General features: G+C 42.8%; 5 long non-coding RNA genes, 3 other non-coding genes and 1 pseudogene across 9 annotated transcripts; 4 read left to right on the top strand and 5 right to left on the bottom strand.

Moving 5' to 3' along the window:
* The first annotated feature begins 243 nt into the window (after window positions 1–243).
* On the top strand, window positions 244–315 carry Trnaa-cgc. The gene has a single exon. It is a non-coding gene; the product is annotated as a tRNA-Ala (tRNA).
* A 9,831-nt stretch (window positions 316–10,146) lies between these two features.
* LOC121436773 lies at window positions 10,147–14,779 on the bottom strand (annotated as a pseudogene).
* A 25,792-nt stretch (window positions 14,780–40,571) lies between these two features.
* On the bottom strand, window positions 40,572–48,403 carry LOC121436812. Its single transcript, XR_005972827.1, has 3 exons — window positions 48,348–48,403; window positions 45,536–45,630; window positions 40,572–40,813 (listed from the first exon to the last, which is right to left on the bottom strand). It is a non-coding gene; the product is annotated as an uncharacterized LOC121436812 (long non-coding RNA).
* Window positions 48,404–52,745: 4,342 nt separating this feature from the next.
* Window positions 52,746–53,412, bottom strand: LOC121436801. Its single transcript, XR_005972809.1, has 3 exons — window positions 53,352–53,412; window positions 52,884–53,019; window positions 52,746–52,794 (listed from the first exon to the last, which is right to left on the bottom strand). It is a non-coding gene; the product is annotated as an uncharacterized LOC121436801 (long non-coding RNA).
* A 106-nt stretch (window positions 53,413–53,518) lies between these two features.
* LOC121436820 lies at window positions 53,519–56,867 on the bottom strand. Its single transcript, XR_005972838.1, has 4 exons — window positions 56,714–56,867; window positions 54,510–54,547; window positions 53,835–53,941; window positions 53,519–53,584 (listed from the first exon to the last, which is right to left on the bottom strand). It is a non-coding gene; the product is annotated as an uncharacterized LOC121436820 (long non-coding RNA).
* A 611-nt stretch (window positions 56,868–57,478) lies between these two features.
* Window positions 57,479–57,550, bottom strand: Trnaa-cgc. Its single transcript has one exon. It is a non-coding gene; the product is annotated as a tRNA-Ala (tRNA).
* A 24,371-nt stretch (window positions 57,551–81,921) lies between these two features.
* Window positions 81,922–81,993, top strand: Trnaa-ugc. The gene has a single exon. It is a non-coding gene; the product is annotated as a tRNA-Ala (tRNA).
* A 464-nt stretch (window positions 81,994–82,457) lies between these two features.
* LOC121436787 lies at window positions 82,458–89,130 on the top strand. 2 transcript variants are annotated; one of them, XR_005972792.1, is made up of 3 exons: window positions 82,458–82,507; window positions 86,280–86,386; window positions 89,072–89,130. It is a non-coding gene; the product is annotated as an uncharacterized LOC121436787 (long non-coding RNA). The 2 variants fall into 2 exon arrangements; XR_005972791.1 differs by lacking the exon at window positions 82,458–82,507 and adding an exon at window positions 85,427–85,462.
* Window positions 89,131–91,172: 2,042 nt separating this feature from the next.
* Window positions 91,173–92,760, top strand: LOC121436802. The gene is made up of 3 exons (XR_005972810.1): window positions 91,173–91,316; window positions 92,072–92,208; window positions 92,701–92,760. It is a non-coding gene; the product is annotated as an uncharacterized LOC121436802 (long non-coding RNA).
* The last annotated feature ends 16,149 nt before the right edge of the window (window positions 92,761–108,909 follow it).

Genomic DNA, 108,909 nt, shown 5'->3' with positions numbered 1-108,909 from the left:
AAGAATATAAGGTTTGTTCTTATAATTGTTGTTGTTATTATTTTTATTGTTATTATTTTTCCTTTGATTGAAAATAGATTGTTTTCTCATGCAACAAATGTCCCAAGAATCCTATCAAAGCACTAAACTCAACCTGGAATCCAGTATGCTCAAAGGACCTGATGCAGACCCTTGCAGAGACTCTGAACGTTGGCTCGGTTCCTCTGACTTCACAAGGGCTTTGATGAAGCTGTTATCAGGTGTGGGGATGTAGCTCAGAGGTAGAGCACATGTTTCGCATATATGAGGCCCCGGGTTCGAGCCCTGGCATCTCCAAAACAATACTTTTAACCTTTGATTTTCTTTTTTCAGGATGTTTCTGTACAAGGTGTCCCAGAATTTAAAGTCCCGTGATGAGGTTATATATGCATAGCTAATTATTGGAGAAAATTGCTCATTTGTCACCGTGACAGCAATGTTCATCTTTGTGACGACATTTCCATAGATACCACCATGGTCTGGTGAGTACAATGTGGTCGGGCTTTTAGGGATATGCTTTGTTCACAGAGCGGAAAAAAAAGAAAAGCTCTGCATTCGTAGTGGGGACAGTTTCTCTAATGGGTATGCTTTCTTGGGTGAAAACAAGGGTGAAGAGTTCTTCCTTTGAGAGGAAGTAAGGGAGGGCTGGGCGGAGCCATTCCTGGTTACTAAGGGGGAGGCAGCATTGCGGTTGTCATAGAAACCGGGGTCATTATGGCGACTCTTTTCAAATGGCGACCGGACGATGTCCTGGAAAGGAGCATTCAGTTCCTGGTGTTTGGACTGAGTTGAGCTTATGGATTCCCGGAGGTGAGCACCAGAATCTTTCTGAGGGTTGGGAGGCAGATGCAGGGATTCCAGACCCAAGTAGGACCACTCCTACCTCGGGGTTTGCAGCCTGTGTTTCTCCGGAAGGAGAGAGACTTGGGACCATTCTGCCTCCTCCTGTGCTGTTCTGTACAGGGCTGTGCTGGAGCCATTGTCCAGGAGGGGAGTTGTCGGAGAGTGAGCAGGAGGGAAATGAGGCCAAATGAGCACTCTGTGATCCCGACTTCCCACTCTGTGCGTGAGATTGCTCGCTGACATTTGAGGTTTTCCGTATGTTTCATAGAAATGTTAGAAATGTTTTATCAGATATATGTATTTCTAACTTTTCTCCTAGCCTCAGACTTATCATCTCAATTCTCATCCATGTCTTTGGAAGAGCAGGAGATTTTAAATTGTAAGATCCCACCTTCTCTAGTTCTTCAATTACGGTTTTTATTCGGTGTCTTGTCTGCGAAATCTTTGCCTGGCACTCAGTGACAGGGATTTTCTTCTTGTGTTCTGTTTGACATTTATAGGCTGATTTTTATATTTTTACATCCGTAATTTATTTTGAATGGTCTTCACATATGATACGATGTAGGTCCTAGTTTATATTTGTGGGTTTGGATATACACTTGCCTCAGTATTGCTTCCTGAAAGGCCATCTTTATGCATCAAATTGCCTTGTTTATTTGTGAAACATCAGTTCTCCAATTATCCAATCATGGTACATATGCCAGTAATCCCAGTGCCTGGGAGGCTGCAGCAGGAGTATGGTCAGTTCTTCTCAGCACACACTACACGCACTACACACAAGCTTGATGCCAGCATCAGACACAGGAAAAATGTTGACTCGATATAGGCAGTGGTCTGTAAATGTGTGGATGTGAGCGTCGAATGTTGGTTTTGGACTTTTTCTTGCCAACTTTGATTCAAAAGCATGCTGGTCCAATTACTGTAGGTTCAAACAGAGGTCTCCTATCAGGCAATGCTGTTCTCTAACATTTGTCTGTTTCTAAGGTTTACGCAAGCTATATATTTAGTCTACAATGTTTAGAATTATCCACTCAATTTTTATATTTATTTATTTATTTATTTATTTATATTTTTTTGGTTTTTCGAGACAGGGTTTCTCTGTGGTTTTGGAGCCTGTCCTGGAACTAGCTCTTGTAGACCAGGCTGGTCTCGAACTCACAGAGATCCGCCTGCCTCTGCCTCCCGAATGCTGGGATTAAAGGCTTGCGCCACCACCGCCCGGCTTCCACTCAATTTTTTTTTGATTTTTCGAGAATTTTTAAAAAGAGTAAGTGCTATTTTATTGTTAGTGCATCGAATCTGTAGCTCAGTTTTGAATCAACAGACATCTTACTAATAATGAATTGTTTGAGCCGTGAACATAGTTGTCCTTCATTAAGACAGGTTGTCTCCAATTCAGCAATGTTTGGAAATCTCTCGGCCTATCAGCACTATGGATCTATCTGTCGGGATAATGCACAAATATTTGTACTTTTTGATTCATCTATAACTGCTATTATTTTTTAAACAAATAGATACGTATTGTTTTTTCTGTGAACAAATTATTAAATCTTCTGTAAATTGTCAGGAAACAAGTGTCAATGAAACTTACAAAGGATATATTTTGTTGAAAGCATGGATTACCCCATGATGAAAACGTTATTTGATGTGTAATGCAGTTTGTCGCTATTTTCTTATCGGCATTTACAGGTTATTATTGACAGTCTGAAACAAATGAGAGAAATGTCCCAGAGACAAGTCCATGGCCATCGTCACAGGAATCTCATTCAGACCACATAATTTAGGAGCTCTCACCATCCTGTGTGTGGTCAGAAACGAATCTGTTGTAACGTGATTGTACCCCTTGAGCTCTCAGTAAACACCAGGGAGCTAGGAGAGTGAGAATGAGAGGTGTCGTGTGTGTGTGTCGTGTGTGTGTGTGTGTGTGTGTGTGTGTGTGTGTGTGTGTTTGTACAGGAATTCCTTGGCAGAGGCTGGTCTGCAAAGCCTGATTGATTGACTCTTAGACCTGCAGTGATATGAAGATGGTGGAAGTCGCAGTCCCAGGGCCTAATTACAATTTCCTTTGTGTTCTCTTGAGCCCATGAGTAGCCAATCCTTGGGCCCCCTGTGTTGGACTTACCTAATACCTTGTCACTAACAGATGACGTTGGACCTGACATTTAAAATATCAGAATATGTCTCCTTAACAAGGCTCAACGTTTCTGAGAGTCAAAGTACTGTGTGTCATCACATAGCAGCTAGTAGCTGAGGTTTCTCTGCTTTACCATAATAGTCTACTTAATATTATCTCCAATGCACTGAAGGAGAGTCTATAGTTTCTTCATTCTGTTATTATAAAAACTTCATGAAACTGTTTCCACATTGTAACATGTAATTTGTACTAACATAAACCTGTCTCACTCATGTTTACTCACATATATTTGACTCCAGAATGAACTCTCCTCTTCCTTTGAGGTGAGAGCTGTGTGTTTACATTGACAATTGTTAGTGTGTGTTGTGTATATACTCATGCTTGTGCAGATATGTCCCTGGATATATATGTGTGAAAGTTAGTTAATCACTTACTGCTGTGATAGGTTATGTGTTATAATTCTCCTGGTCCTCTTCAATGATGACCTGGTGTGTAGTACACTGCTTACTTATCTCCATATTTCTTTACTCATGTGCTGACTTTTATCAGTATGGCTCAACACCCATTTTCCTAAACTGTTTTCCTCTCTATTGCCGTTCTCTATTTCCATGCTCCATTTGTCCCAGTATTGGCTAGAGGAATCCTTTTAAGATGGCATCAATGAATATCACAAATTCACCTTAAGCTTAGGAGCTCACAGCCCTGCTTCAGGGAAAGTTTGCCCCAAATTAACAGCTCTGCTCTGGTAGGGGAGGGTTACCCCAGCCAGGTTGTTACAGCTCTCCTTAGATCCTCAGAAGAATAACAACTCTGCTCTGCTAGGAGAAGCTTTTCCAGTTCTGCTCCCCTCACCTCTGCCTTGCTCCAGTTGAAGTCATTGCTTCTCTGTTCTTCTTAGGCAAAGAAGGTCTCACCCAAGCCTCATTTAAGAGATTCACTGGGAGGGAAGAGTCCAGGAGGTGGCTGACCCTGCAAGAGTGTGAAAGGCAGCTCCCAACTGAACAGGTACAGGGTGGTTTCATGCTCAGTCATTAGCTTGTTTTCCTGCTCTGGGATTGGTTCCTTTTATGCTGAGAGATTGGTTAGTTTGTTTCGCTGAATTGGTAAGTGGAAGAGTGTGTTTCTGTGGCTTTGGTTTCAGGGGCAAAGTGTGTTTATTTCACTGGCCTTTTTAAAACGTTGGGCTCTGGTTTCAGGGCCAGTGAATTGATTCTAGTCTCAGGGTCAGTGTATGTTTCTTTTGCTCTGGTTTCAGGATCAGGGTGTGCTGCTTTGGACAGAAAGGGGTGTTGTTTCCCCTAGAAACAGATATGCAGTCCATTGTGGGCCAGCAAGTGAGTGCTGAGAACCCAGCCCAGGTCTTCTGTAAGAGCAGCAAGTCCTGTTAACCATGGGGCAATCTCTGAAGTCCAAGTCACCAAATATAAAACGTAATTTGTATTTTTCCACTTTTCCCCATAATGACAATAGACATCTTCTTATACTCAGGTAGGTATAAGTTTCATTATTATTTACCAATCCATAAAGTTTCTTTATGTTACTTAGGTTCTCATACCCAACCACTGCCCAACTCTGTCTGCAGAAAAATACAACAATCTGATATTATAGACAAATTTATATATGCTGGAATGTATTAGGATAAAACCAGAGTTTAGAGACATCTGGCCTTCATTCATCTTGAATATATGTTTAAATTTATCTCTTTTGTTGCCCATGATAATTGTTCATTCTTAATATGAAATAGTGTAGCAATGTATAGCTACACGGCAAGTTTTATAATTTAGTTTATTTCATGTGTATATATGCTTGCCTACATATAGGTATGAAGAGCTCATGCATGCCTGTTGCTCATGGAAGCCAAGAGTGGACATTGAATCCCTTGGCACTGGAGTTAACAGTTGAAAACTGCCGTGCTGGTTTTGGGAAATGAGTCTTTGCCTGTTGCCTGTTGCTGAGGTTGTTTTCAATTTCAGTGTCTTGTATATAAAGCTGTTGTGAACTGAAATAAATAAGTCTTTAAAAGAAAATATGTCCTCTTTCTCCAGGTTATATATTTGGGTTGTGATGGCCAGATGACAATTAACATATGAAGAAACAGAAAAAGATTTTTCCAAGTTATCATCCTGTTTTCCATGGCCACCAGCAGTGGGTATTTGAGAGTCATCCTCCACAAACTTGCCAGGTCTTTGTATGACAAGTCTTTATTTCTGAGTATTTTATATGGGTGTCGAGAGTCCCATCAGAATCACCTGTCTCTCTTCCCTAAGTGTTAAGCATGTTGCTGCTGTATGTTTCTCTTAGTGGAGCATCTACTCACCCTTCTGGTCAAGTTTTATTTCCTGAATTGTTTATTTTCTTAGTGTCTCCTTTAGAAGCTTTCTGTATTCTGGATACAAGAAGACTGTCATCTGATATACAATTTCCCACATTCATTTTCCCAGGTAAGAAAAATATGTTTCTATCATATATTTGGAAGAATAGACATTTTCTCACTTTATGGAATTCTTAACACTCCTGTTCTTCATTTAATGAAAGGGGGTTTGCCGTATCTAAGAAGTTTGTTTGTAATTCATGAACCTGAACATCCAATTGTATTCTGCTACAAGATTCATGTTTAGGTTGTAATTTGGACTTCTTTTAGGTTTATTTTCCCTATTTACTGAGGGTCTGCCTGTATGTCTGTGTGTGCCAAATACACGTTTGAGTGCAGATGCCCACTGAGACCAGAAGAGACTGTCAGTTCCCCTGGATCTGGAGTTACAGACATCTGTCACCCACCATACGGGTGCTGGAAACTGAAGTCAGGTCCTCTGCAATAGCAAAAGGCACTCTTAACTTCTGAGATGTCTCTCTAGTCCTGTGTAGATCATTTGTTCATTCTCGATTGACTTTTGTATCCTGCGATATACGTTTGTCTATATTTATATTTGTGCATGGGGAGGTCTGCTTGTCCCAAAATAAGACAGAAAGACAGGGCATTGAAGGGGATATGAGAGGGAACACACAGCCCCTCACCCTGTAATCATTTTTACATTTTTCTGACATTCAAGAAACCTCAAGCCAACTGATAGAGCCAAAATTACCTGCAGATATGATGCAACTATTCCTAAAGACATCCTAAATAATGTTTAAAAATAACAACAAATAAACTAGAGTCTGAAGATAGGGTGTCAGGAGCTGTTTCCTCCTGAAGTCATTACAGGAACCATCACCCTGGGGAGTCTGCAGAGAACCCCACACCCCTAATTGTGTTAGGAATCGTTCTATTGACAGAGCCTACCCCATACCCAAATTGGCTGTTAATGGAGAGCTATCTGTTAGTGGAACCCGCCCCACATTCCAAACTATCTAGAGAACTAGGTGTGTCAACTCCTAGTTGTGAGTTCCCCGCCTATGTGACCTGACCGAATGTAACCTCCTGGCCTAGTGACCAACGTGAACTACGTGAACCATGCGACAAGAGTCCAGGCCCCTGTGCCCCCCCCCCCAATTCCTTACCCTATATAAACTGTAAACCTGTCTCTAATAAGCGCAGGCTTCGACAAATCTACCTAGCCTTCTTCCTCTTTCCCCCCATATCTTCCAGATAGTGCCTCTCCGGGACCCTGGAATAGCTGAACTGCCAGGTGGGTTACAGACCCTAGACTGAGTAACCCACCCAAAGCGGTTTACAGTGGCGCCCGAACCAGTGACTTGGAGCATGGCCAACTATTGGATGAAGATGCGCGGTCCCGGGACAACAACAAGAAGAAAAAAGAAGATTCTATGGCTGTAGAACTCAGACACATCTGCAGAATGAGGTAGGCGCAGGATCACTGTCGTCCAAAAAGATATGGGACTTTCAAAGGAAGAGAAATTCATACAGGAATTTGCCCACGCCTTTAATCCCAGCACTCGGGAGGCAGAGGCAGGCGGATCTCTGTGAGTTCGAGACCAGCCTGGTCTACAGAGCGAGTTCCAGGACAGGCTCCAAAGCCAGAGAGAAACCCTGTCTCAAAAAAAAAAAAAAAAAAAAATCAATCAATCAGGGAGAGAGGAGTAAGAGTCAAAAAGAGAGATTTATGTGTTTGCTTTATGTGTTTGCTTGCGGACTCAAAAGGGAGTCCCTCGAGATGCGAGAAGTTAGGGTACAATCCACACAGCTATGCCTGCCAAGCAGGCTGGCTGCTAGGGCTAGAGAGCCTATGTCTTTAACCCCCTGCCATATGGAGCAAAAGCTGACAGGCAGGTTTGCTATAAAGGAATCTAGACTCAAAAAGCTGCAGCTTCATTTAGGACAGTAAATATGCTTCTTTTCCATTTTTAAAAATCTTGCTTCTTGGTCAAAAATCTTTAGTTTGTAGGTGTCTAAGTTTATATCTAAGGTAGATTAATCTCAGTACTGTGTTTCTGTAAAAAAGTTTTAAAATCAAAGATTGTAACACATTCAGAAAATTTTTAAAATTGTTTAGGCTATCCTGAGTTTTCATTTCTTTCTCATAAAGTTGAGGTTTGTTCTTTCGAGTTCCGTGAAAAGTTTTGCTATAATTTTAATGAACATTTACATTAAAATCTGTATGTGAGTTCTGTGAAAAATGTTGCTATAATTTTTTTTAATTTATTTATTTATTGTGTATACAACATTCTGCCTCCATGTATGCCCACACACTAGAAGAGGGCACCAGATCTCATTACAGATGGTTGTGAGCCACCATGTGGTTGCTGGGAATTGAACTCATGACCTCTGGGAGAGCAGCCGGTGCTCTTAACCACTGAGCCATCTCTCCAGCCCGTTGCTATAATTTTTAATGGACATTTACACTGAATCTGTAGATTGCTTTCAGTAAAATTGTCATTTTTGCTGTGTTTCTTCTGCTTTCCCAAGAAAGTAGGGGATCTCTCAAGATTTAAAATTCTCATACAAGTTTTTCCATTTGTACGGCCCGCTCTTGGGTGGGAGTCGTATTGTTTCAGCTTGAGGTTCTTTCCTGCTGACAGGTGTTGCTTCAGGCTAAACTGCTGAGACTCCAGCCTCTCACTAAATTTATCAAGGGCAGGAGTTATACTCTACCAAGTGATAATGGTTAAAAATAAAAAACATTTCTGCCTTCACACGCAGAGATTACGGGACTCAAACTTCTGTCCTGCTTGCTTAAAGTTATTCCAAGATATTTTGTGGTATTCATGGATACTTAAAAGGATGATGTCTCATTTATCCTAGGTGTAAAAGAGGTACATTTGGGTTATTTTCAGATTCTGGCTATGATAAGTAACTCTGCTGTAAGCAAGTCTGAGCCCATGGTCTTATGGTTAAACAACTTTGTATTTAGGCCCAAAAGGGTTATTGCTAAGTTTTGAGGTAAATATTTGCCTAATTTAAAAAAAATAGACATAATGGGGGTCCCCCAGTGCTGGGGAGACTCTCACTCAGGTCTCCCCATGGCTCGCTGGAGGCCATCCTTGCTGAGGTAGTGCACGTGGCTTTAGTTGGGGGTGGGGGTGGGGGGAGGAGTTCAGCCTCTAGTGACCTAAAGAGAAAATTTTTGAAAAGGGGCCACAGCCCAGTGGTCCAGGAGGGTCATAAATTCCAAAAATACAGTGGTGGTCGCAGGAGGACAGCTGCCTGCCTTGGGACCACTCCCAGGGTCATAATCCGCTAGTTCCTAAAACAGTACTGTGATAATTGCAGCTGGAAAACCCGTTTTTCGAGGTAAAGGTCTGGCTTTGTCTTCAGACAGTTCCTGGTACAGGGTCGCTGAACAGGCTAGTCCTGGATTTTTGATCCTTCTCTTCCTGATGAGGGAGTCTGGTTTATCCAGGTTTTTCAATACTATGTGTGATCCAAAGGTGACTGTCAGTTTGCACTTCCAGCAATGGAGTTTTTTCCCTACCCACATTTTCTTAAGCATAAATTGTTAGCAGTAATTTTTAATCTTGGTCATTTTTGCAAGGATAAAATAAAATCTCAGAGTTTTGGTTTGCATTTCTCTGAGGGCTAAAGGATGTTCTGCTTAAACATTTTTTAGGTGTCTCTCATTTTTAAGTTCGTCTGAGAGTTTTCAGATTAGGTCTGTAACAAATATTCTTATTGGATTAATTTTTAATAACTAATTTCCTGAGTTCTTCATATATTTTTGAAAGGGATTTATGGTAAGTAAAGATCTTTTCCCACTCTATAGCCTTGTTATACAAAAGTTTCTCAATTCAAGAGATCTAGTTTATGGTTTCTCACAATGTTTGTGCCACTGAGGCTGTGTTTGAGATGTGGCAAAGTGTACTTCAAAAAATTTTTTCTCTGTGAGGTTCAACATAATTTTTATATGCTGAGGCCTTTGGCTCATTTAAACTTAAGTTTTGTACATGGAGATGAATATGGATCTATTTTCATTCTTCTACATGTTGGTGTCTAATGAGGCCAGCATTATTAGTTAAAATGCTTCCTTTTTCCATTTTCCTATCTTTAAGGCAGACTTAAAACTTAAGAGGAGGATAGCTTGCAAACTTTTGGTTGGATGTCCAATGGTTAAAGCTCTAGTTATAATAGTCTTATGAGGGACCTTGAGCCAATAGATAAAATTCTTACAAAAAAAAAAAACAGTTTTCAATAGAAAGCTTAAGCAAGCTGCCTAACAGATACTCAAGAAGGTAAAATATAAATCAAAAGGTAAAGTATGCAATAATCAACAAATACAGTATATTAATTATAATTCAGCTATGGCAAGTGTGTATATTAAGTACAAACTTATTCTACAACAGTTTTATAAAAAAATGCTGTTTGTGGCTAAACCTTCCCAGTTTTGCCAGTTAAGATATTAAACTCTTAATTTAAAACAGTAGCCTGTCTGATACAAAAGGACAGGATAAAAGCTGAAAAACTGTTTGACAGAATATTGACTATGATCAGTGTTTCTTATACTAAACAATAGATTCATTGATAATTTTAAGCCTGATTCCTGGACAATTGTCTTTGCTCAATTCAAAGGCAAAAACAATAATCTTTTCCCAGATCATTGCTACAATTCACACAACTGTATTTTGCTAATGTTATAGCAAAAAATCCCTTAAAGGATTTTATGCTAATTTTTAGCACATTTCCCCAAATTTATTTTTGTTTTTATGCTTATATCAAATACAAAAACATTCATAATATTATAGAATATTATACACTCACTAGGAATGTTGATAAAGATATTTGTTTATTCATTCACTTGGAGTTCTTAAGTAAAACAGTATAATAGAAAATAAGTTAGAAAAGACTGTATATTCCAAAATCCTAAAAGTGATCACTTAGGGGCAGTATAAAAATACACAGAGCATTGCTATCATGAAAGTTAACTAAACCGAGGCGCTTGTGTGAGCCCCCATGCTCACATTCTCACTCAGGCTTCCCCCAAAGCCTCAGCCACACCCCCTCCCACTACTCCCGCCCCACTCCAGGCCATGTGGGCTAGAAGTTACTTTCTCATACAATCCATTGGGTGTCCACAGTATTGGGGTGGTAGTCCGAGGCCAGCCTGAGACCCTTCCTGTGTACACACAGGACTCACAGACTCCCACTGTCCCACACAGGTCATCTGACTGTGACCTTGTCCAGCTCTTCCCTCTCAATAAGAGAACCAACTACAGAAGCCTGAAAGGTCTGTCAGCTATGAGGAATAGGTTCACAGCAGAGGTCTAAGTGTCACGGTTAGGCCACAGGAGATATCCATTTCAGGACCCTAAGAATATTTTATTAACAATTAACAAGTTTTCCTCTTTTTATGTGTGGTATTAGGGCAAGAACAGGTCTACGGGACTTCCTTCTAAGGGGCAAAAAACCCCAGTCAAGAACAGCGAAGCTCACGGTCTCTGCCACCAGGTGGCGTCATAGAGCAGTCCACAAGAACCTGGATGGGTGGTGGCAGCCACTCTACCTATCTCCTCCCTCCTCCTGGCTCCACAGCTGTCAACAGCTGACCCAGAAGAGATGAGGTAGGGCAGGAGGGAGTTTTCTTAGCCCTGGCAAGACAGAATGAAGACCCAAACGCCTTTCTTCTTCTTCTCTTTTAATCTCTTTTAATACCTAGATATAAAGATCCCAGAACCGACCACAGTAACAACAGCTGCATGTTGGCAGGTCCCTTCCAGGGCTGTCCTGAGCACCTGCCACGTGCCCAGCTCGCAGGCCCCGTTCTAGGAGGAGCTGGGGCTAGGGACTGCCTTCAGCCCACAGCCTCTCAGACCTCTGTTGGAAATGTGTGGTCCCAGTGGAGGAGGTCTTCCCTTGAACCAAGATGAGGGTTATTACTTGTGGAGAAACTTCATTTTATTGCCCAGACCCTTTAGGAACTTATTGACTCCGCTGTGTTCTCCGCTGGGCAAGGTTTCGAGGTATTCCTGGGCTCGGACCTCAAACAGACCTTTGGCATCCTGCCTGCGTAGTTCCCGCTCCTGGATGAAGCCACGGAAAGTCTGGGTCTCCATGAAGACCTGCAGGAAGCGGCGCAGGCTCTTGGAGGAGACAGCTTTTCTGAAGGCCTCTCGCTGCAGGCTCCTCTCCTCGTCCGAGGTCAGGAACGAGGAATAGTGGCCCACAATCTCCACGAAGAATCGGACAAAGGCTTCAGACGCCACCGCATTCAAGGGGCTGAACTCAGGGCCATGCACGCAGTCCAGTGGGCCTCCATCCTAGTCACAGGCCAGGTCATTCCTCTGCTCCAGAATGTGTTCCAGGGCTACCTGAAGCTTCCGGGGCAGAATGGAATCCTCGTCCTCCATCTGTCTGAGGAACCGATCATTGATGAGATCTACCACAAGGACCTCTTCCAGTGGCAGCTCCCTGAGCAGCGGCAGTGAGCTGGAGAGCAGCCCGATGAGGAAGGGCGTGGGTGAGCACACTATGTCAATCGTGGCGGGTGGCAGCACTGGGATGTAGGTGTGCTGCCAGCTGAAGGGGTAGATGAGCGCCACCACGGCATGGCAGCACTTGGACAGCGTGCTGAGTTTGTCCGCAATGAAGATGACCCTCCTTTCCAGGAGCAGGGAGGCAAAATCACTGATGAGGTGCCAGACGCTGAGGGAGGAGAACAGAGACTCAAAATCCACGTGCTCCAGCCGGGAGTCCAGGGGCCAACACAGCTCAATCACAACAGTCCCCGAGCTTGGCAGGAAGTTCTTGACAACGATGATTTTGCCCAGGACTGGGAAAGGGGCTTCCATGATGCTCCTCATGAGGGGCTGCACCAGAGCAGGGGAAATGCCTCTTCTCTTTTCCACCTCATCCAAGAACTTTGAAAAGAGGCTGAAACATCCCAGATGGCTCACAATGCAATAAACTTCAGGAAGCCTCTTCCCTTTGCCTCCAGGCAGCAATCTTTGGCAATAACCGAACCTTCTGCTCCCGTCTTCTCCAGTTAAGACAAATGAGAATGTTTCACTGGTAAACTCCTGGATGGAAGCCCAGTCCTTGGCGTCAGGAAAGCAGAACTGGGCATTGCCTTCAGCTGGTCCTCAGCCTCCCTTATGAACTTGAATGACTTTTCTAACTTCAGAGGAAACTGCTGGGTGAGTTCTGGCACATAGGCAGCCCCTGCCTGCTTCTTGTGCAAAGACACGACCACAAAGTACTCGAAGAGTTGCCTCTACTGGTACTCGCTGAGATCCCGGTCAAGCGTGGAGTAGCGAGGGGCCTGCTTCAGGCGGGACTTCACATTGACCAGGCGCTGGCTGTGGGCTTTCAGCTTCTCCTCGGTGTCGCTGTCAGACTCGCTGTTCTTGTCTGTCACTTTTCCTGAGTTGCTCTCCGTGGACTGGGATAGCCTCTTCACCCGTTTCTTTCCTCTCCGGGCCTCATAAAAGGCATTGATCCGCAATACCAGCCTGGGGATCTTTTTCTTCTTCCTGCCATTCTGTAGGTCTCCGAGGTTAAAGAAAGTGTCATCCGGGTTGCTAGCTGTTTAGGGGGGGCTGGCTCTCACTGGGGACCCAGCTCCCTCCCGACTCAGCTTCTGGGTGTCCAGCAGTTTGAAGTTTCTTCTCTCTGAATTTTGCCTGAAAAATGCAGACTTGGACAAGGATTGCTTGGTGAAAGTGTCCGGGATGGAAGAGGTGGGAGATCCAGGGAAAGTCAAGACACACTTCTTGCCCAGGCAGCGGCCATGTAGCTCGATGTCCTCATACGGATTTTCCTTCATAGGTGGATCTAGAATGTCTTCGTAGACGTTCTCCGATAAAGTGCATGTGAGTCCCAGCTTGGTCTGTGCGTACCAGTCCACCCTGCTGCTCTCAGAGGAGGACTGCAGTAGGTCTTCAAACTCATAGGACTTCCTGTGGTCAGCACTGGGTCTCTGCTTCCCAGTCCACAGTCTTCTATTCACAGAAGTAGGAGGCGGGGAGGAGGGTAGCGGTGGGGGATGGGGAGGTAAAGTGGGCAGGGGAGGCAGGTTTCTCTTCTCTTTCCTGAAGCCAATGCCTGAGCTCCCAGGACTGCTGTCCTTGTCCCCTTCTCCTGCATGTTTGAACGTTCTGCGGGGCTTGGGAAGGGGGTTGATGAAAGGCTTCGGGGACACTGTCTGGAGCCCGGGTATACACTCTCCTGGCCTTTACACTTCTCTGAAGCCTCAGGGCCTGGCTCCTTGTCCTCCAAGGGGTGGGCCTTGCGGCCAGCTGCAAAAGCACCCCCACTTCCAGGACTCTCGGGAATGTGCTGGTCCTCTTCTGCTTTGTCAGGCAGACAGTGTGGGGAATACCAAGTCCCCAGCAACTGGGGGTTCAAACCAGCAGAGCCATCCTTCAAGGCCTTCTCCAGTCTCCTGACCTGTTTGAGCGCGGAGAGGTGGTCACTCTGAAAACGCAAGTCACTGGGCTTCAGCTCGACACCTCGGCGCTGGCTGGGCTCCGGCTGCCCATCACTCTGCCTCAGGCCTGGCCACCGGTCTGTGTCCTGACACGTGGTCTTTGCTGTCCTTCTGCTGTCATTTTCCAAGCTCTCTGTTTCAAGCCTCAACCCATTCTTTGTTCTGGTGACCTCGCTGCCTCTCCGCTCTACCCCGCAGGGTGGCAAGTAGTTCTCTTGGCCCTCCGTTGGCCTGGCAGGCTCAGGAGTAGGTGGCTCCTTCTTGCCTTCCCACTTGGATATCTTGTCCTTTATGCTGAGGGGCTCGGTCTCGGGTGGATGGCCCAGGCTTCTGGACGCTGCCAGGCTGCTTCTTCGAGGGCCTGCTGGCCTCTTTAGCACCGAGGTCTGCAGCCGGGCCATTGATGATCATACTGGAGCCGAGCATGTCCACTCTTGCCTCCAGCATGAGGTTGTGGGGGTTCCTTGGGGAGCTCCTTCCCAAGGGCAGTGCTGGATTAGACTCTCGAGAAGGAACAGATCTCCCAAGTGGCCGCCTTCCAAGAACTTCCCCAGCCTTTGAACCCTCTGCCTTGATCCTCCCCGCAGGCGGGTTCCTGGGCGCATATTGCTGATGCCCATGGCGGCGGCAGGGGGGGGGGGCCTGGGGCGCCAAGGCCTGCTGCCCTCAGCGCCTTGGTCCACATGGCCTCCCCCGCTGCCACTAGCTCCTTGGGTCCCTTGCGGGCGTGCCTTTTATGCTAAATTTTACAAATGGCTCTTCCAATGGAAGAACTGCATATAGGGCTAATAAAAAAAATTGTGGAGCATAACAAGGGTCCTTCAAAGCAAATCATAAAAGTTGTAAGCAGATCCTGATGCAAACGGATCTGACATGATAAAACCAAGCTGACCTTTGCTAGGGCAAGGTGGAAAAAGCCCTTACAATGCATTATGAAAAAACCCGACCTATATATATTTGGGGTCGATGATATGTTTATGCTTTTTTCACAGAAAGAAAATAAAATCTGGACCTGGATGATGTTGAGGCTGCAGATGCCCCACAGAGGTCTTCCAGAGGCAACTGGGGAGAGGTCCTTGGTCTGGCCTTTCCTGCCCCCAAGGAGAGGAGTGCCTGATAACAGAACCTGCTGCTCCACTCTGCAGGGTGTCATACTGCCTCTAGAGAGTCAGGGAGACCCGGCTGAGATAAGTGCCAGGATGTGCTCCAGATAGCTGAATCCAGCTCACCTCACTCAGAAATCCCACCTGCCCTGGAGCACAAATGCTAAACTGCTTCTGCAGCTTGAATTCTGGTTTGCTTTGGAGCTAAGGTGCAGACTAAACAATTGTTTTAATCTTTGGGACACAAAACTCATTTTAATTTAAAATATTAACCCTTCTTCACTAAAGAAGGGTGAAGATTGGGGTTCCTGTCACTGTTGCTCAGAGACTGGAACTGGGTGCTGGAAACTGAAGTCAGGTCCTCTGCAATAGCAAAAGGCACTCTTAACTTCTGAGATGTCTCCCTAGTCCTGTGTAGATCATTTGTTCACTCTAGATTGACTTTTGTATCCTGCGATATACGTTTGTCTATATTCATATTTGTGCATGGGGAGGTCTGTTTGCCCCAAAATAAGACAGAAAGACAGGGCATTGAAGGGGATATGAGAGGGAACACACAGCCCCTCACCCTGTAATCATTTTTACATTTTTTTTTGACATTCAAGAAACCTCAACTCAACTGATAGAGCCAAAATTACCTGCAGATATGATGCAATTATTCATAAAGACATCCCAAATAATGTTTAAAAATAACAACAAATAAACTAGAGTCTGAAGATAGGGTTCATTCTTTTATATCACTGGATGTCTTCCAGAGGATTCAGGGTTGATACCCAACACCTACCCGATGGTTCACAACTGTCTGTAACTCCAGTTCCGAGAGATCTCATAAAGTCTGGTACCCTCTGTGGGCTTTAGGTACTCACGTGGTGCACAGACTTCTCTGTGGAAAAGCATTCAAAAGCAGAAAATAAAAAAACGCAGTTATGCTTTCTTAGGGGCAGAATACTTGTAGCCTTGAGATGGATGATGATAGCACTCTATTCTATCGCCTAAGTCACATAATCACCTTACAATTTAATTTACTGAAAGAAACTTTAAAAGGAATAAGCACATTTAAAAGCATTGCTTTTTAGTTTCATTTTTTACTTTTTAATTACCTATTGAATATTTTTTCCTAATGGAAAAATAGAACCCATTTAAAGAGTAAAAATATTCTTATAGTTAATTTAAAAACCTGAATATAGGCTTTAATGTAATTTAATCTTGAAATTTTTTGAATTACATTCTTTCAGCAATGTAACTTTAGAGCCATAAAAATCCTCCCATTTCTCCCTCTCCCACTGTACCTCCCTCCCTGCCCACCTCACATACCCTTTGCAATGCCACCTAATCTCAAGTCTCTCTCCAGTCCACTCTCAGGCCATCATGCAGGAGCCATCCTTATTCTGTGTGAGCTTCTATCCACAGGATTAATAAGCTCACAACCTTTGCTTCATCCTGGCTGTTTCTGAAATTCTTTACTGCATCCTAGATTCATCTTTACCAGGGTCAAGGTCATCAAAGGGACAGGGTTATCCTCAGGCTGCTGGTCACTGTGCTGGGCTGTACCTCCCTACCACCACCAAGAGTCCCAGAAAACCTCGTGAAGAGCATATGTTTTGTTCACTGAAGTGTCTTTGTGTCTTTGCTAAAGGTGTCCCCTACACATGTGTGACTCTTCTGTCCCCTTCATATTCTTTTCTGTCTTATTGTCATTTCCAATCAGGCACACTGTCTACATTTCTCTATGTTTATAAGGAGTCTGGAAATCATGTGTTCATCCTCCAAGTTTGTTCCTTTATAAGGTTGTTTCAAGCTGGGGTTTTTCATATTCACTGTGAGTTTCAGATTAAGCCCATTAGTTTATGAAAAGTCTGTTAGAGTTCTGTTGGTATTGCACTGGATCTATAGGACTGTATGAGGAGAACAGACACCTGTATATTCCATCACATGAAGATGATTGTAGCGTGAGTTCTAATTGGTCTTAATAATAAAATCTGGAGTCAGATATTAAGTGGTTGGAGCTATAAGATCAGAACAGCAGAGCAGCCAGACACTAGTTCTTTCCTCAACAAAACCCTCAGACCAAATGGAGCATCCTGTCTCTACAAGACCTCAGACTGACTGCCTGGATCTCCTATCTCCTCCCACCTTATATTCCTCTCTTTTCCCAGCCACATTCCTTTCATTCTCCATCTCCCTCGTGCTGGGATTAAAGGTGTGTGACACCAAAGCACTTTGATGAAAGATGTGAGTCACCACTGCCTGACTCTGTTTCTCTTTTAGACTGGATCAATCTAATGTAGCCCAGGATGGCCTTGAACTCACAGAGTTCTGTTTCTTAAGTGTTGGGAAAGGTGAGTTCCAACACTGCCTGTCTTCTGTGGCTAACTAGTGGCTATCTGCACACACTGATTCTCAGGCAAGCTTTATTGTCATGGAAGAAACAAAATATCGCCACAGTCGATGAATCTATACATCTTTACTCTCAGCAATGAGTTGTCCCATTCAGTGTCTAGGCACTACAGAGAAGTGGGCAGAGTTTTCCTAATTATTTCATATTTCCTGATGCTATCTCCAGTGACAGGGATTTTAAATTACAGCTTCCACACATTCATTTCACTGTGGTCAGCTGTCTGTGTTAAATTTAGACAGAGTTATTGATGAATCTTTTAGGTTAAAATATTTAATTACATTCTCTATGATGAAAATGTCTTTGGTGCTAACATATATTTGCTGTGTTTAAAATTTAGTACTTTGAAGTTGCAAGTGAATTATGAGAACAGAAACAAATGTCCAACACCCAGTTTGGGGGAAAATTTCTAAGGCAGCCACAGGTCAAAGGTTTGCCCCAATGGCATCTTTGGAATCATAGAGATAGTCCTTTACCTCCCAGCTAGCTCCATCAGGGAGGTGCTGAGATCACGGTGGAAAGAAGGGGATACATGTGAAGAGTTAGGTATGTATGTGTAACTCCAGAAAGGTTTGTATTATGAAGAATACTTAGGTAATTATTTTCAAAATATCTAATATTATTTTCCCCAACACAAAAAGGAAAAGGTTAGTACTCGTGTGTTTTCCCTCTTGTTTTCCCATCCAGTCATGCAGATTTTAGCAGTGTTGCTGTGGACTTGTACAGAGGGGGTGTTTTATGTATGGTTCTTTCCATGTTTATTATAACCATGACGCCTGCTAAGTGTTGCTCTGATACCTACTTCCCTGTGCAGTTACTAGTATACAAGCATTGCTTGTCTTTGAGTAAAGTTTCCCTTTTATCTTTTGTTTATTAATGGATTTACTCATGCGTTTGTGTCTACTAAGAAACACCCATTTCTTAAAGGAGTACTCCTTTGTCATCATTATATACTGTGATGCTTAAATTATCCCATAACATGCCCGTGGGAGTACATTCAAGTGGACCTGCTCTTCATTTGTTATCTGTCCAGAATTCTGGATTATCTGACCACCCCTGGGAAGAAAGCCAAAAGCAAATGCTTCTTGTCAGTGATACTTTGTGTCCTCTGTCTATCAATGTCAGGTCTCTTCTATGAGAAGAACAGCAGACCTGCAGAGAGAACACGCAGAATGTTGACAAGAAGCTGACATGAGCCCTTGTTTCCAGTATGTGAGTCATCATTGCCACCAATGTGAGTGTGTGTGTGTGTGTGTGTGTGTGTGTGTGTGTGTGTGTGTGATGTGTACATGGGTGTGTATAAAGGGTCTGTGAAATGAACAAAGAAGAGGAAGATGTCACTGCACATCTTTGACTTGACTGGATGCAGACAGACTACTCCATCCTTATATTCAGTACAGTAGAGTGACAAGATCATGTGGGACTCACCAGGTGAGTCATTTCCTTTTCTCTTCCCGTCTGTGTGACCAGCAGCTGGTCTGTAATGCCTTGTAGGAACACATCCTGTTGAGCAGGTCGCAGCAAAGAGCAGCACACTGTGAAACAATGGCATTCATAGACTCCCCAGATGACTGAACCCTGTAGGGGTCCCTTTAAATGACCAGGACTGAAATGGAAGCAATCCCCATCAGACCATTTCCCCGAATGGGCCATGCATGACTGCATCACATTTGGAGGGATTGCTTATTAAGATGGTAGAAATCTGGATCCACAACAGACACTGAATCATGCTTATTAAAATGGTAGATATCTGGGTCCACAGCAGACACTGAATCAATACCTGTGATGTGGGGGGTGGCATAGCCACTTCTTTCTGATGGCTGTCCATGTTAAAACGTATTGCTAGTGTGTTTGATATTCTGTCTTCCAGGATATGAAGTCACAGACTGCTTAAGTCCATACCATGTTCTCTTGTTACTGCCTTAAATACCAGTGTGTTGCATGGCATATCAAATAGACAAATCAATTCCTTCGTGTACGTTTATCCAGATATTCACATAGTGGCCTCTTTAGTGAACACCTTGTTCCTGCACTGTGAAGACTAGCACGGGTCCTTGTATATCGTGTTAGATAGGCAAACTGTCAGTAAGCAGAAGAAATCAGTAATCACAGCAATTCCGTGTATTATTGGCGCTTTAAAGATCATAAAGGGGACAGGAAACAGTTGTGATGGGGATTGTCGTATGTGATGTTACCCCCAAAGGTTTCAGAAGTTAGCATGTGATCTGAGTCCTGAATGGCAAATAGAAGCAAGACCGTGCACAAACCAAGTTGTGGGCGTGCTTGCTTCCATGGAGAACAGTGGATCTAAGAGCAGAGAACAAGGCTAGTTGCCAGAACCTTGAAGACAACGTGGACACTGCTTGGGGATAGGACAGAAAGGAAAATGTTGTCATTGTCAGCTGTGTATGACATTTGGATTATATGATCTGTGTGGAAGGTGAGTTATGGAATTGTCATGATATGTTTCCTTTTGGTAGAAGGTGACTTGGCACTGAACAGAGAAAGGCCTGGGGAGGGCGGGATGAGGTAGTGTGTGGAGACAGTGGAGATGGTTCCGAAGACAGGGGAGGGATGGAGGTATGAAAGAGGGATGAAGCCATGCTGCAGTGATCAGCAGGAGAGCTGCCCTGTGCAGCCTTGTCTGGGAGAGGGCAGATAGCACCTGGATGCGCTGTGCATTTTCCTTGTGGAGACATTGCTCTAACATCTCTGGATTTGTCTGACCACATGGAGACACGGTGCTTCCATTTACTGACATCAGTTATTCCACGTGTATTGACACAGGATAGTTTGAATACCCAAACTAGTCATTGTAAAACTTAACAATTTGATAACGAGTTGCTGATGAATAATTTTCAGATGTAAAGTTTTCTAAGTACAGCTAACTGTAGCATAATTTCCAACAGAATAAGAATCTAACATTTGTCTCTTAAAAAGTGAACCCAAAATTCAGTGTATTTTTGAAAATGGCTGTTCTACAGCATGTACTGCTCTTGGCAGGTTTACAGATGAAGGAAGTGAGTAGGTTTTAGGCAGAGTTGAAGTGAAATCAGTCTCTAAATTCTGCAGCAACTGTTTGTCCCTATTTCTCCAGAAGAAGACTGCCTTTAGAAATGCTTATTTTTGACAGCTGGGCATGGAGCAAACATTCACAAGACAGAGGCAGTTGGATGTCTGAGTTCAAGGCCAGCCTGTAATTCCAATTGCATATATCAACATTAGTCTGTCACATATGCAGGAACTTGTGACTGGTATTTAAAGCAGGTATTATCACTAAAGACCCCCAACTTAGCACATGAGCAGTGTGATGCTCTCAATTCACAGAGTGGGAAGCACAGCTCAGAGCAGAGGGTCTCACTCTGTTTTCTCCTCACAGAAATTCCCAGCCTGTGTTTGGAAAATGGGTCCAGGACATCCTGGCTCAGGGAACCAAAGTTGCTGGGGCTAGGAAGGTCCCACATCTCTCTGACTCTAGAAAAGTGGTTCAACCTGTGACTTGACCCCTTCAGCAAACGTCTATCTCCAAAACTATTTCCATTGTGATTCTTACCTGTAACAACTTTACAGCGATGATGAAGCAACAGAAATAATTTTCTGGTTGGGATCACCACGCATGAGGGACTGTATTAAGAGTCACGTCACAGCATAGGAAGGCTGAGAACCACTGCTGTACAGACATCCAAACACAGAATCCGGCTTCTCAGATATGTCTGGGATCCCTTCATCATTGTCCCCATACTCCTAGAGAGGCACAGCCCCACATCAGGACACCCACACTCACATCTCCGTGCAAGGGAAATCCTGTTCTTCTTTCTCCGTCATTTCTATTTCCACACACTAAGCTATATTTCCAAATTTTCTTTTTTTATGTCTTCAGTACTGAGCTTAAGGATGTGTCTGATTCTTTGACCAACCTTTTTCCTGTTTTGTGATTCTTCTGCAGGGTCTGGGTCATTGGCTGTGCACACACATCCACAGACAGTACAACAACAGCCTCTAGTCCCTTGTTGCTGACCTTTGGGAAGCTGGGCATGTAAGGTAGGTTTGCTGGCAGGAGACTTGCTCTCAGGAACAGGATGTCCTTGCCAGAGGCTGGACTCGAGGATGCTACAGCACTTAGATCTGCCCAGCATCTGACGGCCCTGTCCCAAGCTCTTCACAAATGTGGTGGGAGCACATTTGGGGATTTTTAAAAGTGGTCCCTAGATACTGCTATTGCTCCCCTGGCTGTGCACACATTCCCAGCTATATTCTTGATTTCTCTGGTAGCTGTTCAATGAGAATGCTATACCATGAAAAGAAATCACTGGTGAATTTAAAAAGCCACAGTATGGGGACTGGCGACATAGCTCTCGTGGCAGAATGATTGCCTAGAATGGAAATTGCTCTGTGTTCTTTGACCCTCTGGGCATGTTCACCCTCACCTGTAATACCAGCACTCAAGGCGTAGAGGGAGGAGGAAAGAGACAAGAGAGTCATTACTGTTTATGAGAGTATGGCTCCCAGCCCCCATGGCAGATAGCTCACAACTGCCTTTAACTCTAGCCCCATCAGGAGTCAATGCCTCTGCCAATCATGTGCATACCACAGACAGACAGACAGACATAATTAAAAGTATAACTAAAATCTAAACAAGAAAATAAAAGAAGCATCAGTGGAATTTAAAATATGAACATTATAAAGGCTAACGGAATCTAACAGTCTACAGTCTGGCAGGGGAGATGACTCAGTGGTTCAGAGTGCATTCTATTGTTGCTGAGGATCCAAGGTAGTTTCCAGCATCCATTTCCAACATCCTTGAAGGACCATACCTCAGCTCCAGGAAGGTATGACCTCTCCTGACCTTTGGAGGCACAGGAATTCATGTGTACATACACATAGGAATATACACAACGTAATTATTATTAAGTTATGTACATTTTAAAATTATGTACAAATTAAAATAATTGTTGTGAAACAATGAAGAAAAATGGTCAAATGCCAGGCAGTAATGCGAACAGTTTTCATCAGCGTTAGGTGGCAAATGCGTGCACTTCCAACTATTTGAACACTGGGGTTACACGATCGATCATTAGTGCTAAAAAGTTTCAGAACAGCCTGAATAGCATAGAGAGGCCCTAACTAACAATGAAAACCAAGCAAAAACCTAAAATATCTCGTCAATGCTAAATTTCCTAAAATAGCAATCTTAGAATTCATGGTTTTTCAAAAGATGTGGATCATTATAAAATAAATTTTTGCAGGGAAATCAATGATAAAATTACTTATTTCGTGGGAATTCAACCATATACATGTAGAAATGGAATGAAAATGTTACTGGGCCGAGAAGAAAACAGTAGCATTAAGAATGTGTTTACATTAAAATGAATACTTGAGCTGGGGCAGTGTGCTAAGCTTGGAAGACCAGCAGCACTCTGAAGGCTGAGGGAGGAAGGGCAAGAGTCCCAGGCTGGGCTGGGCTGCTCTGAGACTCTGCACTAAACACACAAAGTAGTTAGCAGGACTATTATCATTCCATTCACTGTTGTAAAGTTTCAGCTTAGTTCTGGCATGGGAAGCCATCCTCTTTCCCCGGATATGAGGCACAGCAATGTACGCCCCTGGCCCAGACATTTTAAAGATTACCATCCCCTAAATGGGAAGGCAACTTCCTCACCACCACATACAGCAAGGCGTATAGAAAATGGTGGCTTGGACTGTACTCAGATTGCTCACTCTCAGGAGATTTCCCTGCAGACAGCCCTGTGCCTTAGGGGTAGGAATCAGCCCAGCGACAGACACATTTCCTTATGCTACTATATGTGCTTTCCTGTGGTGTTTCAAATTTCGTATCCAGGAAGGAAAGTACTTTAAAGTGTAAACTGAGAAAAATGCTTGTGCTCGGGTGGTAAAAGTGGGGCTGGGGAGACAGCTAAATCAATAAATTGCTGGCCTTGTGGGCATGAGGCCCTGAGTGTCATTCACAGAGAGCATCATCAAGAAAATGAAGATAAACTACAGCAGGAAAAGTAGTAGATGTGGTGGGACATGCTTGTGTGTGAAGGTGGAGGCAAGCCTATCCCTGGAATGTGCTGCCCAGCCAACCCAGCCTGCCTTGCTTGTTCCAGGCCAGTTGGAAACCTTGTCTAAGAAAAACTTCAGGGGGATGGCACCTGAGGTACAACACCGGAGGCTGACTTCTGTCCCCTGACCTCACGCGCGCGCACACACACAAACACACACACACACAATTGCTCACGCACTCACAGGCATGCACGAACCCACAATCGCACTTTGGATAAAGGATTATACACCTTCCATACTTCAGGAGAAGTAGTCATTTTGTTCAGTTTCTGGAGCAGTAAGGACGAATGTAATCTATTTTGATGCTGTGTGCATGCCTCTGTGTGTGTGTGTGTGTGGTGTGTGTGTGTGTGTGTGTGTGTGTGTGTGTGTGTGTGTGTGTTTACACACAGAGCTCCACCATCTCTATCTAATGAGGCTGCTTTATCTTAGCCTTAGACTGGGATTGGTCTCCAATCTCGGGTTTACATTTGATATACCTAAGATGTCAAGTATTATGTGACAGGAAATCATAATGAGGTGAAAAAACACTGCCTTATCTTCAGAGGTATGGTCCCTTCAAGTCCAGGTCACAGTCAATGTTCCCTCCCATCCAAACATAGACTCCACTGGGCCCAAGACTCTCACTGATGTAGTTCCCACTAAGGCCAGGAGGTGGCATTCAAACTACATGCCTACATTTATTTTCTTTAAAAGGGCTGATGTTTTATGGAATAGCAATGCGTTTTTAGTGTGTTTGGAAAGCTGGCACACGTATAGAGCAGTTCCATTTATGGATTGCAGCAACTGTAGTGCTCCACAACTCACTTCATCCTCCCTAAGTGTAAAGTGGGCAGTGCACAAGGGATACAGAGTGGTGCTCTGTAGAGAATATGAATGTGGTGGGCACCTTGAATCCCCTGACTCTGGGATGGATGGATTTCCTAGACTTTCCATCCCCTCTCCAGGAGGCTGTGGTACAGTCCCCAGATCGCTGCCTGCCAGGCAAGTTGTATCCTGGTCAGTCACTGCAATTGTGTTGCACCATGCCTGCTGGGGACTTCCAAGAGCAACCTGGTATTTGTGGTGTGGTAGCCAAGTATGTTTCCATGGTGTTTGTGGTGTGGTTGCCATGTATTTTTCTATGAATATGCTCTGCATATGACTCAGATGTAATATGTATTCACCCTTACGATGTAGAACAAACTTGGGGTCCCTTCTCTATTGCAGGGAGATCTCCAAAGTATTTCCTTTACCTCACCATCATTTTGGAGCCACTAATTTGATATTGAAATAGAAATTATCCTCTGTGCCCTACAAGAAGAGATAACACAGAAGAAAAGAGGCAGGAACTGCAAGTCCCTTGACAGCCACAGGACATTGACTGAGCTACTGTTCTATTGCTGGGAAAAGGCGCTGTGCTGAAGGGAATTTACAGAACAAAGCATTAAATTGGGAGCTTGCTTTCAGTGTCAGAGGGTTAGTCCAGTACCATCACTGTGGGCAGCATGGCAGCAGCCAGCCTGGCAGGACACCGTAGCAGTAACTGAGAGTTTACATCCTGATCACAGGCAGGAGGCAGAGGTCTTTTATTTTTTTTTATTTTTTTTTTTTATTGAGAAAAGAAAAAAAAACAAATTTCCTCCTCCTCCCAGTCTCCCATTTCCCTACCCCTCCTCCCACCCTTCTCCCCCTCCTCCCACCCTTCTCCCCCTCCTCCCACTCCTCTCCCTGTCCCTCTCAAGCCCAAAGAGCAGTCAGATTTCCCTGCCCTGTGGTAAGTCCTAGGTCCTCCCCCCTCCGTCCATTTCTAGGAAGGTGAACATCCAAACTGGCTAGGCTCCCACAAAGCCAGCACATTACGTAGGTTCAAAACCCCGTTCAAAAACCCATTGTCCTTGGGTTCTCATCAGCCCTCATTGTTCGCCATGCTCAGAGAGTCCAGTTTTATCCCATGCTTTTTCAGTCACAGTCCAGCTGGTCTTGGTGAGCTCCCAGTAGATCAGCTCCACTGTCTCAGTGGGTGGGTGCTCCCCTCGTGGTCCCGACTTCTTTGCTCATGTTCTCCCTCCTTCTGCTCCTCATCGGGACCTTGGGAGCTCAGTCCAGTGCTCCAGTGTGGGTCTCTGTCTCTGTCTCCATCCATCACCAGATGAAGGTTCTATGATGATATGCAAGATATTCGTCAGTATTGCTATAGGATAGGGTCATTTCAGGTTCCTCATCCTCAGCTGCCCAAGGAACTAACTGGGGACCTCGGCTTGGGCATCTGGGAGCCACTCTAGGTTCAAGTCTCTTGCCAACCCTAAGGTGGCTCCCTTAACTAAGAACCGTGCTTCCGTGCTCCCCCATCCAACCTTCCTTCATCCCAATCCTCCCCCTTCCCCAAGCTCCCCCATTCTCCCCCTATCCCCCTCTCTCCCCATCTCCCTTTACCCCCATCCCACCCCACCCCCAAGATCTCAATTTTCTCCCCGGCAATTTTGTCTACTTCCCATAGCCAAGAGGACATCTATATGCTTTTCCTTTGGTTCACCTTCTTACTTAGCTTCTTTGGTATCACCAATTGTAGACTCCGTGACCCTTGTTTATGGCTAGAAACCAATTATGAGTGAGTACATCCCATGTTCATCTTTTTGGGTCTGGGTTACCTCACTCAGGATAGTGTTTTCTATTTCCATCCATTTGCATGCAAAATTTGAGAAGTCATTGTTTTTTACCGCAGCATAGTACTCTAATGTGTAGATATTCCACACTTTCTTCATCCATTCTTCCATTGAAGGGCATCTAGGTTTTCCAGGTTCTGGCTATTACAAATAATACTGCTATAAACATAGTTGAACAAATGCTCTTGTCATATGATAGGGCATCTCTTGGGTATATTCCCAGGAGTGGTATTGCTGGGTCCAGGGGTAAGTTGATCCCGAATTTCCTGAGAAACCGAAACACCGATTTCCAAAGTGGTTGCACAAGATTGCATTCCCACCAGCAATGGATGAGGGTTCCCCTTGGAGGCAGAGTTCTTTTGAGTCATCAGAACTCACACCCAGTGACACGCCTTGTCCAAAAAGGACACACATCCTAATCTTTCTTAAATTATTCACCACTGAAACATTAACCATAGGAGCTTACGGGGACCATCCTCATTCAAACTACCACTGTCATGTAAGGGATTTCCTCTGCCCCATCAGCAGCTGCAGAGGGAGAATTGGGGCTGGTTGAATACTCATAAGTGCCTTGACTGGAATCTGTTCCAAGATGTCAGTCATTAATACAAGAGACTACTGTGGGACATTTGGGCAGAGCAGGAGGCCATTCCAGTTACTTGTCTAAAATAATGTGCTCTTCAGAAGACAGTAGTCCCCTTTTGGCCCTCTTCATGGACAAACCTGTGTATACTAAAACTGTAAAGACCTTGAGCACACAGGAATTTATGAAACACCATCTGTCTTGGTCACTGTTCTATTGCTGTGAAGAGACACCATGAGCAAGGCCACTCTTATCAAAGAAAGCATTCACGTGCCTTGCTTATAGTTTCTGAGGTTGGTCTGTTACCATCACGGCAGGGAGCATGGTGGCACACAGGCAGACATGGTGTTGGAGAAGTAGCTGAGAGTTCTATTACCTGATCCACAGGGAGAGAGAGGCTGACACTGGGCCTGACATGGGATTTTGAAATTCAAAGCCCACCCCCAGTGGCACACTTCCTTCAATGATGGCACATCTACTCCAACAAGGACACCACATCATCTAAGCCTTCTCAAAGAGTGCCCCTCCTTGGAGACTAAGCATTCAGATACATGAGCCTATGGGGACCATTCTTATTCAAACCTCCACACCACCTCCAGACTCCAAGAGATTTGAGCTCTGTGTTTGCCAGGCGCATATCCCTGGGATGGTCTATGCTGTAAAGCTTCCCTTTTATCCCACATTGATGCTTCCCCAATTTTCTGCAAAGAGGATGTGGGAAATTTCTCTCTTTTTTAGCATAAGGTGACCTTCTCCCAACTTTGTGCTCTTATAGGGGTAGCATAAACACAACTTGGCCAGTAAGGTTTCCCTTCCAATTCTGCAGTTGCTTCTAAGATACAGTCTGAGTCATTATACCAGGATATCAGATGTGCACATAGCCAGAGTTTTGTGGAACTCATCAATTTCTCAGACATGCACAGACAGGTGTTCTCTTCGGGTGCTTAGCTGACTTGGGGCAAATGAAAACATCGTGCAACTAACTAAAACGGGAAACTCGGAGATTTGAATTGTCAAGATGCTTGAAGAAGCAGGCCCACTGGTAAAAGGAAGTGTCCTTTAGTCATTTCTTGTGAGTGGGCACAAATATCCACAGGGGAATTTCCTTTTGTAAGAAGCAGCTATAGAATGAGATGGTGGCGCATGCAGACAGGCTACCACCATAATGAATTCCTAATGCACTGAAGTAAGTTAACTATGTACGCCACCGTTGGGGAGCTGGAGAGATAGATGGTCCATGGCGAGAAAAATAATCTGTTAAAATTGGAGGCAAGTGGCTGGGCAGTGGTGGCGCACACCTTTAATCCCAACACTCGGGAGGTAGAGGCAGGTGGATCTCTGTGAGCTCAAGGCCAGCCTGGTCTACAAGAGCTAGTTCCAGGAGGGCTCCAAAACTACAGAGACACCCCGTCTCAACCCCACCCTCCAGTGGAGGCAGGTAACATCTGATGATTCATGTCAGAATGGCAGGATCACAAGCCGTCTAGACAGTTGGTCTATAGCCATGAGAACTGGGGCGGCTGTCGGGGATTCAAGGATCCATGCATTCCGGGTAACAGAAAAATCAGTACGCTCTGGTTGGTGGCATCTTCTGGACATAATAGGAAAGCTTTTGAGAAATTACATTTCCAGTGATTATCTCTCAAATGAGCAGAGGGATTTTTACAGAATTGCAATCCTTCACATACTATATGGTACATAGAAGGACCTTACCCTAACCCTAACCTTAACCCTTGGGGAGCTGAGGCAGTAGATGGTTCATTGGTTAGGAGCGATACTTGCTTCCCCAGAGGACCTGAATTCAAATCCCAGCACCGATGACAGGAAGCTCAAACCATGTGCAACTCCAGCCTCCGGGATCCAACACTGCTGGACACTGACATTCACATACATAGCCCTCCTCCCCAGGATTAAAGTAAATCTAAAGGCAAAGACAACCAATGAAAATTGGGAAAAGTTTTTCCCTGTCCTGTTATATTTTGAGGAAAAGTTTTGTTTCTGTTCATTAACAACAACAACAAAAAAAGCATTTAAAAAATTTTGAAAGATGCCATTTCATGGTGATAAAATAATCTGTTAAAAATGGAGTCAGGAGACATCTCCTGATCCATGTGGGAACAACAGGACTGTTTCCTATCACATACCCCAATCCAGAGCCCCTGCACATACAAACTCACTGTCTCTATTACGCTCCCACACTACTGGTGGGGATTTTCCACTGTAAACATAGTGAGGCCTGCTACCACATAGCTCAGGGAAGTACATGAATTCCAGAGCTTTCTGACATTTTTTAGAGGGCTGGACTCCAAGCCCGCCTGTCACCTGGTGTGGAAGGAATACTGAAGGTTCCTGCCATGTTTTCCCCCTGTTTTTTCTTAATCTCATCTGCTGCTTCCTCTTGTGGAGGTTGTGTGGCAAGAGAGGCTGCTCATCTCAGCAACTGGGAGGACCAGACTCTTCCCATTTCTGCGGCCACCTGGACACTTACCTCACCCTGAAAGAGAAGGGATGGAAGGAACATTGTGAAACACCGCCTCAGGGTCAGGGTTCCCGAAGGAAAGGCTCTAGGGAAACTGGGAACATGGTCACCTCTGCCCTGAGCAGTGTGGACAGCGGGAGAAGAGGGACTGCTTCCTTAAGCAGTAGAAAAATTCATAGCTTTAACAAGAATTTATTGTATATATTTATTGTGCTGGGATGTAGTGTGTTCAAGATCAGAGGACAATTTACAGGAGTTGGCTCTTTTCTTCCACCAAGTAGCTTCCAGGCCTCAAACTCGTTGGGCTGGGCTGTAAGCACCTTTGCCTGGTGAGCCAACAGATGGGCCAAGAATTCCACAGTCTTGGTTCTTCCGTGTGCATGTACCAACCCTGCCATAAAAGAATGCATGTATGTTTCCAATTGGCCAAAATATGCAAGTCACACAATTTTAGTAGATGTTGTCTATATTCTTCTAGTGTTAGAAAGTAGAATTGCTTTTTATTTTCTCTAATTTCCATGTGTGTTCCATAGTTTACATTGATGCCCCAACATATGTCTTGGGCTAATTCTGGACTTCATACTCTAGAAGGGAAAGCTTAATGACTGAGATGTCTCTATGCTACACCCATTTAAATGGAAAATGTGACAGAAGAAAAGGCCATACATTGCTGGAGGAGAAATTCCATGTACTCCCTATGTAGAAAAACTAGGCAGTGTTGACCAACAGTCAGATGTGAAGCTTCCACAGCTACCACAGTCCCAGGTACTAAGGGGAGAGACTCAGACATGATGTACACGCGAGAGAACATGCACAAGAATGGTCCCACAGCAAAGCTACACATGTCCAAGTGGTCCCAGATGACCTGACCCCAGAAACCTCAGAAATCCTCTCTGGAATGGAAAGTTGCAGTCTGTATATTAATCTACGGGTTCTTTGGCAGCTACGTACACGTTAACACTCGGATGTATTGCATAATTGTCTAACCATCCCCAGATGTCGGGATCCTAAGGGCACTGAACTCCCTGAGTTCTCTGAGTGAGTGGTCCCCCACACTGCCCTCTGATGCCCCAACCTTGCCTATAGGGAAACTCCATAGTTGCCTTGAAGTCCTGCAACTCACATTTTGATCACCAGATGGCGCGCCTGGCTCTATTTACTAAAGGCTAGTTTTCCCTGAATAAATTAATATTTTTAATGAAAGAAAAAAATACTTCTCAAAATAGGTAACAAAATAATAAGTACCAATATGCCATGATTCTCTTTGTGTATTGTGAATTCTACAATATTGAGTGAAGATACACACACAAACACACACACACACATATACACACACACACATACATTTCTTCAGCCATGTCATCAATTTATTTCTGTGAATTAGTAGTTTATTGTGTGCCAGGCATCATCATTCTAACCCCACACCTAAATGTCTCACACAATTCCTTTTTCCCTCTTTTGATCTGCTCAAGTGGATTCCCATGGAAACCATTCAAAGAGACTGCCTTAAACTGTCTGGTCCACAAAGAAAAACAAATGCTGCCTTGGAAACCAAGGAAAATTTGGCCCATCCTTTCCACAGTGTTCGCTATCAGGCCCTACTCTTCTCCTGGCTATATCTCCCTTACAGAGGGGAGGGAGGATAAACCTTGTGTGGTGTCTGTCTTGGAAGTTATCCTGGGTGCGGAGTAGATTTTTTTCTGATTCTGCTTCCATTTGATAGTGCAGTTAACATGTATGGATGATCTATAAGAAAGCAATTTGTTTAAGGAGGTCATTGAGGTTACACCAAGCACGTGACTTCCCTTTCCCACACTGTGGGCCTAGAACCAGAGCCACAGGACTCAGAGAGGAAGAGGAACCACATCTTCAAAGACAAAGACAGGCAGAGGGTCCAGTCTGAGCATGTCACTCTCCTGATTTCAGGAAATGCTCACCACAGGTTTCTCACATAGCAGTCACCTCCTCTCAGCTCTCCACGTGGGTAGTCTGTGAGCAAAAAGACACTCTTCTCCATTGCTGGAGAGAATGCAACTGTTCTCCAAGCCTATGGATGGATCTTATGCTAGTGAAAACCAAAAGCGTGCATTCTGGGACCAGGGGTCTTTCTTCTAAGGATCCATCCCAAAGAACACGGAAGGGGACACAAAGAATCTGACAGAGCAACAATGTAGAACTCCAAGAGCAGAACTATGAAAAACATCTGTGGGAAGGAAAGAGGGACAGCATGATCTCAGGTGTATCTACCACTCAAATGACTAGGTACGCATGTGCTTAGCCAGGTATGATGGTATGCATCTGTGATGCCAACAGGCTGATGGTAAAGACAAGAGAATAGTCGTTTTGAGGCTATCCTGAGCTACATAGTGAGCTCAAGTTTTACCTGACTTATATACTGAGATTCTATCTCAAAACAAACAAAATAATTTTTAAGAAGGCAACATGAAGTCCATGATTATAATTATAGAGTGATCTCCAGGATATATTGTGAATACACAACACAAGGTGAAGAAATGAGGCCAGGGTTATCTGCCTAATGTTTTCCTCAGTTACATGCGGCACATGGAGGTTTATAAATTATATAACCCTATTTAAAATAAATAAAGTCAGCTTTAACAAACAAAATTTAATCATAATTATAAGTGTCACCTTCAGCACTGCTCAGATTTCCAGTGGCCAACAGCCACAGACAGCTAGAGCTTCCTGGGCTGGGCAGTGCAGATGCAGAGCATTTTCATCAATTCAGAAAGGTGCATTGGGAACAGAGAGTGCACACCTTTATTGTGAGTGGGAGAATTGATAAAATATGTATGCTTGTGCTTTGAAACACTGGATAGTTGAGCGCCCCCCAAGAAAAGAAAATGATCTCCTATAGAGTGCCCTGGAAGAAACCAGGACAGAGGCTGACATTTATGCTCTCGAAGATGCAGAAGTACTCATTCCATGCACTGATTCCAATCAACTACTTATCACCAACAACTCCATTGCTCAGATTGAGTACACTAAAAAAACTGCCCCCTCAAAGATGCCTGGGGAAAATGGCTGATTCCAGATTTGGGGCCAGGAATGCAACAGAAAAGTGCACAGTGACCTATCGCATCAGGAAGAATTTGGAAAAGACTAAAAAGTCCGTGTTAAAATGGAGATCTTCACTTGAGTGCAGCAAGTCAGACTTATCAGGGAGATGTGGAATATTTTCTCTTACAGACTGAATTAAAGACCAGATGTGATAGTAGTAGCCAAACCTACTATTTTATAATATATATGAATTTAATTGGAGTTACCTGACGAAAGGGATGATGCTTCTCCCAGAAGCCATGGATTATTAAAAAGCCCAGTGCCAAGTGTGGAACACCCCCTCCAGCTGTTGGTCAGGGCTGTTCCAGTGATCCCCCAAAACAATGCAGGTATTGTTTTGATCTTGATTCCTATTGTCATTGCTCTTGATTCCTATTGCTTAAGACACCACACACGTTGGCCACAGGGTATGGAGAAATCAAGTTGACACTGACCAGAAACCTTCCTTCCTATTACCTAGTTTTCCTATTACCAGAAGATACTACCAGGCTATTGAGTGGAGGAAAGTTGTCAATGTTCTTATTCCTCTGTGAACTACAATAATGGCCAACATGGCAAGATATACCCATGGGTCAACAGTGGCATGAATATCACAGAGGTAACCAAGTAACTTTATGTTTCAATTTAAGGCCCACTCCACAGGAGGAAACACTTGCCTAGTACTATAAATCTCATCATGATCCCATGGTTAGCGAGTTCAGAGGTCCCAGAGGTGAAACTACAACCACCACCACCACCACCACTACCACCACCACCACCACAACTAACACCATCACCACCACTAACACCACCACCACCATCACCACCACCACCATTACCACTAACACCACCACCATTACCAACACCACCATTACCACCACCACCATCACCACCACCACCATTACCACCACCATCACTACCACCACAACCACCACCACCATCATCACCACCACCACCACTAACACCACCACCATCATCACCACCATCACCACCATCACCACCACCACCACCATCATCACCACCATCACCACCACCACCACCACCACCACCACCACCACCATCACCACCACCACCATCACCACCAGCACCACCACCAGCACCACCACCACCATCACCACCACCATCACCACCATCACCACCACCACCATCATCACCACCATCACCACCACCACCACCACCACCACCACCACCACCATCACCACCACCACCACCACCACCACCACCACCACTAACACTACCACCATTACCACCACCACCACCATTACCACCACCATCACCACCACCACCACCATCACCACCACCACCACCATCACCACCACCACCACCATCATCACCACCGTCACCACCATCACCACCATCACCACCACCATCACCATCATCACCACGATCACCACCACCACCACCACCACCACCACCACCACCACCACCATCACCACCACCACCACCACCACCACCACCACCACCACCACCACCATCACCACCATCACCACCACCATCACCACCACCACCAATACCACCACCACTATCACTACTACTACCTTTACCACTAGTGCCATTACTACTACTCCTCTGGGAGGTGAACATTGTATGACACTTCCAGGTGTCACTAAGGTGAGCAAGTATTGCTGCAGAGATGAGAGAAGCTTCTTCATCAACTGATGTGTGTCATTAAATCACCAAGTTTCACGATAAGGGTCATTGGGTTTCCAAACCATCCAGGGAATGTCTCAAAAACACAAGAAACAACTGATATCAGAAAACAGCACCACTATGTGGACATGGAGCCAGAAAAGCCCAGGAATTTTTGCCCCGCCTCTTCCCCATAAGCCCCATGCACAGTCACTGCCCTGCCAACAGCAGCCATGGCCAAAGGTTCCACTCTCTACACACTGCAGCTGCATGGCTCCCGTTGACCATAATGGCTGTTCCAACCCACTCTCGCAACAGTTTCTACTCAGTTCATTCTACACACAATAACATAACAACAACAAGAGTGAAATTGTGACTCTCTCCAAATCTTCCTTTCATAGTCATAATACAACTGAAAGACTATGAGAGTCATCTACCCTTTCCACCTCACACCGACATGACTACACTGTCCGCCAGTCTCTAGGCTTGTCCTCTGCTCGTAGACCAAATGAGGTCCATGTGGACAAGCCCACCAACAAGGCTTGTATATCCCTTCTTCTTCTTGTCAATCAGGACTCGAGTCAAACGCTACCTGATGAAACCGACCTTTGGGGGAAACCCCACCTACAACAATCCCCATCACAGCCATTTTATGTCCACCTTGAGTTCTTTAAAGCACAAATAACATATGGAGTTGCTGCAATTACTGCTATCCTCTACTTACTGACAATTTAGCCATCTAACTCTGCTAGTCTTCTCAGTGCAGGAACCCGGTGCTCACAAAAGAGGCCACTATGTGAATATCTGGATAAACATACATGAAGGAATTGATTTATCTATTTGATATGTCATGTAACACACTGGTATTTATGGGATTAACAAGAGGACATTGTATGGAATTAAGCAGTCTGTGATCCATATCCTGAAAGACAGAATGTAAAACCCACTAGCAATACTTTTTTTTTAATTTTTTAATTTATTTATTTATTAAAGATTTCTGTCTCTTCCCCGCCACCGCCTCCCATTTCCCTCCCCCTCCCCCAATTAAGTCCCCCCCTCAGCCCGAAAAGCAATCAGGGTTCCCTGTCCTGTGGGAAGTCCAAGGAACCCCACCTCCATCCAGGTCTAGTAAGTTGAGCATCCAAACTGCCTAGGCTCCCACAAAGTCAGCGTGTGCAGTAGGATCAGAAACCCATTGCCATTGTTCTTGAGTTCTCAGTAGTCCTCATTGTCTGCTATGTTCAGAGAGTCCGGTTTTATCCCAGGCTTTTCCAGACCCAGGCCAGCTGGCCTTGGTGAGTTCTCAGTAGAACATCCCCTTTGTCTCAGTGTATGGGTGCACCCCTTGCGGTCCTGAGTTCCTTGCTCGTGCTCTCTCTCCTTCTGCTCCTGATTTGGACCTTGAGATTTATGTCCGGTGCTCCAATGTGGGTCTCTGTCTCTGTCTCCTTTCATCGCCTGCTGAAGGTTAATATTCAGGAGGATGCCTATATGTTTTTCTTTGGGTTCTCCTTATTTAGCTTCTCTAGTATCACTCATTATAGGCTCAATGTCCTTGGTTTAAGGCTAGAAACCAAATATGAGTGAGTACATCCCATGTTCCTCTTTTTGGGTCTGGCTTACCCCACTCAGGATAGTGTTTTCTATTTCCATCCATTTGTATGCAAAATTCAAGAAGTCCTTGGTTCTTACTGCTGAGTAGTACTCTAATATGTATATATTCCATACTTTCTTCATCCATTCTTCCATTGAAGGGCATCTAGGTTGTTTCCAGGTTCTGGCTATCACAAACAATGCTGCTATGAACATCGTAGAGCATATACTTTTGTTGTATGATAAGGCCTCTCTTGGGTATATTCCCAAGAGTGGTATTGCTGGGTCCAGGGGTAAGTTGATCCCGAAGTTCCTGAGAAACCGAAACACTGACTTCCATAGTGGTTGCACAAGTTTGCATTCCCACCAGCAATGGATGAGTGTACCCCTTTCTCCACAACCTCTCCAACAAAGGCTATCATTGGTGTTTTTTATTTTAGCCATTCTGACAGGTGTAAGATGGTATCTTAAAGTTGTCTTGATTTGCATTTCCCTGATCACTAAGGAAGTTGAGCATGACCTTAAGTGTCTTTTGGCCATTTGAAGTTCTTCTGTTGAGAATTCTCTGTTCAGCTCAATGCCCCATTTTATAATTGGGTTGGTTAGCCTTTTACGGTCTAGTTTCTTGAGATCTTTATATATTTTGGAGATCAGACCTTTGTCAGTTGCGGGGTTGGTGAAGATCTTCTCCCAGTTAGTGGGTTGCCTTTGTGTCTTAGCGACAGTGTCCTTTGCTTTACAGAAGCTTCTCAGTCTGGACAGCCATCAGAAAGAAGTGGCTATGCCACACCCCACTTCTCAGGTATTGATTCAGTGTCTGTTGTGGACCCAGATATCTAACATTTTAATAAGCATGATTTAGTGTCTGTCGTGGAGACAGATATCTACCATTTTAATAAGCACTCCCTGCAAATGTGATGCAGTAATGCATGGCCCTTTCGGGGAAATGGTCTGATGGGGATGGCGTCCATTTCAGTCCTGGTCATTTAAAGGAACCCATGCAGACTTCTGTCATCTGGGGAGTCTATGAATGTCATTGTTCTACAGTGTGCTGCTCTTGCTGCTACCTGCTCAACAGGATGTGTTCCTACAAGGCATCACAGACCAGCTGCTGGTCACACGGATGGGAAGAGAAAAGGAAATGACTCACCTGGTGAGTCCCACATGATCTTGTCACTCTTGCTCAGGTAACAGGCTGACCAGACCACACCACACTTGGTTCTTCTCCAGGAGTTGGTTCTGCATGGAAAGTTCACTGTTTTCTCCCCTGTTCTACTAGAAGGCAGAGAAGGAGGAGAGAAATCTCATGGAGAGGGGAGGAAGGCAGATGAGAACGCTCATGCACTCTACTGTAGTGAATATAGGGATGGAGTAGTCTATCTGCATCCAGTCAAGTCAAAGATGTGCAGTGACATCTTCCTCTTCTTTGTTCATCTCACAGACCCTTCCTATACAGACACACACACACACACACACACACACACACACACACACACACACACACACACACACTCACACACTGGTGACACTGATGACTCACATACTGGAAACAAGGGCTCATGTCAGCTTCTTGTCAACCTTCTGTGTGTACTCTCTACAGTCTTGTTGTACTTCTCATAGAAGAGACCTGACATTGACAACCTTGAAAAGGAACAAACTTGGAGGATGAACACCTGACTCCCAAACTCCTTATAAACATAGAGAAATGAAGACAGTGTGCCTCATTGGTAATTACAAGAAGACAGAAAAGAATATGAAGGGGACAGAAGAGTCACACACGTGTGAGAGGACACCTTTAGCAAAGACACAAAGACACTTCAGTGAAGCAGGCATATGCTGGTCACCGAGTTTTTCTGGGACTGTTGGTGGTTATAGGAGGTACAGCCCAGCATCGTGATCAGCTGCCTAAGGATAACCCTGTTCCTTTGATGACCATGACCTTGGTAAAGCTGGATCTATGATTAGGCTGCAGAAAAGAATTTCAGGAAAAGCCAGAATGAAGCAAACTTGTGAGCTTATTCATGCTATGGAAGAAGCTCACATAGTATAGGGATGGCTCAGGAATGAAGGCCTGAGTGAGGACTAGAGAGACTTGAGATTAGGGTGTGTGAGGAGGGCAGGAGAGTGAGAAATGTGAAGATTTTTATGGTTCTCAGAGTTACATTGTTACATTATTACATTGTTTGAAAATTACATGCTTTGAGTCTTTGAAATGGTTCTGTTTTTCCACTTGAAGAAAATATACAATAGGTTATTAAAAGTAAAAAATAAAAATGCTTTTAAATGTTCTTATCCCTTTTAAAAAAATTTTAGTAAATTAAATTGTAAGGTGAATATGTGATTCTGCAAACATTCTGGTCCTAAGTAAGCATAATTAATTAATTTTTTTAATGTTTTTCACAAGGAAGTCTGTGCACCATCTGAGTGAATACCTATTGCTCACAGAGGACACCAGAGTTTGAGATCTCTCAGAACTGGAGTACAGACAGTTGTGAATCATCAGGTAGGTGCTGGGTATCAACCCTGGATCCTCTGGAAGACATCCAGTGATATTAAAGAATGAACCCTATCCTCGGACCCTAGTTTATTTGCTGTATTTTTTAAACACTATTTGGGATGTCTTTAGTACTACTTGCATTATATCTGTGGGTAATTTCGACTCTATCAGTTGGGTGGAGGCTTCTTGAATGTCAGTTAGAAAAATGTAAAAATGATCACAGGGACGGGTGGTGTTGGCTCACGCCTTTAATCCCAACACTTGGGAGGCAGAGGCTGGCAGATCTCTGTGAGTTCGAAGCCAGCCTGGTCTACAAGAGCTAGTTCCAGAACAGGAACTAAAAAGCTATGAAGAAACCCTGTCTCGAAAATCCAAAAAAAAAAAAAAAAATGATCACAGGGTGAGGGGCTGTGTATTCCCCTCTCATATCCCCTTCAATGCCCTGTTTTTCTGTCTTATTATGGGACAAGTGGGCATCCTCATGGACAAATATAAATATAGACAAGTTGTTTATCACCGGATACAAAAGTCAACCAAAATTAACAAATGATCTACATAGGACTAGAGAGACATCTCCGAGGTTAAGAGTGCCTTTGGCTATTGCAGAGGACCTGACTTCAGCTTACAGTCCCCATATGGTGGCCCAGAGATACCTATAACTCCAGATCCAGGGGAGCTGACAGTCTTTTCTGGTCTCAGCAAGCATCTGCATTCAAATGTGCATACGGCACACACAAACATATAGGCAGATACCCAGTAAATAGTGAAAGCAAATCTAAAAGGTAATTAATCCAAAATACAACCTAAGCATGAATCTTGTAACAGAAAGCAATTGAAAGAATTATAGACAAAATTCATAGATATAACAAACCCCTTTTATGAAAAGAAGAACTGGACTGTTAGGACTTCCATAAAGTGAAAAATGTACACTGTGATATAAAAGATATTTTCCCTGCCTGGGAAAAAATGAATGTAGGAAATTGTGTATTAGATGACAGCCTTATTGTTTCCAGAATACAGAAAGCCTAAAAAAGAGTCACTAAGAAAATACACAATTCATGAAATAAAAGTTGTCCAGAAGGGTGAGTAGATGCTCCACTAAGCGGAACATACAGCATCAACATCCTTAACACTTAGGGAAGAGAGACAGGTGATTCTAGGGGACTCTTGACACCCCCACAAAATATTCAGAAATAATAATATGAAGACCTGGCAAGGTTGTGGGGGATGAAACTATCATACTGACTGCTGGTAGCCATGGGAAATAGGACAATAACTTGGAAAAATATTTCTCAGTTTCTTGATATGTTAATTGTCATTTGACCAAAGCTGTAACAACTTTCCTGATGGAGCAGAGCTGTTACTTTGAGGAAAGCTTTCCCTGAAGCAGATCTGTAAGCTGCTAAGCTTATACTGACTTTGTGGTATTCCTTGCATCTGGACGGCCAGGATCCCTTTACATTTGAGCTGAAATGTTTACACTACACATATATGTTTTTAATTGTACTCATTGTCTGGCAGAAAGACATCTCCACTCTGCCTTATGGAATCCAGGTCCAGAAAGTACTAGCCAATCACAGTCCAGCCAGAGTCCTCAAAGACTGGTCTGGCTGGTAGACAACCAGAGGCCTGCCCAGAGCTACAAGGCTTCCATTACAATGAGCAAAATGTGTGGTGGAGAAACAGGAGAGAAAGAGTAGCGGGATGGTTCATGTGCTGTGAAAAGAGGGAGAATAGAAGGTGGTAAGGAACAGGCTGAGGGGGTGGTCTTCTTGTCATTCATGGTCATGGGGTCATCAGGACCGAGGTTGCTACCAAAGGTCATTTCTGGGTCTCTGTTCTTATTGCAGCTTGGGTCTATGTTAACATCCATGGTCCACGCTGCCACCAAAGGGCACACAGGAGCCTGGAGTCTGGGCTGTGTCCTCTGGCCTTGTTGGGATCTGAGCGCTGTGTTGCCATTGGAGTGACAATGATCTGAGAGACCCGAGCTGCCAACCTGGGCCATGGTGTTGTCCATGCCTGAGCTGCTGACCAGGGCCATATCTGTGACCCAGCAGTAGCCAGGGTCTTTGTCTTCCTGACTCCTGTTACCAATGAAGGCCATGCGGATGCCTGAGGTGTGGGCCACCACCTGAGGCCACGTTGGTGTCCAAAGGCTTTGCTGCAGCTGGTGCCATCCTGATCTGTGTGGTCTGTGAAACCACCCGGGAAATGGTGACATCAAGGACGAGTTGTTGCCAGGATCATGTTGGGTCTATGGTCCTACCAGAGCTAGGGTATGTGCTGATGTTTGTGGCCCATGTTACTACAGGGGGCCTTAAGAGCCATGAATGATGATATCCAAGGGCCAGAGTGAGCTGGTTCTGCCCTTTGGTGGACATTGTGTCAAGAGCTGGCCCTGACTTTCACAGGAGAGCTAGTCCCACACCTCACCATGGGCATTGGAAAACTGGGCCTGGTGCCATGGGCATAGGTGAGCTGGCTTCGGCCCTATCCTTAGGCAGGCAGCTGATCAGCTCAGCTACCACCCAGGTCCATATTGGGGTTCTTGGCTTGGCCCATCCTAACATCTACACCATCTAAGGCCTACTGGAATGCTGGAATTGACTGGTCCTGGGGAACAATACCTGCAGAATCTCTGTTACGTGGGGTGACTGCAGGATATCCTAGAGGAGTTTTGTTGAGGGTCCCATGATGATAGTGTACCAGAAACTAGAGGCCATGAACAAGTTCAATGACTCATTGCAATGAAAGTTTACAAGTAAATATGTTGGACAAAAAGGTATACTGTGTGACTCACCTTATATGTAGATCGTATTAAAGTGTAATAGAAGCCCGAGTACTGCTTCTGATGACTTCAGTTGGATCCCCAGGACCCACATTGTGGAAGCAGAGAAATGACTCCTGCAAGTTGTCCTCTGACCTCTACAAGTACACTGTAGATCATGTATGGCCTTGCCAGACACACAAAATAGGCAGACAAATAAATGTAAAAAATGTAAATGGACATAACTTACCAAACACAAAACAAAAGCCAAAAATAACCGATGTTCTTATTGCTGACTGAAATAGACTCTAAAATGATTGCTTTTTTCAAGACATATATCTGAAACAAAGGCATTAAAATGTTAACTTGAACACTTAAAAAGAAGTAAACACATACCATCCAGGAACGAATTATTAGAAATCTAGAGTTATAATCTTAACGTTTAAGAAAGAACTAAAACTAAAGTGGAATAAAACAATTTTAAAACATGAAGTAATGTTATGTGTAAAATTCATTAGGAGAATGCAAATCTTTCATACTTATATTTCAGTCACACAGCAAAATATGGATTGAAGGAGAATTACAAGAAAGTATTAAAGCCGATTAATAATTGCAGATGAATGCAAAGTAGTTTTCTCAATGTGACCACAATCATAGGAAAATAATTTATTAAATGAGAGGCCCTGCATAACCTAACCTCAAAGGCATATGCCCTGGGAAGACATATGGAACTCTTAAGTCTGATATAATCTTTTTTGTTGAAAGCATGGATTATTCCGTGATGGGAACTTCATTTGATGTGTAATGCAGTTTCTCCCCCTTTCCTTATCAGCATTTACAGGTTATTATTGACAGTCAGAAACAAATGAGAGAAATGTCCCAGAGACAAGTCCATGGCCATCGTCACAGATATCACACGCAAAAGACATACATAATTTTGTAGCTCTCACTATCCTGTGTGTGGTCAGAGATGAATCTGTTTTAACGTGGTTGTACCCCTTGAGCTCTCAGTAAACACCAGGGAGCTAGGAGAGTGAGAATGAGAGGTGTCGTGTGTGTGTGTGTGTGTGTGTGTGTGTGTGTGTGTGTGTGTGTGTGTGTACAGGTATTCCTTGGCAGAGGCTGGTCTGCAAAGACTGGTTGATTGACTCTTAGACCTGCAGTGATATGGAGATGGTGGAAGTCACAGTCCCAGGGCCTAATTACAATTTCCTTTGTGTTCTCTTGAGCCCATGAGTAGCCACTCCTTGGGCCCCCTGTGCTGGACTTACTTAACACCTTGTCATTAACAGATGACGTTGGACCTGACATTTAAAATATCAGAATATGTCTCCTTATCAAAGCTTTAAGTTTCTACCAGTCAAAGGACTGCTTTTCATCACATAGCAGCTAGTGCCTGTAGCTGAGCTTTCTCTGCTTTACCATAACAGTCTACTTAATATTATCACCCATGTACTTAAGGAGAGTCTATAGTTTCTTCATTCTGTGATTATAAAAACTTCATGAAACTGTTTCCACATTGTAACTTGCAATTTGTACTAACATAAACCTGTCTCACTCATGTTTACTCACATATATTTGACTCCAGAATGAACTCTCTTCTTCCTTCGAGGTGAGAGCTGTATGTTTACATTGACATTTGTTAGTGTGTGTTGTGTATATACTCATGCTTGTGCAAATATGTCCCTGGATATATATGTGTGAAAGTTAGTTAATCACTTACTGCTGTGATAGGTTATGTGTTATAATTCTCCTGGTCCTCTTCAATGATGACCTGGTGTGTAGTACACTGCTTACTAATCTCCATAGTTCTTTACTCATGTGCTGACCGATATCAGTATGGCTCAACACCCATTTTCCCAAACTGTTTTCCTCTATTGCTGTTCTCTATTTCCATGCTCCATTTGTCCCAGTATGGCTAGAGGAATCCTTTTAAGATGGCATCTGTGTTCATCTGGTGCCTCTGGAGAGGAGATGGAAAGTCTAGGAAATCCATCCATTCCAGTGTCAGGGGATTCAAGGTGACCACCACATTCATATTCTCTACAGAGCACCACTCTGTATCCCGTGTGCACTGCCCACTTTACACTCAGGGAGGATGAAGTGAGTTGTGGAGCACTACAGTTGCTACAATCCATAAATGGAACTGCTCTAGTATTGTATCAAGTTTCCAAACACACTGAAAACGCATTGCTATTCCATAAAACATCAGCCCCTTTAAAGAAAATAAATGTAGGCATGTAGTTTGAATGCCACCTCCTGGCCATAATGGGGACTACATCAGTGAGAGTCTTGGGCCCAGTGGCGTCTATGTTTGGGTGGGAGGGAACATTGGCTGTGACCTGGACTTGAAGGGACCTTACCTCTGGAGATAAAGCAGTGTTTTTTCACTTCAGTATATTTTCCTGGTACATAAACCTTGACATCTTAGGTATATCAAATGTAAACCCGAGATTGGAGACCAATCCCAGTCTAAGGCTAACATAAAGCAGCCTCATTAGATAGAGATGGTGGAGCTCTGTGTGCAAACACACACACACATATGCACACAGGCATGCACAGAGCATGAGAGTAGATTCCATTTGTCCTTCTACTTCATTGCCCAGAAACGGAACACAATGACTACTTCTAAAGTACAGAAGGTATAAACATCGTTTATCCAGTGTGTGGTTGTGTGCCCGTGTGCATATGTGTGTGCTTCTGCAATTGTATGCATACATGCATGTGGTCAGGGGACAGAAGGCAGCCTCCGGTGTTGTACCTCAGGCGCCATCCCCCTGAAGTTTTTCTTAGACAAGGTTTCTCACTGGCCTGGAACACGCAAGGCAGGCTGGGTTGGCTGGGCAGCACACTCCAGGGATAGGCTTGCCTCCACCTTCACACACAAGCAAGTCCCACCACACCTACTACTTTTCCTGCTGTAGTTTAACTTCATTTTCTTGATGATGCTCTCTGTGAATGACACTCAGGGCCTCATGCCCACAAGGCCAGCAATTTATTGATTTAGCTGTCTCCCCAGCCCCACTTTTACCACCCGAGCACAAGCATTTTTCTCAGTTTACACTTTAAAGTACTTTCCTTCCTGGATACGAAATTTGAAACACCACCGGAAAGCACATGTACTACCATAAGGAAATCTGTGTCTGTCGCCGGGCTTATTCCTACCCCTAAGGCACAGGGCTGTCTGCAGGGAAATCTCCAGAGAGTGAGCTATCTGAGTAGAGTCCCAGCCGCCATTTTCTGTGCGCCTTGCTGTATGTGGTGGTGAGGAAGTCACTTCCCCATTTAGGGGATGGTAATCTTTAATGTGTCTGCCAGGGACACACAGGGCTCTGCCTAACATCCAGTGAAAAGAGGATGGTTTCCCATGACAGAACTAAGCTGAAACTTTCCCACAGTGAATGGAATGATAATAGTCCTGCTAACTATTTTGTGTGTTTAGTGCAGAGTCTCAGAGCAGCCCAGCCCAGCCTGGGACTCTTCCCCTTCCTCCCTCAGCCTTCAGAGTGCTGCTGGTCCTCCCAGCTTACCACACTGCCCCAGCTCAAGTATTCATTTTAATGTAAACACATTCTTAATGCTACTGTTTTCTTCTCGGCCCAGTAACATTTTCATTCCATTTCTACATGTATATGGTTGAATTCCCACGAAATAAGTAATTTTATCATTGATTTCCCTGCAAAAATTTATTTTATAATGATCCACATCTCTTGAAAAACCATGTACTCTAAGATTGTTTTCCTAAGAAATTTCACATTTTCTGAGATATTTCTGGTTTTTGTTTGGTTTTCATTTTGAGGCAGGGCCTCTCTGTGCTATTAAGGCTGTTCTGAAACTTCTTAGCAGTAATGATCGTGTAACCCCAGTGTTCAAATAGCTGAAAGTGCACGCATTTGCCACCTAACGCTGATGAAAACTGTTCGCAGTACTGCCTGGCATTTGACCATTTTTCTTCATTGTTTCACAACAATTATTTTAATTTGTACATAATTTTAAAATATACATAACTTAATAATAATTACGTTGTGTATATTCCTATGTGTATGTACACATGAATTCCGGCGCCTCCAAATGTCAGGAGAGGTCATACCTTCCTGGAGCTGAGGTATGGTCCTTCAAGGATGTTGGAAATGGATGCTGGAAACTACCTTGGATCCTCAGCAACAATAGAATGCACTCTGAACCACTGAGTCATCTCCCCTGCCAGACTGTAGACTGTTAGATTCCGTTAGCCTTTATAATGTTCATATTTTAAATTCCACTGTGTTTTCCCCTTGGTCAATGACCTGGAGTTGATGCTTCTTTTTTTTTCTTGTTTAGATTTTAGTTATACTTTTAATTATGTCTGTCTGTCTGTCTGTGGTATGCACATGATTGGCAGAGGCATTGACTCCTGATGGGGCTAGAGTTAAAGGCAGTTGTGAGCTATCTGCCATGGGGGCTGGGAGCCATACTCTCATAAACAGTAATGACTCTCTTGTCTCTTTCCTCCTCCCTCTACGCCTTGAGTGCTGGTATTACAGGTGAGGGTGAACATGCCCAGAGGGTCAAAGAACACAGAGCAATTTCCATTCTAGGCAATCATTCTGCCACGAGAGCTATGTCGCCAGTCCCCATACTGTGGCTTTTTAAATTCACCAGTGATTTCTTTTCATGGTATAGCATTCTCATTGAACAGCTACCAGAGAAATCAAGAATATAGCTGGGAATGTGTGCACAGCCAGGGGAGCAATAGCAGTGTCTAGGGACCACTTTTAAAAATCCCCAAATGTGCTCCCACCACATTTGTGAAGAGCTTGGGACAGGGCCGTCAGATGCTGGGCAGATCTAAGTGCTGTAGCATCCTCGAGTCCAGCCTCTGGCAAGGACATCCTGTTCCCGAGAGCAAGTCTCCTGCCAGCAAACCTACCTTACATGCCCAGCTTCCCAAAGGTCAGCAACAAGGGACTAGAGGCTGTTGTTGTACTGTCTGTGGATGTGTGTGCACAGCCAATGACCCAGACCCTGCAGAAGAATCACAAAACAGGAAAAAGGTTGGTCAAAGAATCAGACACATCCTTAAGCTCAGTGCTGAAGACATAAAAAAAGAAAATTTGGAAATATAGCATAGTGTGTGGAAATAGAAATGACGGAGAAAGAAGAACAGGATTTCCCTTGCACGGAGATGTGAGTGTATGTGTCCTGATGTGGGGCTGTGCCTCCCTAGGAGTATGGGGACAATGATGAAGGGATCCCAGAGATATCTGAGAAGCCGGATTCTGCGTTTGGATGTCTGTACAGCAATGGTTCTCAGCCTTCCTATGCTGTGACGTGACTCTTAATACAGTCCCTCATGCGTGGTGATCCCAACCAGAAAATTATTTCTGTTGCTTCATCATCGCTGTAAAGTTGTTACAGGTAAGAATCACAATGGAAATAGTTTTGGAGATAGACGTTTGCTGAAGGGGTCAAGTCACAGGTTGAACCACTTTTCTAGAGTCAGAGAGATGTGGGACCTTCCTAGCCCCAGCAACTTTGGTTCCCTGAGCCAGGATGTCCTGGACCCATTCTCCAAACACAGGCTGGGAATTTCTGTGAGGAGAAAACAGAGTGAGACCCTCTGCTCTGAGCTGTGCTTCCCACTCTGTGAATTGAGAGCATCACACTGCTCATGTGCTAATTTGGGGGTCTTTAGTGATAATACCTGCTTTAAATACCAGTCACAAGTTCCTGCATATGTGACAGACTAATGTTGATATATGCAATTGGAATTACAGGCTGGCCTTGAACTCAGACATCCAACTGCCTCTGTCTTGTGAATGTTTGCTCCATTCCCTGCTGTCAAAAATAAGCATTTCTAAAGGCAGTCTTCTTCTGGAGAAATAGGGACAAACAGTTGCTGCAGAATTTAGAGACTGATTTCACTTCAACTCTGCCTAAAACCTACTCACTTCCTTCATCTGTAAACCTGCCAAGAGCAGTACATGCTGTAGAACAGCCATTTTCAAAAATACACTGAATTTTGGGTTCACTTTTTAAGAGACAAATGTTAGATTCTTATTCTGTTGGAAATTATGCTACAGTTAGCTGTACTTAGAAAACTTTACATCTGAAAATTATTCATCAGCAACTCGTTATCAAATTGTTAAGTTTTACAATGACTAGTTTGGGTATTCAAACTATCCTGTGTCAATACACGTGGAATAACTGATGTCAGTAAATGGAAGCACCGTGTCTCCATGTGGTCAGACAAATCCAGAGATGTTAGAGCAATGTCTCCACAAGGAAAATGCACAGCGCATCCAGGTGCTATCTGCCCTCTCCCAGACAAGGCTGCACAGGGCAGCTCTCCTGCTGATCACTGCAGCATGGCTTCATCCCTCTTTCATACCTCCATCCCTCCCCTGTCTTCGGAACCATCTCCACTGTCTCCACACAATCCCTCATTCCGCCCTCCCCAGGCCTTTCTCTGTTCAGTGCCAAGTCACCTTCTACCAAAAGGAAACATATCATGACAATTCCATAACTCACCTTCCACACAGATCATATAATCCAAATGTCATACACAGCTGACAATGACAACATTTTCCTTTCTGTCCTATCCCCAAGCAGTGTCCACGTTGTCTTCAAGGTTCTGGCAACTAGCCTTGTTCTCTGCTCTTAGATCCACTGTTCTCCATGGAAGCAAGCACGCCCACAACTTGGTTTGTGCACGGTCTTGCTTCTATTTGCCATTCAGGACTCAGATCACATGCTAACTTCTGAAACCTTTGGGGGTAACATCACATACGACAATCCCCATCACAACTATTTCCTGTCCCCTTTATGATCTTTAAAGCGCCAATAATACACGGAATTGCTGTGATTACTGATTTCTTCTGCTTACTGACAGTTTGCCTATCTAACACGATATACAAGGACCCGTGCTAGTCTTCACAGTGCAGGAACAAGGTGTTCACTAAAGAGGCCACTATGTGAATATCTGGATAAATGTACACGAAGGAATTGATTTGTCTATTTGATATGGCATGCAACACACAGGTATTTAAGGCAGTAACAAGAGAACATGGCATGCACTTAAGCAGTCTGTGACTTCATATCCTGGAAGACAGAATATCAAACACACTAGCAATACGTTTTAACATGGACAGCCATCAGAAAGAAGTGGCTATGCCACACTCACTTCCTAGGGTTTGAATCAGTGTCTGCTGTGGACCCAGATATCTACCATTTTAATAAGCATGATTCAGTGTCTGTTGAGGATCCAGATTTCTACCATCTTAATAAGCAATCCCTCCAAATGTGATGCAGTCATGCATGGCCCATTCGGGGAAATGGTCTGATGGGGATTGCTTCCATTTCAGTCCTGGTCATTTAAAGGGACCCCTACAGGGTTCAGTCATCTGGGGAGTCTATGAATGCCATTGTTTCACAGTGTGCTCCTCTTTGCTGCGACCTGCTCAACAGGATGTGTTCCTACAAGGCATTACAGACCAGCTGCTGGTCACACAGATGGGAAGAGAAAAGGAAATGACTCACCTGGTGAGTCCCACATGATCTTGTCACTCTACTGTACTGAATATATGGATGGAGTAGTCTGTCTGCATCCAGTCAAGTCAAAGATGTGCAGTGACATCTTCCTCTTCTTTGTTCATTTCACAGACCCTTTATACACACCCATGTACACATCACACACACACACACACACACACACACACACACACACACACACACACACTCACATTGGTGGCAATGATGACTCACATACTGGAAACAAGGGCTCATGTCAGCTTCTTGTCAACATTCTGCGTGTTCTCTCTGCAATCCTGCTGTTCTTCTCATAGAAGAGACCTGACATTGATAGGCAGAGGACACAAAGTATCACTGACAAGAAGCATTTGCTTTTGGCTTTCTTCCCTGGGGTGGTCAGATAATCCAGAATTCTAGACAGATAACAAATGAAGAGCAGGTCCACTTGAATGTACTCCCACGGGCATGTTATGGGATAATTTAAGCATCACAGTATATAATGATGACAAAGGAGTACTCCTTTAAGAAATGGGTGTTTCTGAGTAGACACAAACGCATGAGTAAATCCATTAATAAACAAAACATAAAAGAGAAACATTACTCAAAGACAAGCAATTCTTGTATACTAGTAACTGCACAGGGAAGTAGGCATCAGAGCAACACTTAGCAGGCGTCATGGTTATAATAAACATGGAAAGAACCATACATAAAACACCCCTCTGTACAAGTCCACAGCAACACTGCTAAAATCTGCATGACTGGATGGGAAAACAAGAGGGAAAACACACGGGTACTAACCTTTTCCTTTTTGTGTTGGGGAGAATAATATTAGATATTTTGAAAATAATTACCTAAGTATTCTTCATAATACAAACCTTTCTGGAGTTACACATACATACCTAACTCTTCACATGTATCCCCTTCTTTCTCTCCACCGTGATCTCAGCACCTCCCTGATGGAGCTAGCTGGGAGGTAAAGGACTATCTCTATGATTCCAAAGATGCCATTGGGGCAAACCTTTGACCTGTGGCTGCCTTAGAAATTTTCCCCCAAACTGGGTGTTGGACATTTGTTTCTGTTCTCATAATTCACTTGCAACTTCAAAGTACTGAATTTTAAACACAGCAAATATATGTTAGCATCAAAGACATTTTCATCATAGAGAATGTAATTAAATATTTTAACCTAAAAGATTCATCAATAACTCTGTCTAAATTTAACACAGACAGCTGACCACAGTGAAATGAATGTGTGGAAGCTGTAATTTAAAATCCCTGTCACTGGAGATAGCATCAGGAAATATGAAATAATTAGGAAAACTCTGCCCACTTCTCTGTAGTGCCTAGACACTGAATGGGACAACTCATTGCTGAGAGTAAAGATGTATAGATTCATCGACTGTGGCGATATTTTGTTTCTTCCATGACAATAAAGCTTGCCTGAGAATCAGTGTGTGCAGATAGCCACTAGTTAGCCACAGAAGACAGGCAGTGTTGGAACTCACCTTTCCCAACACTTAAGAAACAGAACTCTGTGAGTTCAAGGCCATCCTGGGCTACATTAGATTGATCCAGTCTAAAAGAGAAACAGAGTCAGGCAGTGGTGACTCACATCTTTCATCAAAGTGCTTTGGTGTCACACACCTTTAATCCCAGCACGAGGGAGATGGAGAATGAAAGGAATGTGGCTGGGAAAAGAGAGGAATATAAGGTGGGAGGAGATAGGAGATCCAGGCAGTCAGTCTGAGGTCTTGTAGAGACAGGATGCTCCATTTGGTCTGAGGATTTTGTCGAGGAAAGAACTAGTGTCTGGCTGCTCTGCTGTTCTGATCTTATAGCTCCAACCACTTAATATCTGACTCCAGATTTTATTATTAAGACCAATTAGAACTCACGCTACAATCATCTTCATGTGATGGAATATACAGGTGTCTGTTCTCCTCATACAGTCCTATAGATCCAGTGCAATACCAACAGAACTCTAACAGACTTTTCATAAACTAATGGGCTTATCCTGAAATTCACAGTGAATATGGAGAACCCCAGCTTGAAACAACCTTATAAAGGAACAAACTCGGAGGATGAACACCTGACTTCCAAACTCCTTATAAACCTAGGGAAATGTAGACAGTGTGCCTGATTGGAAATGACAATAAGACAGAAAAGAATATGAAGGGGACAGAAGAGTCACACATGTGTGAGGGGACACCTTTAGCAAAGACTCAAAGACACTTCAGTGAAGCAGACATTTGGCTTCACGGAGTTTTTCTGGGACTCCCCATAAGTGGTAGGGAGGTACAGCCCAGCACAGTGACCAGCAGCCTGAGGATAACCCTGTCGCTTTGATGACCTTGACCCTGGTAAAGATGAATCTAGGATGCAGTAAAGAATTTCAGAAACAGCCAGGATGAAGCAAAGGTTGTGAGCTTATTAATCCTGTGGATAGAAGCTCACACAGAATAAGGATGGCTCCTGCATGATGGCCTGAGAGTGGACTGGAGAGAGACTTGAGATTAGGTGTCATTGCAAAGGGTATGTGAGGTGGGCAGGGAGGGAGGTACAGTGGGAGAGGGAGAAATGGGAGGATTTTTATGGCTCTAAAGTTACATTGCTGAAAGAATGTAATTCAGAAAATTTCAAGATTAAATTACATTAAAGCCTATATTCAGGTTTTTAAATTAACTATAAGAATATTTTTACTCTTTAAATGGGTTCTATTTTTCCATTAGGAAAAAATATTCAATAGGTTATTAAAAAGTAAAAAATGAAAATAAAAAGCAATGCTTTTAAATGTGCTTATTCCTTTTAAAGTTTCTTTCAGTAAATTAAATTGTAAGGTGATTATGTGACTTAGGCGAGAGAATAGAGTGCTATCATCATCCATCTCAAGGCTACAAGTATTCTGCCCATAAGTAAGCATAACTGCGTTTTTTATTTTCTGCTTTTGAATGCTTCTCCACAGGGAAGTCTGTGCACCACGTGAGTACCTAATAATGCCCACAGAGGGTGCCAGACTTTATGAGATCTCTCGGAACTGGAGTTACAGACAGTTGTGAACCATCGGGTAGGTGTTGGGTATCAACCCTGGATCCTCTGGAAGACATCCAGTGATATTAAAGAATGAACCCTATCTTCAGACTCTAGTTTATTTGTTGTTATTTTTAAACATTATTTGGGATGTCTTTAGGAATAGTTGCATCATATCTGCAGGTAATTTTGGCTCTATCAGTTGGCTTGAGGTTTCTTGAATGTCAGAAAAATGTAAAAATGATTACAGGGTGAGGGGCTGTGTGTTCCCTCTCATATCCCCTTCAATGCCCTGTCTTTCTGTCTTATTTTGGGACAAGCAGACCTCCCCATGCACAAATATAAATATAGACAATCGTATATCGCAGGATACAAAAGTCAATCGAGAATGAACAAATGATCTACAGAGGACTAGAGAGACATCTCAAAAGTTAAGAGTGCCTTTTGCTATTGCAGAGGACCTGACTTCAGTTTCCAGCACACATATGGTGGGTGACAGATGTCTGTAACTCCAGATCCAGGGGAACTGACAGTCTCTTCTAGTCTCAGTGGGCATCTGCACTCAAACGTGTATTTGGCACACACAGACATACAGGCAGACCCTCAGTAAATAGGGAAAATAAACCTAAAAGAAGTCCAAATTACAACCTAAACATGAATCTTGTAGCAGAATACAATTGGATGTTCAGGTTCATGAATTACAAACAAACTTCTTAGATATGGCAAACCCCCTTTCATTAAATGAAGAACTGGAGTGTTACGAATTCCATAAAGTGAGAAAATATCTATTCTTCCAAATATATGATAGAAACATATTTTTCTTACCTGGGAAAATGAATGTGGGAAATTGTATATCAGATGACAGTCTTCTTGTATCCAGAATACAGAAAGCTTCTAAAGGAGACACTAAGAAAATAGACAATTCAGGAAATAAAACTTGACCAGAAGGGTGAGTAGATGCTCCACTCAGAGAAACATACAGCAGCAACATCCTTAACACTTAGGGAAGAGAGACAGGTTGTAGTAATAAGGGCGGCGGGGCTGCATCCCCGGCACCCGGCCGCCCCCACGGCTAGCTTTACCCAAAATAATTACACGGAAACTGTATTCATTTAAACACTGCTTGGCCCTTTAGTCCTAGACCTTACTGGCTAATTCTGTTATCCCGATCAACCCATCTCTAATAATCTGTGAGCACCGGTCTTACCTGGAAGATTCTAGGTCGGAGCTTCATCTCGTGTGTCTGCCCAGGAGCGGGGCATGGCGTCTCTCTGAGGCTTCTGCCCCCGAGAGGAGAGCTGTGGAGTCTGAGCTCACTTCCTCTTCCTCCCAGCGTTCTGTTCTGTTTACTCCTCCCACCTATCTTCTATCCAATAAAATGGGCCAAGGCAGTTCCTTTATTAGCCAATGACCTTCCTCCATCAACAGGTGACTCTGAGGGGACTCTAGACAACCCCATAAAATACTCAGAAATAAAGACTTGTCATACAAAGACCTGGCAAGTTTGTGGAGGATGACTCTCCCATACCCACTGCTGGTGGCCATGGAAAACAGGATGATAACTTGGAAAAATCTTTTTCTGTTTCTTCATATGTTAATTGTCATCTGGCCATCACAACCCAAATATATAACCTGGAGAAAGAGGACATATTTTCTTTTAAAGACTTATTTATTTCAGTTCACAACAGCTTTATATACAAGACACTGAAATTGAAAACAACCTCAGCAACAGGCAACAGGCAAAGACTCATTTCCCAAAACCAGCATGGCAGTTTTCAACTGTTAACTCCAGTGCCAAGGGATTCATTGTCCTCTCTTGGCTTCCATGGGCAACAGGCATGCATGCGCTCTTCATACCTATATGTAGGCAAGCATATATACACATGAAATAAACTAAATTATAAAACTTGCCGTGTAGCTATACAATGCTACACTATTTAGTATTAAGAATGAACAATTATCATGGGAAACAAAAGAGATAAATTTAAACATATATTCAAGATGAATGAAGGCCAGATGTCTCTAAACTCTGGTTCTATCCTAATACATTCCAGCATATATAAATTTGTCTATAATATCAGATTGTTGTATTTTTCTGCAGACAGGGTTGGGCAGTGGTTGGGTATGAGAACCTAAGTAACATAAAGAAACTTTATGGATTGGTAAATAATAATGAAACTTATACCTACTTGAGTATAAGAAGATGTCTATTGTCATTATGGGGAAAAGTGGAAAAATACAAATTACGTTTTATATTTGGTGACTTGGACTTCAGAGATTGCCCCATGGTTAACAGGACTTGCTGTTCTTACAGAAGACCTGGGCTGGGTTCTCAGCACTCACTTGCTGGCCCACAATGGACTGCATATCTGTTTCTAGGAGAAACAACACCCCTTTCTGTCCAAAGCAGCACACCCTGATCCTGAAACCAGAGCAAAAGAAACATACACTGACCCTGAGACTAGAATCAATTCACTGGCCCTGAAACCAGAGCCCAACGTTTTAAAAAGGCCAGTGAAATAAACACACTTTGCCCCTGAAACCAAAGCCACAGAAACACACTCTTCCACTTACCAATTCAGCGAAACAAACTAACCAATCTCTCAGCATAAAAGGAACCAATCCCAGAGCAGGAAAACAAGCTAATGACTGAGCATGAAACCACCCTGTACCTGTTCAGTTGGGAGCTGCCTTTCCCACTCTTGCAGGGTCAGCCACCTCCTGGACTCTTCCCTCCTAGTGAATCTCTTGAATGAGGCTTGGGTAAGACCCTCTTTGTCTAAGAAGAACAGAGAAGCAATGACTTCAACTGGGGTCAACTGGAGCAGAGGGGAGCAGAACTGGAAAAGTTTCTCTTAGCAGAGCAGAGTTGTTACTCTTCTGAGGATCTAAGGAGAGCTGTAACAACATGGCTGGGGTAACCCTCCCCTACCAGAGCAGAGCTGTTAATTTGGGGCAAACTTTCCCTGAAGCAGGGCTGTGAGCTCCTAAGCGTAAGGTGAATTTGTGATATTAATTGATGCCATCTTAAATGGATTCCTCTAGCCAATACTGGGACAAATGGAGCATGGAAATAGAGAACGGCAATAGATGAAAACAGTTTAGGAAAATGGGTGTTGAGCCATACTGATATAAGTCAGCACATGAGTAAAGAAATATGGAGATAAGTAAGCAGTGTACTACACACCAGGTCATCATTGAAGAGGACCAGGAGAATTATAACACATAACCTATCACAGCAGTAAGTGATTAACTTTCACAATATATATCCAGGGACATATTTGCACAAGCATGAGTATATACACAATACACACTAACAATATTCAATGTAAACACACAGCTCTCACCTCGAAGGAAGAAGTGAGTTCATTCTGGAATCAAATATCTGTGAATAAACATGATTGAGACAGGTTTATGTTAGTACAAATTGCATGTTACAATGTGGAAACAGTTTCATGAAGTTTTTATAACAGAATGAAGAAACTATAGACTCTCCTTCAGTGCATTGGAGATAATATTAAGTAGACTATTATGGTAAAGCAGAGAAACCTCAGCTACTAGCTGCTATGTGATGACACACAGTACTTTGACTCGCAGAAGCTTAGAGCTTTGTTAAGGAGACATATTCTGATATTTTAAATGTCAGGTCCAACGTCATCTGTTAGTGACAAGGTGTTAAGTAAGTCCAGCACAGGGGGCCCAAGGAGTGGCTACTCATGGGCTCAAGAGAACACAAAGGAAATTGTAATTAGGCCCTGGGACTATGACTTCCACCATCTCCATATCACTGCAGGTCTAAGAGTCAATCAACCAGGCTTTGCAGACCAGCCTCTGCCAAGGAATTTCTGTACACACACACACACACACACACACACACGACACCTCTCATTCTCACTCTCCTAGATTCCTGGTATTTACTGAGAGCTCAAGGGGTACAATCACGTTACAACAGATTCATCTCTGACCACACACAGGATGGTGAGAGCTACTAAATTATGTGGTCTGAATGAGATTCCTGTGACGATGGCCATGGACTTGTCTCTGGGACATTTCTCTCATTTCTTTCCGACTGTCAATAATAACCTGTAAATGCCGATAAGAAAATAGCGACAAACTGCATTACACATCAAATAACGTTTTCATCATGGGATAATCCATGCTTTCAATAAAAAATATCCTTTGTAAGTTTCATTGACACTTGTTTCCTGACAGTTTACAGAAGATTTAATAATTTGTTCACACAAAAAACAATACGTATCTATTTGTTTAAAAAATAATAGCAGTTATAGATGAATCAAAAAGTACAAATATTTGTGCATTATCCCGACAGATAGATCCATAGTGCTGATAGGCCGAGAGATTTCCAAACATTGCTGAATTGGAGACAACCTGTCTTAATGAAGGACAACTATGTTCACAGCTCAAACAATTCATTATTAGTAAGATGTCTGTTGATTCAAAACTGAGCTACAGATTCGATGCACTAACAATAAAATAGCACTTACTCTTTTTAAAAATTCTCGAAAAACCAAAAAAAAAAAAAAATTGAGTGGAAGCCGGGCGGTGGTGGCACACGCCTTTAATCCCAGCACTCGGGAGGCAGAGGCAGGCGGATCTCTGTGAGTTCGAGACCAGCCTGGTCTACAAGAGCTAGTTCCAGGACAGGCTCCAAAACCACAGAGAAACCCTGTCTCGAAAAACCAAAAAAATATAAATAAATAAATAAATATAAAAATTGAGTGGATAACTCTAAACATTTTAGACTAAATATATAGCTTGTGTAAACCTTAGAAACAGACAAATGTTAGAGAACAGCATTGCCTGATAGGAGACCTCTGTTTGAACCTACAGTAATTGGACCAGCATGCTATTGAATCAAAGTTGGCAAGAAAAAGTCCAAAACCAACATTCCACGCTCACATCCACACATTTACAGACCACTGCCTATATCGAGTCAACATTTTTCCTGTGTCTGATGCTGGCATCAAGCTTGTGTGTAGTGCGTGTAGTGTGTGCTGAGAAGAACTGACCATACTCCTGCTGCAGCCTCCCAGGCACTGGGATTACTGGCATATGTACCATGATTGGATAATTGGAGAACTGATGTTTCACAAATAAACAAGGCAATTTGATGCATAAAGATGGCCTTTCAGGAAGCAATACTGAGGCAAGTGTATATCCAAACCCACAAATATAAACTAGGACCTACATCGTATCATATGTGAAGACCATTCAAAATAAATTACAGATGTAAAAATATAAAAATCAGCCTATAAATGTCAAACAGAACACAAGAAGAAAATCCCTGTCACTGGGTGCCAGGCAAAGATTTCGCAGACAAGACACCGAATAAAAACCGTAATTGAAGAACTAGAGAAGGTGGGATCTTACAATTTAAAATCTCCTGTTCTTCCAAAGACATGGATGAGAATTGAGATGATAAGTCTGAGGCTAGGAGAAAAGTTAGAAATACATATATCTGATAAAACATTTCTAACATTTCTATGAAACATACGGAAAACCTCAAATGTCAGCGAGCAATCTCACGCACAGAGTGGGAAGTCGGGATCACAGAGTGCTCATTTGGCCTCATTTCCCTCCTGCTCACTCTCCGACAACTCCCCTCCTGGACAATGGCTCCAGCACAGCCCTGTACAGAACAGCACAGGAGGAGGCAGAATGGTCCCAAGTCTCTCTCCTTCCGGAGAAACACAGGCTGCAAACCCCGAGGTAGGAGTGGTCCTACTTGGGTCTGGAATCCCTGCATCTGCCTCCAAACCCTCAGAAAGATTCTGGTGCTCCCCTCCGGGAATCCATAAGCTCAACTCAGTCCAAACACCAGGAACTGAATGCTCCTTTCCAGGACATCGTCCGGTCGCCATTTGAAAAGAGTCGCCATAATGACCCCGGTTTCTATGACAACCGCAATGCTGCCTCCCCCTTAGTAACCAGGAATGGCTCCGCCCAGCCCTCCCTTACTTCCTCTCAAAGGAAGAACTCTTCACCCTTGTTTTCACCCAAGAAAGCATACCCATTAGAGAAACTGTCCCCACTACGAATGCAGAGCTTTTCTTTTTTTTCCGCTCTGTGAACAAAGCATATCCCTAAAAGCCCGACCACATTGTACTCACCAGACCATGGTGGTATCTATGGAAATGTCGTCACAAAGATGAACATTGCTGTCACGGTGACAAATGAGCAATTTTATCCAATAATTAGCTATGCATATATAACCTCATCACGGGACTTTAAATTCTGGGACACCTTGCACATCAACATGCTGAAAAAAGAAAATCAAAGGTTAAAAGTATTGTTTTGGAGATGCCAGGGCTCGAACCCGGGGCCTCATATATGCGAAACATGTGCTCTACCTCTGAGCTACATCCCCACACCTGATAACAGCTTCATCAAAGCCCTTGTGAAGTCAGAGGAACCGAGCCAATGTTCAGAGTCTCTGCAAGGGTCTGCATCAGGTCCTTTGAGCATACTGGATTCCAGGTTGAGTTTAGTGCTTTGATAGGATTCTTGGGACATTTGTTGCATGAGAAAACAATCTATTTTCAATCAAAGGAAAAATAATAACAATAAAAATAATAACAACAACAATTATAAGAGCAAACCTTATGCTCTTTGAAGCATGGTAAGCTAACAATGAATGATACTTTGAATTACTCAGTCCCATCAATTTTACTTCAACTTTACTTGCAGGTGGTTCAACATGCCAGTATCATGGGGAATTAATAATAATATGTTGCTGATATGCGGTCATATTTGAGAGTATGAGTAGCTTCCTGAACCCCTCTCTAGCATACCTCCTTTCTCTTTTAAAAGACGCCTTAGTTTCCGGGCTTGAAAGGCAGTTTTTATAATCTTGGTCAGGCCGCTCATTTTGTTTCTTAACTTTGCCAATACTGTCCATCACTCCATTTATGGCAATAACTAAATGTGCGGTAGCTATTGGTTCACAAAACCCTAAGGTGCTGTCACTTTCTGCATGTTTATGTATCTCACCGCATGCTTTGTAAGTTTCAAAAATGAGAGGTTTTCTGAAATATGTCCTCTTTTCATACATCACCTAGTATATGTCTCAATATACAAAATCATTAAATAAATATTTCATGTATGTTCAGATGAGTTAGAAAAGTGAGTATTTTTAAAAAGAAAACAATCTATTTTTTTCATTTACATACCATCCAAGTTTCTATTCCCTCTCCTCAGCCCATTCCCTCTTCTTACCCGTCCCCCCAACCTTCATCTACTCCTCAGAGAAGGTAAGGCACATTGCCCAGAGGAATTAATACCTGGGGCTTTAATTTAATTCATTGGTTCATGTGTCTGCTTTTATGCCAATACCAAACTGTTTTTATCACTACAGCGCTATGGTGAAGTTTTAATTCAGGGATGGTGATGCCTCTGGAAGTTCCTTTATTGTACAGGATTGTTTTAACTATTGTAATTTTTTTTTCACATGAAGTTGAATATTGTTCTATTAGTCTGTGAGCAATTGTGTTTGGATTTTGATGGGCATTTCTTTGAATCTCTAGAATGTTTTTGGTAAGATTGCCATTTATATTATGTTGGTCCTACCTATGCAAGAGCATCCATGAGCGTGGGAGATCTTTCCATTTTCTGATATCTTCTTCAGTTTCTTTCTTTAGAGACTTAAAGTTCTTGTCATATAGGTGTTTCAGTTGCTTAGTTATAGCTACCCCAAGATAATATATATTTGTGGCTCTTGCAAAAAGGGATGTTTCTCTGAGTTCTTTCTCTTTATTTTATCATTTGTATATAGGAGGGCTACTGATTGTTTTGTGTTGATCTTTTATCCTGCCACATTACTGAAGGTGTTTATCTGCTGTAGGAGTTCTCTGGTAGAGTTTTTGTGGTCACTTATATGTACTATCATATCATCTGGAAATAATGAAAGTTTGACTTTTCTTCCTTTCCAATTTGTATCCCTTGATCTCCTTTTGTTGTCTTATTGCTCTAGCTAGGTCAACTAATACTATATTGAAAAGATATGGAGAGAGTGGACATCCTTGTATTCTTCGTAATTTTAGTGGAATCACTTTGAGTTTCTCTCCGTGTAATTTGATGCTGGCTGTTGGCTTGCTGTAAATTGTTTTTATTGTGTTTAGATAGGTTCCTTGTATCCTGATCTCTTCAATACTTGTACTCCAGATGGGACTCAAACTACCTCATATTCCACATATAGCACTTGGGGCATATACCCCAAGGACACTTCAACATCCCAGAAGGTCACTAGCTATTCCATGTTCATTTCCACTCTATTCCCAATAGCCCAAAATTAGAAACAACCTAGATGTCTCACAATATAATAATGGATAAAGAAAATGCTGTACACTTATATAATAGAGTATTATTCTTATTTCAGAAAAAAAGACATCATGATATTTGCAGGTTAAATGATGGAACTAAAAAAAAAAATTCTGAGTGAGGTAACCCAGACTCAGAAAGACAAACATAGTATGCACTCACTTCTAAGTGTATATTAGATGTAAAGCAAAGGGTAACCAGGCCGAGATCCAGAGCTCCAGAGAAGCTAGGTAACAAGGAAGCCCCAAGGAGGGATGCATGGATCGCCCTGGGAAGGGGAATTAGATGAAATCCCCTGGGTAAACTGGGGGTGAGGAGGTGATGAAGGAGAGGCAATGGGGAAGGAGAACATGAGGGAACAGGATGGTCATAGAGAATGAAGTGGGAAAGCAATGTAAGAGGGAACTTGATAGAGAGAGTCACTATGGTTTTAGGGAGAAACCTGGTGCTAGAGAAATTCCCATGAATCCACAAGGATGAGCCCAGCTAAGATTCCTAGCAGTAGTGGAGAGGGTTCCTGAACCGGCCTTCCCCTATTATCAGATTGGTGACTACCCCAACTATCATTATAGAGGCTTCTCCAGTAATTGATGGACTCAGATGGGCCTTCTGTATGTGGAGAGACAGTTGTGAAGTTTGGACTATCTGAGGGGGCCCCCAGCAGTGGGATCAGGATCTATCCTTGGTGCTCAGCCTTGTTTGTTGGTGCCCATTCTCTGTGTTGAGATGTGATGCTATCCTTAATGCAGGGAAGAGGGACTTGGTACTGCCCCAAATTAATGTGTCCTTACCCCTCGGGAGGAGTAGAGAAGGTGTGGGCTGCTGTGGGGAGGCATGGGGAGTGTGAGCAGAGGGAGAACTGTGGTTGGAATGTAAAATGAAATTTAAAAAACAAATTGATCAATTTAAAAAACAATTGAACCCACTCCCCAAATCCTCTTAGCCAAGACTGGTGGTTCATGCCTACAATCTCAGCACTTAGCACGTGGAGAAAATAGAATGCAAGATACAATAATAAACATTATTCTTTATTTTTGTTTTATTATATTTTATTTTGTTGTGGTTTGTTGTTATATCTTAGAAGCCTTTTTTTTTTTTAAATGAGAGACAGAAAGGAAGTGGACCTGGATGAAAGAGACTGGGTGGAGCTGGGAGGAGTAGAGAAAGGGAGTCAGGAGAAATTGTATTCAGATTATAGTGAACTTGAAAAGAATCTGTTTTCAATAAGGTGGGTGGAGAAAAGTTTTAAAAAGAGAAGATCATTGTAGGACTTCAAATTAGAGGAAACTTATTTAAGTTTCTGTGCCAAATGATAAAGTGCATATAAATATATATCTATATCTCATGCAACATGTGGAATATATCATACCTGAAAATACGGTTGCTATTTATCTGACAGTGCTGGTGAACAGGGTGCATCTCACTGTGCACTTCTAATTTCTAGGTTTCATGCTGAATGTGAAGAGACAAAGAGAAGACAGATATGTGTAGCTGAGTCCCAAACTTTGCCTCATCCATACCCTCCTGATCCCATACAAGCATGAACAGAGGCAGAACCTTTCCCTGCCCCTCTAACAACAGCCAAGGCAATGAACAGAGGCTGCTTTGTAATAAGGCATTTACTTTTGATGCTTTCCTCCTTTTAGCAGGGCAGGGTTCTGGGAAGATAGCAAAGGAGGGGAAAGAGGAGAAGGGGGAAGGGAGGGAGAAAGAGAGAGAAGGGGTGTGGAGAGGGAGACAATGGGAAGAGTCAGGCTTCCAGCTAGAGTCAATTTACCACACCAAACAGCCTGGGAACCCTTTGGGACTAAGAGGTTATCTGGGTTGTTGGTGCATATTTTGAGTGTATTCACTCTTGATTTTAGCTCCATTGTAGCCAGGCCTACATTTTCCTCTAGCTTCATGTGCAGAGATTTCCAGGGCCAGTCCTTTTCCATTAGCTGAACTCAGTTTGCCCATCTGTATACTGGGACTCTGCCTTCTAATCTTGGCTCTCAGTGCCCTTTTCAGCAGGCTATGCTTTTGTTTATGAGTAGGTTATTCTTCTACCCCGCTCACGCTAGATATGGGCCATGTTGTATCTGCTCCTGGACTCTGCCCCATGGTTCTTTTGTGAGGCCCTCCATTTGCGCTCCTTAGACTGGGGAGGGGAGTCCCTGCTAAGTCTTTAGTCTTACTAAGTGCCTGTTGTATGCCAGGTGCTGTCTTCCATGTTACCAACTCCTCTTGGCCACACTTGTTATAGATCTGCTTGGATTAAATGCCCCTTCTCCACCGAGTTTTCTGTGGCAGGAGTGGCACCTTTCTCTTGGTGTTCTTTCTCCTCTACCTAACCTCAACAGAGCAATGTGCTGCTAATCCCCTTCTCAATTGTCTGTAACTAGGTCTCTGACGTCAACATTCAAGTCTGCATCATTTCCAGAACATGGGAGACATACCTCCTCTTGGTACCATGCAGACTTAGGCCTGTAGTGAGGCTTTCCCTTCCAAACCTTTCCTGCCCTTTCTGGAGACTAGGACAATACTCCGTGCTTTCCACTGCCCTCCACTCTGCCTCAGCCAATGGATCCTGAATAAATAGCTGCGGTGGATTTAGGAGGTTGCCGGGGCAGTGGGCCTCTGCCTGTGTTTAACAGTACCTGAACACACTTTTTAAAAAAAAAAAAATGGAGAGCTCACCATCAGATTCAGACTCCTTCCCTTCTATTGGGAAATCCTTCCTTGAAAGGAGCTGAAGTCCATCTCTGAGACCGGGAGTCATACGTAGTCAGCTAAAGAAAGCTCATGGACACCAGGCAAGGCACCCACCCCCTCAGCTATAGGAATTGTATCCAGAGTCAGATGATCAGCTCCAAGCGATATAGAAATTGAATAAAGGGTTGGATCCTCTGATTTGACTCAACAGTCCTGGTCATTACCTATGGACATCCCCGACCTTAGACTACGGAATATGGTGGCTGAGGCCATGACTCAAGTCTTCCCAATGCTGACCACCTATCTGCAGGCTGTTCGTGGCTAGTTTCTGGAACAGAAGCATCTGACCCTGAAACTTGGGTGTTTAGCTCCTCTACCACTATGCCTTCATTCCACGTCCCCTCATTCCTCCCTGTTCTGATTGGTGTGAAAGGAAAGGCAGATGACATTAATGCCCACTATGTGACAGATACTTTCTTACATGCTAGCTACTATGTCTCATAATGCTGTGCAAGCATGTAGCATTGTTATTCACATATGATGAACATAGTAACTGAGACCTGAAGCAGTGGAGGTATAATTTTAGTTTTGCATTGCTCTGGTTATGGTAGCAAGCTTAAGAGGGCAGGTTTTAAAGCCAGATTTCATGAATTTGAATCTCAGCCCTTCCACTTCACAGCAGTGTGACTGTGAGCAAGTTACTCAACCTCTCTGAATCTCCGTGTTCTTACTTCTAAAATGGTAGTAATTATGCTAACAATTTAAGAAACATTGTGATGACTAACTATATATAACACCAAAGGCCCAAGTTGTTAACATTGAATATCATATCAAGGATTTCTTATAACTATTATTCTGTTAATTTTTCTTGCTAGAATTTATTGAACCCCCCCATTAAAAACTGGGTATGCTAGGCATTCTGCATTTAAGATGGTCCCTGACCTTAAACCAAGTGTGGTGGCTCATGTTTGTAATATCAGACTATGGGAGGATGAGGCAGAAAGATTGCACGAGTTCAAGGCATATCTGGGCTGCAGCGTGAAAGCCTGCGTCAAAATAAAAAATGCGAGCCGGGCGATGGTGGCGCATGCCTTTAATCCCAGCACTCGGGAGGCAGAGGCAGGCAGATCTCTGTGAGTTCGAGACCAGCCTGGTCTACAGAGCTAGTTCCAGGAACAGGCTCCAAAGCCACAGAGAAACCCTGTCTCAAAAAAACCAAAATAAATAAATAAATAAATAAATAAATAAATAAAAAATGCGTAAGGATCTTAAATCTTGTTAGTTACACAAATGCTTCCTTTTTCTTGAAGAGAAGCTCAGGACTCAGGTCTCAGAATTGCCTAGCCTGAGGTTTCCAGCTCTGAGTAGTACAATCATTTCTGCAACTGGAACCACAGCTTGGTGGGATTGTGGGAAATGCGAATAAGGCAAATTGTCTTTATTAAAGGGTTAAATAAGACAAAGTCTTTTTTTTTTAATAATAGAGAATCCACTTGAAAAAAATTGAAATTTCCCCCGGGCCAGCACTTCTTCAAATCAAAATGTGTGTTCCACGATGCATGGTATTCTCAGAATTTGTGCTTCACTTACCAGCTAAGCCATTTAAGTTACCCAAGTGGATAAGCATGTCAGGCCCAGCTCTGACCCCTCAGGCTAAGGCACAGGCTCCCTTTTGTGGTAGAGATAAAAACCAAACCAAAAACCAAATGGGATTCTGCTCAGTGTTCTTGACTTTGATTGGGCACGGCTATGTGCCATTCTGCGCAAGTCAAACTTCTTGCCTTGCTAAAATGGCTTTGTGATTATTTTCTTGAGACTCCAAACCTAGTTCTATTTCTTTTCTTTTCTTTCTTTCTCTTTTTGTTTTTATTTATTTGTTTGTGTGAAGGTTTGTTGTTGTAGTTGTTGTTGTTTGAGACATGGTATCTCTGTGTAACATCCGGACTTATTTCTAAGAAGAGTAAGGCCTACATCCTTACAGTCCTGCCCAAGAAGAGTTTAAAACAGTTCATAGCTGTCAGTCTCTATCTCTTTCCAGTGAATTTATCAGTCCCTTGAATTAGCAAAGGGTATGGAATTGGAGAGGATAGTGATGGGAGTGTATGAATCCGTGTTCTGAGAGCAAGGAAGACACAGTATCTGCCTATGAAAAGCCATGAGATATTCTGTTCTCAGGGAACCCATGTCTGAAAGTGACACCCACTTCTGTTCCTCGCTTCATTGAGTCTGAAGGTGGTCCAAGCTCTTTGTTAAGAGCTCTCATGTGAGGAAGGAGCCTGAGCTTCTTCTGAGTTACTGTGAAAGTAGCCCTGTTGTAGACCTGGACGTCCCATTCCGTGGAGAGACTTGACAGAATCTTCCTTTGTATCTTTCTCTTGAAGCCCAAACCCCCACTTTCTGAATTTCAAGGAGACTAATCCCTTGTCTTGGAGCTTGGTCCCATCCCAATATACAGGCAGTAGGATGGAGGACTCCTGGGTTTCTCCCTCTTTGTGCCAGTTCCTGTTGATCTCCACCAGGGATCTCTTCCCAACTTTTCCAAGAATAAACCTTGGAACATGAAAGATTCCAGAAAACTAGGTGAGAAAGGCTCCCATTTAAACCTATAAGAAAGATTTAGGATGGGGAATATGGGATTTCCTTGGTGGAGTCTAGAACCTCTGGGTAAACCCAAGAGTATGAGCTTGCTGGGAGGACAAGGGATACCTTACCTCCAGGAAAAGAGGAGGCTTCGGTTCAACCTCCATTCCTGTACAGGTGACCCTGCAGTGGGAGTTGCTCAGTGCTTGCCATAGGACAAAGGATCCTTGAGAGGTACAAGCTTCTGGGCATAGCTCCTATGTTGGGGGTAGCTGCTGTAAGAATCCTATTCCTGACCTAGGAAAGGAGTTAACCTCTCCTGGTATTGGTCAGGAAAGATTCTAGGGGACCTAACTTCCCAGAACATGTAGTAAGATGATTACAATTTGAGTTAATACTCCTTAGGAGGAGACAGTGGGTCCCTGGCAGGGGGCTCTTGAGATTATAGATCACATCTGATCTGAAGCAATCTACCACAGGATGGAACAGAAGAGATAGGGGCAGTATATCAGCTATCTGAGTCACGAAGAGAGTTATGAATTTGGGCCACAGTTAACCTAAAAGGGGCAAGGAACCACTCACAACCAGACAAGCTATGTGCTGTCCTCACCTTCACATGGCAGGAAGGTATTACTATACTTGTTTGACAAAAAGAAATGGATGCAATGCATAAAAGACTTAGCATGACATCAGCAAAGCACTGTGCTCAGGGATTTGTACTTAGCCTAGTCCCACTGCTGTGCAAGATGGACCTGAAAGTATCACAGGGAGTAGATCCAACTGTATGTGGGCTTAGATGGTGTGGAAACTGGATTGGAACCCATGTTATGGCACCTGGTTGGAGCTCATGCTTGTGAGAATACTCTTTTCTTCTTGGTGGTTGTCAGGTAAGGAAGGACGTGTGGCCCACCTCCCCGTTCCCCTTGCACTTGAAGCCTCAAGGGTTATGAGCTCTGAGGGTTATTCTAACACCTCATCACTCACCTCTTTGCCCAGAAACTTGTCACCTCATTTGCCCTGAGGCCAAGACAGATGCAAGTTGTTGAACATTTCTGGGAAATGCTCAAGAACTGTCAGTGGCTCTGCTATGGATAAAAAGGGAGGGAAGAGGCTAGTAGCAGAAATAACAGCCACATCAGGAGTTAGACATTTAAAGTCTCAGGAAGCTCTGAACATAAAGAAATCCAGACATGATCTCAAGTCAGCCTGGGGTGTTATAAAGTCGTCTAACCTGGAAGAAGAGATAAGGTGTGTGGGTAAGGCTCGAATGTAGCCAGAAGTCATTACTTTACCAACTATGGACTTCTGAGATTCAACAAAGTACCCAAAGCAATCTATCATGAAGAGGAAAAGTCAAGTGCACTAACTACATCAGCCATCGGGACCTCAAGGTAGTCAGGAAATGGGGGTAGAGGTGGGCCCTGTATGTCTAAGGTATCTAACAACACAGGCCACTCTCTTTCTTAGACATTTTCTTTCTTTTTTTGTTATTTTTGACTTATGTTTTTCTTTCTTCCTTTTATTTTTTGTGATTCTTAACAAAAAATAAAACTTGGAACCAAAAACATAATTCTTGATCATAATGTAAACTGTCTTTACCATACTAAAATAGGATTCTAATATAAGTTTTAGAATTTATTTATTAGTGGGCACAGTTTTAGAAGATCATAAATGACAGTAAACTAAAAATTACTGACTTTTCTAGTTGATTTTTCTGAAAGTCATATACCTATGCTTGGGAGCAAGTGAGTCAGTTGAAAAACTGGAAAGACAGGAAAGGGTTGTGTCTCAGTGAAAGATTGTGGGCTCATGCTGTCCAAGGTCCTGGGTCCAATTCTCAATATTAAGAAGTAAAAAGTAGAAGTAAGGTAGCAGAATATGGACAAAGACGAAGAAACTAAAATACAGAATTAATAAATTTTAAAGAAATGGGTTACTATTCTGTAAGAAGTAAGTAAGATCTAAGGATGGAATAAAATTCAGATCATTATTTGACTAAGGACCTATATTTTCCTCTGGGTGTGGTGAAAAATGTCTATAATATATAATGCTAGCAAAAGCTGTGAGGGAACTGAGGCAAGAGGATCATGAGTTCTGGGCCAGCCTATTATATGGTGACAAATGATCCTGTCACAAAACAGAAGAAAGTATCCAAAGTCAAACAACAAGCATATGTTGTTTTTATATTCTGAACCCATCAGGGGCTATCACAATGATGAACCTTGGGATGATCTTCTATACAGAAAAATTACTCAAAAGTTCATTATTCATTGACTCATGAATATTTCAGACCAAGAAGGCTTTAATGTCACCAAATAAAAAGGTATATCCCAGTCTAGAGTATCATATAAATGTCATCATCTGAGTAGAAAAGCTTTTAGATTTTAGTCTTAACAACCCCCAATTTCTGAGTCACAGATGGTCATTTTACAATCTCTTCTTATCTTTCACATTATTGCTTACATCCTGTGAAAACAATAACTACTTTTAAAAAACTTGGCAATATCTCAAACCATTTTAGAATAAGGACAATGTATTGTTGCCATATGTGATCTTGTAAACAATCTTAATTGGGTTAAGAATGTAGCCTCAAACAAATTTTTTTCCTTTTTTACCGATTTTATTGAGCTATACATTTTTTCCACTCCCCTCCCTTTCTCTTTCCTCATGTTCAACCCTATTCTGCTCCCAATTTACTCAGGAAATCTTGTCTTTTACTACTACCCATGTAGATTAGATCTATGTAAGTCTCTCTTTGGGTCCTCATTGTTGTCTAGGTTCTCTGGGATTGTGATTTGTAGGTTGGTTTTCTTTGCTTTATGTTTAAAAACCACTTATGAGTGAGTACATATGATAATTGTCTTTCTGGATCTGTGTTGCCCCACTCAATATGATGTCTCTAGATCCGTCCATTTGCCCACAAATTTCAAGGTGTCATTATTTTTCTCTGCTGTGTAGTACTCCATTGTTTAAATGTACCACATTTTCCTTATCCATTCTTTGTTTGAGGGGCATTTAGGTTGTTCCCAGGTTCTGGCTATGACAAAAAAAATACTGCTATGAACATCTTGGAGCACATGTCCTCGTGGCACGATTGAGCATCCTTTGGATATATACCCAAAAATGGTATTGCTGGGTCTTGAGGAAAGTTGTTTCCTAATTTTCTGAGAAATTTCCATACTGATATTCAAAGGGGCTGTACCAGCTTGCACTTCCACCAGCAATGCCGGAATGTTCCCTTTATCCTACAATCTCTCCAGCATAAGTTGTCGTCAAATATGGTGTGGGATTCCCCTCTGTAGGCTATGAATATCATTGGTTAATAAAGAAGTTGTTTTGGGCCTGTGATAGATTAGAGAACAGGTAGGCAGGGAAAACTAAACTGAATGCTGGGGAAAAGGAGGCTGAGTAAGAGAGAAGCCATGGAGCCGCCACCAGGGAAAGGCATGCTGAAACTTTTTCAGTAAGCCAGAGCCACATGGCAACACAGAATACTAGAAATGGTTTAAATTAAGATATAGGAGTTAACCGATAAGAAGCCAGAGCTACTGGGCCAAGCAGTGATTTAATTAATACAGTTTCTATGTGCTTATTTTGGTTCTGGTTGGCCGGGACAAAGAAGCAGCCTCATACATCTTTACATGGCTTGTTTTTCTTATTCTATTACTTTTTCTACACGTTTAATATTTATTTCTGTCCATTTGCATGCAAAATTCAAGAAGCCCTTGTTTTTTACTGCTGAGTAGTACTCTAATATGTATATATTCTATACTTTCTTCATCCATTCTTCCATTGAAGGACATCTAGGTTGTTTCCAGGTTCTGGCTATTACAAACAATGCTGCTATGAACATAGTTGAGCATATACTTTTGTTGTTTGATAGGGTATGTCTTGGGTATATTCCCAAGAGTGGTATTGCTGGGTCCAGGAATTTGATCCTGAATTTTCTGAGAAACCGCCACACTGCTTTCCAAAGTGATTGCACAAGTTTGCATTCCCACCAGCAATGGATGAGTGTACCCCTTTCTCCACAACCTCTCCAGCAAAGGCTATCATTGGTGTTTTTGATTTTAGCCATTCTGACAGGTGTAAGATGATATCTTAAAGTTGTCTTGATTTGCATTTAGCTGATCGTTAAGGAAGTTGAACATGACCTTAAGGGTCTTTTGGCCATTTGAAATTCCGCTCTCGAGAATTCTCTCTTCAGCTCAGTGTTCCATTTTATAATTGGGTTTATTAGCATTTTACAGTCTAGTTTCTTGAGTTCTTTATATATTTTGGAGATTAGATCTTTTGAGTTTTGGGGCTAAGAGACAGAATATTAATTTATTTTAAATGGGAAACTGCGTATGCAAGAGGCAATGACCAGACCCTGGATGAAAATAGCGCTGTGATCGGTCATTCTTTCACCGCACAGATTGAGTGAACAAAACACTTCTTCGCATCATCTTCAAGATTGAAGGACAAACCAATTTGCCTTTGAATACATCTAATATGCCCGCTAGTCCATGGCACTCCATGCCAGGCTTCCAGCTGCCTGGGATCCTACTTCATCTTCTCAAGAAATTCCCAAAGTCTTGGGTGCTTTAAAAGATATCTCCAACACAAAGCTTTCTCACTTTAATCTCTGGAGAACACAAATGTCTGACTCTGTTGATTTAACAAGTTGCAAACAAGCAGCCTCTATTTGTTCTTCCATGGGTAGCCCCTCTGTCCCTTCACCTAAGCCTTGGATGGTTCTGTTATCAGTAGCCTTGAAGCCTCAATAATGGGATGTTGTTGCCTCTCTTCCAAAAGAACGAAATGTCCCTCTGAATGGAGACATTCCACTCTCTCCCTGGTGAAGAGTTGGTTCAGTTGGGTCAGCCAACCAGAAGACCAAAGGATCCCTTCTCCAAAATGGGGCTCCTTCCACTTAAGCCACACTAGAAAGAGAAAGGGGCCATACTGATTCATCTTCCAGGAGGTAATCTGCTTTCCCTTACCATACCCCTGCCCCTCCAGCAGTCTCCCACAGAGCTGCAGTCTCTCACCCTCTTGACTCTGGCCACTTTACTTCTCTTTTCTAGGTGTTTTTTTTTTATGCACTGAAATATTTTGCCTGCATTGATGTCTGTGTACCATGCAGGTGCCTGCTATCCAAGCAGACTAGAAAAGACATCTGATACCCTGGAATTGGAATGGTTGTGAGCACCCTGCTGGATGCTGGGAAACTCACCCAAGTTCTCTGCAGAAACAAGGGATGTAAAGGCGTCAGGGTTTCTCTCTTAAACTCTAAGGACATCGTCATCCAACAACTAGAGAGAACGCTCAGTGATTAAGAGCACTTTATCTTTTTTCTCTTTTTTATTGTTTTTATTGACCTCTACATTTTCTCTGTTCCCGTGTATTCTTCCTCCTCTCTCCCCTTCTATCCTGTGCTTTGACCCGCATGCTCCCAGTTTTTTTTTTTAAAGATCTTATCTTTTTCACCTTCCTATGAAGGTTTATGTATGTCTCTCTTAGGGTCCTCTTTTTTTCTCTAGGTTCTCTGGGATTGTGAGTTGTAGACTGGTTTTTCTTTCCTTTATGTCTAAAACCCATTTATGAATGTGTACATACTATATTTCTCTTTCTGGATCTGGGTTACCTCACTCACTATGGTTTCTTTCTAGATCCATCCATTTGTCTGCAAATTTCAAGATGTCATTCTTTTTAACACCTAAATAGTACTCCATTTTTAAAATGTACCACATTCTCGTTTTCCATTCTTTGGTAGAGGAGCATCTAGGTTGTTTCCAGGTTCTGGCTATGACAAATAATGCTGCTGTGAACATAATAGAGCACATGTCCTTGTGGTATGATTGAGCATCCTTTGGGTATATACCCAAAAGTGATATTGTTGTGTCTTGAGGTAAATTGCTTACTAATTTTCTGAGAAATCCCCATATTGATTTTCAAAGCTGCTGTAGAAGGTGTGCACTCCCACCAGCAATGGAGGACCATTCCCCTTACCCCACATCCTCTCCAGCATAAAATGTCATCACTGTTTTTGATCTTGGCCCTTCAGACATGTATAAGAAGGAATCTCAGAGTTGGTTTTATTAGCCTTTTTCTGATGAGCCCTTGATCTTCCAGAAGACCCTTGGTCAGTTCTCAGCATCCAAATATAGGATCATAAACATCTGTTAAATGCAGTTTCTGGGAATCAAACACTCCCTTCTCTCCTCTTCCAGCACCATCCACCCAAGGGCTGTACATGTGTGCATGCAGGCAAAATACCCATACACATAGAAGAGCATAAATAAATCTAAACTGTTATTGTCATCAAATATTCATTTAGTATTTTAAAATCACATTATTAATGAGACCCAGAACCTCAAGAGGATGTGCTCATTTTTCTGGAATCAATATAGATTATTAAAATAATTGTTTATGGTTTTGTTTCTTGAGGCAGGCTTTCTCTGAGGAATAGCCTTGTCTGTCCTGGAACTCACTTCGTAGACCAGGCTGGCTTAAAACTCATACAGATCTTCCTACCTCTGCCTCCTCAGTGCTGGGATTAGAGGCGATCGCCAGGGCAGATGTCAATATGTCTTAAAATATATAATAAAGATGAGATGAACTATTTGTTTCTTTGGGGTGTTTCTCCTCATAGTATAAAAACGTTTGGTTATTTTTTAAAAAATCTATAATTGTCTGACACAGAAAAGTTAAGGAAGTCTGGTAATTTAGTAATGGGATCTGAGTATCAGTAATGAGGTCAATCTCTCTTCTCTTCTTAGTTCTTAAGTCTCTTTATGAATGTGTGTGGGTTTAATTTCTCTCATTTATATTCCCCACAAATACACACACATGTCACTCTTTTCTTTTGGGTTACTATCCCCGTTAAAGAACACAGTTGTAAACCTTTTATTCTTATGCATTTTCACATGTAAGTAAATCCCTTGTAGTGTTTGTGTTCAGAGATTGCGCACTGATCAAACAGTGGTGATGCTACCAATCAGCTGGCTGGATGCCATTTGCTTCACCTGCATAGAAATCCCTGTGGGTAGATGGGAAGGCCTTCAAGTTCTGATAGATGTCAGATTTTCCTTCCCACTGCACTTGACAGCTGCCAGCCATGACTGTATGCACATTAGTATGGAAACAGGGTCCCTCGGCCCTTTAAGTAGTACGGAACTTTTGGTCCTAGAACGTTCACATTGCCCAGTTCTTTGTTCCAACTTGCACCACAGCTTCAGGGCAGTCCAAGTACCATGGCTCCTCCATCCCTAATAGTAACCATTGGTACAGCTCTTCTGTAGGTCCAGGGCTCAGTGCTACTTAACCCTTAATACAAGATGGCATTGCAAGTCTGAGCCCCAGCTTCTAAGACTCTTGACCCTCTCCACAACCAAGAACTGGACCGAGCCCCAGGAGTCCTGTTGAAGAGAGAGAGAGGAGGGATTGCTCAAGCCACTTTGGTCAAGGTCACTCACAGAGACAGCACAGCTGAGCTGGTGGGAGCTCAAGGACTCTGGACCTGTAGCTAGGGAGCCCACATGTGACTGACCTAGGCCCCCTCTTGTGTGTGAGAGTGTAGCCTGGTCTATTTGCGGGACCCCTAGCAATGGGATCAGGACCTATACCTGATGCAGACTCTGATACTCAGAACCTATCCCCATGCTGGTTGCCCTAACCAGCCTTGAGGCAGGGGGAGGAGCTTGGTCCCCCTTCAAGTTGATGTGTCAGGCTTTGTTGACTCCCTTTGGAGGCCTGCCCCTTTCTTAACAGACAAGGAGGAAAAATGGGTGAGGGGAGTAGATAGGGTGGGAAGAAAAAAGAGGAGAGGAGGGAGGGGAAACTGTGGTTGGGATGTAAAATAAATGAATGAATAAATAATAGAAATATCCTTGACCCTGAAATATATAGATAGCCCAGTGGAACCCTCCACCCACTAGGACTTTCATGTTATCTTTCCTGTCACCTTACAGCTCTTCTCTTTCAGTATCGACCCTCCTTGCTCTCTTGACTCCTTTCTACTTCCCCTGCCCTTATTTCTTTCCTGGCCCCTTCAGATTTTTCAGCTGTTGCTCTTCAGCTGTGAGACAGCTGGTTGATTTGATGCTTCTTCTACTTGGCCTTCCTTCCCCACTGTCACTGCCAATCCAGTGTCCTCTGTCTGCCTGTCCCTGTCTCCCTGTCCCTTGCCCACATCTGTCTCATGCTCCTTCTTTGAGACACAACCTCACATAGCCCAGGTGAGCATTTAAACACGACCATGCTGCTTCCCTTGCTGAGAGCTGTGATTCCAAGTGAGACTCACCTTACTTGGTTCTGCTGGTGTTTTCTCCATCCCATCAGCAACACTACTGAAACTGGTAAGGAAAGACAAAGCAAGAGAAGCCTTGTCTGGTGTCTAAGGCTGCAACACCAGATCACACAGCACAGGAGAGCTTCTTCCAGCCAAGCCTGAACAACCTGATTATACAGTATAAAATGGATGTGGGGACCAATTCCAACCATCTGGCAGAAACAATCACAATCTTGCCTCTTAGCATCAACCAGTATCACTCAGGTTTGTGCTGTGTCCCAGGGCAGCCTTGCCTCTTAAAACCAATCGCAGTCACTGAGACTTTGCTTTGAAAGCAGTCACAGCCTTGTATCTTAGCAACAGACACTACAGCAACTACCTTAGGCCATCACGAAATGGGCTCCCCTCTGGCTTATGGTAAACTATTCCAGACCCTTCTCAGTTGTACTGAGGCCTGTGATAACAGTATATCTGATGCAAACAGTTTCAAATCATCCAGGCTAGGGTCATACCCTCTGACTAGCACAAATCAATTGTGGACTTGGGGGAGTTTTCTCAAGGTATCTGTGGAGAGTTCAAGACTGTTAGTGATGACTTGAGTAGTCTGCCTAGCTGTTTGATTGACAGTCCTCAAGGCAGGCAGGGCACCAAGGAGAGTTCAACAGTTACCAATTAAGTTAGCACATGCTTTATCATCTTTGCTTATAGGAAATAAACAGTAGTAAGTATTTTTACAATCATAACTCAATGAACACCAACAGTGATTTAATAAAAAACAAAACTGACCTCAATGAGGATAGGCCTCTCTCATCTCAATCAAGGGAAGCTTTGTCAGACAGGCCTTTTGCATCTCCTAGTTCCTTCTCCTAGTCAGGAAGTTCCTGACAAGGCAGAGTGACTTAAGACTAGAGAGTATTGGTGAACGAGCATCATTTTTCTGTCAGGAAGGACCTGGGTGTCTTAGTTACTCTTTTTCTGCTGAGATAAAACACCACAAACAAAGCAAATTAAAAAAGACAGTTTTTACAATGTGTTGGACTCACACATTCAGAGGGTTACAGTCCATGATATCTGGGAAAAGGCTTGGCACTAGGAACAGCTAAAAGCAGTTAACATCTTGGCCCACAAACAGAAGGAAGATAGAGACCCTGGGAATGGCAGGATCAAGGATACAAGGGCCATATCTAAACATAAGAAAAGCAATATACAGCAAGGAAACAGCCAACATCAAATTAAGAGAACCACAAAGCGATTCCAATGACATCAGAAATAAGAAAAGGTTTCCACAATCTCTGTATCTGTTGAATATAGTACTTGAAGACCTAGTGAAGTCATGATTTTGTGAAATTTGTGAAATCTCTGCCACATGCTGCAAGACTATTTTGCATCTATAGAAAATTATCCATTGTCTGACTATGTGATGTGGGAGTCCCCTCTGTGTGCTGTGATAACCATTAATGAAAAAAGAAAGTACTTTGGAGCTATACCAAGACAGAACCTAGGAAGGCAGGGAAAGCTAGACTGAATGCTGAAAATAGAAAGTCAGGGAGAAGCCATGGAGCCGGTGCTAGAGACAGATGTGCTGAAACTTTGCTGGTAGGCCACGACCTCGTGGTAATGCACAGATTAATGAAGATGGGTTAAATTAAGATGTAAGAGTTAGCCAATAAGAAGCTAGAGCTAATGGGCCAAGCAGCGATTTAAATAATACAGTTTCTGAGTGATTATTTCGGGGCTAAGCAGCCGTTAAACAACAAGCAGCTCACTCCCCCCAACAATTATGTGGCTGATTCTTCTGATATTTCATCAGACAGAGGGCTGATATCCAAAATATACAAAGAACTCAAGAAATTGGTCATCAAAAGAACAAATAATCCACTAAAAAATAAGGTACAGACCTAAACAGAGAACTGTCAACAGGGGAATCTAAAATGACTGAAAGACATTTAAGGAAATGTTCAATATCTTTAGTCATCAGAGAAATGCAAATCAAAACAACTCTGAGATTCCATCTTATGCCTGTAAGAATGGCCAAGATAAAAAACACTGATGACAACTTATGCTGGAGAAGATGTGGGGTAAAATGAACACTCCTCCATTGCTGGTGGGAGTGCAAACTGATATAGCTGCTTTGGAAATCCGTATGGTGATTTTTCAGAAAATTAGGAAACAACCTACCACAAGACCCAGCAATACCACTTTGGGGAATATACCAAAAGAATGCTCAATCATTCCTCAAGGACATGTGCTCAACTATGTTCATAGAAGCATTATTTGTCATAGTCAGAACGTGGAAACAACCTAGATGCAACCTAGATTGAAGAATGGATAAAGAAAATCTGGTACAAAATGATGGAATCTTGAAATTTGTAGGAAAATGGATGGATCTAGAAAAAACATATTGAGGTCACCCAGACTCAGTGAGTAAAATATAATATGTATTCACTTATATGTGGCTTTTAGACATAAATCAAACGACCCTAAAGAAACATACATGAATCTACACAGGAAGGTGAAAGAGATAAGATCTCCTGAGTAAATTGGGAGTGTGGGGTTCATAGGAGAAGGTAGAAGGGGAGAGAGGAGGAAGAGATGGAGCAGAGAAAATGTATAGCTCAATAAAAACAATAAAATGGAGTGTTGCAACAGTGGTGAATTATTATCATATTTATGTAAGGAATATTCTTGTATATTTGAATTTCATTTATCATATAAAAAGAATAATGTTTATTATTTTGTCTTGCATTCTATTTTCTCCACGTGCTAAGTGCTGAGATTGTAGGCATGGCCCACCAGCCTTGACTAAGAGGATTTGGGGGGTGGGTTCTATTGCTTTTTAAATTGATCAATTTGTTTTTTAAAATTTCATTTTACATTCCAACCACAGTTCTCCCTCCCACCTCTGCTCACACTCCCCATGCCTCCCCACAGCAGCGCACATCTCTTCTACTCCTCCTAAGGGTAAGGGCACATTAATTTGGGACGGGACCAAGTCCCTCTTCCCTGCATTAAGGATAGCATCACATCTCAACACAGAGAATGGGCACCAACAAACAAGGCTGAGTACCAAGGATAGATCCTGATCCCACTGCCAGTATTACCTCAGATAGTCCAAACTTCACAACTATCTCTCCACATACAGAAGGCCCATCTGAGTCCATCAATTACTGGAGAAGCCTCTATAATGATAGTTGGGGTAGTCACCAATCTGATAATAGGGGAAGGCCGGTTCATGAACCCTCTTCACTACTGCTAGGAATCTTAGCTGGGCTCATCCTTGTGGATTCATGGGAATTTCCCTAGCACCAGGTTTCTCCCTAAAACCATAGTGACTCTCTCTATCAAGTTCCCTCTTTCATTGCTTTCCCACTCCATTCTCTATGACCATCCTGTTCCCTCATGTTCTCCTTCCCCATTGCCTCTCCTTCACCACCTCCTCACCCCCAGTTTACCCAGGGGATTTCATCTAATTCCCCTTCCCAAGGCGATCCATGCATCCCTCCTTGGGGCTTCCTTGTTACCTAGCTTCTCTGGAGCTCTGGATCTCAGCCTGGTTACCCTTTGCTTTACATCTAATATCCACTTAGAAGTGAGTACATACCATGTTTGTCTTTCTGAATCGAGGTTACCTCACTCAGAATTTTTTTTCCAGTACCATCCAATAACCTGCTAATTTCATGATGTCGTTTTTCTAAAATAAGAATAATACTTTATTATATAAGTGTACAGCATTTTCTTTATCCCTTATTCTATTGTGAGACATCTAGGTTGTTTCTAATTTTGGGCTATTGGGAATAGAGTGGCAATGAACATGGAATAGCTATTATCCTTCTGGTAGGTTGAAGTGTCCTTGGGGTATATTCCCCAAGTGCTATATGTGGAATATGAGGTAGTTTGAGTCCCATCTGTAGTACAAGTATTGAAGAGATCAGGATACAAGGAACCTATCTAAACACAATAAAAACAATTTACAGCAAGCCAACAGCCAGCATCAAATTACACGGAGAGAAACTCAAAGTGATTCCACTAAAATTAGGAAGAAGACAAGGATGTCCACTCTCTCCATATCTTTTCAATATAGGATTTGAAGACCTAGCTAGAGCAATAAGACAACAAAAGGAGTTCAAGGGATACAAATTGGAAAGGGAGAAAAGTTAAACTTATTATTTGGAGATGAAATATAAGTGATCACAAAAACTCTACCAGAGAACTCCTACAGGTGATACACATCTTCAGTAATGTGGCAGGATGCAAGATCAACTCAAAACAATCAGTAGCCATCCTATATACAAGTGACTTGATTGGTTGAGGGGGAGAGAAATGGGAAGCTGTGGCGGGGAGGAGGCAGAAATCTTTAATAAATAAATTAATTAATTAAAAAAAAGAAATCAGAGACATCACTTTTTGCAAAAGCCACAAATATAAATTCTCTTGGGGTAACTATAACTAAACAATTGAAACACCTGTATGAGAAGAACTTTAAGTCTCTAAAGTGATGTGGGAGAGTCTTCTGTTTTGTCTTGATTTCATTGGTTAAAGAAAGAAACTGCCCTGGCCCTTTAATAGGACAGGAAATTAGGTAGGCGGAGTAACAGAACAGAATGCTGGGAGAAAGAAGCCAAGTCAGGCAGTTGCCATAGCTGTGCTCTCCAACATGGATGCAGGTTAAGATCTTACCGGTAAGCTACCACCTTGTGGTGGTACACAGATTATTAGAAATGGATTAATCTAGATGTGAGAGTTAGCCAATAAGAGCCTAGAGCTAATGGGCCAAGCAGTATTTAAAAGAATACAATTTCCGTGTAATTATTTGGGGTGTAAATCTAGCCATGTGGGCAGCCGGGTGCTGGGGAGGCAGCCCACCGCTCACTCCATATTACAGAGTGGTGCCCTACAACATTAAAGAAAGAAACTGAAGAAGATATCAGAAAATGGAAAGATCTCCCACGCTCATGGATGCTCTTGCATAGGTAGGACCAACATAATATAAATGGCAATCTTACCAAAAACATTCTAGAGATTCAAAGAAATACCCATCAAAATCCAAACACAATTGCTCACAGACTTATAGAAAAATATTCAACTTCATATGGAAAAACAAAAAATCCTCAGAATAATTAAAACAATCCTGTACAATAAAAGAACTTCCAGAGGCATCACCATCCCTGACATAAAACTTCACCATAGAGCTAAAGTAATAAAAGACAATTTGGTAGGCATAAAATCAGACACATGGACCAATGGAATCAAATAAAGATGCTGTCATTAATTCACACACCTGTGAACACCTGATTTTTGACAAGGAAGTCAAAATATACAATGGAAAATGGAAGTATCTTTAACAAATGGTGCTGGATAAATGGTGTCAACATGTAAAAGATTACAAATAGATCTAAATCTTCAGCCATACACAAAACTCAAGTCCCAATGTATCAATGACCTCAACATAAATCCAGTTGCTCTGAACCTGATAGAGGAGAAGGTGGGAAGTATCCTTGAACACATTGGCACAGGAGACCGCTTCATAAATATAACAGGAGTAGCACAGACACTGAGAACAACAACCAATAAAAGAGACCTCCTGAAACTGAAAAGCTTCTGTAAGGCAAAGGACATAGTCAATAAGACTAAATGACATCCTTCAGAATGGAAAAAGGTCTTTACCAATCCCACATCTGACAGAGGACTGATCCCCAAAATATATAAAGAACTGAAGAAACGAGGCTCAAAATACCCCAATTTAAAAATGGGGTATAGAGCTAAACAGATAATTCTCAACAGGACAATCTCAAATTGCCAAAAGAAATTTAAGGAATTGCTGAACATCCTTAATCAACAAGGAAACATAAATTAAAATGACTCTAGGATACCATCTTACACCTGTCAGAATGACTAAGATAAAATTATGAGGACAGCTTATGTTGAAGAGGATATGGAGTTAGGGGAACACTCCTCCACTGCTGGTGGGAGTGAAAACCTATACAGCCACTTTGGAAATCAGTATGGTGGTTTCTCAGATTGGGAATCAATCTACCTCAAGACCCAGCTATACAACTTTTGGGCATTTTTTGTTTGTTTGTTTTTGTTGTTGTTCGGTTTTCAAATGTTGCTTGACTGCTTAGTCAATGTTTTGGAGAAAAATCTTGCAGTTTTCTGTCATAGGTGGATGGCCTATCTTAGACATTCCTCTGAAAAGACTTACCTTATATTCCACAGTCCTACTGTTTATCCCTAGCTATGTCTTCACGGTAGATCCTACACTCACTGCTATAATGCAAAAATTCCTGAGAGGAGATAGTTTATTTCCAAAAGTGAGTTCTGCCAATTGTCTGAGTCCCCACCTAGGTCATCTTAGTTCTGTTTCTCAGTTGGTAGCCTTCTAAGGAAGGACTTTTGCTTTGAGTGAAAGCGAGGAGAGAAGGGAGGCCTTTCCTGTGTGCAGGGACAGTTGTACAGCAAGGTTATGTTAGAAGCATGAAATCATGATAGTTATCCTGATACTTTTCTTATTTTCGCCCTGTGTTTAAAAGACACATTTTTCTTTAAATATATTCTGATTAGAGTTTCCTCTCCCTTTAACCTCCCCAGTTTCTCCCCTCCTCCCATAACATCCAGATCCACCACCTTTCTGATTCTTATTAGAAAACAATAAGTTCCTAAGAGATAAAAAATAACAAAATTAATTAGAATAAGATAAAATGCAACTATCACATAGAAGTGTCCTTGTGGTAGGGTAAAGTGTCCTTGGAGTATATAACGAGTGTGCTTTATTTGGAATTTAAGGTAGATTGATTACCATATGGAGTACAAATCCATCTAAATCAACTCACAGAAACTCAAAGAGACCAAAGCAGCAAGCATGAGGCAGGCATGGGTCTGCACCAGGTCTTCAATGTGTATATTATCTCTTTCAGTATTTTAGGAGAACTTTTATTTGTATTTTTGTGGGGCTGTTGAGTGTGTGAAGAAGTGCGTCTCTGATTCTTGGGTCTTCTTGTGGGCTCTTTTACTCCTGTTCATTTGTCTCATCCAATTTCAATTTGATAATTGTGATTTAAAGTCTTATTCTAATTTATTTTGTTGCACTTTGCTGTTATCTCTTAGAAGCATATTATTATCTACTGAGAGATAGAAACAGAATGGATCCTGAAAGAAGGGAAGGTAGAGCAGAACTGGGAGGAGTAGAGGGAAGGAAAATTATAATCAGGATAGATTACGGGGAAAATCTATTATGAATGAAATTGAAAGGATGATTCCCAGAAAGAAAGATAACACAAAAGGGTCATGGCTCACAGAGATACACTGACTCATATTTTATTACTTCTAGGTCATTTGGGTATCAGTACTTATCCACCAACATCTCAAACCTAGACCACAGTCAGTACTGAGATGTTATTGCTTCTTCCGTTGCCCTCATTTACCTTTTGTTTCCATCCCTCCATCCCTCTCTTTTTGCTTTTGTCTTCACTTAATTTAGGTAGCTCTAGGTCTACCACACTCGCTCACCTGTTTGCCATTACTCCTTGTCTTTATCTAGAAGTTATATATTAAAGGCCTGTTTTAATATCATTCTTTGTAGTATTCCAATAATTGTTGAGGTTAAGCAATGTCTTATGTGGACTCAGTCTTCTATAGTCTGGCATCTTCTCAGGTACTCTTTATTAATTTTTTCCAGTTGAAACCTGGGAGGAGTGAGAATATGAGCAGAGGTCAAGACCATGATGAAGACACCCACTGAAATAGTTGTGAGCTCACCAACTCTGGCCAGACAAGGAAGGAACCAGCATAGGACCAAGCTGGACCTTCTGAATGTGGGTGACAGTTTATGGCTGGGGCAGACTGCAGGGCCACTGGTTGTGACACCAGGATTTATCCCTGCTGCTGGTGCTGACTTTTTGGAAACCATTGTCTTTGGATGGATACCTTGCTCAGCCTGGATATAGTGGGGGAGGCCTTGCTTCTTCCTCTGGGCAATGTGCCTTACCCTCTCTGAGGAGTGGATGAAGGTGGGCTGGGAGGGGGGGTAAGTGGAGGGAATGGGCTGAGGAGAGGGAATAGAAACTTGGATAAGCATGTAAATGAGAAAAAAGATAGATTGCTTTCTTTCTAAAAAATACTCACTTTTCTCACTCATCTGAACATACATACAATATTTATTTAATGATTTTGTATATTGAGACATATACTAGATGATGTGTGAAAAGGAGGACATATTTCAGAAAACCTCTCATTTTTGAAACTTACAAAGCATGCGGTGAGATACATAAACGTGCAGAAAGTGACAGTACCTTAGGGTTTTATGAACCAATAGCTACCGCACATTTAGTTATTGCCATAAATGGAGTGATGGACAGTATTGGCAAAGTTAAGAAACAAAATGAGCAGCCTGACCAAGATTATAAAAACTACCTTTCAAGCCCTGAACCTAATTAGTGCTTTAAAAGAGGAAGAAGGTATGCTAGAGAGGGTTTCAGGAAGCTACTCATACTCTCAGATATGACCGCATATCAGCAACATATAATTATTAATTCCGCATGATACTGGCATGTTGAACCACCTGCAAGGTAAAGTTGAAGTAAAATTGATGGGACTGAGTACTTCAAAGTATCATTCATTGTTAGGTTACTTTGCTTTAAAGAGCATAAGGTTTGTTGTTATTTTTGTTGTTGTTATTATTTTTATTGTTATTATTTTTCCTTTGACTGAAAATAGATTGTTTTCTCATGCAACAAAAGTCCCATGAATCCTATCAAAACACTAAACCTGGAATCCAATATGCTCAAAGGACCAGATGCAGACCCTTGCAGAGACTCTGAATGTTGGATCGGTCTCTCTGAATTCACATAGGCTTTGATGAAGCTGTTACCAGGTTTGGGGATGTAGCTCAGAGGTAGAGCACATGTTTTGCATATGTGAGGCCCCGGGTTCGATCCCCGGCATCTCCAAAGCAGTTCTTTTAACCTTTGACTGTTCTTTTTCAGGATGTTTCTGTACAAGGTGTCCCAGACTTTAAATTCCCGTGATGAGGTCATATATGCATAGCTAATTATTGGAATGAAATTGCTCGTTTGTCACCGTGTCAGCAATGTTCATCTTTGTGACGACATTTCCATAGATACCACCATGGTCTGGTGAGTACAATGTGGTCGGGCTTTTAGGGATATGCTTTGTTCACAGAGCGGAAAAAAAAGAAAAGCTCTGCATTCGTAGTGGGGACAGTTTCTCTAATGGGTATGCTTTCTTGAGTGAAAACAAGGGTGAAGAGTTCTTCCTTTGAGAGGAAGTAAGGGAGGGCTGGGCGGAGCCATTCCTGGTTACTAAGGGGGAGGCAGCATTACGGTTGTCATAGAAACCGGGGTCATTATGGCGACTCTTTTCAAATGGCGACCGGACGATGTCCTGGAAAGGAGCATTCAGTTCCTGGTGTTTGGACTGAGTTGAGCTTATGGATTCCCGGAGGTGAGCACCAGAATCTTTCTGAGGGTTGGGAGGCAGATGCAGGGATTCCAGACCCAAGTAGGGCCACTCCTACCTCGGGGTTTGCAGCCTGTGTTTCTCCGGAAGGAGAGAGACTTGCGACCATTCTGCCTCCTCCTGTGCTGTTCTGTACAGGGCTGTGCTGGAGCCATTGTCCAGGAGGGGAATTGTGGGAGAGTGAACAGGAGGGAGATGAGGCCAAATGAGCACTCTGTGATCCCGACTTCCTACTCTGTGCTTGAGATTGTTCGCCCATGGATCGGTGAGATGTAAGAGATAAGTGAGATAGCAGGGCTGTCTTTCCAAGTTGCAGTCAGTCAGATCTCTGGGCAAACAGAAAAGAAAGCAATTGTTTTCTCTTTGAACAGTTTTAATATTATTTGAATGAGTTAATTTTCAGCTATTTATTCCCAGCTTTATTTACCACTGGATGACCAGCGAGCACCTTCCTCTCCACTACCCCCTTCTTCCCCAGACCTGTCTGTACATGTCCCTCTCTGTGAAAAGGCCATGAGATTGCTAGCCCATAGGACCGGTGAGATTTAAGAGGGAAAGCCTAAATGCTAGTCAATAATTACCCTACATGTCTCAGATGAGTGGTAAAAGACTCACTTGGTTAGAGGATTTTCTTTTTAGTAATCTGCGGTTTTGTTTGGATTTGAGACAGCATTTCACTGTGTCCTACCCTGGCTCAGAACTCTCAGTGATTCTCCTGCCTTGGCTGCCTCGTGAAGGGGTTGCAGGTGTGGGACACTTTGTGCTTGGCACCGGTCTGGCATTTTAATTTCCATTTCCTTGGGCCCGCCCTGCCAGGTGGCCCTGATCTCTCCTCAGAATCCCTAAGACACTGCTTATGGCCTTAATATCTCTAATGAATCTCTATAAAGGGGGCAATCCTATCAATACCCCCTTGAAAAGCACACCTGAAATATTTCACGGGTCTCAATGACTACTTTCTGACTGACATATGAGGTTTTCCGTATGTTTCATAGAAATGCTTTATCAGATATATGTATTTCTAACTTTTCTCCTAGCCTCAGACTTATCATCTCAATTCTCATCCATGTCTTTGGAAGAGCAGGAGATTTTAAATTGTAAGATCCCACCTTCTCTAGTTCTTCAATTACGGTTTTTATTCGGTGTCTTGTCTGCGAAATCTTTTCCTGGAACCCAGTGACAGGGATTTTCTTCTTGTGTTCTGTTGGACATTTATAGGCTGATTTTTATATTTTTACATCTGTAATTTATTTTGAATGGTCTTCACATATGATACGATGTAGGTCCTAGTTTATATTTGTGGGTTTGGATATACACTTGCCTCAGCATTGCTTCCTGAAAGGCCATCTTTCTGCATCAAATTGCCTTGTTTATTTGTGAAACATCAGTTCTCCAATAATCCAATCATGGTACATATGCCAGTAATCCCAGTGCCTGGGAGGCTGCAGCAGGAGTATGGTCAGTTCTTCTCAGCACACACTACACGCACTACACACAAGCTTGATGCCAGCATCAGACACAGGAAAAATGTTGACTCGATATAGGCAGTGGTCTGTAAATGTGTGGATGTGAGCGTGGAATGTTGGTTTTGGACTTTTTCTTGCCGACTTTGATTCAATAGCATGCTGGTCCAATTACTGTAGGTTCACACAGAGGTCTCCTATCAGGCAATGCTGTTCTCTAACATTTGTCTGTTTCTAAGGTTTACACAAGCTATATATTTAGTCTACAATGTTTAGAGTTATCCACTCAATTTTTAAAAAGAATAAGTGCTATTTTATTGTTAGTGCATCGAATCTGTAGCTCAGTTTTGAATCAACAGACATCTTACTAATAATGAATTGTTTGAGCCGTGAACATAGTTGTCCTTTATTAAGACAGGTTGTCTCCAATTCAGCAATGTTTGGAAATCTCTCGGCCTATCAGCACTATGGATCTATCTGTCGGGATAATGCACAAATATTTGTACTTTTTGATTCATCTATAACTGCTATTATTTTTTAAACAAATTGATACGTATTGTTTTTTCTGTGAACAAATTATTAAATCTTCTGTAAACTGTCAGGAAACAAGTGTCAATGAAACTTACAAAGGATATTTTTTGTTGCAAGCATGGATTATTTCATGATGCAAACTATATTTGATGTGTAATGCAGCTTGTCCCTATTTTCGTATCGGCATTTACAGGTTATTATTGACAGTCTGAAACAAATGAGAGAAATGTCCCAGAGACAAGTCCATGGCCATCGTCACAGGAATCTCATTCAGACCACATAATTTAGTAGCTCTCACCATCCTGTGTGTGGTCAGAGATGAATCTGTTGTAATGTGGTTGTACCCCTTGAGCTCTCAGTAAACACCAGGGAGCTAGGAGAGTGAGAATGAGGTGTCGTGTGTGTGTGTGTGTGTGTGTGTGTGTGTGTGTGTGTACAGGAATTCCTTGGCAGAGGCTGGTCTGCAAAGACTGGTTGATTGACTCTTAGACCTGCAGTGATATGGAGATGGTGGAAGTCGCAGTCCCAGGGCCTAATTACAATTTCCTTTGTGTTCTCTTGAGCCCATGAGTAGCCACTCCTTGGGCCCCCTGTGTTGGACTTACCTAACACCTTGTTACTAAGTGATGACGTTGGACCTGACATTTAAAATATCAGAATATGTCTCCTTATCAAAGCTTTAAGTTTCTACCAGTCAAACGACTGCGTGTCATCACATAGCAGCTAGTGCCTGTAGCTGTGGTTTCTCTGCTTTACCATAATAGTCTACTTAATATTATCACCCATGTACTTAAAGAGAGTCTATAGTTTCTTCATTCTATTATTATAAAAACTTCATGAAACTGTTTCCACATTGTGACATGTAATTTGTACTAACATAAACCTGTCTCACTCATGTTTACTCACATATATTTGACTCCAGAATGAACTCTCCTCTTCCTTTGAGGTGAGAGCTGTGTGTTTACATTGACATTTGTTAGTGTGTGTTGTGTATATGCTCATGCTTGTGCAGATATGTCCCTGGATATATATTGTGAAAGTTAGTTAATCACTTACTGCTGTGATAGGTTATGTGTTATGATTCTCCTGGTCCTCTTCAATGATGACCTGGTGTGTAGTATACTGCTTACTTATCTCCATATTTCTTTACTCATGTGCTGACCTATATCAGTATGGCTCAACACCCATTTTCCCAAACTGTTCTCCTCTCTATTGCCGTTCTCTATTTCCATGCTCCATTTGTCCCAATATTGGCCAGAGGAATCCATTTAAGATGGCATCAGTGTTCATCTGGTGCCTCTGGAGAATTTCCTGGGTCTAAGCATTGCGCTCTCTGAGCCCCTGTGTGGAAAGGAAGTAATGATGCCCACCTCAAAGAATAATTTTCAGGGCCTGAATGGAGAGAAAACAAAACCTGTGTATTTATGTGGTTGGCGGATTTCCCTTGCCCCCTTTGTGCTGCCCATGGAAGGCTGTGGCATGAAAGTAGGGGCCTGAGTGCACACAGAGAGGGGGAGTTCTTGCCACGGGAATGGGAAATGCACAAGCTCACATTCCCAGTATGTGTCTGCAGTCACAGTTATCACTGTATATGCCCAGGGTGGTGAGATGACCTGGGAGGAGGAAAAACATCATTGTGTACCTTCCATTGATGTCGTCTGCACAGACAAGGCACCATCATTCCATCCCCTGGGATTTATGTGCTTCCTCATCCTGGTTTCCTCTACTTCATGAGTTTTCTTTTCCCTTCTGCTACCTTCTAGTGTAAAGTAAAGGGTTTAATCTTTGCAACCCAGAAGCAGGAGTTTTAAGGAAGAACCCAGTGTGCTGTGATGTCTGCCAGACTGAGCAGAACGTTGGGACATTAAGGGTGAGTTAGTTCCCTTACCCATCCTTAACCATTCAATATGATAACAATACCTCATGTTCTGTTCATTAGCAGCTCTTTGAGGTTAAATGTGATCCCATGTGCCTAAATGCCTTGTCATCTCAGTTGGATGGAAGGATCAAGGCACTGTGAAGTGAGTATGTTACATCAGCTATCCCAGATCTCTCTGGTCGGTGTTAGTGCTACTCAGATATCGTGATTGCCTTCAAGTCTAACCCTATTTGATGTTACTGCAATTATAGTTCCTTCACAATCACCATTGTAAGAACAGAATCTACAATACATTTACTCTGTGTCTATAGAGGACCACATCACATCACTTATACTTTTTGCTTCAAACATCACACAGAACTGAGAGATATTAAAAGGAAAAGGAAACGTATATATTTTAATCATATTCTGCATTGATATTCTTCTTCTTTCTTCCAGATATTTCTGATTCCTCTAAGATTTGTTTGTTTTAGAAATTTCCTTTAGCCCTTTTTAGCAGCATGTCTCATATTGATAAACAATTACGTTTACTTTTGATGATGGTTTTTTATCCCCAAGATAATCCAGCAGAATAATTTATGTAGACATAGAGATTCAGGTTTGATAATTGCTTTTATTCAGCACTATAATAAATAGTGTGCTTTATCCCTTGGACTGCATGCCTCATTATAATTACGTGGCTCTCTTTTTGTCTACCAGAAACAGAATTCCTTCAACATGATCTCAAGGTTTTTTCTTTTTTCTTTTCTGAAGTTTGACTATATCAATCATTTCATGTATCTTGGGTTCATATGCTTCCTGGTTTACTCAACATTGTTTTAGAAATAGATTTTTTCCTTTGTGCTTTCATCTACAAGTTGTTGCATCTTCTGTTTTCATGGCCCACATATTTCACTGCCCTCTCTTTTCCTTCCTCTTTTAAGCTCCTGTTCGTCTCCTCATGGTCTGTTTTCTAGTTTTATGACCTGCAAGCATGACCACACACAGCCACACTCACAAACGAATTCAACTCTAGATTCGATATCTGAGAGAAAACTTGGGTCTTTTATCCTTACTTAGTCTGCATTGTTTTACAGACCTTCTGGAAAACTTGGGTCTTCTCCTACATTAATGGATGCATAGAGGTCACCATTCTTGGAATATTTTTGTCTTTTCTGCTAAGCCGTGGTTTCTATTGCTGTGAAAGAGGCCTTTCAGTGCATCAGTGCCTAGATACATATGTGCCTCCCAAAACCAGTTTGTGATGATTGGTTCTCTCCTTCCACCTCATGGGTCTTGGGAATTGAACTCAGCAGGCAGGCATAAGTATATGTGCCTTTCTTTTACCAATTGAACTACCTGCAAATTGCAACATTTTAATCCATACATGCATTTGTGTACAAATTTAACAGTCTCATGTGGAGTTAGTGTTGGCGAATGTTCCATATTCGTCTGGAGAGTGGGTAGGTTGTCTTCTATCAAGTTTCAGAAGTCCATAGAGCTACAGGAAAATTAGCTTTCATAAATCTTTTCAATGTATTATTTCCCATATGATTATTGTTGCATCGAAAACAGTGTGTTCCAATCTACTATTGTTCCTGAGCTTTTCCTTATCCATTGCATTACTCAGATCTCACTAAAGCAGTGGTTCTCAGTCTTCCCAATGTTGTGATCCTTTAATCTGGTTTGTCATATTGTGGTGACCTACGACTACAAAATTATTTAATTGCTACTCATAACTGTAATTTTGCTATTTTTATGGACCACAATGTAAATATCTGTGTTTATTTATAGTCTTATCTGATCCCTGTGAAAGGGGTCAAACTCAAAGGTTGAGAACCACTGATCTAAAGGAATATAATTGGTAGAATGTGCCTCCCAAAACCAACAATGGCTCTGTCTGGCAGAAAAGCCATAAATGGTAGTTGTTCAGTCAACAAGACTGGATGTCTCAGCAGTCCCAGTTTGGCACTGGAGATCTAGAGGATTCTTAGGGACCTGCTACTTTTCTTCAGTCACTATTGGAGTCCCAAAAATGTAGGTTCTAACTCCAACAAAGGGATGCCTCAGAAGCAGGGTAGATGACATTGCTGATAAGAATGAGAGCAAGCAAAAATAAAAACTTTCCTCTTCCACGTCCTTTGATGTGGACTTCCAACAGAGATGATGATTAGGGTGAATATTCTCACCTCACATGATCCAATCAAGAAAATCTCTCACAGGAGAGTCCAGATACTTGAGTTTTAGTTGATTTCAGATGTAGTCTTAGTGACAACCAAGATTAGCCATCACATTCCTCAAAAAAATGCCACATTATTGGTATATTTCTTGAAAAAGTAACATTTTGCCACTAAAGTTGAGCCCATAGAATTATTGTGGGTTTCAAAAATATCTCTTAATTGCATATTCTTTTAAGCATTTCTCAAATATCAGAATTTTTATCTCAGGTTACCTTTTATTTGTAATTGGCTATTATTTTTTGTTCATTTCTAAGTGTTCAGTGTAACATTTAAGGGATATGTGCTTAAAAGTCAGTATTTTAAGATTTTATCTTTTTTTCTGTCAATTATGTTTTATTTTATTTTATTTTTTATTTTTTATTGAAAAAAATTTCCGCCTCCTCCCTGCCTCCCATTTCCCTCTACCTCCTCCCACTCCTCTCCCCCTCCACCCACTCCTCTCCCCCTCCCTCTCCAGTCTGAAGAGCAGTCAGTGTTCCCTGCCCTGTGGAAAGTCCAAAGTCCTCCCCCCTCCATCCTGGTCTAGGATCATTGGGCTACCAGGCGACCCTGTTTATGTGCTGAGGAGTTCCATCTGGACGGGTGAGTGTGTGCTATCCAGGGGCAGATTGTCCAGGAAAAGAGCACAAACCCCCCTCCCCCAGCTCCTTCTGCAGGGCTGTCTTTCTTACACACGGCCTCCCCCCAAAGCCTGCGTTTTCTGAAAGGTTCTTTGCTCAGGAACAGTTTTCTGCTCCTACATTAAGGCTACCCACCCAGAGAGGTGAGTGTCTGCCAACCGGGCAGGCCTCAAGGACCCCCCGAAAGGGAGCACGTGCACCTTCAGCTTGTTGGCATGGTGTCCTGTGTTCTACTTGTCCCCGCCCTGCCCCCCAAGACCCCCCTTTTGTCCGCGGGTCATTGGACTACCAGGCGTCCATGTTTTGGTGTTAAGATTTTATCTTAACAGGTAACCTGAAGAGTATTTTTCTTTGCTTGATGTATTCATATACATTTACATTTATTATGAAATCAATACTCTTGGTCACTTAGAATCATCTCTATTCTATTACATGAAAAGCCATAGGTAGCACTTACCTTAATGATGTCTGTGAGATGTTCTGTATCCTAGATACAAGGATTCATTAATCTGGTGCATGGTTTTCAAACTTGTATTCCCCATCAGGGCATTGTCTTCATTTATCAACCATTACGTGGAAGAGCATACAGCTGACACTTGATGGACGTCCTAACAACAAGCTTCTCAACTTATAAAAAGAGGTTTGTTATATCTAAGAAGTTTGGTTTTTATTGCTTTTATTGAGCTATACATTTAGCTCTGCTTTCCTACCTTCCTATACTCTCCCCTTCCTCCTCTCCTTTGACCCCCCCCCCATGGCCAGTTTTCTCAGGAATTCTTGTCTTTTTCTCCTTCCTATGTAGACCAGCAATGTCTCTCTTTCTTGTCTAGGTTGTCTGGGGTTGTGGAAAGTAGGCTGGTTTTTCTTTGCTTTTTATCCAAAAGTCACTCATGAGAGAGTACATATTACATTTGTTTTTCTGGGTCTGGGTAAGAAGTTTGTTTTGAATCCATGTTCCTGAGCTTGAAGGTATTTAGGTTGTTCCTCAGTCTGTTCCTCACTGCCTTCACATCCTTCATTGCACCGTTTATCATAGCTAGTTCTGTTGCTCTTTCTCTCCCATTTCTCCACCACACATTTTGCTCACCATAATGGCTTCCTGGAAGTAGCGGGTCGACCTGTGAATGTCTTCCCCAGCCCAGGCTTTGACAATGCAGGCTTGCCTGTGGGTGTGTGGCACCTGCCTGAACAGAATGGTGTCAGGCAGCCTGGGGATATCTTCCCGGCACCCAATGACTGCAATGTTTTAAAAATTGTGTGTATATTGTAAGCATTGCTGCTCAGATGGAAAGGGATCCTGGCAGTCAGGAGCCAAGGAATACCACAAATTCACCTTAAACTTAGAAGCTCACAGCCCTGCTTCAGGGAAAGCTTTTCCCAAATTAACAGCTCTGCTCTGGTAGGGGAGGGTTTCCCTAGCCAAGTTGTTACAGCTCTGCTCAGATCCTCAGAAGAGTAACAACTCTACTCTGCTAGGAGAAGCTTTTCCAGTTCTGCTCCCCTCTCCTCCACTCGTCTCCAGTTGAAGTCATTGCTTCTCTGTTCTTCTTAGGCAAAGAAGGTCTCACCCAAGCCTCATTCAAGAGATTCACTGGGAGGGAAGAGTCCAGGAGGTGGCTGACCCTGCAAAAGTGGGAAAGGCAGCTCCCAACTGAACAGGTACAGGGTGGTTTCATGCTCAATGATCTGCTGGTTTTCCTGCTCTGGGATTGGTTCCTTTTATGCTGAGATATTGGTTAGTTTGTTTTGCGGAATTGGTAAGTGGAAGAGTGTGTTTCTGTAGCTTTGGTTTCAGGGGCAAATGTGTTTATTTCACTGGCCTTTTTTAAACGTTGGACTCTGGTTTCAGGGCCAGTGAACTGATTCTAGTCTCAGGGTCAGTGTATGTTTCTTTTGCTCTGGTTTCAGGATTAGGGTGTGCTGCTTTGGACAGAAACGGGTGTTGCTCCCCTAGAAACAGATATGCAGTCCATTGTGGGCCAGCAAGTGAGTGCTGAGAACCCAGTCCGGGTCTTCTGTAAGAGCAGCAAGTCCTCTTAACCATGGGGCCATCTCTGCAGTCCAAGTCATCAAATATTAAACGTAATTACTATTTTTCTACTTTTCCCCATAATGACAATAGACATCTTCTTATACTCAGGTAGGTAAAAGTTTCATTATTATTTACCAATCCATAAAGTTTCATTTCTATGTTAGTTAGGTTTTCACTCCCAACCACTGCCCTACCCTGTCTGCAGGAAATTACAACAATCTGATATTATACCAGCACTCGGGAGGCAGAGGCAGGCGGATCTCTGTGAGTTCGAGACCAGCCTGGTCTACAGAGCTGGTTCCAGGACAGGCTCCAAAACCACAGAGAAACCCTGTCTCAAAAAAAAAACCAATCTGATATTATAGACAAATTAATATATATGCTGGAATGTATTAGAATAGAACCAGAGTTTAGAGACATCTGGCCTTCATTCATCTTGAATATATGTTTAAATTTATCTATTTTGTTGCCTATGATAATTGTTCATTCTTAATATTAAATGGTGTAGCAATGTATAGCTACACAGAAAATTTTATAATTTATTTTTATTTTATATGTATATATGTTTGCCTACATATAGGTATGAAGAGCACATGCATGCCTGGTGCCCATGGATGCAAAGAGAGGGTATTGGATCCCTTGGCACTGGAGTTACAGTTGGGAGCTGCCATGACAGTCTTGGGAAATGAGTCATTTACCTGTAGCCTGTTGTTTTGGTTGTTTTCAATTTCAGTGTCTTTTATATAAAGCTGGTGTGAACTGAAATAAATAAGTCATTAAAAGAAAATATGTCCTCTTCCTCCAGGTTATATATTTGGGAATGTGATGGTCAGATGACAATTAACATATGAAGACATTGGGAAATACTTTTCCAAGTCTCTGTCCTGTTTTCCATGGCCACCAGCAGTGGGTACGAGAGTTTCATCCTCCACAACCTGCCAGGTCTTTGTATGACAAGTCTTTATTTCTGAGTATTTTATGGGTGTGTCAAGAGTCCCCTCAGAGTCACCTGTCTCTCTTCCCTAAGTGTTAAGCATGTTGCGGCTGTATGTTTCTCTTAGTGGAGCATCTACTCACCCTTCTGGCCAACTTTTATTTTCTGAAATGTCTATTTTCTTACTGGCTCTTTTTGAGGTTTGGGAAATCTGGAAACAGTAAGACTGTCACCTGATACACAAGTTCCCACATTCATTTTCCCAGGCAGGAAAAATATGTTACTAACATATATTTGGAAGAGTGGACATTTTCTCACTTTATGGAGTTCTTAACAATCCAGTTGTTCATTTAATGAAAGGAGGTTTGTTATATCTAAGAAGTTAGTCTGTAATTCATTCGTTTTCTCCTACACGATTCATGTTTAGGTTGTATTCTTTTCAAAAAAATATTTATTTATTTATTTATTATGTATACAATATTCTTTGTGCATGTCTGCAGGCCAGAAGAGGGCACCAGACCTCTTTACAGATGGTTGTGAGCCACCATGTGGTTGCCAGGAATTGAACTCAGGACCTTTGGAAGAGCTCTTGACCACTGAGCCATCTCTCCAGGCTCTAGGTTGTATTCTTGATCAATTATCTTTTAGATTTCTTTTCACTATGTACTGAGTGTCTGCCTGTATGTCTGTGTGTACGATATGCGCATTTGAGTGCCGATGTCCACAGAGACTAGAAAAGACTGTCAGTTCCCCTGGCTCTGGAGTTATAGGCATCTGTCGGCCACCATATGGGTGCTGGAAACTGAAGTCAGGTCATCTGCAATAGCCAAAGGCACTCTTAACCTCGGAGATGTCTCTAGTCCTGTGTAGATCCTTTGTTTGTTTTGGGTTGACTTTTGTATCCTGAGATAAACAACTTGTCTATATTTATATTTGTGCATGGGGAGGTCTGCTTGTCCCAAAATAAGACAGAAGACAGGGCATTGAAGGGGATATGAGAGGGAATACATAGCCCCTCATCCTGTGATCATTTTTACATTTTTAGGACATTCAAGAAGCCTCAGCCCAACTGATAGAGCCAAAATTACCTGCAGATATGATGCAACTATTCCTAAAAACATCTCAAAGTAAGTTTAAAAATAAAAACAAACAAACTGGAGTCTGAAGATAGGGTTCATTCTTTTATATTTCTGAATGTCTTCCAGAGGATCCAGAGTTGATACCCAGCACCTACCCAATGGTTGACACTGTTTGTAACTCCAGTTCCAAGACATCTCAAACTCTGGTTCCCTCTGTGAGCAGTAGGTACTCACTCATGTGGTGCACAAACTTCCCTATGGAAAAACATTCAACAAATATAAATAAATTAATTAATTGTGCTTACTTAGGACAAGAATACTTGTAAAATCACATATTAACCTTAAATTTAATTTACTAAAAGAAATTTTAAAAGCGATAAGAACATTTCAAAAGATTATTTTTTTATTTTTGACTTTTTAATAACATATTGTATATTTTTCCTAATGGGAAAACAGAACCCATTTAAAGACTCAAAGTATTCTTACATGTAATTTTAAAACAATGTAACTCTGAGAGCCATAAAAATCTTCACATTTCTCACTCTTCTGCCCTCCTCACACACCCTTTGTACTGACACCTAATCTCAAGTGTCTCTCTCTAGTCCTCACTGAGGCCGTCATGCATGAGCCATCCTTATTCTGTGTGAGCTTCTATCCACAGGATTAATAAGCTCACAACCTTTGCTTCATCCTGGCTTTTTCTGAAAGTTTTTTCTGCAGCCTAGACCCAGTTTACCAGGGTCAAGGTCATCAAAGGACAGGGTGATCCTCAGGCTGAAGGTCACGATGCTGGGCTGCTCCTCCCTACCACTACAGGGAGTCCCAAAAAACCTCGGTGACCAGCATATTCCTGCTTCATTGAAGTGTCTTTGTGTCTTTGCTAAAGGTGTCCCCTCACACGTGTGTGACTCTTCTGTCCCCTTCATATTCTTTTCTGTCTTATTGTCATTACCAATCAGGCACGCTGTCTTCATTTCTCTAGGTTTATAAGGAGTCTGGAAGTCATGTGTTCATCCTCCAAGATTTTTCCTTTTGAAGGTGTTTTCATGCTCTGGTTTTTCATATTCACTATGAGTTTCAGGATAAGCCCATTAGTTTATGAAAAGTCTGTTAGATTTCTGTTGGTATTGCACTGGATCTATAGGTCTTTTTGAGGAGAACAGACACCTGTATCTTCCATTGCATGAAGGTGATTGCAGAGTGAATTCTAATTGGTCTTAATAATAAAATCTGGAGTCAGATATTACGAGGTTGAATCTATAAGATCAGAACAGCAAAGCAGCCAGCTTCCAGTTCTTTCCTCTATGAAATCCTCAGACCAAATGGAGCATCCTGTCTCTACAAGACCTCAGACTGAATGCCTGGATCTCCTATCTCCTCCCACCTTATATTCCTCTCTTCAACAAACCCTGGGAAGAAAAGTGTGAGCCACCAGTGCCTGACTCTCTTTCTGTTTTAGACTGGATCAATCTAGTGTATCCCAGGGTGGCCTTGAACTCGCAGAGATCCATTTGCCTGTACCTCCTGAGTGTTGGGAAAGGTGAGTTCCAACACTGCCTGTCCTCTCTGGCTAACTAGTGGCTATCTGCACACACTGATTCTCAGGCAAGCTTTATTGTCATAGGACAAACAAAATATCACCACAGTCGACGAATCTATACATCTTTACTCTCAGCAATGATTTGTCCCATTCAGTGTCTAGGCACAACAGAGAAGCGGGCAGAGTTTTTCTAATTATTTCATATTTCCTGATGCTATCTCCAGTGACAGGGATTTTAAATTACAGCTTCCACACATTTCACTGTGGTCAAATGTCTGTGGGTAGATTTTAACAAAAGCTCTCTTTTAGGTTGAAATGTCAGGTTTCTTTCTCTATGATGAAAATGTCTTTGAAAACATATATTTGCTTATGTTTCAATTTCAGTATTTTGAAGTTGCAAGTTAATTATGAGAAAAGAAACAAATGTCCAACACCCAGTTTGGGGGAAATTTTCTAAGGCAGCCACAGGTCTAATGTTTGCCCAAATGGAATCTTTGGAATCATAGAGATACTCCTTCACCTCCCAGCCAGCTCCATCAGGTAGGTGTTGAGATCACAGTGGAGAGAAAGAAGGGGATACATGTGAAGAGTTAGGTATGTATGTGTAACTCCAGAAAGATTTGTATTATGTAGAATAAGTAGGTAACTTTTTTCAAAATATCTAATAATATTTTTGCCAACACAAAAGGGTCAAGGTTAGTACTCGTGTGTTTTCCCTCTTGTTTTCCCATCCAGTCATGCAGATTTTAGCAGTGTCTGCTGTAGACTGTTTACAGAGGGGGTGTTTTATGGATGGGTCTTGCCATATGGATTATTACCATGACGCCTGCTAAGTGTTGCTCTGATACCTACTTCCCTGTGCAGTTACTAGTATACAAGCATTGCTTGTCTTTGAGTAAAGTTTCCCTTTTATCTTTTGTTTATTAATGGATTTACTCATGCGTTTGTGTCCACTCAGAAACACCCATTTTTTAAAGGAGTACCACTTTGTCATCATTATATACTGTGATGCTTAAATTATCCCATAACATGCCCGTGCAAGGACACACATTCAAGTGGACCTGCTCTTCACTTGTTATCTGTCTAGAATTCTGGATTATCTGACCACCCCCAGAAGACAGTAATCACCAAATGCTAGCTGTCAGTGACACTTTGTCTCCTCTTTCTGTCAATATCAGGTCTCTTCTATGATAAGAACAACAGGAAGGCAGAGAGAACACGCAGAAGGTTGACAAGAAGCTGACATGAGCCCTTGTTTCCAGTATGTGAGTCATCAGTGCCACCAGTGTGAGTGTGTGTGTGTGTGTGTGTGTGTGTGTGTGTGTGTGTGTGTGTGATGTGTACATGGGTGTGTATAGGAAGGGTCTGTGAGATGAACAAAGAAGAGGAAGATGTCACTGCACATCTTTGACTTGACTGGATGCAGACAGACTACTCCATCCCTATATTCAGTACAGTAGAGTGCATGAGCGTTCTCATCGCCTTCTTCCCCTCCCCATGAGATTTCTCTCCCCTTACTCTGCCTTCTAGTAGAACAGGGGAGAAAACAGTGAACTCTCCATGCAAATCCAGCTCCTGGAGAAGAACCAAGTGTGGTGTGGTCTTGTCAGCCTGTTACCTGAGCAAGAGTGACAAGATCATGTGGGACTCACCAGGTGAGTCATTTCCTTTTCTCTTCCCATCCATGTGACCTGCAGCGGATCTGCGATGCCTTGTAGGAACACATCCTGTTGCAGCAGGGTAGCAGCAAGAGCAGCACACTGTGGAACAATGGCATTCATAGACTCCCCAGATGACAGAAGTCTGCATGGGTTCCTTTAAATGACCAGGACTGAAATGGAAGCCATCCCTTCAGACCATTTCCTGAATGGGTCATGCATTTCTGCATCACATTTGCAGGGAGTGCTTATTAAAATGGTAGAAATCTGGGTCCACACTAGACACCGAATCAAACCCTGTGAAGTGTGGTGTGGCATAGCCACTTCTTTCTGATGGCTGTCCACGTTAAAAAGTATTGCTACTGTGTTTGTTATTCTGTCTTCTAGGATATGGAGTCACAGACTGCTTAATTCCATACCGTGTTCTCTTGCTACTCCCGTAAATACCAGTGTGTTACATGGCATGTCAAATACGCATCAATTCCTTCATATATATTTATCCAGATATTCACATACTGGCCTCTTTTGTGAGCACCTTGTTCCTGCACTGTGAAGACTAGCACGGGTTCCTGTATTTTGTGTTAGATAGGCAAACTGTCAGTAAGCAGAAGAAATCAGTAATCAGAGCAATTCCATGTATTATTGGCGCTTTAAAGATCATAAAGGGGACAGGAAATAGTTGTGATGGAGATTGTGGTACGTGATGTTACCCCCTAAAGTTTTCAGAAGTTAGCATGTGATCTGAGTCCTGAATGGCAAAAAGAAGCAAGGCCATGCATAAGCCATGTTATGGGCGTGCTTGCCCCCATGGAGAACAGTGGATCTAAGAGCAGGGGACAAGGCCAGTGGCCAGAGCCTTGAAGACAATGTGGACACTGCTTGGGGATAGGGTAGAAAGGAAGATGTGTGTCGTTTTCAGCTGACTATGACATTTGGATTATATGATCAGTGTGGAAGGTGAGTTATGGAATTGACATGATTTGATTCCTTTTGGTGGAAGGTGACTTGGCACTGCACAGAGAAAGGCCTGGGGAGGGCGGGATGAGGGAGTGTGTGGAGACAGTGGAGATGGTTCAGAAGACAGGGGAGGGATGGAAGTGGATTGAAAGAGGGATGAAGCCATGCTGCAGTGATCAGCGTGAGAGCTGCCCTGTGCAGCCTTGTCTGGGAGAAGGCAGATAGCACCTGTATGCGCTGTGCATTTTCCTTGTGGAGACGTTGCTCTAACATCTCTGGATTTGTCTGACCACTTGGAGACACAGTGCTTCCGTTTACTGACATCAGTTGTTCCACGTGTATTTGACACAGGGTAGTTTGAATACCCAAACTAGTTGTTGTAAAACTTAGTAATTTAACAACGTGTCAGCTGATGAATAATTTTCAGATGTAAACTTTTCTAAGTAAAACTAACTGTAGAAGAATTTCCAAAAGAATAAGAATCTAACATTTGTCTAACGAAAAGCAAACCTAACGTTTAAAGTATTTTTGAAAGTGGTTGTTCTACAGCATGTACTGCTCTTGGCAGTTTTACGGATGAAGCGAGTAGGCTTTAGGCAGAGTCAAAGTGAAATCAGTCTCTAGGTGCTGCAGCTCCTGCTTGTCCCTATTCTTTCTCCAGGAGACTACTGCCTTTAGAAATGCGTATTTTTGACAGGTGGGCGTGGCACACACATTTAATCCCAGGACTCACGAGACAGAGCAGTATGATGTCTGAGTGCAAGGCCAGCCTGTAATTCCAATTGCATACATCAACATTAGTCTGTCACATATGCAGGAACTTCTGACTGGCATTTAGAGCAGATGTTGTAACTAAAGGCCCATAAAATCAATGAGTGAGCATTCTAATGCTCTCAATTCAGAGTGGTAAGCACAGCTCAGAGATCACAGCTCACTCTGTTTCGTGCCTCACAGATATGCCCAGCCTGTGTTTGGAAAATGGGTCCAGCACATCCAGGCTCAGGGAAGCAAAGTTGCTGGGCCTAGGAAGGTTCCACATCTCTCTGACTCTAGAACAGTGGTTCTCAGCCTGTGACTTGTGACCTCTATCCCCCAAACTATCTATCCCCCCCCAAACGTCTATCCCCCAAACTATTTCCATTATGATTCTTACCTGTAACAACTTTACAGCGATGAAGTAGCAACAGCAATAATTTTCTGGTTGGGATCACCACACATGAGGGACTGTATTAAGAGTCATGTCACAGCATTAGGAAGGCTGAGAACCACTGCTGTACAGATATCCAAACACAGAATCCGGCTTCTCAGATATGTCTGGGATCCCTTCATCATTGTCCCCATACTCCTAGGGAGGCACAGCCCCACATCAGGACACCCACACTCACATCTCCGTGCAAGGGAAATCCTGTTCTTCTTTCTCCGTCATTTCTATATCCACACACTATGCTATATTTCCAAATTTTCTTTTTTTATGTCTTCAGCACTGAGCTTAAGGATGTGTCTGATTCTTTGACCAACCTTTTTCCTGTTTTGTGATTCTTCTGCAGGGTCTGGGTCATTGTTCTGCACACACAACCACAGAGAGTACAACAGCAGCCTCCAGTCCCTTGTTGCTGACCTTTGAGGAAGCTGGGCATGTAAGGTAGGTTTGCTCTCAGGAGACTTGCTCTCGGGAACAGGATGTCCTTGCCAGAGGCTGGACTCGAGGATGCTGCAGCACATAGATCTGCCCAGCATCTGTGGCCCTGTCCGAAGCTCTTCAAAACTGTGGTGGGAGCACATGTGGGGATTTTTAAAAGTGGTCCCTAGACACTGGTATGGCTCCCCTGGCAGTGCAGGACATTCCCAGCTATATTCTTGATTTTTCTGGTAGCTGTTCAATGAGAATGCTATACCATGAAAAGAAATCACTGGTGAATTTAAAAAGCCACAGTATGGGGACTGGCGACATAGCTCTCGAGGCAGAATGATTGCCTAGAATGGAAATTGCTCTGTGTTCTTTGACCCTCTGGGCATGTTCACCCTCACCTGTAATACCAGCACTCAAGACGTAGAGGCAGGAGGAAAGAGATGTGAGAGTCATTACTGTTTATGAGCGTATGGGTCCCAGCACCCATGGCAGATAGCTCACAACTGCCTTTAACTCCAGCTCCATCAGGAGTCAATGCCTCTGCCCATCATGTGCATACGACAGACAGACAGACAGACAGACAGACAGACAGACATAATTAAAAGTAAAAATAAATCTAAACAAGAAAAAAGAAGAATCAGCTCCAGGTCATTGAACCAAGGGGAAAACACAGTGGAATTTAAAATATGAACATTATAATGGCTAATGGACTTTAACAGTCTACAGTCTTGCTGGAGAGATGTTCAGTGGTTAAGAGTGCATTCTATTCTTGCTGAGGACGCAAGGTCTGTTTCCAGCATCCATTTCCAAAATCCGTGATGGACCGTACCTCAGCTCCAGGAAGGTATGACCTCTCCTGACCTTTGTAGGCATGTGCATTAATGTGTAAATACACACACAAATATACACAACATAATTATTATTAAGTTATGCACATTATTTGCCTTAAAATCATTTACAAATTAAAATAATTGCTGTGAAACATTAAAGAAAAATGCTCAAATGCCAGGCAATAATGAGAACAGTTTTCATTCGCATTATGTGGCAAATGCGTGCACTTCCAGCTATTTGAACACTGGGGTTACAGGATCATGACTGCAAAGAAGTTTCAGAACAGCCTGAATAGCATAGAGAGGCCCTGCCTCAAAATGAAAACCAAACAAAAACCAATAATATCTCAGAAAATGTGAAATTTCTTAGGAAAACAATCTTAGAGTACATGGTTTTTCAAGAGATGTGGATCATTATAAAATAATTTTTTGCAGGGAAATCAATGATAAAATTACTTATTTCGTGGGAATTCAACCATATACATGTAGAAATGGAATGAAAATGTTACTGGGCCGAGAAGAAAACAGTAGCATTAAGAATGTGTTTACATTAAAATGAATACTTGAGCTGGAGCAGTGTGCTAAGCTGGGAAGACCAGCAGCACTCTGAAGGCTGAGGGAGGAAGGGGAAGAGTCCCAGGCTGGGCTGGGCTGCTCTGAGACTCTGCACTAAACACACAAAGTAGATATCAGGACTATTATCATTCCATTCACTGTGGGAAAGTTTCAACTTAGTTCTGTCATGGGAAAACATCCTCTTTTCACTGGATGTTAGGCAGAGCCCTGTGTGTCCCTGGCAGACACATTAAAGATTACCATCCCCTAAATGGGGAAGTGACTTCCTCACCACCACATACAGCAAGGCGCACAGAAAATGGCGGCTGGGACTCTACTCAGATAGCTCACTCTCAGGAGATTTCCCTGCAGACAGCCCTGTGCCTTAGGGGTAGGAATAAGCCCAGCAACAAACACAGATTTCCTTATGGTAGTACATGTGCTTTCCTGTGGTGTTTGAAATTTCATATCCAGGAAGGAAAGTACTTTAAAGTGTAATCTGAGAAAATACTTGTGCTTGGGTGGTAAAAGTAGGGCTGGGGAGACAGCTAAATCAGTAAAGTGCTGGCCTTGTGGGCATGAGGCCTTGAGTGTCATTCCCAGAGAGCATCATCCAGAAAATGAAGATAAACTACAGGAGGAAAAGTAGCAGGTGTGGCGGGACATGCTTATGTGTGAAGGTGGAGGCGAGCCCATCCCTGGAGTGTGCTGACGAGCTAACCCATCCTGCCTTGCGTGTTCCAGGCCAGTTGGAAACCTTGTCTAAGAAAAACATCAGGGGGATGGCGCCTGAGTTACAGCACCGGAGGCTGTCTTCTGTCCCCTGACCTCACGCGCGCGCACACACACAAACACACACACACACAATTGCTCACGCACTCACAGGCATGCTCGAACCCACAATCGCGCTTTGGATAAATGATTATACACCTTCCATACTTCAGGAGAAGTAGTCATTTTGTTGAGTTTCTGGAGTAGTAAAGACGAATGTAATCTATTCTGATGCTGTGTGCATGCCTCTGTGTGTGTGTGTGGTGTGTGTGTGTGTGTGTGTGTGTGTGTGTGTGTGTGGTGTGTGTGTGTGTGTGTGTGTGTGTGTGTGTGTGTGTTTACACACAGAGCTCCACCATCTCTATCTAATGAGGCTGCTTTATGTTAGCCTTAGACTGGGATTGGTCTCCAATCTCGGGTTTACATTTGATATACCTAAGATGTCCAGTTTTATGTGCCAGGAAAGTATAATGAAGTGAAAAAACACTGCCTTATCTTATCTAAGGTCCCTTCAAGTCCAGGTTACAGCCAATGTTCCCTCCCACCCAAATATAGACGCCACTGGGCCCAAGACTCTCACTGATGTAGTCCCCATTATGGCCAGGAGGTGGCATTCAAACTACATGCCTACATTTATTTTCTTTAAAAGGGCTGAAGTTTTATGGAATAGCAATGCGTTTTTAGTGTGTTTGGAAAGCTGGCACACATATAGAGCAGTTCCATTTATGGATTGCAGCAACTGTAGTGCTCCGCAACTCACTTCATCCTCCCTGAGTGTAAAGTGGGCAGTGCACACGGGATACAGAGTGGTGCTCTGTAGAGAATATGAATGTGGTGGTCACCTTGAATCCCCTGACTCTGGGATGGATGGATTTCCTAGATTTTATATCCCCTCTCCAGGAGGCTGTGGTACAGTCCCCAGATCGCTGCCTCCCAGGCAAGTTGTATCCTGGTCAGTCACTGCAATTGTGTTGCACCATGCCTGCTGGGGACTTCCAAGAGCAACCTGGTGTTTGTGGTGTGGTTCCCAAGTACGCTTCCATGGTGTTTGTGGTGTGTTTGCCATGTACTTTTCGATGAATATGCTCTGCATATGGCTCAGATGTAATATGTATTCACCCTTACGATGTAGAACAAGATTGGGGCCCCTTCTCTATTGCAGGAAGATCTCCAAAGTATTTCCTTTACCTCACCATCATTTTGGAGCCACTAATTTGATATTGAAAGAGAAATTATCCCCTGTGCCCTACAAGAAGAGATAACACAGAAGAAAAGAGGCAGGAACCCCAAGTCCATTGACAGCCACAGGACATTGTCTGAGCTACTGTTCTGTTGCTGGGAAGAGGCGCTGTGCTGAAGAGAATTTACAGAACAAAGCATTAAATGGGGAGCTTACTTTCAGTGTCAGAGGGTTAGTCCAGTACCATCACTGTGGGCAGCATGGCAGCAGGCAGCCTGGCAGGGCACTGTAGCAGAAACTGAGAGTTTACATCCTGATCACAGGCAGGAGGCAGAGGGCTTTTGAGACATCAGAACTCACCCAGTGACACGCCTCGTCCAATAGGGCCACACATCCTAATCTTTCTTAAATTATTCACCATTGAAACATTAACCATAGGAGCTTACGGGGACCATCCTCATTCAAACTACCACTGTCATGTAAGGGATTTCCTCTGCCCCATTAGCAGCTACAGAGGGAGAATTGGGGCTGGTTGAATACTCATAAGTGCATTGACTAGAATCTGTTCCAAGATGTCAGTCATTAATACAAGAGACTACTGTGTGACATTTGGGGCAAGCAGGAGGCCATTCCAGTTACTTGTCTAAAATAATGTGCTCTTCAGAAGACAGTAATCCCCTTTTGGCCCTCTTCATGGACAAACCTGCGTATACTAAAACTGTAAAGACCTTGAGCACACAGGAATTTATGAAACACCATCTGTCTTGGTCACTGTTCTATCGCTGTGAAGAGAAACCATGAGCAAGGCCACTCTTATCAAAGAAAGCATTCACGTGCCTTGCTTATAGTTTCTGAGGTTGGTCTGTTACCATCACGGCAGGGAGCATGGTGGCACACAGGCAGACATGGTGTTGGAGAAGTAGCTGAGAGTTCTATTACCTGATCCACAGGGAGAGAGAGGCTGACACTGGGCCTGACATGGGATTTTGAAATTCAAAGCCCACCCCCAGTGGCACACTTCCTCCAATGATGCCACTTCTACTCCAACAAGGACACCACATCATCTAAGCCTTCTCAAAGAGTGCCCCTCCCTGGAGACTAAGCATTCAGATGCATGAGCCTATGGGGACCATTCTTATTCAAACCTCCACACCACCTCCAGACTCCAAGAGATTTGAGCTCTGTGTTTGCCAGGCGCATATCCCTGGGAGGGTCTACGCTGTAACTATGAGAACATTAGCAGACAAAAGCTTCCCTTTTGTCCCACATATTAATGCTCCCCCATTTTTCTGCAAAGAGGATTGTGAAATTTCTCTCTTTTGTAGCATAAGGTGACTTTCTCCCCACTTTATGCTCTTATAGGGGTAGCATAAACACAATTTGGCCAGTAAGGTTTCCCTTCCAATTCTGCAGTTGCTTCTAAGATACAGTCTGAGCCATTATAGCAGGATATCAGATGTGCACATAGCCAGAGTTTTGTGGAACTCATCAATTTCTCAGACATGCACAGACAGGTGTTCTCTTCAGGTTCTTAGCTGACTTTGGGCAAATGAAAACATTGTGCAACTTACTAAAACGGGAAACTCAGAGATTTGAATTGTCCCGCTGCTTGAAGAAGCAGGCCCACTGGTGAAAGAAAGTGTCCTTGAGTCATTCCTTGTGAATGGGCACAAATATCCACAGGGGAATTTCCTTTTGTAAGAAGCAGCTATAGAATGAGATGGTGGAACATGCAGGCAGGGTACTACCATATTAAATTCCTAACACACTGAAGTAAGTTAACTATGTATGCCACCCTTGGGGAGCTGGAAAGATAGATGGTTCATGAAAAGAAAAATAATCTGTTAAAATTGGAGGCAGGTGGCTAGGTGCGCACGCCTTTAATCCTAGCACTCGGGAGACAGAGGCAGGTGCATCTCTGTGAGTTTGAGGCCAGCCTGGTCTACAAGAGCTTGTTCCAGGATAGGCTCCAAAGCTACAGAGAACCCTGTCTCAACCCCACCTCCCAGTGGAGGCAGGTAACATCTGATGATTTATGTCAGAATGGCAGGACCGCAAGGCATCTAGCCAGGGTCTATAACCATGAGAACTGGGGCGGCTGATGGGGATTCAAGGATCCATGCATTCAGGGCAATAGAGAAATCAGTACACTCTGTTTTGTGGCATCTTCTGGCCACAATAAGAAAGCTTTTGAGAAATTACATTTCCAGTGATTATCTCTGAAATGAGCCAATGGATTTTTACAGAATTGAAATACTTCACATACTATATGGTACATAGAAGGACCTCAATAGATTCCACCCTGGCCCAACTTTCTCCTTCCTACCATGGAAGCAAGGAGAGTGGCTAGAATCAAACAGTATGACTCACATGGAGGCCACCTGGAATGGTAGCCATAAAAAGCAGCCCACACTCATGCTTGCATTGAGCTTCAGGCTTTGGAGCCATTACTGTGATGTAAGGTGATGATGGTGATGGATTTTAGACTGTTTCTTATTAACTTCTGTCTGCTTGATGTATAGTTCAGCATCAGAACATTGATATTGGTACTGGTAATACTGATATTCAGTATCAGATTTCCGCTGACTTATAGTTGACAGGATCATGCACACACGAGAGAGAGAAAGAGAGAGAGAGAGAGGCAGAGAGATCATAAGCCCCTGACTCTTCAGCCGATTCGTTGTAGCATCGAGATTCCTGCACTGTGAAGTCCTCTGCTCCATTAGCTTCACCATAGACATAGGGTTGCAGACTGAGCTGTCACAAGCACACAGTTAAAAGGAAAAGGAATGGGTTTGTGTGATTCCTCATTAGCCTTGTTCCGACTGTGTAAGTTGGGAATAATGATGCCTTCCTCCTAGAATGGTTAGGAGTGAGTAATGTTAAACATATGATGGCTGAGATGTGTGCAGTTGTCAATGAAACTGTAGACAAAGATCCCGATTCCACCTTTTCTTTCCTCTGGAGAATGTTCCTGAAATTCCTGTAGTTGTTTCATCTGGGACTACTTTCATATGAGTAGCTATTCTGCTCTCTCTCTCTCTCTCTCTCTCTCTCTCTCTCTCTCTCTCTCTCTCTCTCTCTCTCTCTCTCTGTGTGTGTGTGTGTGTGTGTGTTTCTCTCTCTCTCTTTCCCTCCCTCCCTCCCTCCCTCCCTCTTGCCCTCCCTCCCCCTCGTGTGTGTGTGTGTATGTGTGTGTGTGTCCCTATAAAAAGGATTTTTCTCTTTTATTGAACATACTAGACAGTGTCACCACAATTCCCAGATGCTCATAGTAGCTTTACGAACAGAAACACAATGTTTCCATCAAGGGGTGAAGAGATAAAGCAAGTGTGCTGTCCAAAGCCTGTCATCCCAGCATTTGGTAAACTGAAGCAGGGGTTCCACTCGGGAGCTCCTATTTGAAGGGGAAGGAGAAAAAGTAAAGAGAGCTCTCCGTGGTAGAATGTCTGCCAACAAGCTGAAGGGCTTTGGTTCAATCCTCAACACTGCTGCCAAACAAGTCAATACGATTCATCCATATGTGCAACGATATGGGAAAATTAAACATAAAATTTGTGGATGATACAATACGAATCAAAAAGCCCAAATCAGGGACTGGAGAGATGGCTCAGTGGTTAAGAGCACTGACTGCTCTTCCAGAGGCCCTGGGTTCAATTCCCAGCGCCCACATGGCACCTCACAGCTGGCCATTCCAGAGGATCTGTTGCTCTCATACAGACATACCTGCAGACAACACTCCAACATAAATAAAATAAAAATGAACTTTTAAAAAGCCAAAATTGAACTTAACAAAAACTCTCCTGTAACAATTTTGTAGGGGAACCCCTCCCCTGCAGGAACAGATCTGTTAAGTCGGGGAAGCCTTTCCCTGGAACAAGGCTAGCTATAGGCTGTTTGTTATGCTTATGGTGACTTTGTGGTCGGGATTGCTTTCCAACCGAGCTGCACTGAGTACAACTGCTGTTTAAGCTGGAGTTAACCAGAAGATACCAGTGATCCAGTGGGGTGACCTCTTGCGTTCTGCCCCAATTTTTTCAAGGAGAAGATGGGCTACTTGGAAAGAGTCAAGGGTAGCACACTCCCTTAAGGAGAGGATCCCATATCTCTGCTGCCCTTGAGCCTCCTTGCCCCCAAGTTTCAAAGCAGTAACCAGTCCTTTTAGATCAGTGATCCCTGCCTCTCTCAACCGTGCAAGGATGCCCACCTCAGGGTAACCACAAGAGAAGGAAAGAGGGACACCGTTCTCTTAATCACAACCCCTTGTTCTTGATCAAAACCTGCCCATGTTGTCAAAAAGAGGTGTCGGGTTTCTATAGCAACTGGGACGCACTCAGTCTTCCCCCAAACCGGAAATGACTGTGTACCCACCCCTTCTTCAAGTTCCCCCGCCCCCACTCCCATTTCTGAGAACAAAGCACCTTTCACCCTTGAGGCCACCTGAGAAAAAACGTTCATTAGATTAGGATGAAGACCATTGACAGATTTTAAAAGTACGATTTTAGCTGCAGAATGTGCTTTAAAAGACATTTTGGTCACCATAATGACGTCATGTTTCTAAAGCAATCGCGATGCTAGGATTGTTAGAAAATCTTAAAATGTCTCCACATGGACTTCTTTTCCATGCCCTTGCCTGTCCCTGAAAGAAAACTCTTTTAAGATAACCAAACTAATCACAGTCTTTTGAAAAAGTGTGCCAGGTTGCTTTCTGTTAGCAGAACCCTGTGCAAGTTTTGGAAGCAAATCACATTAGCGGCAGTGAAACCCTGTTTTCGGTAGATGAAGTACATCTAACTAAAAACTTATGGATCGCCTTGATGACGTCAGGTTACTGTGGCAACAGCGACCTGCAGTCTTATCCTCCACTCCAGCACTGTTTACACACAACCTTCCTTTCCCTTATCTTTCTCTGAAGGCAAAACGCTTGCTCTTTTGCAGGCTACCATCTTAAAGGGGGATGTAGACAATTGGCAAAATTCTTCTCAGTTTCTGGACAACAAACGCGTGTCTGTTTGCAGGAGTTTTGTTTGCTATAATTGTGAATATAGGGGACTTTTATCATCAGAGAGACCCACATGTACTTATTATGAAACTGCATAGCCTGTGTTCAAATCTAGCCTTTACACTCCATTTGCCTGCATCAATTCCCATATATTTAAAGTCAGGCAATAGCTCCGTCTCATAGGTTGTGAGAATTTTTTTAAAGTATAACTTACCATTTAGCGTCAGATAAGAAGGAAGTTATTATTGCATATTATTACGATTCCTTTCACAAAGCAATGTGCCTTACCCTCTCTGAGGACTGGGTGGGGGTGGGGGGAGGGAATGGGAGGAGGGGATGGAGTCGGAACTTGGATTGGTATTTTTAGAAATCTAATAAATTAAAAATAAAAAAGATTTCTTTCACCAGTGCTATTATTATGTTGATTCATAAAGATAGGTATGGATTAATATACAGATATGGCTTTCATCAAAGATGGTAACGCCATGCCATTTGCGTTCCTCAGAAAGTATGAGTTACTGGGCTGACATCATGGTTTAACGGGTAAAGCACTTACTGCCATGGTGAAAGTAGAGAAACAACTCCCAAGAATTGCCCTCTGACCTCCACGCCTGGGCTGTATTGCTGATTTTCTTGGTGTCCTGTGCTATTGTAAATGATAGCTTATGCTTCCTTTTTTAAAGACTTAAAATTACATTTATTGATGTATGCGTATGGCGACAAAATATCATAGTTTCCCATTATGTTTCCTCTGAACTTTCCCAAAAACAGCCACTTGAATTGGCAGAAGACACCTCTGGGTACCTACTGAGCAGAGTACTAGGTTTGAAAAGGAACCTTCCCCCACCTCCCACCCCTGCCATGCTCTTGTTTTGAACGCTTGGTCCAGGCTAATGGCTCCATTTAGGAAAGTTGTAGCTTCTGAAGGAGATGGAGCCTAGTTGGAGAAACTAGTTCACTTCGGATGCTTCTTTGGGAATATGTTACCCTACTGAGCTCTCGAATTCCTGTCAGGCAAGTGATGAGTACCTTTATTCTGCCACACACTCCTGTTCTCATGTTATCACGTGGCTGATCATTTGTCTTCTCTGTAGTGGACTGAACCAGGATTAAACCTTTCTTTCTGGAAGCTTTACCTGATGTGTTGGTCACCCCTTTGTGAAAAAAACATCTTCATCCATAGCATGCTAGCAAGGAAATATTTGTGACTGACTCCCGTGTGTGTGCCTTTGTGTCTGCTGAGCTAGTTGTCTCGTGAGTGTCTGGGAACTGTTTTGTTATCATCTCTTGTCTCACTCCAAGAGTGCTAAAATGACACGCAAGTAATCTCTCACCTTTATCTGAGTTCTGGGTATCTGAACTCTGGTCTTCATGCTCTTGTGGCAAGCATCTTACCCTTGGAGCCGTCTTCTCTCACTCACATTTACTCTCCCTGCTATATTCTGAAGTCTGTGACTCAATCTCTCTCTCTCTCTCTCTCTCTCTCTCTCTCTCTCTCTCTCTCTCC

The sequence above is a fragment of the Microtus oregoni genome, unplaced genomic scaffold, assembly GCF_018167655.1.
Source record: "Microtus oregoni isolate MIOR12 unplaced genomic scaffold, Mior012 000050F_003, whole genome shotgun sequence".
Taxonomy (NCBI): Eukaryota; Metazoa; Chordata; class Mammalia; order Rodentia; family Cricetidae; genus Microtus; species Microtus oregoni.
The sequence above is the reverse complement of the archived record's forward strand: the minus strand, read 5'-3'. Positions and strand labels throughout refer to the sequence as shown.